At 38.0% G+C, this 123126-nt stretch overlaps 1 protein-coding gene and 1 pseudogene across 4 annotated transcripts; both read right to left on the reverse strand.

Moving 5' to 3' along the window:
* Nucleotides 1-29570: 29570 nt before the first annotated feature.
* Nucleotides 29571-70998, reverse strand: LOC113244215 (E3 UFM1-protein ligase 1-like; annotated as a pseudogene).
* A 5929-nt stretch (nucleotides 70999-76927) lies between these two features.
* MTPAP (mitochondrial poly(A) polymerase) lies at nucleotides 76928-105879 on the reverse strand. Of its 4 annotated transcripts, none has more exons than XR_007190095.2 (11): nucleotides 105698-105879; nucleotides 99055-99227; nucleotides 98110-98343; nucleotides 96414-96638; nucleotides 94776-94987; nucleotides 92413-92639; nucleotides 82823-82915; nucleotides 82667-82740; nucleotides 80308-81018; nucleotides 78538-78628; nucleotides 76928-78447 (listed from the first exon to the last, which is right to left on the reverse strand). XR_007190095.2 is itself a non-coding variant. In XM_026483498.4 (9 exons), the coding sequence occupies exons 1-9, from the start codon at nucleotides 105849-105851 to the stop codon at nucleotides 80656-80658; spliced, it is 1755 nt and encodes a 584-aa protein (XP_026339283.1). In that variant the 5' UTR covers nucleotides 105852-105879; the 3' UTR covers nucleotides 80256-80655. The 4 variants fall into 4 exon arrangements, 1 of the variants encoding a protein (XP_026339283.1); XR_007190094.2 differs by having other exon boundaries at nucleotides 76928-78467; XR_006408149.3 differs by lacking the exon at nucleotides 78538-78628.
* Nucleotides 105880-123126: the final 17247 nt, after the last annotated feature.

A 123126-nucleotide genomic window follows, 5' to 3' on the forward strand; every position in this document is an offset into this window, starting at 1 on the left:
TCACTATTGAGTGTGATGTTAGCTATGGGCTTGTCATAGATGGCCTTTATTATGTTAAGGTAAACTCCTTCTATACCTAATTTGTTGAGATCATGGATTTGTTTTGATCATGAAAAGATGTTTTATTTGTCAAATCCTTTTTTAAACATCTACTGAAATGATCATATGCTTCTCATCCTTCATTTTTTTAATGCAGTATATCACATTTATTAACATGTATATGTTGAAACACCCTTGCATCCCAAGGATAGACTCCATTTGATCATACTGTATGATCCTTTTCATGTGTTATTGAATTCCTTTTGCTAGGATTTTGTTGAAGATTTTTGCATCTATATCCATTAGGGATATTAGTCTGTTATTTTCTTTTCTTGTAGTGTCCTTGTCTGGCTTTATTATCAGGTCTCATAAAATGAGTTTGGAAGTGTGTCCCTTCTCGGGACGCCTGGGTGGCTTAGTGGGTTAAGCATCTGTCTTCAGCCCAGGTCATGATCCCAAAGTCCTGGGATAGAGTCCTGCATCGGGCTCCTTGCTCAGCGGGGAGTCTGTTTCTCCCTCTGCCCTTCACCCCACTCATGCTCTCTCTCTCGATCTCACTTTCTGTCAAATAAATAAATAAAATCTTTTAAAAAAGGGGGGGGAGTGTGTGCCTTCCTCTTCCATTTTTTGAAAGAGCTTGGGAAGCATTGATATTAATTCTTCTATAAATGTTGGGTACAATTCACCAATAAAATCATTTGGTCCTGGGCTTTTCTTTGTTTGGAGGTTTTTGACTATAGATTCAATCTCCTTATGCATTATTGTTCTTTTCAGATTTTCTATTTCTTCATGTTCACTGTTGTTAAGTTGTATGTTTCTATGACTTACTTATTTCTTCTAGGTTACCCAGTTTGTTGGTGTATAGTAGTCTCTTACAATCTTTTGTATTTCTGTGGTGTTAGCTGTATTTTTTACATCCATTCCCATTTTCAAGTTCTATGGTATTAGAGTCAATTTTTGCTACATAGCAAACAGCCATAAATCTTAGTATCCTAAAACAATAAGTACTTATTTTTCATTCACTTGTATGTTGGTAGGCTGGGGCAGATATCCTTCAGGCTGAGGATTAGCCAGGTTTGATCCACATGTTTTATTCTTTTGGAGGGGCTGTAACAACCTGGAACATGTTACTTTTATGGCAAAGATCAGAAATTCCTAGAGGAGTAAGTGGAAGCATGTGATATGTCTAAGATCTAGTCTCAGAGCTAGTTCTGCTATGATTCTGCTGATCGCTGATGACAAGTCAAGCTCAATGTTAGTGGGCAGGTCAGCTACCCCTCCCATGAAGGTGAGGGGGAGGAGAAATATAGTCTGTCACACCTACAATCTTCAAGCACAAGCCCCAGAACCTTCTTCCTTATTGACTTTTTAGAAGTTGCTGTATGCATCATAGTATATATTCTTTATTTTTTAGTCTGTTTAGAGTTAATATTATACCAGTTCACATAAAATGTAAGAACTTTGCAAGTGTATAGCCCATCTTCCAGCCCCATCTGTTATGCTAGTTGTTATATGTAATACATCTATCATATATTCCAAAATACAGTGTTTCAGTTTTTGCTTTGAATAATCATATGGGTTTTTATAAAATTAAGAGGAAAAACTGACCTTATGTTCACATATTTACCATTTCTAGTCCTCTTCATTGTTTAATGAAGATCCAGATTTCCATCTGTTATCATTTCTTGTCATCCTGAAGAAACTTCTTTGGCATTTACTATAGCCCAGGTCTGCTGACAACAAATTTTTTTTCTCTCTCTCTCTCTCCTTTTTTGTTTTGTTTTATGTGTCTTTATTTTGTCTTCATTATTGAAGGATATTTGAACTTGATATAGAATTCCACCCTATTTTTTCCTCTTTCAGAAAGTATTTAAAGATGTCATATCACCTTTTCTTGGCTTCCTTTTTTTTCTAACCGGTTTCTACTATCCTTCATTATATGACCCTAATGTCCATGCTGGGAATCCCCTTCCCTAAATCTACTTTGTCTAGAGATTGATTCTTGAGTTTTATCCCAGGAAAAATTGTCCTTAACACCTGTAATATGGGAATGTACTGGAAACGGGGGGTGCATGACTGACCCCTATGGCTTTGTAGGCAAAAGAGCCAATAGTAACTTTGTTTCAGATGACAGGCCTGTATATCCAGAAAATTAAAGAGATCCTTATATTAGAATTAATAAAAGAATTTCATAAGATAGCCAGATACAAAGTTTACAAAATGAATACCTTTTGTTTATGCTAACAATAAAAAGAAGGAAGTTACTTTTTTTTGAGAGAGAGAGAGAAAGAGAGTTGGCAAGCTGGGGGAGGGGAAGCAGCAGAGGGAGAGGGAGAGAGAGAATCTTAAGCAGGCTCCACGTTCAGTGCAGAACCTGACATGGGGCTCGATCTCACGAACCTGAAATCATGACCTGAGCTAAAAATCAAGAGTGAGGAGCTTAACCGACTGAGTCACCCAGGTGCCCTGGAAATAAAATGTTTTAAAAATACCATTTATATGTACAAAAGAACTGTAACATTTAGAAATAAATTTAATAAAAAGAGTCAGTATGCTTATAAATATAACTGTCAGATATCACTGAAGAACATAAAACAAAATGTGAATACATAGAACTTATTTATTTTATAACTGGAAGTTTGTACCTTTTGACCCCCTTCCCCTCTTTTGCCCATCCCCCACCACTTGCCTCTGGCAAGCACCAATCTGTTCTCCCTATCTATGAGCTCCTTTTTAGGCTTCTCCACACAAGTGAGATCATATGGTATTTGTCTTTTCTGTCTAACAACAATAATATTTTACATTCTCCTTGAAAAAGATTCTACCGAATTGTAGAAATTCTGGAAAACATCACTGCAAGGGCTGGCCTAAAATGAAATCTTCAAGTAAATCACTGAGCGGGGTGGGCAGGCTCTAAAATGGCTAATGAGCCCCACGTCTTAGTATTCACACCTTTATATAAACCCCTCCCCATGAACGTGAGCTGGACCGTGTGTCTGTCTGTCTTTTTTTTTTTAAGATTTATTTATTTATTTATTTGACAGAGAGAGACAGCCAGCGAGAGAGGGAACACAAGCAGGGGGAGTGGGAGAGGAAGAAGCAGGCTCCCAGCAGAGGAGCCTGATGTGGGGCTTGATCCCAGAACACCGGGATCATGCCCTGAGCCCAAGGCAGACGCTTAACAACAGAGCCACTCAGGCGCCCCTGGACCTTGTGTCTTTCTTCTAACAAAAAAGAATATGGCAAAAGTGGTGGGCTGTTACTTTTGACTATTATAAAAACATTCTGGTTTCTCTCTTATTCTCTGGTATTTCTCTCAATCTCTCTCTCTCTCTGTGTCTCTCTCCACTTTTTCTCTGGGTCAAGCCAGTTGCTATGCTGCGGATAGCCCTACGGAAGGGCCCATATGGCAAGGAGCTAATGTCTCTGGTCAACAGCCACTTAGGCCCTGCTGCTTGCTGACAGCAACACGGGTGAGCTTGGAAGCAGATATTCTTCCAGACAAGGCTTGAGATGACTATTGCCCTGGCTGACACCTCGATTTCAGTCTGTAAGAGTCCTTATTTGCTTTCTGTTACATAGATACAAAGCATCTTCATCTTAGAGACAGAGACTCAGACACTCAGCTAAACTATACAGATTCTTGACCCACAGAAACTTGAGATAATACATGTTGTTTTAATCCACACTGGTTTGGGATTATTTGTTATGCAGCAATAGGTAACTAACACACTGACTATTTATAATACAAGGTACCTGGCTTTATGTGAGAGACTGGCTTAAACGGTGTTTGCACTGTCTGAAACCCTTGTCCACGTTGGACCACCCTTGAATACAAAAGGAAGGTCAATGAGTCGGGACCAGAAAGAGTCAGGAAATCTTTCCCTGAGTCCCAACTCCATGGCTGGTTGGCCAGGCGTCTCTGGGTTGACCACCTTCGGTGTCCTCCTCTTTTAAAAGGCATAATAATTCCTGCCCTACTTTTCAGAGTTATTGCTGCCCGCGGTTGAAATCATACAGGTGAAAAAAACTTCCAACAAGTAAAGCACTGTGTGAACATGAAAAGTGTGGTTTTTAAAAGCCAGGGTTGGCTCTATCGTCTTTTTGTGTTCTGTTCCTTTAAACGCATCCATCCCTGTACAACCTAATTGGGCTGTCATATTGAGCTTGAGAAATATGACTGATTGCAACTCTATACCACCTGGCTTGGGTAAAAGCAATACCAAGATGCTACTGAAACACAGTGTGTTTTCAAAAAATCCTTCTCTCCTCTAGGGAGCTGGCTGTCAGACTACATCCTGGCATGTGGAGATGAGCACTTCCTCCCATGAATCAGGGTGGGGCCAAGGAGGAGGTCTTTCCTGATGGTACTAGAACAACCTAAGCGTCTTCTCTGTTAAGTAGACAAAGAAAGTACCACATGACTTCCTGTATTCTATTCTCTGGGGTCTCATCCTTGTAAGGAAATACTGAAATGTGACAGGAAATGTGTTTGCTAAAATAGAAATAATAATTAAGTCATGTGAATCAAAATAACAAAATATATATGGGATTAAAAAAAAAACGAAAGAAAATTCCAACCAAATCTAAATCTAATCATATGAATATTGAGCGAAGCTCAGTTATTTAACAAGAATTTGTCAGACAACATGTGTCCAAAATGTTTTGTACTGTTTAGGCACTTTTCTGCATTTTGTGAAATGTCTACAGTAAATTTGCAATACTTTGGTGATTATGAATGGAAAACGTTCAATTAGGAAAGGTTTCCAGCAAATAACACACGGTGTACCTGCTTGTTTTTGCAGAAAGAAACACCAGAATGATGAGCCTGAAACTGATGAGTGGGTCAGAACAGGACGGGAGGTAGAGAGGGAAGCGAGACTTCTTACAATGTACCTTTTTATATCTTTTTTATTTTTGAACCATATAAATGGTTTAGGTATTCAAAAAACAAAATGAAATCAAAATGGATTTTTAAAAAAACCTTAAAATTGAATACCAGCAGAAGCAAACAACTTAAATATATCAAATTGATCAAATAACCAAAGAAAAAAGTTAGTTCAAGTAACTTGATTTCAAGAGACATCTGATCCTAACTAATTCAAGTCACTCTTATCTCTGACTCCTGAAATGGAATATATTCTAATGCTAAAGAAATAGCTAAGCAACCTGAAGGTTTACTTGCTAGGTGTGTTGAGAGTAGTAATACTAGTATTTGTGATGGTTACTTTTATGTCTCAACTGGAGTGGACCACAGGCTGCCCAAACATTCTGGATAGGCATGTGAGGGTGTTTCCAATGAGATGAATGTTTGAATCGGGAGACTAAAGAAGGCACGACCTCCCCAGTTATTTATCAACGTCAAAAAGAAATCTATATCTGTAGAGCAGAGAGATCTGATGGCCACAACCTTCGCCAAAAAATCAGACTTATGTCACAAATAGTAGGACAATGTAACATCACAGCCTCTTGATGTGATGAAGTAACAAGCCCTCCGCACCACCTGTGTCATATTCTTACCAAAGTTATTTAACCTGCATATAATCATACATTCAGACTTTACACTGAAGTACAAGAAAAACACAGAAGTTACCGGGAACAAATTCAGTAACACCATGAGGAGGTGATAAGATCAGCCTAGAAGGTTGAAGCTGTACAAGAATATTGGCTTGAACTCATCAAAAATACAGGGTCACGAAAGACATAAAAGGAAGTGGACTGTTCTATCATCAAGAAGCTTAAGAACAATAACATCCCCACACAGGGTGTGAGCCTTAATAGGATCCTGACCCGAACAAAGGAAAATAGACTACCTGAGATGATGAAATGAAATGTTCACTTTATTAGGTATGATAATGGTATATTCGTTACATAGGAGAATAGCTAAGGAGATTTGTGCTGAAGGATTTAGAGGTGAACTTCTGCGATGACTACAGTCCACTTTCAGCAGAAGAGCGCAGATGTATGGCCATGCATACACAGAGAAAACGAGAGCAGGGGCCGGGGGAGAGCACACAGGTGCACAGGAGAGACAACAAGCAAATGGGGCAGAATTGGTGAATGTAGGCCAGGAGTAGATGGGTTTCATTTTTCAATTTTTCCCATTTTTTTGCCTGTTTGAAAATTTTCAAAATAAGAAGTTGGGGGTGGGAGGGGAGTATTGATGATAATACCTTTTTTTTTTTTTAAAGATTTTATTTATTTATTCGACAGAGATAGAGACAGCCAGCGAGAGAGGGAACACAAGCAGGGGGAGTGGGAGAGGGAGAAGCAGGCTCATAGCGGAGGAGCCTGATGTGGGGCTCGATCCCATAACGCCGGGATCACGCCCTGAGCCGAAGGCAGACGCTTAACCACTGTGTCACCCAGGCGCCCCGATGATAATACCTTTGCAAAAATCAAGTTAAATTGCTGCAGGAAAGAAAAATGATTGATCCCTGTTCTTAGATAAGAATAGTAACTTCCCCCGCAGCTGGGGAGGAACGCCCATCACTGTCACTGTCAAGGTTCACTCTGTGATTCTGCGTGGGACTCAATAATTTGAAAGGGCAAACTTGATCTACATTCTCCGAAGCAATCGCTACAAAAGCGAGAAGCACTTTTCCAGGGCAGCCAAGGTTCCAGGGAGGCGAACCGTGCGGGATGAGAGGATCTTGTTTCGGAATAAAGGGCAGGCAGGGAAATAAATTAGGGCTTGCCTTGGAAAGATGGAGCAGGGCAAGTGTCAGTTGCACAACCAGAATCAGAAAGTGGCAACCAGCAGAGGGAGGTGGCGGGGCAGGGGGCGGTGAGGTGGAGGAAAGATAAATGTGTGGCTGAAAGAAGAAATGTGGGCTCAGAGATGAAGCTTAATATAATTTAGTGCATGAGCATGATGTTTCCCAATTTTTGGGAGAGCGCTTTGGCTATTGTTAACGGAAGACTTTCTGTGGCCTCTCAGTGTGTTTTGATTCTTTCATCTGTCTCCACCCTCACCACCCCCAGTACTTGATCATCTCCAAGACCTCTGCACCCCTCTTCCTCCTCCACAGCACTCAGATGAAATGCTTGGCTGCTGTTTGTGCAGTGCTCACTCAGGTTTTCAGGCCCAGCCTCTCCCCAAGGAGACTCTTCTGTTACTGGGGATTTGAAAGAAACACGCGTAACCCTTAGAGCTTCCCGAGTAGGTGCAAAGAATCATGGTTTTACAGCACGAACTGGAATCACTTAGTTTTCAAGTTCTTTGCAAGATTGACTTTTTCGAATTTTCTACAAGAACAAACCTTACAACTGTGCAAGGGTGTGGCTGAAGCTGGAGCCAAAATACATACATATGCGCCATTCACCCTTTGGGTAGTAGGTACTGCATTTGTATTCCTGTGCTCAGCTGAGCAGTGAAGGGTAGATAAGCCTTCTTGATACTGCTTGGAAAATCCAGAGGAAAATGGGCCAGAGGCAGAACGTCTGGCCAAGGTACCCTGACACTTCATTTCTTCCCATGAAATCTGCTCAAAATATCTTCCATCATACGTTTCCTTGAAAAATCAGATTCTAAATGTAGTGAGTTTGGGCATAAGATAGTTGCTCTTGCCTAACCCAACAAGCACCTGTTTCCATAAAACTTCAAGTGCCCAATGGGTACTAAATATATGTACGCTTAATACAACCTAAAAGACTTTACACAGCTTTTTGTCCTGGGACCAGGGTTTTGCTAGATAAACATTTATTGGATGGTATCGCAAGCTGGCTTAATCAACTTTGCTTTTCACACTGCCTGCTAAGATGTTCAGAGCGAAATTTGAAACCTACCTCTACTAGTGTGATCAAAACCCTGCATCCTGGAAATGCAGAACCCTAAAAACAAACAAAACCTATAGCCTGCATGAGGGGCCCTATTTTTGCATCTGCATGATTCATTACTTCCCATGGGTTGTAGTTCTGTAAGTTGCCTTGAATCCTTCTCAGAATGAGGAGGTGTATTTGGGATGAAGGGAACACTGGCCGAACCTAAACCAAAGCAGAGGCTGCTCCTTCTCAGGCTCTAGGATGTTCTCAATGTGCAGTGGACCCCAGGATGTCTTGCCAATATTCAAAGGTAATCTGCCAAAGACCACCAGGCCTGAACCCCAATTCACGATTGTTCTCTAAGAACAGCAAGTGCCTGGAGAGCTGCACCCAGATGGCAAAGCCATTACACGAAACCACCACCCTGGCTCTTCTGAGGCACAGACTGCATCAAGGAGCCATGCTGTGCTGCAGCGCGTCCTCCCCCAGAGGTAAACCTGCACATCTGTTCATGATGCACCAACTCTGCCTAGGAACTGGAGAGAGATGGGACCTAACTGTGCTGGGCCCTTGATATAAATTAACCACATACTTTCTCTAACCACTCTGTCATAGAACCTGATTACTCCATTCATACACACAAAATAACCGAGGCTCATAGAACGGGTCATAAAGCTGAAAGAAAATGGCAAAGCACGAGTTCCGACCCTGATGGGTCTGATTCAAAGTGCTGTCTTATTGTAGCAAGCCTACGGGGCCAATTGCCAGCCCCTGCCTCTGTTTCCCCACATGTCACGTGCCAAAATGCCACTTCTCCTCTGATCCCTGATGAGGCTGCTACGTGAAGTCTATAAGTCTTTTATCCTTTGGAAGAAAAGAACGTTAAGAACATAAAACCATGTGGAATGAAGCCAAGGAACTACTGGATGACCAGCTGGTTTGATTTGGGGTCCTGTGAGAATTGGGGAAGGAATGTCAAAGAACAGATCTTTCCCTCTGGCATACACGGGTGCCATAAAAATTTGTAGATGCTCTAGAGAAGTCCCAGATTTTTGTAACCACAGCATTTAAGGGCTGCAGTGGGGCCCACCACTGTGGTGGTCACAGTGCAATGCTGGTGCCCTGCACTGTAAGCCCCATAAGGGGGCTCTGAGCACAGGTGGCAGTGGGGCATGGAAAGCCCTCTGCTCCTACCCAAGGAGCTGCGGTTCCAAGCCATAGCACACTGTGAGCACTACACTGGCCACTAAATGCAACAACACTTGAGGCTCCCTGGGGAGTCCTCAATGAACCTGCTTCAGAGCTTGTACCTTTCGCTTCTCAGATTGCTGACAGCAGCTCCAGGAGGTGTGTCCTAAAACATTTACCTTCCCCTCCAAAGAAAATTTTTATGTTCCTCTTTTTCTGATAAAGCTCCAATCCTTTTCTCCTTCTTTTGAATCCCTTTCCCCCTTCTATACTGATATTTTTAATACTGGTCTTTTTAACTTATCTATGCCACGCTCTCCTCTATTACCAAGCTTTTGCATAAGCTGTTTTCTCTGCCCAGGACACTGGAATACGTGTCTGCCTCCAGGTCCTCTCCCTGCCTTTGACTGCCAGGTAGTTCTTCTAGTAGTTAAGTCAACACTTCTGTGAAGGCCTCTTGACTTTCCTAGGGAGTTGGGCTTCTGTTACGGAGCCCACCTATGTTTCCATATGGTTCTTTAACTTTCATCACCACATGATTATTTATTGCCTGTCTCTTCCACTAGACTCATAAGAGCAGACCCCACATCTTCATTGGTTGCTGCTTAAGTCTAAACAATGCCTGGCACAGAGCAGATGCTCAATAACTGTCTGATGAATGAATGAGTGAATCTCTTTTAAAGAATGAAGATCTAACTCAGACTGATGCCATAACAATGAAAATAATAAAATATCTTCAGGTTTATTCAGTTCTTCATAGTTTAAAAAGTGTTTTCAACACTCTATGACAACAAATCTGATAACCTAGATCAAATAACTCAGTTCTTTGAAAAAGACACTTTGCCAAAGCTCATACAAGAAGAAACAGACAATCTAACTAGGCCTATATCTATTAAAGATATTGAATCAATAACTCATAATCTTCTAAAACGAAACACCATGCCCAGGTGGGGTCACTGCTGAATTACACTAAACGTAAGTAAGAAATACCATCAATTCTCTGTAACCCTTCGGAGGATAGAAACAGATGGGATGCTCCCTGACTCTTTCATGAGGCCAGCATTACTCTAATACCAAAGCCAGACAAAGACATTATAGGAGAAGAAAACTACAGACCAATATCTCTCATGAACATAAGGAAAACTCCTCAACAAAATATTAGCAAATCAAGTCCAACAGTGTATAAAAGGAATCGTGCACCATGACCAAGTGGGATTTATCCTGGGTATGCAAGACTGGTTCAACATTCAAGAATAAATTAATGCGATTCAGCATATCAACGGGCTAAAAAAGAAAAAAAATCACATGATCATATCAATAATGCAGAAAAAGCATTTCACAAAATCCAACACCCATTCAAGATAAAAAAAAATTCTCTGTAAATTAGGAATAGAGGGTAACTTCCTCAACTTGATAAAGATGATCTACAAAAAATCCTACAGCTCACATCATACTTAATGGTCAGAAACAAGAAGCTTTTTTGCTAAAATCAGGAACAAGACCAGGATGTACCTCCTCACCACATTTTTTCAATATCATAGTGGAAGTCTTAGCTAAAGCAACAAGACAAGACAAGACAAGACAAGGCATACAGATTGGGAAGAAAGAAATATAACTATCCTTCTTTGCACATGAGATGATCCTTTATCTGAAAATGTCAAAGAATCAACAAAAAAATATTCTTGGACTAATAAGCAATTATAACAAGGTTGTAGGATACCAACTTAATAAAATAAAGGTAATTCTTTTCCTATATACCAGCAATGAACAAGTGGAATTCTATATTAAACACACAATATAGGGGCGCCTGGGTGGCACAGTGGTTAAGCATCTGCCTTCGGCTCAGGGCGTGATCCCGGCGTTATGGGATCTAGCCCCACATCAGGCTCCTCTGCTGTGAGCCTGCTTCTTCCTCTCCCACTCCCCCTGCTTGTGTTCCCTCTCTCGCTGGCTGTCTCTATCTCTGTTAAATAAATAAATAAAATCTTTAAAAAAAAACACAATATAATTTATATTAGCACACACCCCCAAAATTCTTATACAAAATATGTATGAGATTTATATAAGGAAAACCACAAAACTTGGCTTTAAAAAAATCAAAGAAGGACTAAATAAATGGAGAGATATTCCATGTCCATGGATAGGAAGATTCAATATTGTCAAGATGTCAGTTCTTTTCAACTTGATCTATAAATTCAATGCAATCCCAATCAAAATCCCAGCAAGTTATTTTGTGGATATCAATAAACTGACTCTAAGGTTAAAATGGAGAAGCAAAGGATGAAGAATAGCCAATGCAATATTGAAGAAGAAGAAAGTTGGAAGACCATTACTAATTTCACAACTTACTATAAAGCTACAATAAACAGGTCATTGTAATACTGACAAAAGAATAGACAAATTAGTGGAACAGAATAGGAGCCCAGAAATAGACCCACATAAATACAGTCAACTGATTTTTGACAAAGGAGCAAAGACAGTACAAAAAAGCAAAGATAGTCTTTTCAACAAATGGTGCTGGAACAACTGGACATTCACAGGCAAAAAAGTGAATCTAGACACAAACCTTACACCCTTCACAAAAATTAACTCTAAGTGGATTATAGACCTCAATGTAAAATACAAAACCATAAAACTTCTAGAAGATAACATAGCAGAAAGCCTAAATGTCCCTGATATGACAATGACTTTTTGATACAACACGAAAGGCACAATTCATGAAAGAAAGAATGTATATGCTGGACTTCATTAAAATTAAAAACTTCTGCTCTGCAAAAGACAATGTCATGAAAATGAGAAGGCAAGCTAAAGACTGGGAGAAATATTTGCAAAACACATATCTGATAAAGGACTGTTATCCAAAATATACAAGGAACTCTTAAAACTCAACATCAAGAAAACAAACAACTCAATTAAAAATGGGCAAAATATCTTAACAGACCCCTCATCAAAGAACATATACAGATGGCAAATAAACAAGGAAAAGATGTTCCATATCATGTCATCAGGGAAATGCAAATTAAAATAACAATGAGATACCACTACACACCTATTAGTATGGCCAAAATCAAAAACACCGACAACACCAAGTGCTGACAAGGATACAGAACAATAGGGGCTCTCATAGGAATGCAAACTAGCACACTTTGGAAAACATCATGGCAGTTTCTTACAAAAATTAAACATACTTGTACCATATGATCCAATAATTATGTTCCTAGGTATTTATTCAAAGGAGTTGAAAACTTGTTTCCAGGTAAAAATCTTACATAGATGTTTATTCATAATTGCCAAAATCTGGAAGCAACCAAATGTCCTTCGGCAGGTGAATGTGTACATAAATTTTGATACATCCAGACAATGAGATATAATTCAGCATTAAAGAAAAACTGAGCTATCAAGCCACTAAAAGACATGGAGGAAACTCAAATGCATAGTACTAAGTGAAAGAAGACAAGCTTAAAAGGCTACATACTATATGATTTCAACGATATGACATTCTGGAAAAGGCAAAACTATAGTTGGAGACAAGAAGATGATCAAGGACTGTCAGGGGTTGAAATGGGAAGGAATGAACAGGCGAAGTGCAGACAATTTTTAAGACAGTGAAAATATTCTGTTTGATACTATAATGATAGATACACTTTCCAAATCCATAGAAAATATAACACCAGGAGGGAACCCCAACGCCAACTACGAACTTTGGGTAATAACGATGTGTCAATGTAGGTTCATGAGTTATAATAAGTGTCTCACTCTGTTGTGGGATGTGGTTAATGGGGAAGGCTCTACATATGTGGGGGGAGGGAATATATGGGAAACCTTTGTATCTTCTCAGTTTTTCTGTGAGCCTAAAGCTGCTCTAAAAATAGTCTTAAAAAAAAAAAGACTTACATTATTCTTATAACCCTATAAAGTATGTGTTTCTTATAGAAGTCTTCTTGTTTTTTTTTTTTAATCTCTCATTCTTATTAGTATAGTTTTGCTCTGGAAGTGGTAGCAATTCCACACTCCCCTCTCTCTATAATGTTTCCTTTAGATAACTAACATTTATTTAGCCTTAATGATATACTAGGCACTTTACCTAAGACTTCTTATTTACAGCTCATAAAAAGTCTTAGGTGCCCAACTTTACCTTCTGGCTGGCCAACCTCAGGGCAAGATGCTGACTTCTCCATCTGTCTCCCAGTGCTTGCCCTTCCAGTCCTCCCACGGGGCCTCTATTTCTGTACCTGATGTCCCTCTCTCTTGCCTGCTAGTTTTTGTCTCCTGTCTAAGTGGAGATCTAGCACATGAGACTGGTCCCAGCTCCTCTGATACTGGCCCAGCTCGCCTTTCAGACCTCTCAGTCCTCAGGCAGCTCGAGGCAAGAAGCTGCCCCCCAGACCCCTCCCTGCCACTGGCCCATCTCCATCAGCTTCATTCTGGACCTTTCTTTTTTTATATAATGTTTTTTTTTTATTATATTATGTTAGTCACCATACAGTACATCCCTGGTTTTTGATGTAAAGTTCGGCGATTCATTAGTTACATATAACACCCAGTGCACCATGCAATACGTGCCCTCCTTACTACCCATCACCAGCCTATCCCATTCCCCCACCCCCCCTCACCTCTGAAGCCCTCAGTTTGTTTCTCAGAGTCCATAGTCTCTCATTCTGGCCCTTTCTGAAGGCAAATCTGACCTTGGAGTACTTTCCTTACCAGAGTCAAGTAAGCCACACATCCAGCAATTCAAGAGGGCACCGCAAGGCAGGACTGTGAATGCAGCAAGAGGAAGGTGGGTCATGAGCCTGAAATGAGCTGCTGGTGAGTGTCCACTCCCAGAAAATGAGAAGGACTTTGCTAAACTGCTGCCAGATTCAAAGCTTGTTTCCTTCCCAAGTGGCTGCTAACTGAAAATATACTCGCTATCAAAAGGGACACACACTTAAGGAAAAACAAAACAAAACAAATGCCCAGCATGGGTGTTAAACACAAGACCACTCAGGGCAGAAGCTGGCCACACGATGCCAGATAGCCAGAGCACATACAACTCCAACTCACAAATGTAAGACTTGCCTGGGTTCAGGAACCTGGGCCTGAAAACTACTCCCACCTTCATGAAAATTTGGGGGCAGGAGTGGGAGAGCTGGGAGGGGAGGGGAAGAGACCTCTGAGGCCATGAGCTGAAAGAGAGCCTGGCCCTTTCCAGGCTTGGCTGGGAGACTCATGTTTGAAATCTACATCATTTATATGCTTGGATAGTAAAGTTATCTCTTTCCTTCTTTTTTTCAGGGTGGAGGAGATAGAGAAGGGAGGCCAGTAACAAATAATCTGATGTCCTGATAATATTTGACAACACTTGAATTAGGTGTCTGCACTGTATCGGAAGAAAAAATTTGGCTATTGGATTAAAACCTAAAAACCCTTAAATAACAATAAATAAGGTACAATGTGGATAACACAAAGCACAGTGAATGAGTACCCCAGGGGAGGCCCGAGCACTTGATCCAGAACTGCAAATGTAAGCTTGAAATCTCTTTGAAGTCTTATGTTTGGCCTTTGAAATTCATCCAAATTCATCCAATGGGCATTCTGCCCATTGATGTTTGTTTTAATATGAAAATAATATGCTTTCCCCTCCAAAATTTTCAAGTAAAACCCAGTGCTCCAGGAAGGTGTGGCAGGGGAACATATCGCCCAGTTTCGTATGTCCAGGGATCTAAATAATCAGGTATCCAGAATCTATGTGCACTTACAGCAACTGTTGGCTGACGATCTGGCTGCCCTGGGTGACAGAGACAGCAAGTGCAGATCCCAGGCTCTGGGTGACAAAAGGACTGCAGGGAACCTCTCTTTAAGAGTATGATCAGAGACACTGCAGAGTACCTTTCATAAGCCATAGTAGAAAAAAGCATTCTTTCTGGGGGTACACACACAGGGGTCTCCTGGGGTGTTAATATCCTTGAGATCCTTGTTACAGTCTGCATTAGTTCAGGTAGACGAGGCTGTGTAACAAAACAGACACAGACATGCAATGGCTCCACACCGTAGAAATCGAAGAGTCCGGAAGGTTCAGGTAGGTGGTTCTATTCCATGTAGCTGTACAAGTATCCAGGCTGAGGGCGGCTCTGCCATCTTCAACGTGTGACTTCCAAGGTCAGCTGGGGGTTGCCGCCCCGGTCACCCAGAAGGGGAAAAGAGCATGCCCGAGAAATGAATGCTGAGTTTTTATAGGCCAGGCCTGGAAGGACAGCCACACATTCCTGCTCACACTCCACTCATTGCCCCTCAGTCACATGATCACACTGAATCGCAAGGAGCCTGGGGAAGGGAAGCTATGTGTATGTTCAGGAAGAAAAAGGAAACACAAATTTTGTAGAATAGCAGTTTTTGCCACAACATCTAAGGCCAGGAAGCTGTGTACACTAATTTCAGATAGATTAAATAATGAGATAGTTGCTACGTGGGACACCAGCACATTTCCGGGGGATTCTAGGCCCTCTTCAATATTCTAGTTATGTTAAAGAGATTCTGCCCCAAATCAATGAGCTATTGGAAAGTTTACTGGCACTTTTTCTGAATATTAATTTTTCCCAAGCTTTGATCTGATTCAGTTAATACTAGGCCCTCTGTCATGCAATTAATAAAAATACTTGTCACTTTAAGACCTAAATTTTTTTTTCCTAAAACTGTCTTCATTTTAACCTTTTAAAATTAAGTATTAAGAAGCATTTCTCTGGGGCGCCTGGGTGGCACAGCGGTTAAGCGTCTGCCTTCGGCTCAGGGCGTGATCCCGGCGTTATGGGATCGAGCCCCACATCAGGCTCCTCTGCTATGAGCCTGCTTCTTCCTCTCCCACTCCCCCTGCTTGTGTTCCCTCTCTCGCTGGCTGTCTCTATCTCTGTTAAATAAATAAAATCTTTAAAAAAAAAAAAAAGAAGCATTTCTCTGGAGCACAGGAAGTACCAATGAAACTAATTCAAAATAGCAAATAATCCCATGGTCCTTTACTTATGATTTTTCTCATACCAATTTTGCCTTCCTCACTTAATTGGTTGGAGTAGCATAAATGTGGAGTAGCACAAATGTGGTTTTGCAAGTTAGAATAATCATTTGCAAAAAGTTTTTTCTTGGGGCGCCTCGGTGGCTCAATTGTTAAGCGTCTGCCTTTGGCTCAGGGCGTGATCCTGGCATTTATGGGATCGAGCCCCCCATCAGGCTCCTCCGCTGGGAGCCTGCTTCTTCCTCTGCCACTCCCCCTGCTTGTGTTCCCTCTCTCGCTGGCTGTCTCTAACTCTTCAAAATAAATAAATAAATAAATAAATAAATAAATAAATAAATAATCTTTAAAAAAAAAACTTTTTTCTTTTTGCAAAACACAGCTGACCCTTGAACAACGCAGGTTTGAACTGTGTGGGTCCACCTGTACATGGACTTCAATAAATCCAGTACTATGTAGTATCAATAAATGTGGTACTGTAAATATATTTTCTCTTCCTTATAACTCTCTTAATGACATTTTATTTTCTCTAGTTTACTTTGTTGTAAGAAAACAGTGTATAAAACATATAACATAAAAATACATGTTACTCAACCTGTTTATATTATTTGTAAGACTTCTGGTCCACAGTAGGCTATTAGTAGTGAAGTTTGGGGGAGTCAAATTTATAGTTGGATTTTCAACTGCAGGGGTGGTCACTGTCCCTAACCTCCACGTTGTTCAAGGGTCAACTGTATGACAACAGTATGACGGAGTAATAACTGATGTTCCTCTGAACTGAAACACTTCAGATTCAGATTCAGAGCCAGGACTGATGTGACCTGTTAGGACAACTTCTGCCTGGAAGGTGAATGCCCTATACCTGCATCTCTCAAGCAGTGTCCTTCACCAGGCAGATTATAAAAGCTCCCCTGTCCAAAGGCTACGGATCCCTTGGATTTGTGTAGTTTCCTCACAGGACTTTTGTTCAAAGCCCTGGAGCTCAGAAATTCTGTCTGCCAATGCTGTTTCCTTCCTCCTAGCGACTTAGCAGCACCACATAAAGTCCTGAGCTGCACCTTTGGATCTTTACCCAAGGCCACCACATTGCACAACTCCAGAGCACGTAACTGTGCTCTCTGTGCAATGTGACGGTCCCCCTTTCTCATAACAATTCAAAAAGACTACAGGTGAATTGAGGCTTCCAGGTCTTTGGGGAGCATGCACAGGGGGTTTGTCAAGCTCCAGTTACATCCTACAGGTTAAGTTATATCAGCTGCGATTGAACAAAAAGTGAGAGGACTTCGATTTTTAGTGAAATGGTTGAGAAACCAAGCCATTTCAAATATTTGGTAATGCAACGTAAAATAGGACAAATATGATTTTAAATGCAGCTTGAAAAAAAAGTAAAGGAAATCCCAGAAGTCAAAAATAAAGAATAAGCTAACACCAAAGCAGTGAGCATGTGAGCTGACACTGTGACTATCCCAGAGGAAGGGTTGTCAGTCTCCATAATCTTGAGGCTTGAATTTCAATACTCCTGCCAAGACAGGAGGCAGAGTTTTGGTCCCATATGAGTAAGGAAGATCAAGATTCCCATAGCGAGTAGCAGCCCTTAAAGAACAACACCTCAATAAAAAATTACATTAGATAAATATTCACGTAAGATGACAGAGATAGGATAAACAAAAACAAGAACAAAAGCTCACGTGTCACTTACTGCGGTAGCCAGAAGGAAAAAAAAAAAAATCTTTCCTGGGAATAGATTACTGTACTTCATGCAGACTTTGGATTCTATTGCATACTAATGGCATGGTTCAGGAAAACCCAATTTAAGAAAAGAATATGAAAATTGTTCCAGCCAATAAAACCCCCCAGGGAACTGAAGTCAAGCTGCACAATATTTTCAGAGGATGAGCTCACAGTCAAAACTCTTAAGACACCTGAGGAAATAACCTGCTATGATTAAGAGCCAGCAGACATGAAGAACATAAGACATTTGACATGAACAAAACGTAAGAATAAAACATTATCGAAAATGAAAACTAAATAAAAGTTTTAGACATAAAATCTAGTAACTGAAATTAAAAACTCAGTGGATAGGTTTCATCTGATTAGACACAGCTGATCAGAAAATCTGTGAACTGGAAAACAAATATAAGGAAATTATACAAATGCAATACACAGATTGAGATGGAAAATATCAAAGAGAGGGGCGCCTGGGTGGCTCAGTTGTTAAGCATCTGCCTTCGGCTCAGGGCGTGATCCTGGGGTCCTGGGATCGAGCCCTGCATCGGACTCCCTGCTCCGCTGGAAGCCTGCTTCTTCCTCTCCCACTCCCCCTGCTTGTGTTCCCTCTCTCGCTGGCTCTCTCTCTGTCAAATAAATAAATAAAACCTTAAAAAAAAAAAGGAAAATATCAAAGAGAAATTAAGAGATATTCAAATAAAATGAAAACATCCAAACACATCTAAAAGAAGTTGAGAAAGAATCAACAGACTAAGGAGAGTGAGTATTCCTAAAGAGAATGGCTGAATATTTTCCAGAATTCATCAAAAACATGAATTTGCAGATTCAAGAAGTACAACATACTCTAAGCAAAATAGATAAAACAAGTTTACACCTGAACACATCATGGTAAAACTGCAAATCAGAAGGCAAAGAGAAAACCTTAAAACAACCAGGAAGAGCATCCTTTAGACTGAGAGCAGATAGGTATACTATTATAATAACAGCAATAACAACCAAGACAATGGAATAGTATCTTCAAATTACTGATAAAATAGAACTTTCAATGTAGATTTTTACATCCATTGAAACTACTGTTCAAGAGTGAGAAAAAATTCAAAATATTTCAGACAAACCAAGACTGAGAGTTAGCTCATTAACTCTCACTGAAGGAATCACTAAAGGAGTTTCTCCAAGAAGAAGCAATCAAATCCAGAAGAAATGAATATGATATAAGAAGTAATGATAAGGAATGACATTGGTAAGCATTCAGGTAAACCTGAACAAGACTCAGATGTATAAAAAACAATGACAGATCTTAGGAAAGAGGCATAAAGAGTGGGATAAAATACTAGACGACAATGACGTTTGATTCAAGAGAGTCAGGGGGGTAGAAAGTAAAGCATTCCAAGGACTGAGCATGATGACTGAGAAGGCCGAAAGAATGAGCACAGACTTTGTTAATTGAGGTAGAAGTTAAAAATTGGAAGATAAGTGCTAAAAGAATAGAAATAGAATATGTTACTTCTAAAGCAATCGCAGCAAAATAAGAAAAGGGAATTAAGAAAACTCAATCATTCCAGCAGAAAGCAGGAAAGAATTTTAAGAAGAAATTTACATATAATACGTATATGTATTATAACCAGAAAACACAATACGTTAGGGAAAAAGTTTTTAAATCACAGTAAATATGGGATATATAAAATAGGCATTAAAATATAACAATAAGTAAATATGAATGGATTAAACTTATGTTAGATTTAATTCTACCCATGAAAAAGGATGCAACCTACAAAAGATTCAATACAACTGACTAAACATATGGAAAGAATTCTCAGCTTCACTAGTAAAGAAAAAATGAATTCACATATGGATTTTAAAATGACAATCCTCAGGGCTAAAGGGAGTGGGTAAATTGGCATTCTTTTAAAATGCTGACTGTTAAGTGAATTGGAACAAGTCTTCTGGAGCACAGTTTGTAACATATATCAAAAGGCTTAAAATACGCATACCTAGCAATCACACTTTGAGGAAATAATCAGATGTGTGCAAAAATTTATCGATAAGGATGTTTTAATGAATTATGTATAATATCAAAAACCTGAAATCTAAATGTCCAATAATTCAAAGTTGTTAAATTACTACCACTGCTGCTGCGACTCCTCCTCCTAAGAATAAAAGATCCTATTTATTGAGTTTGCTGTATAGCAGGCATTGTTCTAAATGCTTTCCTAATGCATTTTAATCTCCATTATAACTGTATTAGCTAGGCATTATTAGCGTCCTCATTTTACAGATAAGGAAACTCAGGCACAGAAAATTCAGTGACTTGTCTAAAATCAGCAATCAAAAAGCCTCCCATTTTTTTCCTTTCCTTTTTCTCTTTTTTTTTTAAATACGTTTTTATTTTTAGTGGTTTGTCCCTTCCAATTTCAAAATGATTTTTGGGGACACTCACCACAGTTGAGAGCCAAAGGCCATGGGCACAGATGACGGTGCTGAAAATTTGGTAATGACCACCGTGGTATATACGCAGCCTGAGTTTCTTACTTTAGTCTGAACCTGGCTGCTCTATTTTCATCGCCTGTGTTTAATCTTACATCATTCCGCTGATTAACCTTTCATAGAAGACAGAAGGAGCTTAGAAAACAGGTAAGATTATGTAGCAGGTGTGATAGCCAGTCTAAGCACTGAACACTGACTGGGGCAGATTTTCCATAAATGGCCACCACGATGTTTTCCCACCTCATGCGTTCTTCCAGAACTGTGCCACTCCCCCATTAAGAGAAGAAATCCATGTCCTCTCCTCACGAATTTGGCTGGGTTCTCCAGAATTACCATGGTACACATGTTTGTTACATTATGTGGTCAGCAAAAAAAAAAACATGTTCTAGGGAGTATTGTATTTTAATAACACTAACCATATGAAACAGCATGTATCCTAATATTGTAAACACACACACCACACACACATATGTACGTTAGTATAAAAATCATATTTATACACAGGCATACTTAGATGTAGGAACGAGCCAGGATGCGTCATACACTGAAACATTAACAATCTATAATCCCAGGATTATAGAAGGCTTTTTTTGCTTACTCTTCATGTTTCTACAAGGAACATATATTTCTCATGAAATTTGAAACAAAGAAATTGTAATTTCAAAGATAAAGAAATCCATGTGGCTGATGGGGTGGGTGGGGGTAGCAGAGAGAAGACATCTTCTGCCTGTCCTGCCCCGTAGGAAGCTTCTTTGTTTCTGAGGCTTCCTGGTCCCGCCTAACCCGCGGCCACACTTCCGCAGCACCCAAGCTAGCCGGGTTCTTTTCCGTCAACCCCCGGCGTGTCCAGCTGTGTCTCTTGGCAGCTGTTATCCTGGGTCAGCTGCCTAGCCTCTCGCCCTTGATCCAATCCAAGAAGACACTAAATTACTTGAGGGGGTCACACGGGTATTTCCTTTATGTCCTGGGAGGAAATGGGCCCAGGTGTAGAGCCCACAGCGGGAGACAATAGCAATTCATTATACTTCTAACAAATGTTTATTGAGCACCTACCACGTGACGGACACCATCTTTCAGGTCAAGCAACCTTGAATTCAAGGAAGTCCACTAAATCAGCCTCTTCCAATACACTCTGGTGCTTTTTTTTTTTTTAAATAAAGATCACAACACTGAAGTTGCCTTGACATAGATAAAATCATAATCTCCTCCTCTGGCAAGAGTATAAAAGCGTTATGTCTGAGAGTAAGACTTCTCTGATCCATAGACAAGCTCATGCATACTAACAAATGTTCAAGTAATTATTTGATTGCAACTCGTTTAGATTCTTAATTAAGTTCCTCCGTCCTTAATTAAGCTCTCCAGCATCCATTCCTATCACTAAAAAGAAATTAAGGCTGGGGAACATTGAAACTGTTCACCTACAATGTTACTTTCTGGTCTCACTTTTGAAGCAGTGAACAGTTAGTGTCATTCGGATGGAAATATCCGGTATAACGGAAGTGCAGAAAATGCTTCCTGCTGAGAGCCCATTTTTCATCTCCAACTCACCCAAGTCTGAAGGAGGCTAACAGCCCTTTCAAGTTCAACCACACCCTCAGGAAATACCCTCAGCCTTTTTGGATGCAAACCTAAGGACATTCTTGAGAGCATCCCATTTTTGTACCCTTTCTGGCTCATCTAGGACCTTGTAGCAGTTCTCACAAAAGCAGTAGGGAGCTCAAGAGCATCCAAAACTCTTTACAGCAGGTGTACTTCTCCTCGAATTAAAATGCTGCTCGGAAAATGGAGTTTAGCTTTTTAATCTGTTACGAATTCTAGTCTCTTAATTGTTGAGATGCCAAGCAGTTCTCACTTAGTAAAGCAGGGAAGCATTTCAACAAGAAATCTATCTGAGAAGATACAAATAAAATGTATTAAATAATTTTTTTCCTTTTCCCTTGGCCTGTGTTCTACACTTATCTTTTAATATTATTTATATTTATTGACTGATTTCATTTAATTAATTTAGGAAGCGTCTATGTCATCATAAACTTTACTTTCTTAGAACCCCATACTCTGGTCTAAACTGAGCTCTGAGTAGATTATTGCTTTTCTGGTTTTGGGGGGCAGGGAGGTAGAGAGTTCCCTATCATTATTAAGGATTTATATAAAGTGATTTTAACTAAAAAAAAAAAAAGTTTTCCTTACACAGCAAATACTGAAGGAAGCCCCATGAAGTCCAGTCCTGTATGGTGTTTAACTGGGCTAAAGGATCAGGAAGGATGATTCTTGCTGACCTATGTCTCCCTGCTCCATTTCTCTCTCATACAAAGAAATGAACAGGCATCTGGAAATCAGACCCAGGCGTCCTGCTCACAGTGGTCTAAGGGTCCACTCAGAGCTAGAAGACTAACAGACTTCAGGTCACAAACATCATGGGACTGGGGGGCTTCAGTTCTCCCTAGGGGGCCACGGTGCTCAACTCCTTTCTAACTTCTAGCTTCCCTGACGCAAAGAACTCTCCTCCCTGAGAAAAGTGTGGGCAACACGTTTTTTAAAAATTGACATTTTTCTCCCTGTAGACATTAGCGAGAGCCAGCAGTACAGTCTCCACCCTGCTTACCTCCTCCAGATACACGAGAGTGGGCGGGCGGCATGGAGCCGCGGGCAGGCGCGGTGGGGTGTGTCCAATGTGCAGTTCCCAATGCAACATCTGGTGCCTCAAAAGTTAGGTGTGTCCTGCCACATCACGTGGAATCTCAGGGTTGTGGCCAACACGGTGCTTTGCCCTCATAGAGACGGCATAAGATCGAGAACCAGACTTCCAACATCTGGGAAGGGCAGGCTGGGAAACTGAGCCACGAGCACCCCTAGAGCAAACCACTCGACCTTGGGTCATCAGCTGAATTCAGGGCACTGAGAGAGAAGGTTTTTATTTTCAGTTAAGCTGGGTTCCAGTTGCAGAACCTTCCGTGGATGCCAAGCCATTCTTGCCCGGCCCGCCCCAGCTCAGGAAGTTGTCCTGACATGAATTCCAGTGAGAAAATGCTCATGATCTTTCAAGGAAAATTGCTCAGCCTAAAATGTTTTAGGCAGTAAGGCTTTCTATAAGGAGACTGGAAGGAACTACATTAACAGGGGGTAGCTTTGGGTTGGGTATGATGAGTGACTTTTTTTCTTCTTCTGTAATGTGTTTTCAATTTTCAAAATTGTCTACAGCAAGCATGTATTACACGTATAATTTTTAAAAACTAATTTAAAGGGCAGATGGCAAACTATACAGAAAAGGCAATGGCTCTTTCTAGAGAACCCCAAAATGCTGAAGTCTCTGCAAGCCAGACTTCCTGTGGCCTATCCCTAGAAGAGAGATTTTCCAGAGTCTTTCAGAAGCTCTGGAAGCTTCTGGAGCACATTCGACTAAAACCCTCTCTGCACTGACACCCACTCCCAGGGTGGTAATTCATTACATAGGGAAGCAGTAGGTTAAGTAACAACTACCTTGACTCTCTAAAAATATATAGTTCATAAGTCATAATGTGATGGATACACAGCTCTAGAATCTCCTACATTAACCAATTCAAGGGAGAAAGAAAAAAAAAAACCACCGAGCTCCCTCTGCAGGTCAATGATAGTATTAACCGGCCAGCTTTCCATTCTCGGTCTCCCTGAAAGAATCTGAGACCCTCATCAACAAAACTGCAGTTATTTTATTTTATTTATTTTATTTTTATTTTTTAAAGATTTTTCTTTATTTATTTGACAGAGAGAGACAGCCAGCGAGAGATGGAACACGAGCAGGGGGAGTGGGAGAGGAAGAAGCAGGCTCCCAGCGGAGGAGCCCGATGCGGGGCTCAGTCCCAGAACTCCGGGATCACGCCCTGAGCCAAAGGCAGACGCTTAACGACTGAGCCACCCAGGCTCCCCTGCAGTTATTTTAAAAATGAAATGAAAGGTACTGATACCAAAAAATAATAATAATAATAAAATTAGAAACCCTTCTCTTGTGCATTCTACGGTAGCAGAGCAAAACAGTATTTAAACAAGTATAGGAAATAGAAACAGCCCTTACAATTTCAGTTCCATGAAAAAAATTCAGCAGGGGGTGATTAAAACAGCATTACTAATTAGAAAGCCAAAACCAGGGCTGCAAGACATTATTTCCAGCTCCGACGGACAAAGGCCTCCCTCATGTTCTCAAACTGCTTCACAGAGAAGAAATTGGTAAAACAGAAGTGACAGAATCATGTGGAATCTTTTTTTCCTTCTTTCACCTGAAAATTTTAGTCACCTCTTTGATAGCTCTGCATCATTCTCCTCATTGATAAAATGAGAGTGTGTTAGGTCATGTCTTGAGATTCTGGTAAGCCCTAACAGAAAAAAAAAAAAAAAAAAACCCAAATCTATGGTAATGATATATGTTACTAAGGTGTATACTAAAGAATTGAATTATACTAAAAGGGGTAGATCGAACTCATTTCAGGAGAAGAGTTAGAGGTGATAATTTTATATAAAGTACATAACACACAGCAGGTGCTCAACAAAGGGTTATTGAAAATGAGTGAGCACTGCCATCTGGGACGGGGACTCTGCCCCTGGTCACGGTGGCTGGCCTCAGCACCTCCGGCCCCTTCTGTCCCTGGAGGAGAGCCTCCAGGCACTCAGCGAGGCCTCTGCCTGGCCTTCCTTCCTAATCTTTCAATATGTTTGGATTCTACATTAAACATGACTTTGGATCAGCAACCTTTTTTTTTTAAAGGCAGAGAATTGAATCATAGCGTTCATGCTAAAAAAACATTGAGAGGGAGGAAATGCCTTTCAGAGACTGTCTATAAGACTTGGAAAACCAAAAAGAAATAGATGAACCCAGACTTGAGAGACCCTGGAGACCGTGCAAACAGAACTGGTGGTGTGTGTGCACAGATGTGTTTACTGGGCAAATTCTGACAGCACCTTTAAGCTGAAAGATGACAAGGAGATCCACAAAAATGGAGATGAATGTATTAGGCACAGGAAATAGTTAATGCAAGTTTCCTAAATGGAAACCAGTTTGGTATTTTGAAGCAAAGAAAATGGCAGCAAGAAGTTGGAAGAGAACCTGAAGAATTTCTGTTTCGAGCAATGTGGGAGAGAGCCTGAATATCCCTCCCAACTGAAAAATAAAAATCTTGGTAAAATTAAGGATTCTTTTAAATGAATTGCTGAACTGGCATGAATGAACGGATTCATCAGAAGTAAAAAATATAATGAAATAGGCTTTTATCCTGAATGTTTCTGCTGAACCCTAGAGACTTAAACTTCTGCCTTAATGACCACATGGGCTTGGAGACAGGAGGTGTAATGCTTAATTTTATGTGTCAGTGTGGATGAGGCACATTGCCCAATATTTGGTCAAATATTATTATGGATGTTTCTGTTAAGGTGTTTTGGGATGAGATTACATCAGTAGACTCTGAGTAAACCAGATTGGCCTCCATAATGTTGGGGGGGGGGTCTCATCTAATCAGCTGAAGTCCTGAATAGAACAAAAGACTGACCTCTCTAGAGTAAGAGGTAATTCTGCTAGCAGACTGCTTTTAGACTTCATCTGCCGTATCAACTTTTCTAGTTTTCCAGAAGACTGTCTTTGGACTTGAAGTGCAATCCTTTCCTGAGTCTCAAGTCTACTGGCTTACCCCATCAGATTGAGGATCTAGCCACACACACACACACACACACACACACGCACACACACACACGCGTGCGTGCACATACGCACACACGCACACATTCTAATGATTCAATTTCTCTGGAGAACCCCTACTAATATAAAAGAGAAAACCTAGGGGGGCGCCTGGGTGGCGCAGTCGTTAAAGCGTCTGCTTTCGGCTCAGGGCGTGATCCCGGCGTTCCGGGATCGAGTCCCACATCGGGCTCCTCTGCTGGGAGCCTGCTTCTTCCTCTCTCACTCGCCTGCTCTGTTCCCTCTCTCGCTGGCTGTCTCTCTTTCACATAAATAAATAAAATCTTTAAAAAAAAAAAAAAAAAAAAAAGAGAAAACCTAAATGGAGAGGATAGTAGGAAGCCTATTACATAAACCTGAAATCTCAAAGAGGTATAACCTCAATGTATGGACAATCAAGAAATAAACTCACCACATGAAATTGCATTGCAAAAAAAAAAAAAAATTAACTGACACCAGGTGCTAGTAGTGAAATAAAATAACTAGAGAAATCATAATCATAAGCTACTTCTCACATGAGTTTGCAGTCCAAATTCGTATCAGTTTTATGATCCAAAAAAACCCTTCAAGGGTGGATTTTTTTAATCAATACTATTTAAGGTTTTTGATAAATTTCAATACAATAAAACCCAGCTTTTGTGATACAGTACAGTTCTATAAGTTAACAGACATATAGTGTATCCATAACTATAACCATGATAGCAGTTCATCACCCCCCAAATTCCTCGTGTTACCCCTTTGTAGTGAAACGCTTCCCCAACCACCAAATACTCACAACCACTACTATAGTTTCACCTCTGCTCTCCATTGCTATCCTTTTGCTTTTTCCAGAATACATACAAAATTTTTTTTCAGGATACATACAAATGGAATAATAATGGAGTAGGAAATCTTTTTGATAAATCATCGTCCTTGATGATTACTATCATTCATGCCAGCTCAGCAATTCATTTTAAAAGATTCTTAAAATATTTTAAATATGAAAATGGTTTTGAGACTCACACATATATCAATAGCTCTTCTTTTTTACTGTTTAATACTATTCCATTGTATAAATCCACCACAGTTTGTTCATCCGTTCACCAGCTAATGGGTAACTGGGTGTCTTTCAGGTTTTGGTAATTACAGATAAAGCTGATTTTTTTAATGTAAAGTTTTATACATTCACATAAAGATTTTTATGTGAACATAACTGCTATTTCTCTTGGGTGAATACCTAGGAGTGGAACTGCTGGATCAAAGGGCAAGCATACAATTACCTTTATAAGAAACTACCAAACTGATTTTCAAAGTGGCTGAACCTGCACCATTTTGAATTCCCACCCGCAATTTATAAGTTCTTCCTCATCTTTGCCAGCACTGGATGTTCTCTGATTTTTTAAAAAATAAACCATTCCTTTTTTTTAAGGTACCACAAAATTTAATAGAAATGGGCAACTTTATTTTTAATAACATTCTTAAATCTGCTCATCAAAATCACAGTAGATAATGATTTAAGAATTTTTATTTTATTAATGAAATTAGATTTTTACATAAAAAAATCAAAATGATGTTATTTTCAAAAACAATAAAAATTTTTTATTTACTATGGAAAAATAACCATTTTAATAAATGAAAAAGAATGGTTTTCTTGTTATTTTTTTGGTTGTCTCTCCTGTTTTCATTCTTACAATTTAAGAAAGTCAGAATGATTTTATTTGCTTCATTGTCTATGATCTAGTTTGACACAAATGGGGATTACTTTGGTATTTGCTAAAACATAAATGATAAGGTTCTTAAAGATTGAATAGAATGTTAAGTTGGGTGTTCAATATTTTGAAAGCTGAATAAACTAAAATAATTGGAGTTTGTGGTCACAAAGCATTTGTCATTTTTCTTCTTTTGTCCATATGAAAATACATTAATAGAAAATTATCAATGGAAAACATTTTAAAATTTATGTTACATTCCTATCAACTTTATTATTTTTTTTAAAAAATTTTATTTATTTATTTGACAGAGAGACAGCCAGCGAGAGAGGGAACACAAGCAGGGGGAGTGGGAGAGGAAGAAGCAGGCTTCCAGCAGAGGAGCCTGATGTGAGGTTTGATCCCAGAACGCTGGGATCACGCCCTGAGCCGAAGGCAGATGCTTAACGACTGCGCCACCCAGGCGTCCTCCTATCAACTTTAATAATAATGCTTAGTCAGCAATTTTATCAGTTTCTTTCACTCAGTATTAATACTTTGTCTAGAATTAGAGTAGAGGTAGACTGATAATTTTTACTCATTTTGGAACACAGTTTTAAGTGCCATGTAAGGAATTACAGAAAACCATACTTTTTTTATATTTGAGATTTAACACTGTTATATTCAAAATAAGTTTCTAAAGATTTATTTATTTATTTATTTATTTATTTATTTATTTATTTAAGAGTGAGAGCAGGTGAGCCAGCACGAGACAGGGGCAGAGTGAAAGGGAGAGAGAATCTCAAGCAAACTCCGCACTGAGCGTTGAACTTGACCCAGGACTCTATCTCACGACCCTGAGATCATGACGTGAGCCCAAACCAAGAGTCAGACACTCAACCGAGCACTGAGGCACCCCCAAAATAAATTTTCTGATATATAATAAATTGTTGCTTAAAACTCATTTGGTTGAAATTACTACTCCAAGGAACTACTTTAGTTACTTTTAAATACTAATAGTCTTTAGAAAACAAGAACACCTATTTTCTTATGAGGATTTTCATTTTCGAAGAAAAAGAAAAGTTTCAGTGACATCGGTGCACTTATAGCTCCTCCTACAACAAAGAATTAGGTACCAGAGTGACTACTGATATAAAAAAAAATAAAATTTCGAAATGCAAATTGGGTTAAAGAAAAATACTTGTATTACATTTTTAGTTGTTTTAATGTTAAAATGCAACTTATACCTATTAAGAAGTAACTTTCTTTTTTTTTTTCTTTCACTCTCGTTTGCATCTTGTTTTAGAATAGAGCACAGATATGTATGGGTCCCTCTGCTGTTCTTCTGTACCTATGAAGGCATCCCCGAAACCCCCAACCACATAAAAGTTCATTCCTATGGGTGAGATGGGAGGCTCTCCATCTGCCAGAAATAAAAACAAGGGCTTAGTAATAAAAAATTTGGGGGTGAGGGCCTGGGTACCCCAGTTGGTTAAGCATCTGCCTTTGGTTCAGGTTCTGATTCCAGAGTCCTGGGATCGAGCCCCCTGTGAGGTATTCTCCCTCTTTCTCTGCCCCTCACCCCCCCTGCTCATTCTCTCTCTCTCAAATAAATAAATAAAACTCTTTAAAAAACATTTTTTGGCAAATTTCCATATTTTAAGTTTGAGGTATTCTCTACTACTTTTAAAATACATGGTTTTCATTTTTGACACCAAAGGATTTTTTTTCTTTTTAAATAAAACATGACCACATTTTAAGTTTCTGCCTAATACGTGTAAAAATAGAATAATGTCACTTGAAATCTAACAACAAAACAAATGAATCCTCTTCTAGAGATGAAAGATATCAGAAAATGTATTCTTCATTCAGCATCTGAAAATAAAAATAAACCTGAAATGATAATTTTTAGAATTATAATGTGAAAAAGAAATCTTCCATGGTTGAACCCAATTTACAAAAATTCACATTTTTATAAGATTTACCACTGAATACAATACTACTGTTTAAACTGGATTGTGGGGACCAGGGATTCTGCAGTGAATAGTTACTGGTAACCACTCACCTTAAACTTTGGGGGGAAAATGTTTACCATATGACAAGAGTAAATTAAGATCATTACTCGTCTGTCACAGACTAGTTCCTGGATTTGAGAACAAAGTCTTTAATGGATGAAGAAAGTTCTTGAAGCTCTTTACAAGTAGTATTGGTGATATCTTGTTGTTCTTTGGCTAATTCATCATTCCAGGGATCATTTCCCTGTCTAGTCTTCTTATTTTGACTAGCTAAATGCTTTACATCTAACCCTTGATACTTTACCAAAAGTGTATTCTGATCCTCTTGGGATTTTCCTATTTAGAAGAGAGGTGATTGGTGGGACACACCTGGTTGCATGGTGCACAGTGTGGGTTGAGAACTGAAATTGGACTCAGTGTGAGGTGCAGAATAAGAGCAGGACCTTCTAGAAAGTCCTTGATTGTGTGCTTTCTACCAGTTCCAGAGGTAGAAGAAGTTGAAGTCATGAACACTGAACATACCACCTCGAGATAAATTTTATTAAGAGATTTTATTAAGTAAGCAGCAAGTTCAGAAATAAACTTAAGGGCATCTTGTATGTGTTTTCTTAAAAAAAAATCTTCAATCTCATCCTGGAACATAAAAGTGATCTCTGGTTTCTTCTTACCAGTGTGAGATGACTCATCATCACTGTCTTTACCTTTTCTGCCTTTCTTCTTTTTTTTTTGTTTAAGTTTTGTTTTAAGTTTTAAGTTTTGTACTCTCTGCCATTGCTCCCACCATCTCCTCCCACACTTCCACTGCCCTCTGTTGCCTTCCTCCCTCGTTCATCTTTTTCATCCTTTTTACTTATATTAATGCTTTCTAAAATGGAAACCTGTTCCAGATCTTCTTCAGTGATTAAACGAACAGGATTATTTTTCATATCCTTTTCAGTGTTTTGGTGCATCAAGTCACTGAACAGTTCTGTGCAGATAAGTTTTCCGCTGACTGCAACAGTGTCGCTAAAGACTAGAGCTAAAGTCAACTTGCTGAATGCTCTCATCACCTGTGGAAGCGACACTGCATTTTCAATTGATAAAGAACTGGGCAACAGAGGTGCGACGTTAACCATGTTCCAGAGCTGATGGCTTCCTGTCCTGAGGCTTCCACACGATCCGCAGGTCCTTGACCAACACAAGCTGCTTTCAAAAAACCAGAGTCGTGTAGTCTTTGATCTTTTCTTTATGTAGCTCACAGCACTTGGGAATCCAAGTTTGAACAAAGCATCAAATTCTTGACGGCCACTCTGCCTGCAAAAGGACTCCACCCAAGTACTCTCTGTTCTGGAGTAAATGTCAGGGACAAAACAGCGCCATGTCCTGTCTCTCACCAACCACACTGCCTCATAAATGTCCACTATTAACAAGTTCCTCAAGCACAGAGTAGAGCAGCTGCTCTTGACATCCATATTTTGAAATGAGAGAATTCACTGCTGTAGCCGGGTAAAAGCACTGAACAGTCCGTGGATGCGTGCTTTACGTCAGGCTACAAAAGCTTCAGTAAATGTTACTGCTCTGTTATTAAGATCGATGGGTCCATTAATAATTCTACCTAGTCACTGAGTTAGTGCCTGTGTCAGAAAGCTTCCAGGAAGATCACAGATTTTACACAGTTCTGATGTGGTGACCTGACCACTTTCTTGCAATTTATCATTTACCTCTTCTGCCAACCGATCCAAACAGTCCTCATCTATCATCTATCAACACTAGCTGAACGTGCTTTTCTGATTTAACAGGGTCACCAGTTGTATTTTCACTATGAGTCAGGTCTACATTGGTCACCTGTTGTAGATCAGCGTTTACTCGACCACCTCAGACATAGAGCTTATTTCTCATTACTCTACTAATTTGGGCTGGAGTAATGTATTCCTTCCCATCACGTGTGTGAGCTACTTCTAGCTGTTTCTGAGCAATCAACGTATTCACAACCTCAATGCAGTTCTGCTCTGACAATCTCTGCATGACCTCGGCGAGCTGCGCCCGCTGGACATCAGCCGCCAACCGCCAGATCTCCTCGCAGGGGTCCTTTCTCTACGCCCCCAGCTGCTGAAGAACTGACCACATGACAGCCTAAGAAATCAACCATCCTAATTAGTGAATAGTGATATCAAGATGTTTTTAAGCTTGCATTTCCCTAGAGACTGAGGATGCTGAGCTTCTTATCTGGCAAATATATTCCTTTTTTGATGAAATGTCCATTCACATCTTTTGCCAATTTGTTTTTTGAGTTGTTTTCTTATTGTTGGGTTTTGAGAGTTCTTTTTATATTCTGGATTCTATTTATCTGTCAGATTTGTGATTTGCAAACATTTCTCCCAGTGTGTGGCTTGTCTTTTCTTCCTCTTAATACCCTAGTTTTCAATTTGGATAAAGCTGACTGATCCATTTTCCTGTGGATCATGTTTTTGTTGTCCTAAGAACTCTTTTCCTAACTCAAAGTCGCAAAGATTTTCTTATACACGTTCTTTTAGAACTTTAATACTTGTATGTTTTACCTTTAGGTTGATGATCTAGTCTGAATTAATTTTCATCTGAGGTGTGAATTATGGGCTTTCTTTTTTTATATGGACATCCAATTTTTTGAGCACCATTTGTTGAAAAGACCATCCTTTCTTTAATTGCTTTTTCATCTTTTTCAAAGATGGGTCTATACCAGGCTCTCCATTCTGTTCCATCCATCTATTTGCCTATCCTTTCACCAATACAACACTGTCTTAATGATAGTTTTTCTTTGATTTCAGAACTGTTTTCACTCCTCCCATTTATTTGCCTGTCAGCTTGTCAAAATCTTTTTTAAAAAAACCCAAAAATTCCTAATGGGATTGTATTGGATCTATCAATCACTTTGGGAAGAACTGACTTTGTAACATGGTGAGACTCCCAATCCATGAACTAGGTACATATCTCCATTTGTTTATGTCTCTCTTGGGTTTCTTTCATCCGTGTTTGTAGTTTTCATCATATACACCCTGCAGATTTTTATTCCAATTGCTAGGATAGAGAAATACAGTTAACTTTTACATGCCAACCTTGTATCCTGTGTTCCTGGTACACTCACTAATTTAGGGGTATTTTTTGTAGATTTTTTTTGTCTTTTGCTTATAGACAACTGTGTTATCTGTGAATAGAGATTTATTACTGCCCTTTTAATCTGTAAGCCTTTTATTTCTTTTTCTTGCCTTATTGTACTGGCGAGAACTTCCAGTTAATGGGGGGAGGGGATATCCTTGCCTCATGTCAGGTCTTATGGGAAAAGCATTTAGTCTCTGACTATTAAGTAAGGTATTTAGCCTCTGTAAATACCCTTCATCAGGTTAAGGAAATTCCATGCTATTCCTGGTTTTGACAAGTGCTTTTTCTGCATCTACTGCGATGATCATCTGGTTTCTTTCTTCAGTCTGTTAATACAATAAATTATACTGATTTTTTAAATGTTGCACCAACCTTGCATTCCCAAGACAAACTCCACTTGGACATGCTGTATTTTGTTGTTGTTGTTGAGTGGTTTTACATGTCTGTTTATGAGAGATACTGGTCGGTAGTTTACTTGTAGCAGCTTTGATTTTGGTATCAGGGTAATGCTGGCCTTATATAATGAATAGGAAAGTGTTTTATTTCTTAAATGTTTAAAGATTTCACCAGTTAAATCACTTAGACTGGAGTCTTTTTTTCTGGAGGGTTTTTAACTATGAATTCAACTTCTTTGATAGGATATTCAGGTTATCAATTGCTTCTTCAGTAAATTTTGGTAGATTGTGTCTTTCGAGGAACCGTCAAAATTGTGGGCATAGACTTGTTGGTAGAATTCCCTCACTGGGATTCTATTGTCCTTTCTCTCATTCCTGATATTGGTGATTAGCATCTTCTATCCTTTTTTCATGGTTTCCAGGTTTATCAATTTTAATGACTTTGAAGGAGTTATATATATTTTTTAAAAGATTTTATTTATTTATTCGACAGAGATAGAGAGAGCCAGCGAGAGAGGGAACACAAGCAGGGGGAGTGGGAGAGGGAGAAGCAGGCTCATAGCGGAGGAGCCTGATGTGGGGCTCGATCCCATAACGCTGGGATCACGCCCTGAGCCGAAGGCAGACGCTTAACCGCTGTGCCACCCAGGCGCCCCTGAAGGAGTTATATTTTTGAAAAGTATCTTAGCAGGTATATTATTTTGAGTTAACAGGTTTTTTTTCTCTGAGCACTTTAAAGATGTCATTCCATTGTCTTCCAGCTTGAGTGGTTTCTGATGAGAAGTCCTGTGATTCATGGCATTGGTCCTCTATACTAATGCATCTCTTTTCTCTAGGTGCCTTTAAGAATTTTTTCTTTGTCTTTGGTTTTCAGCAGTTTGAATATGAAAGCCCACAGGTGAGTGTGTACAGAGTGTGTTGGTATAATCCTTATTATAATATAATAATAATTTATAATCATTATTCTGAACTCTAGTTCTGACTCTCATATCCATACTGATTAGGTCCCTGGCAGTCAGTACTGCGTCTTGTTCTCTTTTTTGAGGTGAGTTTTTCCATCTTGTCATTCTGTCCAGAGAAGAATAGATGAATGAGAGAGCAAAATATGAAAATGGCAATAACAACCCCAGAGACATATACACTAAACAAATCAGAAGAGACCTGAAACCAGAAAAAAATATAAGAAAAAAGAGAAAGAATATAATCAGACAGGTGAACAGAACAGAGCAATACACTAGATCCTGTATTTTGGTCTGTTTGTTAGAAAACTAGATCCCAAAATGTAAAGAAAGAAAAACTTATATATGTACAAAATAAAATTAAATACAATGAAAGGATACATGTAACTGTTAAAATGAAAATTAAAAAAAAAAAAGAAGGAATATAAACAGACAGGTGATGAGAACAAAGCAATCCACTATATCCTGAGTGTATTTTGGTCAGTTTGTTAGAAGAAACTGCATCCCAAAATTGTAGAGAAAGAAAAACTTTTATACATACAAAAATAAAATTAAATACAATGAAAGGGCAGACGTACTTACAAAAATGAAAATAAAAAAAAATTTAAAAAGAGTTAATAAGAAATTTGTTGAAAAAGGAAAGAGAAAAAAATTAAAATTTAAAGACTAAAGAATCGTGGGGAAATGACCATGAAGTCTATGTGCTGTAATCCTCTAGCACTGGAGTTCTGCAGTTCTCTGTGATCGCTAAACTTGGTCTTAGCTGGATGTTCTTGCGGATCTTCTTGGGGAGGGGCCTCTTGCACTGATTCTCAGGGGTCTTTGCCCCAGCGGTGTGCACTGCCCTTGCCAGGGGGCCAGGCTAAGTGAGGGCCTCCAGATTGCTTCCTGTGGCTTTTGCTTTCCCAGATGCTTTAGAGGATGAGAATGAAAACAGTAGCCTGCTAATCTCCAGCCTTGGAGCTGAAAGCTTGGGGGCCCATTCTTTAGTGAGCCCTCAGGGAAAAACAGTCAATCACTCCTGTCTCCCTGGTCTCCATCCCGCACTCCATGCTCACCCAGCCTGTGACTCTTGCGTTTCTACCTCAGACCCTGCTTCGAGTCTCCAAATCTTGCAAACTCCTGCAGCACACACCCATGCCGCTCCTCCCCAGGGAGGATGTATGTGGCAACCAAGCTGAAAGCCCACTCCTGGACTCAGTGTTTGCAGCTGGCTTCCCTGCTCTGATGCCTGGGAACTCGACCGTACTCTGGCACCCCTGGTCTTCCTGTGACCCCAGGGATCCTGAGACCACACTGTCCCACCTAGGATTCCACCCTGCTTCACCACCTGAGCGCCTTTCAGGCAGGGATGTCCCTCACCAGAGCAGACTTCTAGAAGTTCCGATTGTGTGCTCCGCTGCTTTTTCACTTTCTGGTAGCCTGCTTGCAGGGGCTCCCTCCCCCTGCAATCTATCTTCCCATCTATCACTTCAGATTCCCTTCCACACCTCTTACCTTGCAGAAGGGGGTGGCTTTTCTATTTGTAGAGTTGCAGCTATTCTTTTCTTAGATCTCCGGTAGAGTTTACAGGTGTTCGGAACGATTTGATAGCGATCTAGCTGAATTCCCGGGACCAGACGAACAAAGGGTCTCCTACTCCTCCGCCATCTTGGACTCACTCCAATTACAGTTATCTTAAATAATCTGACAGTTCCAACGTCTGTGTCATATCTGAATCTGGTCTGTTGTTTGCTTTGTTTATTGACGGTGTGTTGTTTTCTACTTCTTGTTTATCCACATGCTTTGTAGTTTTTCTTCTTACATTAGTAATGACTCAGGTAAATTGTTCTTATGCCTGGAAATGGACATGCCCTTTCCTCCCTCTAGTCCTTTAGTGTGGGGCTTCAAGTCAATCTAGTCAGCAATTGAGCTGGATCTAAGGTTTGTTGTGCACCATAGTCTTCAAATTCTTTCATAAATACTTGGTTTTTAGGTTGGGGATCAATTGCCAATGTCTGCTCTTCCTCCAACTCTAAGCTACCCTTTTAGGCTGCACCTCTTGCTCCATACTCTTACAATTCTCCCAGCAATATTTCACTATTACTTGTAGCTTGATACTCTTTAGCCATGTGGCAGAGGTATAAGGGGAAGCATTTTCGCTTGCTCTGATTAAGCTTCCGTCTTAGGCATGCACTGTATCTCTGGGTCAAGGGATAGGGTCCCCTCAGTGCTTCTCTGTCCCCACAGCGTATAATTTTGGGCCCAGCATGTACCGCTGCCCTCCCTCAATGGGGAGATGTTTTTTCTTTTCCCTTTCCCCAACAGCAACAAAGTTTCATCAATGTCCCAAGAGTGAATATTTGTTGTCCTTTCCTCCGTAGTTTAAGGTTCTGTTTAAGCAGGAAAGGATCTTGATAGGGTTTTAAACCATTCCCACATTGGCTGCTATTCCCACACTCCAGGCTGGCACAAGGAGGGACTCATTCTCAGAACTCTCACGTATCATTTCTGTGAACACCTGATGAGGTTTGTGAAGAAAAGTACAGAAATGGATGTAATTTTCCCTTGTATCTGCACACCCAAATTCTCTCCCCAGCTCACACTTGGCCTCCACCAATTCTTTAAGGATTCTGGTTAAATTGTTCTTACTGTTTGGTTGCATGTTTCTCAAATAGGCAAGTGCTCGCATCTTGTCTCTACCTACATGCACTTGCCCCTCTTTAGATTTTGGGCTAGTTGGTTGCCCTTCAATCTCAGCTCTCTAATGAGTTCAAAGAACTTGTGAACTTGAAATGTGTTGAGTTTCTTGTTGATGTGCTGAAATGGTGAGTGTAGAGATATTTCTAGCTCTCTATATCCTAGAAAAATAGAGTAGAGGCTGGGTCATAGATTAAGCATATATTTGGCCTTAGTTAGTTTGGTAAACTAGATTTCCAAAGTGGCTATATCATTTTATATTCACACCAAAAATATATGAGAGTTTTAGTTGTTCTACATTCTTGTCAACTCTTGGTAATGCCAATCTTTAACTTTAGCCAGCATCTGGTTACCTCTAGTCTTTCTGTCTCTATGAATTTGCCTATTTTAAGCAACTCCAATAGGTAGAAACATACAATATTTGACTTTTTGTGTCAGGTTTATATTACTTAGTATAATGCTTGTAGCATACATCAGAATGTCTTTCCTTTTAAGACGGAGTAATATTCCACTGCATGTATGTATCACTTTTTTGGTTTATCCATTCAACTATTCATGGACACCTGGATTGTTTTGGCCTTCTGGCTATTTTGAATAATGTTTTTGTAACCATTGGTATACAAATACCTGTTTAAAGTCCCTGATTTCATTTCTTCTGAGTATATACCAAGGAATGGAATTGCTCATCATATGGCATAATCATCTTATATTTACTTTCTTTTTTTTTTTTTTTAAAGATTTTATTTATTTATTTATTCGACAGAGAGAGAGACAGCCAGCGAGAGAGGGAACACAAGCAGGGGGAGTGGGAGAGGAAGAAGCAGGCTCATAGCGGAGGAGCCTGATGTGGGGCTCGATCCCAGAACTCCGGGATCACGCCCTGAGCCAAAGGCAGACGCTTAACCGCTGTGCCACCCAGGCGCCCCTATATTTACTTTCTTAGAAACCACTAAACTGTTTTCCATAGTGCTATTCCATTTTACATTCCCACCAGCATTGTACCATTGTACCCAGTTTCTCCACATCCTTACAAACACATGTTGTTTTCCATTTTTAAAAAATATAATAGCCATCCTAATGGGTTTGAAGTAGTAGCTCCTTGTGGTTTTTATTTACATTTCCTTAGTGACTAGCGATGTTGAGCATCTTTTTATCTGCCTCTTGAAAATTTGCATAACTTCTTTGGAGAAATGTACATTCAAGGGCTTTGCCCATTTCTTAACTGGCTTTTGTTGTTGTTCAGTTGAAGCAGTTCTTAATATGGTCTGCATATGAAACCTTTATCAGATACATGGTTTGCAAATATTTTTTCCACATTCTGTAGGATGCCTTTTCACTCTGTTGATACTGTCCTACGATGCATACAAGTTTTTTTTTTTTTTTTTTGATGAAGTCCAATTTATCTGGGTTGTTGTTGTTGTTGTTGCCTATGCTTTGGTTGTCATTTCCAAGAAATCATTGGTAAATCTAATGTCATGAAGGTTTGCTTCTATGTTTTCTTCTCAGTTTTACAGTTTTAGTATTACATTAGGTTTTTATTTGCCTTGAGTTAATGGTTGTAAATGGTATATGGTAACGGTCCAACTTCATTTTTTTTTTTTTTTTTGTATGTGGATATCCAGTTTTCCCAACATTTGCTGAAAACACTTTCCTTTCCCCATCCACTTGTCATGGCACTCTTGTCAAAAATAAATTGACCAATATGTGAGTGTTTATTTTCAGACTCTATTCCATTCCATTGCTGTATATGTCTGTCTTCATTCACCATTTTGATGACGTAGTTTTGCAATAAGTTTTGAAATCAGGAAGTGTAAGTCCTTCAATTTTGTTCTTTTTCAGGATGCTTTAGCTATTCAGGGTCACTTGAGATTCCCTATGAAAGTTTAGAATAGATGTTCAATTTCTGCAAAAAAACAAAAACAAACAAACAAAAACAACTCCCCCCCAAAACCTAACATCATTGGGATTTTGATAGGGTTTGAATTGAAGCTGTAAATTTCTTTGAGTAGTACTGACATCTTAACAATATGAAATCTTCAATTCTGTGAACACGGGATGTTTTCCACTTATTTGTGTCTTTAATTTCTTTCAGCAACATTTTATAGTTTTCAGTGTACAAGTCTTTTACTTCCTTGGTTAGGTTTTTCCTTAAATATTTTATTCTTTTTGATGCTATTATAAATGGAATTTTCTTAATTTCCTTTCGGATTGTTCATTGTTAGCGTATGGAAATGCAACTGATTATTGTGATGTCTATCCATAATGTCCTTGCTTCTTCTGTAAGCCCCTGCCTATGATGCTGTGTACCTGGGCAAATCAGGGTGTTTTTTGATAAAAATTCTTCCCAAATTTGGGCAGCTTATTAAGATTCTACTTCTTTAACTAGTTTGTCTCCAGGGTTTTCAAAATTTTATTATCTTGTCTAATTACACTGGATAGGACTTTCAGGGTAATGTTTTATAGAAACTTCAATAGTATACATTCTTGATTTGCTCTATAATTTGGGGAAAAACATTCAATATTTCACCTAAGGCTGGTGTTAGATGTAGCTTGTTGTATCTATTGAGACAATCGTACTTTTTTTTCTTCTTTACTCTGATTTTTAAATGTAAAACCAACCTTGCATTTCTGGTATAAGTACCATTCAGCCATAGTGCATTATAGTCACTTATTGTATTATACTCTTTATTTATTATTGAATTCAATTTGCCAATATTTGTTTTTTAATTTTTATAGGGGAAATTTTTATGTACAGGAATGGCTTATTACCCTGCTTTATCTAAACTCATTGGCCAGAACTCAGACCAAACTTAATAGCAAGGGAAGCTAGAAAATGGAACAAATGGCTAGTTCTGCCATAGAAATGAAGAGATATGGAGTATGGAAATGAGAATGTCCATTGTATATCTAAGCAATCTCAATAGGAGGAAGGGGCATACAAGGATACCAAAGAGAGACTATTTGGCTAGAAGTTGTTGAGAATTTTCCAGAATTGATAAAAATACATGAATCCACAGATTTGAGAAACACAATATATTCCAAAAGAGAACATATTTAAGAAAAATTCATGCATAAACCTGTTACAATGGACTACAAAACATCTAAAACAAATGGAAAGACAGAAACTAGAGGGAAAAACAAATCAATCAGTAAGGATTGGCAATATGACTAACAAATTTTTCAGTAGTAACACCAGATACTAGAATACCATGGGATGTCTTCAAAATGCTGAGAGAATATAATCATAATACTCCAGAATTAAGCGAAATGATCCTTTCAGAATTAAGGTAAAATAGAGATACTTTCAGATAGTCAAACACTGATAGAATTCTATTGAGAGGTCTATACTATGAAAGATGGAAAATTATAGCATTTCTTAAATGCAAGCAGTAATGTAGAATAAGTAAAATAGTAAACATGTTTTATAAATAAATACCACCTATCTAAAATGGTAAGAGTTAATTTGTAGGATTAAATAAGAATCAGACCTAAAATGCTGGGTAACAAGAGTGTAAGTTGGAGAAGAATAAACAAAGTTCAAGTGTTTTGTGTGGTTTGGGGAAGTTTAGATTTTGGCAAATTAAATATATGTGATAAAACTGTAAGGGTAACCACTCGAAGAATAGAAATAGTATGTAAGGGGTGCCTGGGTGGCACAGCGGTTAAGCGTCTGCCTTCGGCTCAGGGCGTGATAAAATTAAAAAAAAAAAGAAAAAGAAATAGTATGTAAATGCCAGAGTGAATTAAAGCAAATTAAATTTTAAAACAAAGAGCAAATATTCCATTTTTAAAGGGGAAAAGTAAAAACAGCAGAAGAAATATAAAAACAAAATAATAGAAACAAGTTTAAATATATAAATAATCACAATAAATGTCTATGGACTAACTAAACTCATCGGTTAATAAACAGATAACAAGATTGGAAAAATACAGCTGTCTGCAGGTGACATACTTAAAATACAGGGACACAGGAATATTGACAATAAAGAATGGAAAATGATATCCCAGTATAATACCATTCAAAAAAATAAAAAACTAATTATTTTTTTAAAAAAGAAAGAAACCCGAGGTGGCTATACTAACATTAGACAAAATACCCTAGGACAGGAAGTATCATTAGGGACAAAAGAGAGTCACTCTAAAGGTAAATCTTGTATAATATTCTAAAGTTTGAGCAAACTAAAAAGTGGCATCAAAATACAAAAACAGCTTCTGTTTTCCAGTCTGTCATGTAAGGCACTTGAAAGTCAGTGCCTTAATCTAATGACAAGTGAAAGATAGACAAACTAAAAAATCAACAACTCTTCTTAGATCTGTCTGAAAAGTGAGGTCACACCAAACTGCTGTTCCCAAAAACTGAAGAGAAAGATAGGCGATTTTAGAAAATTACAACTCCTGGAGCAGAAACAGTCACAAGAACCAGTACCAGGTTAGAAAAAAATCTAAACTATAATTGATGAATTGCTGGAGGCCCCGTGTGGACAAGTCTGAGAATTTAAAACCCCAGAGGGACCCAGTCATCGAAGGGGGCCCCACACCTTGGTGATTTTTTACCTCCAGAAGCCTTACCAAGCTCGCATACTGAATATCAGAGAAAAACAACAACAACAACAACAAAACAAAAAACAAAAAAAACCCTCCTGTTTCTGACAGGGAGAAGGGAAAAATAATCATTTTGAGATACACCAGAGCATTCTGTTTTTCATAATAAGGCCTGTCCTCAAAAGAAACTACTTTACCAAAGGCTAACCTTCTGGGGATTTTATCTGAGACTAACCAACTGGGGAAAGGGAAATATTCAACTCCACCTGGCTCTAGTCTTCCTATGTGAGACAAGAGAAAAATCCAAATTGAGCGCCCCCTTTATAATTCCATGTAGGGGATGCGAAATATACAACTCCAGACTTCTCAAATCAACCTGTCCCTTCTAAGGTGGGAAGGGAAATCTCAGAACTACTTGTGAATTTCACAGCCTAGGGTCACAAGCTTGCTAAAACAATGAGACCTAATCACAGGCCTCTAGGACACTTTCCCTCCTACACTTTATCACTACATTACTAAAGGACTATTTACCAGAGTTCCTTTTACTCAGTACATCATGTCTGGCTTTCAACAAAAAAGTATAAGGTATGGTAATAGGTAAAAAACAGTTTTGATAAGTTCACACCTATCCTTGATAAAAATTCTGAGCAAACTAGGAATACAAGGGAACTTCCTTAACCTGATAAGGAGCATTATCTTACCTGATAAGGTATAATTCAGTTGGGAATGTAATTTCATATAAAACAATTTTACAAAAGCAGCAAAAACCGTATCATACATATGACTAATTATTACAAAAACCATAACTGGAAAAACTTATTTACACAGTGTTCTTGGATGGAAAGGCTCAATAACCTAAAGATGTCAGTGATTCTCCAAATTCGTTCATAGATTCAATGCAATTCTGATCAAAATCTCTCAGGGCTTTTTATGGGATTTGACATGATCCTTAAAATTATATGCAAGAGCAAAGGGCCCAAAAGAATCAAAACCTCTTGAAGAAGAAGAAGCTAGGGGAGTAGAATTCTGACTGATTTTTGATATTTGATTGCTGAGAGCCTCACTCCACCTTCTTCCCTTGTGTTCTATACCTGGACAAGCTGATAAGAAAAGCTGGGCACTCCCTCCTTTGATGCTGGCAGGAGATTCAAACAAGGCATGCCCCTTTCCTAGAAACTGCAGCCCTACCCTTATCTATTAAAAACAACAACAAATAAACAAACCCAGGCCAATGTCCTTTCTTTGCTCTTGAAAGCCACTTCAGACCTGCTTGGGAAGCCTGCTCTGCTCCCCTCAAAGATCTCAGGTAAATAAGTAATAAGTAATAAACTTTTGTTATACCTTCTTATGATGTGTGTGGCATCATCTGTCTGGACATGTGAACTGAACTTTGGGTGAGAAGGGTCCATCCGCCTCTGCAGGTGACCAAACAGGGAGGATGCCTGGTGAGATACATTAAGATGTACTGAAAGGAGTACAGACGAGGGTCTCTGCATAAGTGATTTTCTTGTGTAGGAACCATGACCCCTGGAGTGGTGCAAAGTGGCCCTGGGTAAGAAGGGTAGACAGGGACCTGATTACATAGTTTTGAAAGTCAAGGTAAGGAGTTTAGATATTATTTTCAAAGTGATCAGAAGCCATTGGGGAGTTTTAAACAGGGAGAAACATGATCTGATTTTAACTTTTTAAAGATTCATCTAACTGTTATGGACTGAATTGTGTTCCCCCTCAAATTCATATATTGAAGCCCTAACCCTCAAGGTGACAATATTTGGAGATAGGGCCCTGTAAATTAGGGTTAAATCAAATGAGGTCATGAGGGTGGGGCCCTAATCTGATAGGTCTGTTGTCCTTATAAGAAGAGGGGAAAACACCAGAGATGTCTCTCTCTCTCTCCACAATGTGAGGATGGAGTGAGAAGGCAGCCATCTACAAGCCAGGAAGAGAGCTCTCATCAGAAACCAATCCTGATGGCATCTTGATCTTGGCCTTCAGAAAGATGAGAAATTAAATTTCTGTTGTCAAAGCTGCCTGGTCTGAGGTATTATGTCATGGCAGTCCTAGTAGACTATCGTGGTTAAGTGGAAAGGGGAGATCAATATTGGAAGTGAGGAGAGGAGTAAGAAGATGATGGCGGCTTGAGCTAGGGCATAAGCAGTAGGGATGATGGGAAGCACACACATCCGGGCTATCCTCTGCAGAGTAGCCCCCAGGACATGCCAATGGATTGGAGCTAGAGGATGAGAAAACTAAAGGATATCAAATTCTAGATACATATGCAGGCAAATAAATCAGGCCAACTTTCCGTTTTTAGTTTGGACTTTAAGAAAAAAATCACTTGGCTAAAAAATAGAAATAAGCTTGAAGAGGAATTAGAAGATGGTTTTGGATAGAAACAACAGTGAGGTTATATAGGCACTAAATTATCATTTTATAGTATTATGTAATATATTTTTTTACGATATAACAGGATCCTACAATCTCAGAGTACATTAGGGCAACAGCACCTGAAAGAGATATTAAGCCATCTCCCCCTAACTCCCAAAATAAAGTCTCACCTACGTTTCCTCCACACAGTAACAAGTGTTTTATTCCCTCAGAATGTATATTTGGACAGGTCTATATTGCTCTTAAGTCAATTGGGCACATGAGAAAAATTATCATTTTAATGAACTTCCAGAAATCTCTGTGAAGCTGTTACTTGAGAGCCTAATGACAGCCCTAATTTTGTCATTGTATTTTCAGGGCAATATTAAGTATAAGGTTTCTTGGGGTGCCCAGGTGGCTCAGTTGGTTAAGTGTCCAACTCTTGGTTTTCAGCTCAGGTCATGACCTCTCAGTCATGAGATGGAGCCCTGCACTCAGTTCAGAGTCTGCTTCAGATTCTCTCTCCCTCCCCCTCTGCTTCTCTCCTCATCATGGTCTCTCTCTCTCATCTCTCTCTCTCAAATAAATAAATAAATAAATACATAAATACATAAATAAAATATTTTTTAAACAACACATTAAGATTTCTAGTCCACAGAAGGAGAACCGCCTGTTTTAACAGCAGAGAAAAACAGAATTTGTTTTTATACAGAATTTTTTTATTATCAAAAATTTGCTTTTGTTTTGGTCATGTTGATAATTTTTGTAAGGTGACACAACACAATTAATCCTCCAGATGCATTCTGTAGCTGACTTGCCTTCTCTGCCCAGAAGAATATGTGTCCTTTTAAGTCTAATTCTCTTTCCTTCTGGCTAGGAGGAAGAAAGAAGGTTGGCGGAAGAGATATACTAGGACACTCTTAAATGAAACAATCTGCTATTCTCCTGTTACACATCTGATTTGGTCAAAATTCATTCACTCATCCATCCATGCACCATTCTAAAATTATCCAATCAAAACTGGAACAAGAGCTTCAATTTATCCATATATTGACATTATGGATTCTGATCTATTGACCAATATCCAGCCTTACTGTGTGACCCAAAGGTAGGCTTCGAAAACCACGAAATACCACTTGGCAGGGATATACTACATTACAACTCTTATTAGCAAATATTCTAGTAAATTCATTTCTAAAATTTTCCTATCAAAGACTAATTATGTAAATCATTTTTTAATCACACCACAAACTCTTCATAGTTTAATATTTATGTCAAGAAATATACATTATAATAAATATTATGTCAAAAATATATTATGGCTTATTGATACAGGACCAAGTATTATACATTATAAAGAATTATTTTTTTCTGGTATCACAGCTAGAGTGTATATAATCTTGTTATGCATCCTAACTGTAACTTATACTGGAAAAAAAACAGTTTTGGAGGAATTGAAAAAAAAAAAAGATATGACTTTTTTTTGTATTCTTTTTTCATATCAACGTTAGTGAGCCATCAAATTTCTACTTTTCCATCACTGAAGGCTAAAGCCTCCTTTCATCTAAATGAGCAGAGTATTCTAATCTAAAGCAACTCTCAGGGGGAGAGGTCAGCACAGACATAGATGAACAAAATTATTTTTTTTAAAAGATTTTTATTTATTTATTCGACAGAGACAGAGACAGCCAGTGAGAGAGGGAACACAAGCAGGGGGAGTGGGAGAGGAAGAAGCAGGCTCATAGCGGAGGAGCCTGATGTGGGACTCGATCCCAGAACGCTGGGATCATGCCCTGAGCTGAAGGCAGACGCTTAACCGCTGTGCCACCCAGGCGCCCCACACAAAATTATTTTGATTAAACCTAAAATTACATATAAAATGTCCAAATTTGGGGATTTCCTGCTACTGAAATTAATGCTTTTAGAGCAAAGCATTTTATTTTTTAAAATGAACTTAGAACCACATTTCCAGCTGTACTGTTTCCAGGTCAGTAATTAGAATGCCCGATGAAGCTTTCTTTCCTTCCAACTATAACTGCTCTTGTTAATATGGGTTAGAAGTCCATAACGGCCAAGTACACACAATAGGTATTTTCTTGAGACATGAGAAATAGCTTATTGGCAATGAATACTTATCAAGACATCCAAATTAATTTTTTTCCCTCTTACTCTTAAGGAGAAAAAAGACAGGGGCACCTGGTGGCTCAGTCAGTTAAGCATCCAATTCTTGATCTCAGCTCAGGTCTTGATCTCAAGATTGTGAGTTTAAGCCCTGCGTTGGGCTCCATGCTAGGCATGGAGCCTACTTTAAAAAAAGAGAGAGAAAAAATGAAAAAAAAATGACTTTATTCATTAAGATCAGTTAAAGCACTGTGTTTTATACAATACTAAAAAAAGATGGCAATGCCTTTTCAATTAACATATTTCTCACCATTAAAATGATTTTTTAAAGGCCAAAGAAATACTTTTGCCTTGAACAATTATAAGGTTATCAATATTAGTCTTGTTTATAGAGTAATTGATAAAAATCCAAGTTTCCTAATAAAATTCAAATTTAATAGGTAAAAAATTATAACCCTAACCTATTATGTGAATTTTATAAATGAATAAATTTTAATTAATAATGGCTTCTGCTTGCAGACAAGATGGAATAACAGGGATAGGACTTGTTCTCCCACTTAGAATAACTAAAATACCAGAAAACTGTATGGGGAAAAACAAAAACAATTAAAAAAAATAGTTTTTATGATTTCAGACCTAAAGGAAAAAAGAAGTGAGCTCTGAGAGATGGGAAAGGAAAAAAGGGAGCCCTAAGTTTTTCCCAGCTTACTGCCTTGAGAGTTTCCAGCTGAAGTTCTAGAAAGGAAAGTCAGACAGAAACATGAAGACTTCCTGAGTCACGGCACTACAGTTTGCAGTGCAGAATACTTAGGATGTTGGTACACAGCATATAGTTGGATCTTGTTTCTTAATTCATTCTGCCATCTCTGCCTTTTAATTTTCATTTAAAGCAATTACTGATAAAGTACTTACTTCTGCCATTTTGGTATTTGTTTTATATGTCATATCTGTTTTTCAACTCCTCCATTACTGCCTTCTTTTGTGTTTATTTTATCTAGGATACAATTTTTACTGTATTCTTACTTACTTTTCTGTATACCTTTTAGTTGTTTTCTTAGTGGTTCTCCGGAAGTTTAAAATTAACATCTTAAAAATATAACAATCCAGTCTGAATTAACACCAGTTTAGCTTCAATAGTAGAAGAGTAGCTTCAATCTCTGCTCTTATATAGTTTTGTCCCCTATATATTGTAATTGTCACAAATTATATCTTTAAATACTGTGTGCCCACGACATAGATTTCTAATTATTATTTTATGCATTTGTCTCAAATCATATATAAAATAAAATCAGAATTACAACAAAAAATATAATAACACTGGCTTTTCTATTGCCCATGTAGCTAATCTATATTGGTGTTCTTTATTTCTTCATATGGCTCTGAATTATGTCTGGTATCCTTCCATTTAAGCCTTACATTTCCCCTTAGCATTTCTTGTAGGGCAGGTCTACAGGTGACTACTTGAGCTTCTGTTTATCTAGGAAAGTACTATTTCTCCTTCATTTTTGAAGGATAGTTTTGACAGATATAGAATTCTTGTTTGACAGGTTTTTCTTTCAACTCTTCAAATTAATCATCCACTACCTCTGGGTCTCCTTGGTTTCTGATAAGAAATTAGCTGTTAACCTGATTGAGGATTCCATCTACACAACAAGTCACTTTTTTCTTGGTGCTTTCAAGACTCTCTTGGGCTTTGTTGGTTTAATTGTAATGTGTCCTGGTGTGAGTCTCTTTGAGTTTATCCTACCCAAAGTTTGTTGACCTTCTTGGATGCATAGATTCATATCTTTTACCAGTTTGAGGAAATTTTCACTCATTATTTCTTCACATAATCTTTGTGCCCCTTTCTCTCTCTCCTCTCCTTTTTGGATTTCTATTATGTGTAATTGGCAAGCATGGTAAGTTTCCACAAAGCAGTCAGATACTGTCTCCTTTTCTTCATTTTTTGTTTTTTCTGCTCTCCAGACTGGATAATCTCAACGGACCCATCTTCAAGTTCACTGATCCTTTCTTCTGCCTGATCAAATCTATTGTTATGCCCCTCTAGGGAATTTTTATTTTAATTGTTATAATTTTTTAGCTCCATTTATTTGACTCCTATTTATGGTTTTTATCTCTTCAATACTCTCTACTTGGTAAGACACTTCTCCTGGTTATCTTTACTTCTTTGTCTATGATTTCCTTTATCTCTTTCAGCATGCATAAGATGATTTAAAGTCTTTGGTAAGTACAATTTCTGCTTCCCTGGGGACAGTTGTTGTTAATTTCTTTTCTTCCTAATAATGGGTGCTATTTTGTTTCTTTACATGCTTCATAATTTTTTTGAACATGGACACTTTGAATATTATAATGTGGTAACTGGAAATCAGGTCTTTCTTCCTCCCCATGATTTGTTGTTGCAGGTTTTTGGAGGATTTTATTGGCTTCTTTAGTGACTTTTTTAAACTAATTTTGTAAAGACTATATTCTTTGTCATTAGTGGCCACTTTAGTCTCTGTTATATAAGCTTATTGGTCAGCTAGTGACTTGCCAGAGATTCCTGTAAGTGATTTTAGTAATCAAAATCCTTATCCTCATCATCTCCCAATATTTGCAGATTGGCTTCACTTGGACACTCCTTTAGTTCTTAGCCAACTGTATATAACTCTTCATTTCCTGCCTCTATGGAGCCTAAAGGTCAGCCAGAGATGGAAGTTCAGGATCTTCTCAGGTCTTTTATGAGCAAGCCTCCAGTCCTGTGCATGTGTGTGACTTTCTGCATACCTCAGAGCTTTCCATAGCTCTTACATCCCTACATATCCCCTTTCCCAGTCTTTCCCCCAGGATTTTTCAGTATATCTACTGTTTGCCCTGACTGTTATCTCTTGCCCCAGGCAGCTGTAGCTAGTATATTTGCTATTCAGTGTTTTGACAAATGCTTCCCAGACTATTTGATTCAATAAAGCTCTGAGGAAAATGAATGAAAGCCAAGCCCTTGAGTTGATTCTTCAGGGAGTCACCAAACAAGTCAAAACACATAACACAACTCTTTGTGAATAGGGTCCATATTACTCCCTCTGAATCAGGAAACTAAACTAAGAATGCAGACTAGTGTTTTCATAGCCACTGCCAAGCTAAAGACTAAGAAATGGTAAGCAGGTGAATTGAAATGTCACAGAGCTCTCTTAATGAAATTTATCAGCTTCCTTCTTTATTATGTATCCTTCAGTACATTGTATAAAGTTTTTGTTAGATTGAAAACTTCCAGAAAAGTTGATTCTGAAAGTTTTCTCTAGCTTAATCACTGTTTCAGGAAAGGGATGAATTTTGGAGTTTCCTACTCAACCATTTTAATGATGGTTGATCGGGAATAATGTCACTCATGGACACCTGATTTTTGACAAAGGTACAAAGTCAATTTGATGGATATCTGTATGCAAAACAATGAATTTCAACCCATACTCTATACCATATATAAAAATTAAGTCAAAATGAAAGATAAACTAAATTTAAAATGTAAAATAATAAAACATGTAAAAGAAAACAAATGAGAAAATCTGTTTCCTTGGATTAGGCAAAGATTACTTAACTATGATTCCAAAAGCATGATCCATAAAGGAAATATTTGTAAATTGGACTTCATCAAATTTAAAACTTCTCTTCAAAAGATACTGTTACATAGTATAGGGAGTGATGTCAGCAACATGGTGGGGTAAGATGTTGTTTTTTATCACTCTTTTTAATTAAGTAATTAAACATCCATACACTAACAAAAGTACTTTTGTGGGTATTTTTGGTACTTTACCCCAAGAGACTCTTTAGGAATCTTGCCCCTGAGTACAGCCAGCCTGTAAGATACAGACAAATCTCTGTAAGTGTTGCAGAACCATGATGCCAGTGAAATTGTATAGACCCCTCTCATTGCTGTCAAGACAAAAACTATCCTGGACAGGCACTGATGCATGAGACAGAATCTGCAGAAGTCCGGCCTTCCCAAAGGAAGACTCTAGGACACCCTGGGAAAGGAAAGGAAAGGAAAGGAAAGGAGAGGAAAGGAGAGGGGAGGGGAGGGGAGGAGGGGAAGAGATTTGGTTGCAGTGGAGATAGTAAGAGAAATTTTCCCAGGGCCACCCCTCTCTCAAGGAAACACTGACACAGACTGAATTATCAGAAAGCAACCTCTCCCACAGGGAAATAGGAAACTGGTGAGTGACAGCTGAACTATACCAGTTGGGTGGTATAGTTCAGCTGAAGAAACCCATTTCTCCCCATTAATACCCACAGTACTAAGGTGGGAGCTCTACAATGGGGGGAGAGAGCATAATGAGAAAGAGGCAGATGTGAATTTCAAACAGTCTTAGATTGTGCTCAGCAGAAAGTCCACCCACAAGCCTCTGGGAGTACCACCCCTGGAGATCTCTCTATTAGGTCCAGGGCACCCCAATGCATGAAGTGCTAAAGCCATGCCTCCCCCCACTCTGTTACCAGCTCTTTGTGCATAATTAGGAGTGCACCTGGGAGAACAAGGTCCAGTACACAGGGAGCTGGCTAAGAAAACAGGCCGAGGTTGGTGAGCAAGGGGCAGACCGCAAACTTGAACTACAGTGCCACCTGATGGAAAAGAAGAGAGGCTTCCAAAATCCAGCAGGGTGAATTATAAGAACCAAAGTAGACATAAAGGCTTAAAAATTCATCCGCAAGAGGGAACAAGAAAAGTGAGGCAGATACACTTTCACAGAGACAGAGAAGACAGAAAGAAAAAAAACCCTCAGATAATGACAACACCATAGAACATGACATTCTATCTGCTGAAGGAAAAGGGCAAAGACTGAAAGGTGTCTGTTACTTCCAATGCAAAAGCATAAGTACACAACCACAAAGAATATGAAAAATCAAGGTAATATGGCATCACAAAAATAAAATGATAATTCTCAAGCAAACAAATTCAATGACACAAAATATTGTGATCAGGGGTGCCTGTGTGGCTCAGTCGTTAAGCGTCTGCTTTTGGCTCAGGGCATGATCCCGGCGTTCTGGAATGAGTCCCACATCAGGCTCCTCTGCTGGGAGCCTGCTTCTTCCTCTCCCACTCCCCCTACTTGTGTTCCCTCTCTCGCTGGCTGTCTCTCTCTCTGTCAAATAAATAAAATCTTTCAAAAAAATATTGTGATCTGATAAAAAAAATTCAAAATAGTTGTTATGGTCTTGAATGAAACACTCCCACTTAGACATTTGGACTTTTTTTTTCTGTTATAAACCTTCAATTAATGTCTATCTTCTTCCAAAAAACTGTTAAGTTCTATGACAGCAGAAGCCATGTTGCTTTTGTCACCATTATATCTCCCAGCACCTACAATGTATGTGATGCATAGCTGTGTAAAAATGAAACAAAAAACTGAATTATTTTAAAAATACGTATATGGATATATACTGAAATTTAATTTTTCTCTTCTCTTTTTAATGTGGCTTTCAGAGAATATTAAGGGTCACCATTTGCATCAACATGGCTGGAACTGGAGGCGATTATGCTAAGTGAAATAAGTCAAGCAGAGAAAGACAATTATCATACGGTTTCACTTATATGTGGAACATAAGGAATAGCATGGAGGACAGTAGGAGAAGGAAGGGAAAAATGAAGGGGGGAAATCAGAGGGGGAGATGAACCACGGGAGACTATAGACTCCAGGAAACAAACTGAGGGTTTCAGAGGGGCAGGGGGGTGAGGGGATGGGTTAGTCCAGTCATGGATATTAAGAAGGGCACATATTACATGGAGCACTGGGTATTATATGCAAACAATGAATCATGGAACACTACATCAAAAACTAATGATGTACTGTATGGTGACTAACATAACATAATAAAATTTTAAAAATAAATAAAGGTCAAGAAGTGAAATAACAAGAAAAAAAAGAAAAGGAAAATATTAAGGGGAGGTAGGTAGGGGGCATGGGTGAAATAGGTGATGAGCACTGAATGATGTATGGAAGTGCTGAATCACTATATTGTACACTTGAAACTAGTATAACTCTGTATGTTAGCTATACTGGAATTAAGATTAAAAAATAAAAATAAATTTAAGTATATGTATTAAATAATCTTAATTATTTTTTAAGGTTGTTATGAAGAAAATCAACAAGCTATAAGAAAACTCCAAAAAAACTATCCAATGAAATCAGGAATAAAGTATATTAACAAAATGAATTCTTAAAAAGATATTGAAATTATTTGAAAGAACCAAACAGCAATTCTGGAAGTGAAGAATTCAATTAATGAGATGACACAGAGTAATAGAGTGCCTGTAGCAGGCAGACCAGAAGGAAGAAAGAATAAACGACTTGGAGAATAGGAATTTTGAAATAACACAAATAGAAGAAAAAGGGAAACTAATATTTTAAAAGAGTAAAGAAAGCCTACGGATCTACGGGATTCCATCAGGAAGACAAAATAATAATAATTTGCGTTCCAGAAGGAGAAGAGCGGGGAAGTGGGCAGAGAGTCTATTTAAAGCAATAACAGCTGAGGGGACTTCCGGTGAAGATGGCAGAGTAGGAGGATTCTAAGCTCACCTCCTCCCACCAATACAACTAGATAACACCCACATCAGTGTAAATAACCCAGAAAACAACCTAAAGACTGGCAGAACAGATTCTCTACAGCTAAATGTAGAGAATAGGCCACATCTCTGAGGGTGGGAAGGGTGGAGATGCCGTAGGGAGCTAAACAGTCCCATGGGACTGTCTGCAGGAAGGAGGGATGCTGCAGGCTCACAGAGGGGAGAGGAGCAACCCCACACCAGACAGAAGGGACCCACATGGGAAAGACGAATCCTCATAACATTTGCCTTTGAAAACCAAAGAGGTCTAATAATCAGTGGGGCTTAACACCTGGAACTTTAAAAATCAGTGGGTTCAGCTCTGAGAGAGCTGGGAAGTCCGAGTCCCTGTCCTTGAAGAGAGAGCACAACAAACAGCCCCACTAAGATGCAGCATTAGAAGCAGCAGTTTGAAAAGCACCTGAGGTATATGGGAAGATTTATTTAATAATCTTAAGAGTGTGTGCTGGTGGGACAGGGATCTTTGGGAGACTTCTTAAAGAACAAAATGGCTGGTGGGTATTATTCCATTCCTCTACTCCCCATCCTAGATACAAGGAACACTTTCACCTAGCTTGCCAATAGTACAACCCATCCCTACATGCTTCTGCAAATCTGCCCCCTCCAACCATGCCTGCCTCAGCAGGTGGCTACAGGTCCACTCCCACAATGCACCAGTGCCCATACCCCACCCCCACATTCTCTTGCAAACCTGCCCCCCTTCAATATGCCTTTGGCTGGAGTCCATCCAAAGCAGTGTTACAAGCCTGGCAGTGTGCACGTAGCCCTGACAGGGGCCAGCACCACTCCAACGTGACTCCTGCCCCAGGGAGAGGGGAAGATAAACACACACACCAGTCCAACTTTGGCCCCAGCAGTGGGCTGGGGGCAGATATCAGGTCTGACTGCAGGACCTGCCCAACAATGGAAGCTTCTCAAGGGATAACACAGGGAAAGTGCCTTGCAGTTTAGTGCTACTGCATCATTGGCAAATGCCTGGTCTGACAGAACTCAAGCCCAAGGTGGCCCCAGACTGGCCCACTAATTACATAGGGACCAAACACTGCCCACAACAGGCAAAGAGAGCCATTGCAGATGGCTGAACTGAAGGCAAATGTAGCTCAGTCACACTCTGGGCACACACTACACACATAGGAGGCACTCCTGAAGCACCAAGTTCTGGTGAAGGGGACATTCCACTGTAGGGCACTACAGGAACTCTCCATAAAGCCACTACTTTCAAGAGCAGGAGACATAGCTGACTTTCCTAACACATAGAAACAAACACAAAGATTTAGATGGACTTAAGAGACAGAGAAATATACCCCAAATGAAGGAACAGGACAAAAATCATTGTAAGAAAGCTAAATGAAATGGAAATAAGTAATATACTTGATAGAGAATTTAAAATAATGGTCATAAAGATACTGACTAGACTTGAGAAAAGAGTGGAGATCTCAGTGAGACCCTCAATAAAGAACTAGAAAACATTAAAAAAATAAAAGATGAAGAACTCAATAACTGAAATTAAAAATACACTAGATGATGGGGCGCCTGGGTGGCTCAGTCATTAAGCATCTGCCTTCAGCTCAGGGCATGATCCCGGAGTCCTGGGATCAAGCCCCGCATTGGGATCCCTGCTCCACTGGGAGCCTGCTTCTTCCTCTCCCACTCCCCCTGCTTGTGTTCCCCCTCTCACTGGCTGTCTCTCTCTCTGTCAAATAAATAAATAAATAAATAAATAAATAAATAAATAAATAAATAAATAAATCTTTTTAAAAAATACACTAGATGGAATAAATAGTAGACTAGAAAAGCAGAAGAACCAGTGACCTGGAGGACAGAGTAATGGAAAGTACTCAAGTCGAGCAGGGGAGTGAAAAATAATAATAATAATAATAAATGAAAACAGACTAAGGGAACTCAGTGACACCATCAAGCATAATAACATTCACATTACAGGGGGTCCCAGAAGGAGAAGAGAGAGAAAAGGGGACAATTTATTTGAAGAAATAGTAACTAAATATCTGCCCAAACTGGGGAAGGAAATAGAAATCTAGATACAGGAGGCACAGATAGCCCCTAACAAAATCCACACCAAGGCACCCCACAACAAGAAACATAGTAATTAAAATGGCAAAAAGTAGTGATAAAGAGAGAATTTTAAAAGCAGCAAGAGAAAACAGTTATATATAAGGGAAATCCCATAAAGCTATCAGCTGATTTTTCAGCAGAAACTTTGCAGGCCAGAAGCGAGTGCCATAATATATTCAAAATGCTGAAAGAGAAAAAATTTAAAGCCAAGAATACTCTAACCAGTAAAACTATCATTCAGAATAGAAGGAGAGATAAAGAGTTTCCCAGACAAATAAAGGAGCTCAATTAAAGGAGTTCACACCACTAAACCAGCCCTATAAGAAATGTTGAAGGGAACTCTTTGAGTGGAAAGGAAAGACCATAAGTAGGAGTAAAGAAAAGTAGAAAGCACAAAAGCAGTAAAAAGCAGTTAAAAAAAAAAGAGTATATTTATAAAAATAAGTCAAGGGATTCATAAAATAAAAGGATGTAAAATATGACACCATATACCTAAAATGTGGAGGGAGAGGAGAAAAGAATGGGTTTTAACTTAAGCAGCCATTACCTTAATACAGACTGTTACATACAGAAGATGTTATACACAAACCTAATGGGACCCACAAATCAAAAACCACTAATAGATATGCAAAGAATAAAGAGAAAGGAATCCAAGTATATCACTAAAGAAAGCCAGCAAACTGTGACAGAACACAGCAAGAGAATAAAGGAACAGAGAAGAAATGCTAGAACAACCATAAAACAAGTAACAAAATGGCAATAAATACATACCTATCAATAATTATTTTGAATGTAAATGGACTAAATTCTCCCATCAAAAGATATAAAGTGACTGAATAGATACAAAACAAGACCCATCTATTTGTTGCCTACAAGGGACTCATTTCAGAAATTAAACACACATGCAGATTGAAAGGGAAGGGACAGAAAAGGACTACCATGCAAATGCAAGTGAAAAGAAAGCTAGAGTAGCAATACATATTACCAGACAAACTAGACTTTAAACAAAGACAGTAACAAGAGACAAAGAAGGACAGTATATAATCATAAAGGGAACAATCCAACAAGACGATATAACAATACTAAATATTTGTGCACCCAACATGGGAGCATCCAAATACATAAAGCAGCTAATAACAAACATAAAGTAAGTAATCAATAGTAATATAATAATAGTAGGGAACTACAACACCCCACTTACATCAATAGATAGATCATCCAAACAGAAAACCAGCAAGGAAACAGTGGCTTTGAATAACTCATTACACCAGATGGAGCTAACAGACATATTCAGAATATTTCATTCTAAAACAGCAGTATATGAACTCTTTTCAAGGACATTCTCCAGAATGGATCACATATTAGGCCACAAAACAAGACTCAACAAGTTCAAAAAGATGTTAGTCATACCATTCATCTTTTATGACCACAACCCTATGAAACTAGAAATCAACCACAAGAAGAAATCTGGAAAGAATACAAAATATATGAAGGTCAAATAACATGCTACTAAACAATGAATGGGTCAACCAAGAATCAAAGAGGAAATCCAAAAACACATGGAGAAAATGAAAAAGGAAAACACAACAGTCCAAAATCCTTTGGATGCAGCAAAAGCTGTTCGAACAGGGAATTTTATAGCAATACAGGCCTACCTCAAGAAGCAAGAAAAATCTCAAATAACCTAATCTTATACCTAAGGGAGCCAGGAAAAGAACAACCAAAACCCAAAACCAGTAGAAAGAATGAAATAATAAAGACTAGAGCAGAAATAAATGAAATAAAAACTAAAAAAACAATAGAACAGATCAATGGAACCAGGAGGTGGTTCTTTAAAAAGATCAATAAAATTGATAAATATTTGGTCAGACTCATCAAAAAGAGGGAGAGAGAGACTCAAAAAAATCAGAAATGAAAGAGAAGAAATGACAACCAATACTACAGAAACACAAAGGATTATAAGAGAATATTATGAAAAATTGTATGGCAACAAATTGGACAAACTCGAAGAAACAAATAAATTCCTAGAAATATATAACCTCCCAAAACTGAATCAGGAAGAATTAGAAAATTTGAACAGACTGATTACCAGCAATTAAACTAAATCAATAATCAGAAAACTCGTGACAAACAAAAGTCCAGGACCAGATGGCTTCACGGGTGAATTTTATCAAACATTTAAAGAAGAGTTAACACCTAGTCTTCTCAAACTATTCCAAAAATGGAAGAAGAAGGAAAGCTTCCAAATTCATTCTATGAGGTTGGTCTGATATCAAAACCAGATAAAGACACTACAAAAAATACCCAAAACCTACAGGCCAGTATCTCTGATGAACATAGATGTAAAAGTCCTCAACAAAATATTAGCAAACCAAATCTAAGAATACACTTCAAAAATCATTCACCATGAGCAAGTTGGATATTAAGATATATTACAAAGCTGTAGTAATCAAAACAGTATGGTACTGGCACAAAAATAAACACATATATCAATGCAAAAGACTAGAAAGCCCAGAAATAAACCCATGATTATATGGTCAATTATATTTTGATAAAGGAGGCAAGAATATAAAATGGGGAAAAGGCAGTCTCTTCAACAAATCATGTTGGAGAACTGGACAGCTACATGCAACAGAATGAAACTGGGCCCTTTCTTACACCATACACAAAAATAAACTAAAAATTGATTAAATACCTAAATGTGAGACCTAAAACCATAAAAATCCTAGAAGAGGGCACAGGCAGTAATTTCTCTGACACCAGCTGTAGCAACATTTATCTAGATATGTTTCCTGAGACAAGGGAAACAAACGTAAAAATAAACTATTAGAACTTCATCAAAATAAAAACTTCTGCACACCAAAGGAAACAATCATCAAAACTAAAAGACAACCTATTTAATGGCAGAAGATATTTGCAAATGTCATATCTGATAAAGGGTTAGTATCCAAAAATATATAAAGAACATAAAACTCAATACCAAAAAATAATAATAATAATAATTGAATTTAAAAATGGGCAGAGGGGGCACCTGGGTGGCACAGCGGTTAAGCGTCTGCCTTCGGCTCAGGGTGTGATCCCAGCATTATGGGATCGAGCCCCACATCAGACTCCTCTGCTATGAGCCTGCTTTTTCCTCTCCCACTCCCCCTGCTTGTGTTCCCTCTCTCACTGGCTGTCTCTATCTCTGTCAAATAAATAAATAAAAAATCTTTAAAAAAATAAATAACTAAATAACTAACTAAATAAAAATGGGCAGAAGACATGAACAGACATTTCTCCAAAGGAGACATCCAGATGGCCAACACACACATGAAAAGATGTTCAACATCCCTCATCATCAGGGAAATGCAAATCAAAACCACAATGAGATATCACCTCATATCTGTCAGAATGTTAAAATCTAAAACACAAGAAACAACAAGTGCTGGAGAGGATGTGGAGAAAAAGGAACCTCGTGCACTGTTGCTGAAAATGCAAACTGGTGCAGCCACTACAAAAAACAGTATGAAGTTTCCTCAAATAATTAAAAACAGAAATGCCACATGATCCAGCAATTTTACTACTGGGTATTTACCCAAAGAATACAAAAGCACTAATTTAAAAGATACAGGAACCTCTATGGTTATTGTAGCATTATTTACAATAGCCAAATAATAGAAGCAACTCAAGTGTCCATCCATAAATGAATGGCTAAGAAAATGTGTGTGTGTGTGTGTGTGTGTATATATATATATATATATATATATACACACACACATATGTATATATATATATATATACACGTGTGTGTATATATATACACACATATATATACATGTGTATATATATGTATATGTATATATATGTATATGTATATATATGTGTGTGTATATATATACACACATATATATACATGTGTATATATGTATATATATGTATATATGTATATATATGTGTATATATGTATATATATATGTGTGTATATATATACATACACAATGGAATATTACTTATCCATAAAAAAGAATGAAATCTTGCTATTTGCAACAACATGGAGAAAACACATGAAAGTACACAACACACTGGTAAAGGTGAGAAATATACAGTCAGACTTTAAAAAAATGTAATTCTATAATAGGATAGTATATTAACCACTCAACTGTAGTTTAAATATTAAAGAAAAAGAGTAGTAAAATTAACTATAGCTACTATAAATTATTAACAAAAACACAACATAAAAAGAGGTAAATTGTGACATCATAAATACAAAAGCGAGGAATAAAAGGGTGAAGCCTTTATAGGTGACTGAAGATAAGTTGTTATCAGCCTAAAATGGACTGTCTTGTAAGATGTTTAATGTAAATTCCATGGTAACCATAAAACAAAAACTTCGAGTAGATCCACAAAAGACAAAGAAAGAGGAAACAGTATACCGCCATGGAAAAACAATTGAAAAAGGTGGGCAGAAACAGAAAAAAAGAAACAATGGAAATATAAAACACCCAGAAAGCAGTTAATAAAATGGCATTTGTAAGTGCTTATATATCAATAATTTCTCTAAATGTAAATGGATTGAATTCACTAATCAAAGGACACAAAGTGGCTGGATGTATTTTAAGAAAATAAGACCCAACCATCTACTACTAGCTATAAGAGACACACTTCAGAATTAAGGAAGCATTTAGACTCAAAGTGAAAAAATAGAAAAAGATATTCCATGAACAACGGAATCAAAACAATAAAATATCTAGGAATAAATTTAACCAAGGAAGTGATGTATCTGTAGAATGAAAACTGTAACACTTTACTGAAAGAAACTGAAGAAGACAAAACAAATGCAAGGACATCTTGTGTTCGTGGACTAGAAAAATTAATATTGTTAAAATGTCCATGCCAGCCAGAGCCAACTACAGATTCAGTACAATCCCTATAAAAATCCCAATGGCAATTTTCAGAGAAGAAAAATCCTAAAATTCATATGGAAGCACAAAAGACCCCAAAGAGCAAAAACAATCATAAGAAAAAAAACAAAAACAAGAACACCCAGAAACATCATACTTCCTGATTTCAAACTGTACTACAAAGCTATAATAATTAAAACATTATGGTTCTGGCATAAAAACAGACAGACCAATGGAACCAAATACAGAGTGCAGAATTAAACCCCTACATATATAGTCAACTAATATTGATAAGGGAACCAAGTACACTAGTGAAGAAAGAGTAGCCCCTTCAACAAATGGTGCAGGGAAACGTGGAAAACCACATACAGAAAAACGAAATTAGACTCCCACCATCACCATTCACAAAAATTAACTCAAAATGAATCAAAGACTTAAACATAAAACTTGAAACTAAACTCCTAGAAGAAAACATGAGGAAGAAGATCCTTGACACTGGTCTTGGCAATGACTTTTTTGGATGAGAAACCAAGAACACAGGCAACAGGGACAGAAAAAAATTAACAAAGTGAGATTGCATCAAATTTAAAAGCTTCTGCACTGCAAAAGAGACAATCTATAAAATGAAAAGGTAACCTACAAAAAGGAAGAAAATATTTGCAAACCATGTATCAGATAAGGGGTTAATATCCAAAATTTATAAAGAACTCTTCTATTTCAATAACAAAAATATAAAAAATCCAATTAAAAGGATGGGCGAAGGGACTAAATAGACATTTTTCCAAATAAGACATCCAAATGGCCAACATATACCTGAAAAATGCTCAACATCACTAACTTCATTTGGGAAATGCAAATCAAAACCACAATGAGCTCACCTCACACCTCTAAATATGACTATGATCGAGAAGACGAGAGATAACAAGTGTTGGTAAAGATGTGGAGAAAAGAAAACCCTTGTGCATTGTTGCTAGGATTGTAAACTGGTTTAACCACTATAGAAAATAGTATGGAGTTTCCTCAAAAATTAAAAATAGAAATATCATATGATCCAGTGATTCCTCTACTGGATATTTACCCAAAGAAAACAGAAACACTAAATCAAAAAGATATATGCACTCCTATGTTTATCGCAGCATTACCAACAATAGCCAAGATACGGAAGCAACCCGTGTCCATTAATAGATGAATGGATTGAAAATACGTGGTGTGTGTAGACAAACACACACACACACAATGGATATTAGCCACAAAAAAGAATGGGAGCTTGCCATTTGCAACAACATGGATGGACCTAGAGGGTATTATACTAAGAGAAATAAGTGAGACAGAGAAAGACAAATACCACGATTTCACTTATTAAAAAACAAAACAAACAAAAACAGAAACAGATTCATAAATACAGAGAACAAATTTGTTGTTGCCAGAGAGAAGGGCAGTGGAGAGATGGGCAAAATGGGTGAATGGGAAATACCTCATGGAGATAAAATGCACAGCACAGGGAATACAGTCAGTGGTAATGTCATAACACTGTCGGGTGAAAGGACAGATGGTTACTACATTTGTGGTGCAACATATAGAGTTGTCAAGACACTATGTTCTACACCTGAAACTAATGTAACATAAAAAAAGATACTGTTACAATAATGCAAACATAAGGTACAGAATGGGAGAAAATATCAGCAGTTCATATATCTGATAAAGGACTTGTATCCAGAACACAAAAATAAAATAGTTAAAACTCAATAATAAGAAAACAAAAGGTTGAAGGTTTCTAAGAGTAGACCCTAAAAGTTCTCATCACAGAAAAAAAAATTGTAAATATGTTTGGTGACAGATGTTGACTAGACTTACTGTAGCGATCATTTTGCAATATATACAAATATCAAATCATTGTGTTGTACACTTGAAACTCATATAATGTTATAGGTCAATTATACCCCAATTTTTTAAAAAGTAAAGAACTTAATTTTTTAATTGTAAAATATTTGGCCAAACACTTAAATAAAGAATATATATAAATATAAGACATATATAAAGATAAACTAAGTATATTTTATGTAATAATAAGAATAAAGAAGATACAAATCGGGTATCAGCAACATGGTGGACTAGGAGGTCCAACCCAAACTCCTCACAAAAACAATCATTTAACAAACAACTACTCACAGATTAATGAAGATCTGGGAGGGCTCTGGAGTATAATTAAGAAACTGTTAGTAACCCAGTGAAACACAAAAACACAGGATGGCTGCATATTAAAGAGTGGGAAGCATTTTACCTGGCCACTTCATCTTCCAAGCCAGAATAACTCGGCACCAAGAGATTCCCTCATCCATGACTTTCTTCCACAGGGGCAAAGGAGAACAGGAGAACTCAAGCAGCCTTGGCCACTGAGGACCCTGGCAGCCCTTGCTGTTGCTATAGATGCCTGAAATCTTCATTGTCCAGTAATCCCTCAGTCTTTACTGATGTTGACCCCAGCTGACAGAGCTACTCAGAGCCAGAACCACTACTGCGCTCCTGAACCCAGGGCCGGAGACACTGCTATGCCTCCTCAAAGTCAGAGATGTCATACCCCATCCCTCAGCTCTGGTGCTTCATACACACACTGTGGACCTGGAACCACTGCACTTAACCCTGAAACAGACCACCCCCCCTCCCCCCGCCCCAGAGCTGGTGCCCTCATGCACTCCTAGAAGCAGTGTCTTCAGACCCAGTCCTGGACCCAGCACTGTCATGCACACCACCTAGCAAGCACCCTCATGCTCACTTGCAGGTAGTCTTTTCCTTACCAAAGCCAGTCCATAAAGTCTGAAAGAGGTGACTGTTACTTCAAAAGTACAGACACCAACACAAGGCTACAGAAACATGAAAAAACATGAAAAGGAAACATGATGTCACCAAATGAATACAATAAATTTCCAGTAACTGACCCTAGAGAAATAGATTGCCTGACAAAGAATTCAAAATAATTGATTTAAAGAAGCTCAGTGAGCTACAAGGGTACATGGAAAGACAATTGAATGAAATCAGGAAAACAAATACATGAACAAAATAAGTTCAGCAAAGAGAGAGAAGTCCTAAAAAGGAACTAAACAGAAATTGTAGAGATGAATGAAACAAAAATGCAACAGAGCTCTTCAACAGCAGAGTGAATCAAACAGAAGAGAGAATCTGTGAACTCAAGGACATATTTGAAATTATCCAGTAAGAGGAGGAAAAAAAATTAAAAGAGGAAAGAAAGGCTCTGGGATTTATCAGACATAAGTAAGAAGAACAATATACAAATTATGGGAATAATTCCCTTCTCACAATGAGAAGGCAGAAAAAGGGCAGCTGCTTATTATAGAAATAATGACACCCCCCCCCAAAAAAAGCCCCAAATCTGGGGAAGAAAACAGACATCCAGATTCAATAAGCCCAAAAGATGCCAAATAGTTTGAACACAAAGAGGTCTGCAATGAAACACATTGTAATTAAACTGTCAAAAGTCAAAGACAAAGAATGTTAAAAGCAGCGAGAAAAGAAATGGCTCATCACATATAAAGGATCCCTGCCTCCAAAAGACTATCAGCAGGTCTCTCAACAGAAATTTTGCAGGCCAGGAGAGGGGAGGAAGATATATTCAGAGTACTTGGCAAAGTCATCTTTTAAAAATGAAGAAGACATTAAGTCTTGCCCAAGGCAAAAAAACTGAGGAACTTTGTCACCATTAGAACTGCCTTACAAGAAATGCTTAAGAGAGGTCTTCAAATTGAAGTAAAAACACACTAGAGCAATGCAAAAGCATATGAAAGCGTAAATCTCACTGGTAAGGTAATTACATGAACAAATACTGAATAACTGTGTAATGAAACTATGTAAATTACTTTTAACCCAAATATAAAAATTAAAGGATAAAAATATATTAATGAATACACAACATAAAAAGAAGCAACCTCTGAGTAGAAGAACACAAAATGTGTGGGGAGGAGAGTAAAAGTGTAGTGTGTTTGTAAAAAACTTAAAGTGGATGGTTATAATGACAAGATTTTTATGCAAATCTTGAGGTAACCACTAAGAAAAAAAAACCCTATAATATATACACAAAAGATACAGAGAAAAGAATCAAAGCAAATCACCACACACACAAAATATCTTCAAACAACAAAGGAAGCTAGCAAGAGAGGAAGAGAGGAACAAATCCTCTCTAAAACAGACAGAAAACAATTAATAAAATGGCAATAGTAAGTTTCTACCTAACAAGAATTCCTTTGAATGTAAATAGATTAAACTCTTCAGCAGAAAACAATGGATAAAAAAGACACAAACAAAAAAAGATCCATTGCTATGCTATCAGAGACTCACTTCAGATTTAAGGACACATTTCGATGTGAAGAGGTGGCTTAAGATATCCTATGTGATAGTAACCAAAAGAAAGCAGGGGTTGCAGTATTTGTATTAGACAAAATAGACAGTCAAAAACTGTCTAGGGACAAAAAGGGCCAATTCAATAAGAAGATAAAACACACACACACACACACACACACACACACACACACACACGAGCTCCTAAATCCATATAGCAAATATTGAAAGATCTGAAGGGAGAAATGAACAACCACACAGTAACAGAAGGCAACTACAATCACCTACTTTCAATAATGAAGAAAACATCCACACAGAAAATCAATTGATTAAACAGTTGACTTGAATAACATTATAGACCAACAGACCTAAGAGATATATACAGAACTTTCTACCCCAAACCAACAGAACACACAGTCTTCTCAAGTGCACAAAGAACATTCTCCAGGACAGATCACATGTTAGGTCACAAAACAAGTTTTAACAAATTTAAGAACATCAAAATCATTCCAAGTATATTTTCTGACCACAGTTTAATAAAACTAGAAATTAAGAAAATAGAAAAATTTAAAAATATGTGGAAACTAAACAACATACTCTCAAACAACCATTAGATCAGAGGTAATTAAAAAGGAATTTTAAATGTATCCCAAGACCGATGCAAATGAAAGCACAATATACCAAAATCTGGGGTGTACAACAAATGCAGTATTAAGAGGAAATTACATAGCAATAAATGCCTACAGTAAAAAAGAAATATCTTGAATAAATTATCTAACCCTATACCTCAAGGAACTAGAAAAAGAACAACAATCTAAGCCCAAAATTAGAAGAAAGGAAATCATAAACCTTTGAGCAAAAATAAACCAAAAGAGAATGGAAAAACAATAGAAAAAAATAACAAAAATAAGAATTTCTTTTTTGAAAAAATAAAATCAACGATCTTTTAGCTAGGTAAGTAAGAAAAAAAGAGAAGACGCAAATAAGATCAGAAATGAAAGAGGAGACGTTATAATAGATGCCTCAGGGGAAAACATGATCATAAAGGACTATTATAAACAATTATATTCCAACCAATTAGATAATCTAGAAGAAATGGATATATTCCTAGACATATACGACCTATCAAAAATGACCCAAGAACCAAGAAGAAATAAGAAAGCCTGAAAAGGCCAATAACAAATAAGGAAATTGAATCAGTAGTCAAAAAACCTCCCAAAAAAGAAAAGTCTAGGACCGGATGGTTTCACATGTGAATTCTACAGATAGTCAAAGAAGAATTAATACCAATCCTTCTTCAATTCTTCCAAGATATAGAAGAAGAGAACACCCAGCTCATGTTATAAAGCCAGCATCAACCTGACACTAAAGTCAAACAAAAAATCACAAGAAAACTACAGGCCAATATCCCTGATGAACATAGATACAAAAATCCTTAATAAAATACTAGCAAACCAAATTCAATAGTACATTAAAAGGATCATATACGAGGGGCGCCTGGGTGGCACAGCGGTTGGGCGTCTGCCTTCGGCTCAGGGCGTGATCCCGGCGTTCTGGGATCGAGCCCCGCATCAGGCTCCTCCGCTAGGAGCCTGCTTCTTCCTCTCCCACTCCCCCTGCTTGTGTTCCGTCTCTCGCTGGCTGTCTCTATCTCTGTCGAGTAAATAAATAAAATCTTAAAAAAAAAAAAAGGATCATATACGATGACCAAATGGGATTTATGCCTGGGATTCAAGATTGGTTCAACATATGCAAATCAGTAAATGAGATATACCACAGAAAAAGGCTACACAATCATCTCAACAGACAAAGTATTTGACAAAATTCAACATCGATTCATCATAAAAACTCTCAACAAAATAGGTATATAAGGACTTCACCTGAACACAATAAAGCCATATATGAAAATCCCACAGTGAATATAATCAATGTGGAAAAACTCAAAGCTCTTCCTCTAAGACCTGGTACAAGGCAAAGATATCCTCTCTTACTACTTCATGCCACTGGAAGTCCTAGCCAGACCAATTAGACAAGAAAAAGAAAGATATCTGACCCTAAAAAGAAGTAAAATTATGTTTGCAGATGATATGATCATAGATGTAGGAAACCCTAAAGACAACAATAATAACAATAACACGGGCTCCTGGGTGGCTCAGTTGGTTAGGCATCTGACTCTTGGTTTCAGCTCAGGTCATGACCTCAGGGTAGTTAGACTGAGCCCTTCCTCGGCTCCGCACTCAGTGCGGAGTCTGATTGAGATTCTCTCTCTCCCTCTTCCTCTGCCCTTCCCCCCACGCTCACTTGCTCTCTCTCCCTCTAAAAATAAACAAAATCTTTGAAAAAAAAATAACAACAATGACAAAAACTGTTAGAACGAACAAAGCAATTCAGTAAATTTGTGGACTACAAAATCAACACTCCGAAATCAGTCAGATTTCAATATACAAGCAATAAATTGTCTGAAAAGAAAATTAAGAAAGCAATCACATTACAATAGCAACAAAAATAATAAAATACTTAGAGATAACCTTAAAGAGGTGAGAGACTTGTGCACTGAAAATTATAAAACACTGATGAAGGAAATTAAGGAAGACACAGATAAATAGAAGATATCCTATGTTCTTGGATTGAAAGAATATTATTAAGATGTCCATAGTACTCTAAGTTATCTAAAGACTCAATGCAATTCCTTTCAAAATGCCAATGCCACTCTTTACAGAAATAGAAAAAAAATCCTAAAATTCACATGAAACCACAAAAGACTCTGGATAGCCAAAGCAATCTTGGAGGAAAACAAAACAGAAGAGTAACAACAACAACAACAACAATGGTGGTTCTCAAGAGCTGGAGGGAGGAGAAAATGGGGAGATGTTCAAGGGGTGCAAAGTTTTGGTTATGCAAGATCAGTAAGTTTTGAAGATACAGCGTACATCAATGGGGCTATAATTAACACTGAGCGGTAAGCTTGAAATCTGCTGAAAGAACAGATCTTAAATATCCTCACCACAAAAGAGGAAGGATGGAAAGAAGGAAAGAAGGAAAGAAAAGAAAAGAAAAGAAAAGAAAAGAAAAGAAAAGAAAAGACGAGAAAAAGAACGAAGGAAAGAAAGAAAGAGAAAGAAAGAAAGAAAACAGAAGGAAGGAAAGAAGGAAGGAAGGGAGGAAGGGAGGGAGGAAATAGTAACTATGTGAGGGTGTGGATAGTTAATTAGCTTGATTGTGGTGATTATTTTGCAATGTATATGCTTATCAAAACACCAAATTGTACACCTTAAGTATATATAATTTCTATTTGTCAAATATATCTCAATAAAGCTGAAGGGGGGAATAAAAGGAGTTGTAAAGAAAAAAACTGTTTAAAAAGAAGAAAATAAAGAGGTCGTATTAAAGGAACTTCACCAGCGATTATGCGTACAACTTCAAGCATAAAATCTAACTGTACATTCAAATTCCTTACCAAGTTTTTTTTAATATAAATATGGCACATAAGCTCATGGCACGTAAGCTCATGTTAAACATCATTAGTTACCAGGAAAATACAAACTAACACCAAAATAAGACCCTGCTACATGATCGTTCGTAATAAAATACCTGACCCCAATTTTGATGTTTGATTGCTAACATCAGCTTTCAAGCCCATCTTCTCCTCTTCCCTTTCTGCCCCACAACTGGGAAAGCAGATTTAAAAACAAAAACACCGGGGCACCTGGGTGGCACAGCGGTTAAGCGTCTGCCTTCGGCTCAGGGTGTGATCCCGGTGATCTGGGATCAAGCCCCACATCAGGCTCTTCTGCTGTGAGCCTGCTTCTTCCTCTCCCACTCCCCCTGCTTGTGTTCCCTCTCTCGCTGGCTGTCTCTATCTCTGTCGAATAAATAAATAAAAAATCTTTAAAAAAACAAAACAAACACCAACAAAACAGGTGCTCCCCATTAGTGCCAGAGGGAAGTTTAAGCCACACAACCACAGCTCATCTATAGAAACCTTCAACCCAATGCCACCCCTTAACCTCCACTAAACCCCCAAGCCACTCTCCCTTTCTTGCTCTCTCAAGCTAATTTCAAAGCAGCTTAGGAAGGCTGCCCTGGTCTCCTCAGAAAGTCTTATTATGTGATAAACCTTTTCATACCTCATTGGTCTGTGTATGGCATCATCAGTCTTGAAATCCCAACCAAACTTTAGCTGGGGGTCCATCTTACCAATACCAGGTGACCATTAGAGTGGCTGAAATTAGAAAGCCTGACTATACTAAGTGTTGGTGGGGATGAGAAGGAAGTGGAACCAATACATATATGAGAAAGTAATATACAACTGCTTTGGAAAATAATTTTGCCAGTTTCTTATAAAGCCAAATAGACATTGACCATATGACCCAACAATTCTACTTTTAGGTATTTGCCCAAGAGAAAAGAAAGCATATGTTCAAAGAAAGACTTGTACATGGAATGTTCATAACAGCTTTATTTATAATAGCCAAAAACTGGAAATGACCTAAAAAGTTCATAAAATGGAATACTATTCAGTAATTTTAAAAAACTGAACAGGTAATAAATGTAAAAATATGATGAATCTCAAAAAAATGTGCAGATTAGAGATTACAGCCCTCCAGAAAATTAAATCAGCGTCAATCTCACATGACTGTCTGATACACTTTTTGCTCTTCTCACCCTTTCGAATGTTAGTGAGGGGACAGGTTATGATATTTAAAGAGAATCAACATTTTGCACAGACATGTCTTGTACAACAGTCAAGTCCTCCATTATAACCAGCTGTCCTTGCTCTCCATCTCTGTCTCCCCCCATTCTGGAGCCCCGGCCCCGCCAGCTGTTCCCGGTGACATGACCTAGCCTCCCTCTGCCCTTCCCTACTGACTGTTTCCACCATGTGCCTTTCCTCCCTTCTCCTCACAACTGATCAAGTGAATACTTGACTATTATTTCTTCCTTTCTGTGCTTTATCTTTTTTTGTTTGGTTCTAATTAATAAAAATTAAAGTTTCTAAATTTACATTTTTATAGGGTATTGTAAATAAAAACATATTGTATACTTGAAAAAAAAGTGCAGATTAAAAGATGATGAGTACATACTGTAATTTCCCATTTATATAATTTCTACTTGCAAATATCTCCAGGGATAGAAAGCAGGAAGTGGTTGCCTGGAGACCAGGTTGGGAATGGAACAAAGGTGCTGGGGCGGGGGAGGGGGGGGACGACGGACAAGAGGAAGGGATTGCAAGGATGCAACACGGAAATTTGGAAATGATATATATATCCAGTATCTTGATTTTGGTGATGGGTACGTGTCTATATCAAAACTTACAAAATTTTACACTAAAGATGTGTGCAGTGTTTTATATGGAAATTGTACTTCAAATTAAAAAAAAAAGATTGAAAATTTCACCTTGAATACTTGTTGACAGAAAAGAGTTCTAAGGATTGTGCTTTGGGGCATTTCTTGGACCTTCCCCAAAATCATTCTAGGTATGCTCTTCAATTTTCTCCTGTTTTCATTCTTTTCCTGAATCCTGTTCTCTTTCTTGGTTTGCTCCCTCATGTTATGGAAGACATTCTTCAGGGGTACTGTGAGAAAGGACACTTCTGTAAAATTGCCCGAACAGTATTTATAGGACAGCTTGGCTAGGCACAGAACTTCGGGTCATAATTCCTTTTCCATCAGACTTTGGAAGGCATTGGCTATTACCTTGTTTCCCTTATTGCTGTTAAAAAGATCAAAGCTATTTTTATTCCTGATAACATAGCTTTGTAGATATTTTTTTTTGTACTGATCTTTCCTTTTCTTCACTCCCTCCATTTCTCTGTAGGATCTTCTAATTGCTTCCATCAAAGTTTATGATAATGTGCTTTAGGATGAGTTTATTTATCCATTTTGCTGGTCACTCAGCAAGCAGCTTCAACCTAAAAACTCATATCCTTCAACTTGGCAAATTTTCTTAACGATTTTTTCCCCTCTCTTTTCCCTCTCAACGGAAGTTCTACTCTTCAGGTTTCGGACCTACTGCTTTTGCTCCTTTAATTTTCTTACCTTTTCTTTCTTTTCTATTTTTTTTTAATCTTTCTTGGCAATTTCCTTAATTCTACCAACCCTTATGTTGAGTTTTAAAAATTCTATTTCAATTTTTAAGAATTTTGTTGAGTGTTTATTATGTATATGTATCATTCTGTTCTTTCATGGATGCATACATTCACTTGTTTCTACAAGCATGTTAGGGAAAGTTTCTATCTTTGAGGTGTCCTTCCTTCTGGATAGGAGTGTGTTCTATAAATCACTGTTTTGGTTTCTCCCACGTTAAGAAGTGTTTCTCAGATAACTTGTGTATTATTTTCCTATTGCTGAACAAATTACTGCAAATTTACTGGCTTAAAACAGCACAGTTGTGGAGGTCAGAAGTCCTAAAATCAGGGTATCAGCAGGGCTGCATTCCTTGTGGAGGCTCTAGAAGAAAATCTGTTTGTCTTTTCCAGCTTCTAGCAGCTACCTACACTCCTTGGCTCATGACCCCTCCCTCCATCTTCAAAGCCAGCAGTCTATCATCTTCAAATACCTCTGATTGCATCATCACATCTTCCCTCCCTCTGGCCCTTCTGTCTCCCTGTAGAAGTGATTATATTGGGCCAATCTTGTGATTATATTAGGCCCACCCAGATAATCCAGAATTATCTTCCCATCTCAAGACCTTTAACTTAAGCACATCAGCAAAGTCCCTTTACCACCTAAAGGAACATAATCAGTTTTTGGAGATAAGAATGTAGACACAGTTGGGGCCGTTGCCGCCTACCATATCTAGTAACCTTTGTTTATTGATGAGTCCACCTATTCAATCTTCATCCTTTCACTGCTGGTCCTGAACACAGATATTTACAATGTAAGATAATGATTTAACTTTCACACACACACACACACACACACACACACACACACACACGAGAGAGAGAGAGAGAGAGAGAGAGAGAGAGAGAGAGAGAGAGAGAGAGATTTCCCCAAATGTATTAATTTTCTGTTACTGTATTAACAGATGACCACCAATTTAGCAGTTTAGAACAATGTATTTATTTTCTCTGTTTCTGTGGCTCACAGTCTCTGGGGTCAGAGACTGATTTAACTGGTTTTCTGCTCAGGGTCTCAGAAGGCTCAATAAAATCAAGGTGTTGGCCAGGATGTGGTCTCCCCTGAGGCTTGGGGGGGGGGGGTCCTCTTAAATGCTTATTCATTCATTATCTCACAGTCTCTTCTTGTCTGGAGCTGAGGTACCCGATTTCTTGCTGGTTGTTGGTAGGGATAGCTTTCTGCTCTCCAAAGTCATTCTTAGGCCCCAGCCATGTGGCCCTCCACAACATAGCGGCTTACTTCTTCAAAGCCAGCAGGAATCCCTCTCTAGTGGGCTAAAGGATCTTAGATCATATAACATAATCACAGGCATGATGCAACCATCACCTTTGGCATTTAATGCAACCCAACCAAGAGAGTGACTATTCCATCCTATTCACAGCTCTGATCACACTCAAGGACACAGGTTTATAAAGGGTGTATACTCCAGGGGGTGAGAATCCTGGGAGCCACAACAGAATTCTGCCTACAACATCATGTATTAATTTTGAATTTTTCTTTTAGAAGAAGTTTAAAGATTTGAATGGAAGCCGAGCTCTTAAATTCTTCTTGATACTGTTTTTATATCCTAACACATTTAAAACCACGGACAAAATGTGTGTGTGGTGGGGGTTGGGGGGAGAAAGTAATTTACCCATTACCAAATATACGCCGGGTAGGGTGCTAGATTCCTTTACTTTATAGTTTACTTCCTGTCTGAGAAGGGAATAGCATTTGAACCACAGAGGCACCAAAAAAAGCATGTAGTCAAATCAATTATTAGCATGTTCTGAAGGCTTTTAAGTACAGAGAAGAAAATTAGACAATGATAGTAACTGTCATTAAGTTGAAAGGCTAAAACTAGTACTTCCAAATTTTCCTAAATGAGTGACTAAGCATGCTTTTGATGGTTTTGGAAAACAAATACTCCACATTTCCCAGCGTAATGACCTTTTTTTTTTTTTTTTTAAAGCAAAACAGATTTTAGTGCACAGAATTTAAAACAGACTGTAGCTTATGTAACGAAATTTAATGGCCTAAAATATCTTCTTCTAAATCATGCCGGACAGATTTTATTAATCTATGAATAAAGTTTACTCCGGGATGGCACTGCACATATTTAATCACAGTCAAATCTTTCTTCATCTAAGAGATCAAATACAGCTAATATTGCTTGGAAAATAAAGACTACAAAGGACTTCAGAATTAAGAAATGTTTTAAACCACATTTAAATTCAAATATTGCTTAACCCGACTTTCATCCTGAAGCATCAAGGGGAAGTTTGAAGTATGGTCTTTGTTCAGAGCAATCAAGATAAAAACATCAAATAATTTCAGTTTTCAAAATGGTTTTATTAAATATTTAAAGACCTGTATGAAAGTCTCTGGCAATATAGTAATGTTAGACTATATGCAGCAAACCATAAACACAAGGTTGAAAACCTACTCAAAATAATGACGGCTATTTTTAATTGCTAGTTCTGTTACCTACACAAACATAGGCTGATAAGATAGCAGAAAAACAACGAATATGAAATGGCCAAACGTCAGAGAAATAACTGACTCATAATAATACAGAACACCTAAATTATTTCACTGATGTAAAAACACACTGAAATGGCTGTGTTCATGAATAAGATACCATGATAATAACATATGCTTGAAGTTCAAAAGAAAATTTCTTCTTATAAAATCATAAAATTTTTAAGAAGCATTTTGGCCAAAAATACCTCATTCTTGGTCTCAACCCAAAGAAATATTTTGGAAAACTGGAAGAAAAATTGTATTTCATAGTTGTTTGAGGTGTCTCAAGACGGCTGGAAAAAGAAGATATTTTCCCCATTCTTATTTGGGCATTTTGCACGTATTCACACATGGCATAAATTTAAACTTTGAACTGGCATGTACAAAATCCTGCATGAGGAAATCACAGTCCAGAAATAATCACAGTCCAGAAATAAAAGCAATTTCTGAAACACAGCATGAAACAACATTTGCAGTGCCCTCTTTCCTTACTGGTGAATTAGGCATTCACTGCAGACAGGTGTTCACACTGTTACCCAAAGCCCAACTCAACACATGTTGGTAAGTGAGACAGCATGTGGAAGCTCCTTACAAGGAAGCAAATGAAATGAATAGTATGTAGCATTTCTATAAGGTTAAAATATATGTATATATATAGGAATCACAAAGAATTCAATGTAATGGCACACTAGGTAATAAACGCCAACTCCCTGAACACTAGTAAAGGTGGGCAAAACCAAGGGCAGCTACTTGAAAGCATCCAAATGCCAACAAGGCAGTGAAAAATTACAGGACAGCGGAGAAGTAAACGTACACAGGTAAGCCCAACATCTAGGGCTACTATTCCCATAGGGACATCTGTGGATGAGGCAGGCTGAGGAGAACTTTCAAAAGACTCACAGGAAAGGGGACAAAAAGTTCAGGGCTTATCAAGGAGAAAGGACTCTGGTAAAGGCTTCCGGTTTTGGATGGGGACACACTCTGAGAGTAAAGAGTACCCAGAATCAGGAACTGAATCCAACTTCAGAATCTCAAGCCCTTTCTTGATTAAGGTGATTCAAGATCCTAAGTACCCTTACCTGCCTTCTGAAAGCAAAACCAAATCAATTCTGAAGGAAGACACCATCTCCCGGAAATAATCCCTGCTCTCTTTCACATACAATGTCAACACACAAAATGACTAGGTGTACTAGGAGAGAAATCAACATCATGAAAAACAGAGAGAACCACAGGGCAGCAGATATCCACTTATCATACACAGACTTTAAAGTGACTATTTAATACAAGAAAATCAGACAAGCCTGAAAATTTAGTCAGAAAATTAGAAAAAAATTTTCAAAGTACCAAGTGGATATTCTAGAACCGGGGGGGGGGGGGGGGGGGGACTACTAAAGATGATAATTCAGTGAATGGGTTTAAAAAACTCAACACAGCTTAAGAAAAAAAAAGAATAGTAAACTGAAACACAGTTTCAGAAAGAAATATCCAGAGTGAAGATGGAGGGGAAAGGGATAGAAAATACACAATAAAGTATGGTTGAAAGTTTTCTAAAAGTGATAAAAATAATTTTTAGGTCATTCAGCTAATGCTGACCAACTCCACAGCACATCATCATATGGGCTGACATAATCCACACAATCCATGATGTGGGAAACTCATTAAGACAACCCATTATCTTCAATAAATTGTAAGGAATTAGAGGGAAACAGAAACCTAAAGATTAAAGAGACTGCAGAACCAAACCAACCAATCACAGTATGTGGACAGTAACCGGATCCCGACTCAAACATATGTCCTGGGGAAAAAAAAACAACAGTGAGATCTGTAAGACAACCTGAACACTAACTGGATGTGATGATATTAAAGAATTATTGTTTTTCCTTGTTCCGTTTAGATTTAATAATGGTTTGTGATTGTGTTAGAAAAAGTCTCTTTTGGAGATTACACATTTATAGATGAAATAGTTGAATGACTGAAATTTGCTTAATACAAAAGAGGCAAGTAACAGGGTTATAAGTTAAACACGATTTGCCATAAGTGTCGAAATAAGTGATAGATTCATGCAAATTCATTGTACTCTTCAGTTTACTTTGTTCAAAAGTCTCCATAATAGTTTTATTGAATTACTGGTACACTTGACCACCTTTACTACTTACATGCGCATTTTAGTTGCTTCTGTGATCTTTGTCTTTGTTTTTGCCTATTACTTCTAGATTTACAGATCTTATTATGTATTAGAAAAACCAGCCCCTTCTCATTAGTTGCCAGAACTCTTCATTTTGTTTGTGGTTGTCTTGTGGCACAGCTTTCTGTTTTAAAGTAGCCAAATCTATCAATACATTCTTTTATCAGCACATGTCCTACTTGAAAAGACATACTTCCCTACTTCACATTTATAATGTTCATCCACGGTTTCTTTTAGTACTTTACGATTTCATTTTTCCCACCTTCGCATTTAAATTCCAACTCGTCTGGAATTTAAAAGAGTGAGAATGGGATAAAACTACTTTTTTTTTTTCCAATAGCTATCAGCTGTCCCAACACAAATTATTGAATAATCCATGTTTCTACTGACTTGAAGTGCTGAATTCCCACATATATCCTGAATCCGTTTCTGGGATTTCACGGACTTGTCTATCGCAAACCAGTACCATTCTGTTTCACTTACTTATGTCTTATATTGTAATAAGTTATTTACCAAATTAAAAAATTTCTCCTAGCTGTTCCTGTATGATTATTCTTCGTAATATACTTCTGATGACTTTCACATTTAAAAATCCTTACAGGATTTTAACTGACTGCATCATTATTAATTGATAAATATGAGTAAAACATTACCCTTATCCTAAGCTTTTCTATTCAAGAACAAAAATCATTTTTCCAGTAATTCAAACCTCTCATATCTCTTGGTAAGCAATGTGTCTTGATTTACGGTGTCTGGTACATAGTAAACATGGTTATTGAATGAATGACTCTATTGAACCAGTATTTGGGGATTAAGTGTCATTATTAGAGAAGTCTGAAAACTTTAAGAAATCAGTGAAGCTTATAAACAGAACATACCTTTTGGATGTTACAGAAAAAATCCTAACTAATTAAAACCTTTAAACAGTATCCTTTTCATACACCTGTACAAAAATTTTCACGGATATTCAGAACGACCTTAAAGCTCTGTACAATTCCAAGTTATCCTCAGAAACACACAAATATAATTTCATACTCATTTATCATACATGTACTCTCTTAAATCCTACCCATTTGAAAATTAAATTTAAATGTGTAGATGGAGGAGGGAAATCATTAGGTTAAAAAACAAGCTAATAGACTATTGCATTACATTAGGAGAGGTAATCAACATATGAACTAAGCTAATGGCAACAGAATCAGAAAAAGATTAACCAAACAAAGGGGAAAAAACAGAGTCTAAAAGGATCCCAGCATTTGAGCTGCAGTGGCAGACAATAACAGCACTAACCACAGAAATAGGCAAATTATGAGGTTAGTCAATTTTAAAGAAGAAGATAATTTTAACTCAACGCAGGCTGAACTGGAGGTGAGGAGCGACTGTTAGGGCACAAAGTCCAGGGTACGATCAACATCAAGTACTAGCGGGTGGGACTGAGACAATGATTTGACAGCCCTATGCCCAGAAGGGATGATGAAGCTATGGGAATCAATGTTATCTGTAAACTGTTTATTTGAACCCATCTTACTGGTCATCAAAAGATAAATGAAGTGCTACCACTCACTGTTATGCTAAGCACAGTTACTTCTTTAAAAAAAAAAAGAAGAAAAAAAGGTAAACGATGGGATGCCTGGGTGGCTCTGTCGGTTAAGCGTCTGCCTTTTCTGCTCAAGTCATGATCCCAGAGTCCTGGGATCAAGTCACACATCTACCCCCCCTGCTCAGTGGGAGTCTGCTTCTCTCCTTTCTCTCTCACCCCCTGCCTCTCCCCCTACTCGTGTGCTCACTCTCTCTCTCAAATAAATAATCTTTAAAAAAAAAAAAAAAAGGTGAACGAGTCAAATATAAAAATATGCAAAAGGTATTATGGTTCTCTTTTTTAAAAAGTCAATTACATAAAGTCAATATTTATAACTGAATTTTCTAATCAGTAATGCCAAGAAATCAAGCAGGGAAACTCCAAAGATTTTTACTGCTGGGACTATTAGAGAATGGGAAAGAGGGGGATGTGAAGAGACGTTATCACACAAATCATTAACAACAGCCCTTCTAAATCACCAAAACTAGTTGTTAACGAAGAATAGCAAAGTGAAGCTTGTGTGTTTTATCTTGATAAGTGTATTTATAGAATTACAATACACATTTTAGATGGAATTTAAAAAAAACAAAAAAACAGCCTTTGAGTTTCAAATTCCATCTCATAAGTCAGCTTCATAATCCACCTTTTACTGCTAATTTTTGGGAGACAGAACATGTCAATATGCTATTTTACACCACTCTCCAAGTCCATGTGTAAACTCAGCAAAGATTAATTAAAATCCTAATCATTAAACTGCATTAATCTAAGCCAAATATCAGTAACTTTGTAACAGGGAAAGCTTCAAAAATGTAGGACTTGCATTGTACATAACAAGTTAACAAGTTAAAGAATTTTGGTAACCCAGAACATAACACAGACCTGATCTGTAATCTTTTCGTTAATTTGAGGCCACTTTATTCAACAGCATTCATCACAGTAAGTTTTCAGCGTGCCATAATTCAAAATAAACTCAGAAAAAATAACAATAAATAACATATTTTTTCTTAATTTTGCCTTGGCCTATTCCAAAATAGGTATTATACCACATTATATTGGCTTCAAAGTATAGCATTTATTATTCAAGTTGAATCCTTCCAATACCCTCTTTTAAAACGTTTCAGCCCTACGTGCTAACAGCTTCGAAACTTTACCACAGGGGCAAGATAAGTTTAAGTGCATTCATCTAAGAGTAGACAGAAAAAGTGAGTAATGCCTTTAATCTATCTAGCCTTGACTCCACTGAGTTCTTGAAGGTGGGTGGGATATACATACCACAGATAACGTACCGATAGTATATTTTTAAATAATTTTAAATAATTTGTGTTGATTTTATATATCCTGTACTATACATATTACAGATTAAAGATTCTATCTAAAATAGACATTTTCTGGGAGTTGCTCCATGGGAATTCCAGAGGAACACTGTAATGTTTATATTCTTTGGAATATGTATTCACAACTGAACTCTACATGAAACCAAAATAAGCCTTTCAAGTATTTCAAATAAATTTTCCAACATCATCCCGAGGTGAAAAGTGATTTTTGGTTATACTTTCATTCCAAGTATATATTGCAAAGAATTTCTCATTAATAAGGCTTTACATGAAATCGTGTGTCATGACCTGGTTATTTCCTGACGATAACTTTAAAAACTACTTAATTTCCTTATTAAATATTAAGAAGAAAGACTCCTCTGAGGTATATGGGGGTCAGCTTCTGGACCTTTATGGAAAATTTAACAGCCAAATTTTATCTAACTTACTGATGAGATCCATGGAACTCAAATTTGCAAAAAAGGAGCAGTGATCTAAAAGTACTTGGTATGAACAGATCATCTAAAAGCACTGCCTTAATTTTTATTATTTTTCCACAGCAACCTTCAATAGCTTACCAGTGAAAATACACTCAACTTCCTTACCTTGCCATTGGAAGCCCGTCACGATCGCACTCAACCTGAACAGTTTTGAGTATCACGGTAAAAACTACGTCCCAACCCACCCAAACTGCCAGTTGTCCAAATACACTTCCCTCTTCCTGACTCTTCCTCAGGCCGTCCTCCTTTTCCCAGAACAGTAAGCCCTATGCCCCTCTCACAGTCTACCTATCCTTTCGAGATCTACCTACGCTATTCATCAATGAAGCTTTCTCTGATCATCTGAGGCAAAAATGATTTATTCACTTCTATGGCGTTTTGAACGCTGCACTCCTACAAGGTTTCCTGAAGGGACAGAATGGCGACCGGAGGACAGCTACTCACCAACTGATTGCCAAACTCTGGCAAGCGCAGAGCTGCTACGCGGCCAAGCTGTGACTGCCTGGTGGCTCTTCCTGCGGGCTTTGCTGCGGATGTTCCCTGTGTTGGCTTAAACGACACATGCAAATGTAGCTTTTCCCTACTGTGGTACCAGCAGGCTGTAAGGAATTGAACAGAGCTGTACTTTAAAGGTCAAGGAATTTCTAGGAACACGACGTAACTTGAAACAATTCTAATTCTGTTCTCACCTGACTACAGCCTCTGAGCAAAAGGAAGAAGAGGTAGGTAGTAAATGACAGCAGCCTACTTCGACTGAGTCTCTCTTCTCCTCTGGGATCCCTAGAGATTTGTGAATGAGATAGATTATAGATTTTTTCCTAGAATGCCTCTGGCCAATTCTCTAATTTCCTAAGGATGGGTAGTGACTCCAGGAATTACACTAGTGGGCCATAAAATCCGGAACAATGTAGAAGTGCCATCGATCTCATCTAGGTAGGCTCATTCTTTCACATACTGAGCAAAACTCATTGTAGATGAAGGCTACTCAATGGAAGCTTGGTAACAATCAGCTAGAAAAGAAACGCCTTGGACAAAACTTTTTCCTGACCTTATTGCTACAATCAGTTTTAAGTAAAAAGTGGCAATGACAAGCAAGAGCAGATTATCTCTAATATGTAATAAAGACGTTTTACAAATTTGGGAGGTGATACAAAGAACTTATGAGAAAACATTAAATTTGTTTGTAGTCTATGTTCAGTTGACTAGAACTAAAACTTTAGATTAAAAGATCTTTGTAGATTAAAATTCATCACATAATTAAATCTCAGCCTGAAAAGTAACACAAACCTACAGCGTTCGGAGTTGTTCCAGAGATTACCAAGGAAAAAAAAGAAAGAAAGAAAACGCCAACCCATATTTTATGTGCCTAAATGATCATTTTCGACTTAACAACAACCTAAAAAAGAAGACGTCCAATCAAATATCTGGGAACAGAAAATCACTTCATTTAGAAACTCTAACGTAATTACGCTTTTTAAACCTCTTTTTAATTCTTAGTACAGATTCTAGCCCAAGAGAGTAAACCTAATTAAAGAACAAATGAAAAATGGCTTTTAAAAGAACTGTATAAAAGAACACTGCTACTTGTTTGTATAAAAGAATGCCACATATATATTAAAGAATACAGACACATGTCTGTTGGTTTCAGATGTGAAATCAAAACAGCACAGCCACATGAGCACAGAACTCCACTGCTTCGTAACGATTCTATTAGTGAGTCCCCCAAAATATCCCAAGCAGAGCGCCTTAGAGTTTCTGACCTAAAATTCAGATGGGAAACGATTTTGACAACCACTAGAAACTGTAAATCTGAATTCTGAGTAGCAAGAATGACAACTTATATACCACGAAAATCAAAAAATAAAAGTAACACGCCTAACATGCCAGACTCCAGCACTTTCTTACGTACCTCATGTAATCTTCACAGAAATCTGTGAAGTAGGCACTATTACCAGCCCTTTTTAACAGAGAAAACAACAGGGGCCCTGAGAGGCTGAGTAATTTACCAGGAAGCCCCTGTTTTCAAGCACTATTTTATTGGCTTCTGAAACCAAACGTTACTCCACAGGGAATGTATGGAAATTACATTTCCATATGTATCTGTTTTGATCAGGAAGAAAGGAGGTTTCAAAAGATAAGAAAAAGGATACTGAGAATATCATATAGTAGAAACAGGGTTTTATTTTTGAAAACAGAAAAAGTACCTAATATCTACAATGTACCAATATTTTATGTATCTGGCTTAGATGGTAGTGAATGAAGTGTCTGCATTCGTATCTTTTAAAAACATGAACATTTTGGGAAATCTGTTCTAATTTATATATGAAATAAAACAGGAGAACCTATTTTAATTTATATGTCAATAAGAGCACTTCGCTTGAAAAATACAAAAATACATACTAAGGAGTACTAGCAAATTCTGAAGCTTTATTGTATTCACAGACTACATATGTACATACCCAGAAGTCCTTTTAAATGATTTCCATCCAGGGCCTAATGTAGAAATCAATGATGGTTTGATTCTAAAACGGATTTTTACCACTTGCTTTGTATAGTTGATCTGAAGTCCCTTCCAATCCTCTATCACTTATTCCTTGTGGCGGCCGTTCTCAAGTGCCGATGGATCTGAGTCTTATCAGACTGAAAATGTCCCAGAATTTCAGACCAGAAAGAAGCCCAGTGAGAAGATCACGAAAAGAGACATCAGATGAAAATGGGTATATATGAAAGTTTCACACCAGGTTTCACAGGCAGTCCAAGAGCATTTTCTCCGAGAACACCAGTTCTTCAAGCAAAGGAGGCACCCGCTATGCCTGAGTACTGACCGTTCTCTTCCCATTGGTGTCTGTGTCATTTTCAGGACTGTGACTTTTTATGGATTCCAGCAAATTTTTAATTCTTTCACTTGCAGGCTTCCTCCTTTTCTTCTTGGCAAGAGACACACTACTTACCACAGAAGGCTGCAGCAGCATTGCCAGCCCCCACGGCTGATTACTTGATGGGGAAGGGCGATCTTTATCTTCCTGACTTAAAATCCAGGCACTTTCTCTGGCCAGATCTACAAATTTTTGTAGCTGGCTTTGATTTACATTTTTGCTGATGTTGAGAGAAGTTTCAAAAGGATTCTGAATGTGCAGTGGAGAACACTCAGGTTTGTTTTGTTCCCTTCCCTACAGATTATCATAAGGAAGACAAAATGTATAAATATATGAAAGGCTCAGCTGTAAGAACAATTTAGTTTAATAAAATGTCAAAAACAGGGAAAATCCCAGCATTTACTTTGCAGAGTAAAGAATTGCTTTCCTAAGAGAACTGGGTATGTATACATGCTATGTATTTGTGTGTATGTATCTCTGTGTGTCTGTGTGTGTACTTCTGATTTTTTTTTACCACTATAGTTCTGCAATTATTCTTTAGAGAAAAATAAATTAGGTTTATGAGCTATGGATGATGATGCTCAGATGAGACGTATATCTAGACTAACTCAATCAACAGAAATATTCTTAAAGTATCAACTTTGACCTAAGAGGATAAAGCAAGGAAGGGAAAAAAATGAAACATAGCAGAAAATAAAATGAAGACACACTTATTTTTGAGACTTGCTAAAAACGTAATAGAAGCACACAAAATTAGAATCCTTAAATTAGATACAGTAATTAATGTTTCCCAAGAATAACGTTAGAGAGTAAGAGAAGGAACAAAGGATTATTCATTATTCATTTTAAAACACTGAAAGTTTCCTATTACATTCCTAAAGATCCAACTCATATAAGGCTCCGACAGGTAAGACAACATCCCACAGAAATAAAAAGAAAAGCTAAAGTTGTGACTCATATGACCAGCAGTGACGCATTAGCATATATAATTTTTTCCTCTTTCAAATGATATCACATGTATTACTAAAATATTAACAAAACAAATGGCCAAGATTCTCCAATGTGAGCAGCACCTCTATATTCCCTAACTTCTCTCCTGCCCTGCCCAGCAGGGGTCCTGCCTGTCCATCATCTCTGACACCTCGGGGTAAGAGTACGAAAAGGATAAAGAACTTCATGTGATCAGTGACCTTTTCCTCATATGGAATCTAATGCCATATTAGCTTGCACTCCAGAGCTCTGTGTCCCCTCCTTCTCCCTTCCCCACACTTTTTTGTTGTTGTTAAACAAAATTTCCATGAGCAGGATAAGAGGCAAGAATGAAAAAAGGAAGAGCTGAATAAAACAACAAAAAGAGAGTATCTGATTATGTGTTTTATGTAGCCAATCTTACAATGGTTGTAACCAAGTACCCAAATCATAAACAGAATAAACCCAAACAGCTACGTCAAGTATCCCTCACTTGATAACAAATTTTGCCTAGGGTTCTGCTCTGGATTTTCTTTAAAAAAAAAAAAAAAAAAAAAAAGTCTATTATTCCAGCTATTCATATGAACCAAAATCATAACTTCATTTGCCTAAATAAATTTAGAGCTCAAATTGAATCACCAAAATCTATAGGGCTACGTATCCTACGTCTCCCATGAACACAAAAGCAGTTTAACAAGAACTGCAGATAAAATTATGTTTTCCCAAAAATTTTTCAGAATGTATTCCACATTTTGAAGGATGCAGTATCAGACGCCGAAACAGCTGGCTTTTGCTCTTCCAAATAACTAGATGAATGATCTTATGCAGCTCCTCTAGGCATCAGTTTCCTTATTACTATCTATTACAGTGGAGTTGAAATACACTAACACATTAGAGTACTTAGAAAACTAATTAAATACTAGTACAGCAGAAGACCAGACACTTAGTCATCAAATATTAAAATATTATTTACCTGTCGAATATTAATAGAATTTTTGTTGAAAGCGAAATTGCCAAAATATTCAAAAAATTCTTTCAATAGTGATTCTGCAAGAAAATAAAACAAGGAAAATAAGAGGAAGGTCTGTTTCAATTAAAAACAAACAAACAAAAAGAAAAAAACACCTACCTAGTGTTTCTGTGTTTCCTGAAGGTTTAATTCTATTCAAGTCACGAATAAATGTACAGTTGTGGCCTTCTATTATACATTTATCTTCTGCATCTTCAAAAAACAGAAATGGAAAATATTTCATGTTTCAAAGATATTGCCTACTTCAGAAAAGGAATCTATAACTAACCAAATCAAAGTTACAGATTAATGTGTCCTTTTATTAGTCAGTGTTATATATATTTACAGTTAATAGGATTTAAAACTCCTTACCAAAAAGATTTGAGACTAATTATAGTACAGTGAAATTAGCATTTCATTTTTTTTAACATACTAAAATTGTCCATCAACAACCCAACGATTCTTAATCTATCTTTTGAGGTCATCAGTTTTTCAGTTATAAATGAAAATGTAGATAGTTCCCATCTTTCACCAACTCAAATCTTGGCTCTATCTTTGATCAATAACATTTAATTTCCCCTCCATTTCCATCCTTATCACCCCTTCATGCATATATTTTCAACAATTCATCCATGACACAAACTGAATGCTCTAAGAGTTTTGAAGAGCTTCTGGTAATTTCTAAAATGCAGTACTCTAGCAACTAGAATTCACTACCACAAAGTAAACAGCACCCTGGACTTACGCATTCACCTTTTCTAATAGTATTTGTATCTTCAGAAGGAATCATTCCCCTCATGATAAATATACAGCCAGCATGAAATCCCTCACCCACTCTAATCTACCTTCCACCGTACAACAGCAGGCAAATTCCCACTCTTCGAAAATCGAATTAACAGCCACTTCATCTGACAGCATTTCCTAACTCCAAGCTGGCCATCCTCCTCCGTTAGTTATTTCACACTCCATGAGCACTCATCTGACTACACTGTGATTATGTATGCACGTTGCCCACTCCCCTACCCCAGTCTGGGATTACAAATGTCACTGTCCCAGTCACTACTCCCTCTCTCCACAACCAGTCTAGCCACAAGTGTCTAGCATACAGCAGACACATAGCCAGTAATCTGAACGATCAATGATAGTTTGAATGTTATAATCCCCAACAGGGGGATTAAATATAGAAATCAGAAAGAGATAAATAAGGGTCCTTCTAATTTTTGTCTCCCTTTTTTTGTGGTTTTGGTATTTTTTGTTAAGACTTGGGTTATTAATATAATTTCTCAAAAGTTACACTAGATTCTAACATATTAATTTTATTATTTAAAAAGATTTATTTATTTAGAAAGAATGTGCGCATGGTAACAGGCAGGGGGAGAGGGAAAGTAGACTGCGCTGAGCAGAGCCTGATGTGGGGTTCAATTCCAAGACCCTGAGATCACGACTTGAGTGGAAACCAAGAGTTGGATGCTTAACGAACTGAGCCACCCAGGCACCCCACATACTAATTTTAATAGCAAATTTTATGTCATCTATTATGCAACTGTGGTACCCTAAAGAACTTACAGTTACACTTAGAACTATTTTTTTAAAAAGATTTTATTTATTTATTTGAGAGAGGGGGAGAGAGCGCGCACAAGAGTGTGTGCGTGGGTGGGGGGGACAACCTTGATTTCTGACGGTGGAGCCTGACGCTCTGCTCCATCCTGGGACCCTGAGATCATGACTGAAGTCGAAGTCAGATGCTTAACCGACTGAGCCACCAAGGCACCCCACACTTAGATCTATTTTTTATGGGACCCAGACACGTTTTACTCTTTCAAATCATTAGCAGTTATATTTCTTGTGACACAGTGCCAATCATATATATTAATGTTCTTTCAGCTGCTGTGTCTTTTTTCACAAACATATTTCCAATTAAAGCATTACTACTATAGAAAAATGAGGTCCACATTAAAATATTTCTAGAACTGTACAATAATGAAAAACTGAGACTGCCTCTGTGATCGCTGGTCTTCACCAGAAGGGTTTTTAACAGAAAGTATTAAAACTTGAAGGAAAAAAAAAAAGTAACCCTGATGTAAGATAGGTCCATCTTTGTTTTTTCAAAATCCCTAAGGCATTCAAACCTAGCAGGTTGGCTGTCAAGTCTTTCCCCTCCTATCCTCTCTCCACCATTTGTCTACTGTAACACCCAGACAACATCCACACGGTCCAATATAATAGCCACCAGCAACATGTGGCTATTAAAATAAAAACTTCAGTTCCTCGACCACACTAATCATACTTCAAGTGCCCAACAGCCACAAGTGACCAGTGCCTACCCTACTACACACAACATGGATTTAGAACATTTCCATCATCACAGAAAGTTCTACTGGATAGTGCTGCAATAGAAAAATGACTCTCAACCTATTCAGACATATGAACCCTATCACTATTAGTTTAAACCCGTGGCACTCTTTTCTTAGAAGTACTGTGTGAAACAGTGACAAAAATGTGTAAGTAAATACAAACTGTCAGTCGCGAGGAAAAGAGCCAGGTAAGCACCTTAATTAACTCATATTAGGAGCTTGACGACACATTCCTTCACCTTCACCTTCAGTGAACTTAGAAACTATGGAAAAGTAAGGTTATGTATTTACTAAATTTGATTTCCTTGCTTCCTTTGGAAACCTTAGAGCCTCATGGATTGGTACATCCATTACTCTTTTTCGGCGCAGTGTACATGACAAATAAAATTCACTGAGTAACGTTCTCACAGACATAGCCAGACTGATAACTTACCCACACTTTTTCAGGGAACTGATATCCATACCATTGTAATTCATAATTAGTCACAGAGATCATTACTGGCACTCTTAATAAATTACTCAGGTATTGCAGTACAGAATATCATGTCTATGGGTTGTATAATTATTTAGGTTAATCTTTCCAGTCAAAAGAGCAAAATCTACACTATGCCAGCTACATGTATTTCTAGCAAGTCACCTGAAGTGGACAGGCACATATGTAAGGGGCATAACAGGCACAAAGTTCTTCAGAAGGCATTTTTTTTCTTTGATAACAAATCTTTTATGATGTCCTATTTTTGTAAGAGGAGCTTACTGGAACAAAGCTTGAATAGCTAAAAGTCATACAACTATATTCGGCTTCTATTATAACTATTAACAGGTCCGAGCCTTCCAGTATGCCATGGATCAGCAGTAACTGAACAGGAGAAGCCAATAGGTGATCCCTGCTGTACTAATTCATGCAGACTGTTTAATACGAGGGGGCGAGGCGCTATACACTTAGACACATTGCCATTTCGTTTCCTTCTAACACACCCAGCCAGAATGCTTTCTGAAATGCACATTCCAGCAACTGCTCTCAAATACTCGGATCTAACCTTGTGAAGAATGTAAGTGTTACGGTTATATCCATGTTTCAAAGGAGCTTTATTTATTGCCTCATAGCTCACTCAACTCCAGACTGTGACTCAGACAGTATTCTTCACATGTGCACATCCATAATATAGACTGTTCCCTATTAATCACTTATGCTCATCAACAGACAGGGTAAAGTTCTACCTGCTTCTCCCACCACGCCATATGCTCCAATAACACTCAGCCTCTCGAAGCGGGAGCCTATATACTGGTTAAGAGCACATGCTGTGGGGTAAAGATGATAAAATGAACACAAGCATCTACCCTCACCCCTCCCAAAATACCAAGGAAATGAGAGTAAAATGACACAAAATCTTAAAGGTGGAGAACAGAAAAAATAGGAACAACCAAAAATTTTTCAGTTGAAGAAGAGATGGACAAGTAGCAAAGACAGGAGATCTGAAAAGACTGAATCCTAAACTAGCAGTAAAGAAAGCCAAGAAAAAACCCGATCTACAAGGGAGAGCTCCCAACAACTCAGGAGCTGTAAGCACCAGGTCTGACTGGAAGCACCGGGACGGGAAGCTTGATGGTTGAAGGAGCAGTTAGACTCCCCCAGATCTCTTCTTCCCTGACAGAAAACCTTAGGCTTACTTTGGAGAGGGCAAAAGAAAGGGTATCTACACAGAGAGATAGGAGACACAGCTGAGGGTAGGAAAATTGTTCTAAAAGCAACAGTAAGTGAACAAAAGCGTAGTAAATGTCAGAGTGACAGCATGCTAGTAACAGGGTCTTTTCTTCCAGAAAAATATTAAGAGTTATTTCTGGGGAATGTGACTAGCTCAAGAGGAATGACTCAGAGATAGTGGCATAAAAAGTGCCCACCAATAAAACAGTCCAGCTACATTACCCTACAATGAAGCTCATAGTCAACAAGCCCCACCTAAGCTCAGAGATTCAAATGAACTTTTTAGTTCCTAACTCAACCATGGGCGGAAAGTCAAAGATTATCAGACACCTGAGGAAGGTCACTAACATGACACTAAACTTAAAATGAAAAATGAAATAAAATGAAGAAAAAAGAACTATTTGGAAATAGAGGCTACATAAAGAATTAATTAATAGAATATTTGATGATTGACTGTTTTGACACAAGATTTGGACAACTAGTAGCAAGCCAGAGATTCAAGTAGTGTTAAGTACATAAAAAACTAAGCAAACGAGAAAATAAGTAGTATTAAAAACTATTAACTCCAAAGAGTAGAAAAAGTTGGGCAGGAAAGGAAATTAATTTTAGTTTACTCCATAGATTAAACAGGAATAGCATTTACATAGTCATAATAGTATAAAAACTGCATAGCAAAATTAAGCCATAGCCATATTCAGAATATGAGGGATGGAAGAGATGTGTGTAAGGTGAGGAAAAAAAGGTAATTCCTCTTCTTCCATAAAGGGAAGTCATACAAATGCCTAAAACTGAAAATCAAAAAACATGGTCATCATTTTGCAACATATACAAATACTGAATCACCAAGCTCTACATCTAAAACCAATATAATGTTGTATATGCCAAATACACTCCCCAGTTAAATACAGAAATTAAAACACTTTATTTTGAAGATATAGTTTATAGTAGCAAACAGATCAGTTAAGAGTTAAAAGCGGTTGCCTGCAGAGCGAGGCAACAGGAACAGAAGGCACAGGCTCAGAGTGTGAGTTATCGTTAACAAGTATATAGAATATTTTACTCTTTACCTACTATGTAAATCTGTACTTTGATAGAACTGAACTTTAAAATTCAGTCCTTTTCACCAAACAGCATTAAGAGAGTGAAAAGGGAACCACAGTATGTATTTATTTGAGATATAAAGATCTACACATAAATTCGTAACATGCGACAAAGGACTCATATGCAGAATATATAAAGAATTCCTATAAATGAATCTTTAAGAAAGACAGGCCAAGAGAAAAACAGGCAAAAGACTTAAAGAAACATCACAAGAATTACCCAAATGACTGATGTAGATATGAAAAGGTGCTCAACTTCATTAGTCATTAGGGAAAAGAAAATCAAAACACACCGTGCTGCCACTACACATGCATTTAAGAACAGCTACCATAAAAACAAGATAATACCATGTGCTGGCAAAGATACAGAGCAATTAGAACTTGTCCATAATGCCTGTGGGAGTTTACACTTTGGAAAACTGTTTGGTAGTGTCTATTGAAGCTGAATATACCCAAATCCCAAGACTCAGAAATTCTATTCCTAGTTTATACTTGACAAATAGGAGTGCCTGTGCTCACCAAAAGAAATGTGCTAGAATGATATTAGCAATTACCTGTCATGGTCCCAAACTATAAATGATTCACATGTCCATCAAAAGTAGAATTAAAAATATTTTTTGGTATATTCACGAAAAGAGTACTGTGCCACAATGAAAACGAGTGGTCCACAAATACACGAACAGTAGGAATGAATCTCTTAAACATAATGTTGAGAGGGAAGAAACCAGAAGCAAAACAATCCACACTATATGATGCCCTTTACCTAAGGGACGTAAACAGGTAAAATGAATCCATGATGTTGAAAAGGGGGGTGGGGAGGGCGTGGAGGGATCAGAAGGGAAGACAGCCAATGCTTCCACGGTATTTATTCAGTCAGGGTGGTGTTTCCATGGGTGTGTTCAGTTTGTGAAAACTGATACATAGACACCCATGTACTTCCAGGTGTATTATATTTCAGTTACCTTAAGAAATTTGGAAAACCTCTCAAAGTTTTCTCACCTATAAAATGAAAACAGTAAATGTGCCTCCTAAGATTTGCTGGGAAGACTGAATGAGACGGTGTGTAAGACTTTTTAGCCAAGGGCCTGGCACAGAGTTAGCACCCAATAAACTGTTACTGGCTCACACAGAGCTACCAATTAAAACTCTCTTCCACTCTGGGGTTTCTGCATCAACACGGCCAAAGATACTATACCCAGTCATTTCTTCCTCAAACCTTTAATTCGTCACAGGAAGGAAGCACAGGGATCCTAAACAGAAAGCTGTACTCAAACAGCTGTTCATGAGAGGACAACACCGCAGAAATCACGAAGTACAGAAGTAAATGTAACAACGGCAGCAAAGTCAAAATAAGAGGGAACACACAATAAGAGACATAGTGGGGAAAGGAGTAGAGATTATGAGAAAACACAAACAGAAATTCAAGAGTAACCAAAATACAAAAGTTGCCATCGTGCTCAGTACAAAAAGCTTTCAACTGTAAAACGTTCAGCCACTCCTCTGAAATCTATTTACTGAACTTCTATGAACCCAATACTATGCCAGGAACAGAAGATGCAGAAATGAATCAAGAGCCGCCTGCCCTAGAAAGGCGCGGCCAACACAGGCAGGTGAAACAAGTCGGCCACGGGACAGCTGTTACAATACACGTGTGTACCAGGTGGTTGGAAGCCAAGAGAGCGCTACCTCCTGGCAGGAAGGCAGGAGGGAGAAAGCCAGGAGTGACCTAACAAATGAGATCCTGGACTCGGCTGTCTTCTCTCTTCCCGGCATAATCCCAAAGAGGTTCTCTCCATGGGAAAAGAGGAGATACTGCGAAGAAGGCAATTTCAGGCAAGGGCAGAGATGTAAACAAGAACAAAACATCTGAGGATCGGCAAGGAGGTTAGAGTGCTGAGCCTCCAGATTTGCACACAGAAGTGAATGTCAGAGAGACGAGGAAAAGGAAGATCAAAGAGACCCTAACTACAACTCTATGATGTCTGGATTTATTCTAGGTTCCAACCAGGTTTATAAAGCCCTAGAAGTGCTGGAAGGTGTTCCAGAAGTTCATGCCGCTTTCTATTAATAAACAAGCAAGCAAGCAAGCAAATATTTTTCTTTTTTAAAAAAGACAAATCGAGCGCCTCTATCTGAATATCGAGGGAGAGGCACAACTTACAAGAAACAAAATGATTATACGTAAGACTTAACTCACTCAGCCAATCAACCCTAGAGCACCCAAGATGGTTTTGGCTGTTTCAGAGTTTAACATTGTTTTTATTCTTAGTCAGATCCTGTTGAATATATACCAGTGTGGGACCACTGGTTAAAATCAGGAAGTATAAAAAACATGGAATTTGAAAAATACCTACGTGAACAGAAAAAAAATATTTTGATAAATTCTCCTTAAGATAATCTTCACCACATCCTTAATATACATTCATTTATAAAAAATTCTTTTGTAACAAATTCAAGGTATTGTCAGAACTGCAAAAATCAAAAATCAAAAAGCAGCAGTAATGTTATCAAATTTGCTTTTAAATTTATTGGCAATTCACACCCACAATGTGCTGTGTGTAGAGAAATAACTGCAAAAAACCACCTGAAACTTTCTCTTACAGTGTTCAAAGGCTAACACAAAAAATTGTAAACAACCAATCTGGTGTTTTAAAATAGAAAATTAAAGAATTCCAAAACTAGTTGTGTATGTTTGGATGACATTAGATGTGAATAAAGTTAAATTGTTTTAAAAAATAGATTTAGAATAAAAACTCAACAAGTCATTTTAAGTTTGTCCATCAATCACACTCTTTTTCTACAATAATTAGCAGAAATTTTTTTAAAAAGATTCTAGGAAGTTCCTGAAGGATTCCAAGAGAAAATAATACAATGACAACGAATTTTTGACAACAGCTCTGCTAGTTGCAAACAGACTGGTGAGAAACAAAGGGAGGTAAGGAGAGAAGGTAGTATACATGCTCCCAGGAGGGGAACGTCAAGGGCCCAACTCCGGCAGGAGTAGCAGGACGCGTGAGACTGGAAAAGGGCAACAAGATGTTGGGCACAGTTTGCCCCCAACATCGACTCGCCTCCGTTCTCCCTCCTTTTTATAGGTTCTGCCTTCCTTAGCTTCTAAACTCCAAAAGTGCCATGATTTTTTCTCCAGAAAGGTCTCAGTGAGGGTAGTTCTAAGCATCAGCACACACAGCAAAGGCTGAAGAGGAAGTGCTATTTACAGGTTGCTTATTGTGAGGATCTACCCACATTTTATGTATGTGTGTCTGTCTGTACGTGTGTCTGTCTTACGCTTCCACCAGATTGTGAGTTACCTGACAATATCACCCATATCCTCACTGCACCAAAAATAACACCCAATGTAGAATAAGTAACCAATAAATACTTAGTGAATGAATGACACCAAACAATGCCATGAGCGCGGCCATGGATGTTGTCCCTCTACTTCAACCTCGGAAGTGGGAGATAGGACCACTACCCTACCTCCTGAAAACTTCCTACTCTCCATTACCCTATCACACTGAGCTTTTTTAAAGCTTGGTTTCAAGCTATACCAGTACTTAACAGTGTTCCCAGGAAGGAATTACCTCTAATTTGGATAATGAGAGAAGGTGGCATAGAAGAGAACTGAGAGAAGTCACAGTCCAGATAGAAAAACAAATCACGTGAACAAAAGAGCTAAGATGGAACGTGATGAGAGGCGTCACGGTACGGAGCGCAGTGTGGGAACGCCTGCGGAGGGACAGCGGGACGAGAGGCCGGGAAGTCGGGTATGGCTGGGTAAGAGATCTTCAACACCAAGCAAGGTAAACGCAGATTTATTCCCTAGGGAATAAAATCCCCTTGAAGGTTACTTTAAACCGGGAAGATTCAGAGATGTACTCTGAAAGTATTATCAGGCAGCAGTACACAGGATGGGTAGAAGACACAGCGACTATACATTTTGAGCGTATCCCTTATGTATCTTCGTTTTAGAGTTTAGAACTGTTAATACTTTAGTATCTCCTCCAGCAGTCTACCAAAATGTCAACTCATTTATGGCATAAATAACATACTAATTTTAAAATAATTCACCCAAGATTGCTTGTAAACTTTTAACTAAAAAACACATTTCGGATCTTCAAAACATTATGAAACAGTTTTTAGCATCTTTAAAAAAAATCTGGAAATAAATTCAGATTTGGAAAGCCATTGCCGAAACTCTGATCTACTCTAAAGCTGTATCTGGAATCTGTTTTTTTTTTTTCCCAAGGTTATCCCAGGCTCGGTCAACTAGGAGAGAGGCTCCAACTGTCTCATGATAGCTGTAAACAACCTTGCCAACTGACACAAATAGGACAGAACTCTAGAGGCCTCCGCTTCGCAAGTCATCTGCTCTCATGACCCCTAGCGGGCATTAAAAAAAATTAAAAACACTTAAATTTTAGATTCACAAAGCTTTACAAATACAGAAGACAAATTTTATGAAAAGTAAACAAACACACGTCTTTGACAACATATGGTAATTATATTCATTTAAAATGCCAGAAAGAGAAAACAGACTGCTTCTAGTCTTACCTGCTAGGGTTTTTAGATAGTCAAGTGTTGGAAGAATAGGGGGTGATCGCCTCTGGAGAAAAAAGATGACCATCATTGTAAGAGAGAAATTTGTAATCCAAGAACCAGGAATACTACTCGTTAACGAATGTGCTCGAGCCCAACATCGAATACTGAACACCAAGGCTCTCACTCTTGAGTCAAGAGCACCATACATATAAAGGAGTTCAGAACTTTTCAAGGCAATCCTTCAAAACAAAAAACAAAAAGAATTTTCAAACCCCCAAATTATGGTTCCAGAGTACAGTGAAACACATACCTGGGAACATACATAAATATCTTGCTATATCTAAGCATATTCGGAACACCATGATCAGATAATCTGAAGCATTATGTATTTGCAATATAAAATTTAATGTGAATGGTTGAATATAAAACACATTCATTAACATTAAAACATTCTTTTAAATGTTGACAATCATGATGTAGCTGTAAAATTTAGAATTTTTAAATCAGAGTTCCTAAACATGACTTAAATAATAAGGGAAACACACTACATATGTGCTCTTTAGTAACTACCAATAAAGACACACAATTGTAAATGAGAGGCTCTACACCTCACTTTCACACCTTAGCTATCTAGTCCTCTGGCAAGCAAGGAAAATATTCTACTTATTTTATCAAGAGAGCATAGATGTCTTAAAATTCAGCCAAAATTACATAAGCCTAACATTTATAAAAACCAAAACCCATGAAGATAAAATGTCTTTTAAAGAAATCAAACTTCAGAACGTGTTTTTAATAAGTTTCCTAGTCATAATGTTACAATGCAAAAAATAATTAATCAGAAATATTTTTAAAGTCATCTACTGATCAAAACATGTCTTGTAATTTCCCAAAGAACCGACAGAGGGCACAAAACTATTAACAGTATAAACTTCAAACTGTAGAGTTTCATCATGGCATTTACTTCCTGAATTTAAAAAGAAAAGAAGAAATGGCAAATTAGAAATTCAAGGCAATTAAATGTTTTATGTAAATGAATCTAAACTAAGCTGGAAATAAATATCAAATAGTGCAAGATACTTTATATAAAGAAACAATGCAGGATTATAAAAACCTGAAGGATAGTAAAACAAATATTTAAAAACCTGTCCCAACAAGACAATAAAGATAACACTACTACAGACAAAGATGTCATTTTGTCCTATTTTACATACTATAAAAAAATGTAATAACAAGAAGAAGTGCATTATGTATTTTTATTTATTTTTACTCTCTGGACTACTTGAGAGAAATTCCAAAACACTCAGCACTGACTTGTTAGTGAACATAAGTTGAAGCAAAACTGCTCTGGAATGGATATTCTAAACCTGTTTCTAGTAATGATTATTATCTAACAGGTAATATAGTGAAATCTAAAGCATGCAATGAGAATCCTAGAGTTAGGAAATAAATTCAATTGAGAAGTTTCCCCGACTGAGAATGAAAGAAAAGGAATCAAAGTATGAAAGAACCTGTCATTCACACCCCATTTTTTTTTTAAGGAAGTAGGTTGCTAGGATAAGAAAATGAAAACATGCTAAAGGTAAAAACTATGCAGTCTGAAGCTGTGTAGACCACTTTCTGACCTAAGCAAACACCATACGGGTTTAGGACCCAAAGCTGACTATATCTGGAGGCGATTCACAGGTCCAACTCCAGGTGCTACTTTATTTTCTAAATATACTTGGAAGACTACATACAGAAGATCCACTATAGTGCTTCCATGTTGTTCTCATGCTGCATAAGTTAAGAACAATGAGACACAGTTCTCCTCAGATGATGTTAGTTAGGTATGACAACACTTTAAACACAATATCCTAACGTTTTATTCATGAAGACCAAAAAACCAACAGATACGTATGAGAAAATATTTCCAGTTTTTAAATACAAGTGTTCAAAATTTTTATTTTTATTTATTATTTTTTAAATTTTTTTAAATTTTATTATGTTATGTTAGTCACCATACAGTACATCCTTAGTTTTTGATGTAGTGTTCCATGATTCATTGTTGCATATAACACCCAGTGCTCCATGCAATACATGCCGTCCATAATACCCACCACTGGGCTCACCCAACTCCCCACCGCCCTCCCCTCGGAAACCCTCAGTTTGTTTCCCATAGTCCACAGTCTCTCATGGTTCTTCCATCCCTCTGACTTCCCCTCCTTCATTCTTCCCTTCCTTCTCCTAAAGTCCTCCAATCCAAGTGTTCAAAAATTTTTTAAAGTTATTATTATTAAAGCATGTATAAGAGTCCAAGCCACTGTTTCTGTACAAGAAAAATCATGTTAATACATTATAATATTCACATTTAAGATGATAAAATTAAGAGCTCATACCTATTATTAGTAGTCAAATCGCACTGAAATCCAGAGGCCTGGTGCGAGAACCTCACAAGAGGACACCGAGCATTTAAGATTTTTTGTACACCCACACAACCGGGGCCAAAGTGGTCAAGGCATTCTCCTATCACAGACAGGATCTTCTGAGTTGCAATTCTTTCTGAAGGAACATTTTTCACTTGAAATTCCATCAGAAAATTTCCTGAGGTCTGAATAATAAAAACATTTGTAAATGGGAGCTTTTTATAAGAAGGAATTTCTTAAACTTTCTAGGACGCTCTAAGCCATTTTTGGCACAACAAAAACCAAAAAACAAAAACACACACTCAAAAAGTTCTTCATGAAATCACAGCCAACAGCAGACTTAAAAAATCTTCAGTTGTCTTTTGTTTCTCCCGAGTATAAAGTACTAAATTAAAATAATTATTGGCTTTTCACAATTAACTTATATGCCACTATGTATTATATATCACAAAGTAATTTTACATGCAGAACCACTGACTCTATAAATTCAGTGACCATACATCTGCCTTCTCCTAGTTAGCCATTACATTTTAACAGACGTTATAAGCCCACAGTAGTTAGAATAGGGAAGTACATGCACAAATCAAATCAAACAGCAAATCAACAGAAGAGTATAATCAGACTTTAACGATATAATATAGGAATTGAATACAGTGGACTCCACAACTCACGGGGTAAAATTACTATTTAACAAATGAGTCAAGTGGCCATTGAAAAAAAAAAACTAGATCCTGACTTTAGCCCTAAAATTCAACACAAATCAAAGATTTACACACAGAAGGTTTTATCTGTAAAGTACGAGAAGACAATGAATGTTTTCACTAGTAGTGAAGGATTTTCTAAGCATGACACAAAATTCCAGAAGATACAAAAGAAATATGATTGTATGAAACCATCTCAAGGTAAAGCATATATTCACTACTAGATAAAAGTCAAAAGTAGAACAATAATACATATGTCACATAAAGGACTAATTTCCCAAATTTATGAAGCATTTATATAAATGAAAGGGAGAAAAACTCACCCAATTCTAAAAACAGGCACAAAAAACTTGAATAAGAAATAACAGAAGAAATAAAAATGGCTAAGAAAGACAATAAAAGATGCTCTTGTTTTCTAGAGACTAAAGAAGAAATTAAAACGACACGGGGACTTCCAGTGAGAACATATAATAACCATACACCTATATACCCACATGTACTAACACAGCCTTAGAATAAAACAAAAATCAAAAGAATTCCTAGGAGAACTTAACGGAACCAAAAATCATGAGATTCCAAAATATTTCAATGACTAGATCACACAGATTAAAAAAAAATGAGTTAAGATGCAGACAATTCGAGTAACAATAACCTTGGCCTAATGGAAAAACTTCAGAACCCTTGGGAAAAAATATTCATTTTATTGCGTATGTGTAGAATATTTATAAAAAATAATTGCATAGTCTATCAATACAAAGACTTTATAATTCCAAAGAATCAATGCCAAATAGATCATATTCTTTAGCCATAATGTTTATTAAAGTTTAGAAACCAACAGTTTTAATTTTATTAAGTCCAAAGATTACTTTGAAAATATCTTAACTTTAGTGATCTAAAGAAATATAATTACCTTGCTGGTGTTGAGTTTTCCAATTTCATCTAGATCCAAAAACATATCCAAATCACACCCTAATTTCCCAAAACTGTTCACTGAGGAGCCAAAGGGTCTCACTGTACAGTCCTGAAAATACGCAGCTGCTAGGTCTTCAATAAGAGAACAGGTGAGATATCGGAGCTTAATGTCCTCCTCCGTTAACTGGAACTCCTTCAGAAGAGTGTTCAGCTGATCATCGACCTGGCTGGCCCGAGCAAAACCAACAAAATACAGAAAATGTACAGGTCAGAGAAAATAACTGTACTTTATTTCCAGAGATTTGATGGCTTTGGAGACAAACCATAAAAACATATCCTTTTCCCCCTCAACTGTAAAAGTTATTATTTTTTTTAAGAATTTTTTTTTTAAACATCCCTTTAAAAAGAATTGAGGGGGCGCCTGGGTGGCACAGCGGTTAAGCGCCTGCCTTCGGCTCAGGGCGTGATCCCGGCGTTATGGGATCGAGCCCCACATCAGGCTCCTCCGCTGGGAGCCTGCTCTTCCTCTCCCACTCCCCCTGCTTGTGTTCCCTCTCTCGCTGGCTGTCTCTCTGTCAAATAAATAAATAAAATCTTTAAAAAAGAAAAAAAAAAAGAATTGAGGAATGATGACCTTGGCAAAATCAAAGTTAGCTAGAATTAAAATCACTACTACTTTACAATTAAAATATTGTTTCAGGAAAATGAAAATGGTAAAATGCTCCAGAAAGAGATCAAAACAACCACAAAACTAGACATTTTAAATCAAGTTGGGGGGGAGGAAGAACCATTGTTGAAGGAAAGAAACACTAGAAATAAGCAATGCTTCAGGTAACGAAAGCCCAAGATCCCTCAACTCCACAGAATAATAATCTCGTATCTTCACCAGAAAACTGGTGTTAAAAGCATCACGTTTTAAAACTGCACTGGAGTATTTAAAATAAAAATCATAGCCTCAAATGCCCATATTTGGGAATAATGTTAAAAATAACTGAACTAATGGGGCGCCTGGGTGGCTCAGTAGTTAAGCGTCTGCCTTCGGCTCAGGGCATGATCCCAGAGTCCTGGGATTGAGCCTCACATCAGGCTCCTCTGCTGGGAGCCTGCTTCATCCTCTCTCACTCTCCCTGCCTGTGTTCCCTCTCTCACTGGCCGTCTCTCTCTCTCTGTCAAATAAATAAATAAAATCTTCAAAAATAAATAAATAAAATAAAATAAAATAAAATTAGAAAATCAAACCAAAAAATAGCATTTTGATAAAAATCATGAACTGACTGTTTCTTTGAAAGGACTACTAAACTAGCTAAACCTTTGACAAGCTTTTGTAAGAAAAACTAAAACTCATATAAACAATGTTAGAGCAGCGAAAACAGATTTTTTTTTTTTTTTTTTGGAAATACTTTTAAACTTACAGAAAAATGCCAGGTACCACTGTATGTCATTATGCTGACCGGAGAAAGAAAACCTGAACAGTCCAAAGGCTGAAAACTCTGGAAGAGTGTGGTTACTTGGGAGGAGTGCAAGGGGGTGTGGGGGCAGGGACAGGGAGCAAGGAAGGATTACTTTCACTTTTCACTCAACATATTCTGTAGTCTATTTTATGATAAGAACCTATAATATATAAACTAATGTCACACACACACACACATATTTACATATTTTTAGAAACTGGGGAAGTATACCTAAAAACTTACACTTTCTGCATAACAAAGTAATTCAGAAAGCTTCTTGCTTGAAGGAGGGGAATGATTACTGCATGGTATACTGGACTTTTCTGAAGTCTGGCTTGATGGATTCTTCAGCTTTAAATTGAAGAAACGTGACTTGAATGGAATTGCAGCCTCTGTCTCCATACTTGGAGTTCGAGTTACATTCTGTAGTGAAGTGACACTTTCCTTCTGACAAAACTCTACAACAGCATAAAGACCCTATGCCAAAATCATAAGGAAAAACAGAAGACATCTCAGAGGATATATTTTACATAATATTTCAGTTCAAATTTCCAAATGATTATAATACTAAAAAAGATTTATTGCAAATGATACACTTCTAACACAAGCACTGGTTTTAATCATTATAAGCAGACAAAGAAAAAGAACACCATAAAGTGATATGAGTCAGTAGAAGATGAAAACTGGGACGCCTGGGGGGCTCAGCTGGTTAAGCGTCTGCCTTTGGCTCAGGTCATGATCCTGGGGTCCTGGAATCAAGTCCCACATCGCACTCCTTGCTCAGGAGGGAGCCTGCTTCTCCCTCTGCCTGCCGCTCCCCCTGCTTATGCTCTCTCTCCCTCTCTCTCTCTTTGACAAATAAATAAAATCTTAAAAAAAAAAAAAGCTGAAAACAATGACGAAACAGAAAATGGAAAGGCAAAAAAAAAATCCCCTCCCCCTGGCCTTTATCCCCAAGATAACAGACTACTTAAAAGTATTCAAATAATGGAATCAGTCAGTTATAAATTACTTATAATTCTGTAATAATGCCATAAGGATGTCTATTCTCATAGAAAAAAATCATTAAAGAAATTTAAAGAAAGGTGAAAGATATCAAAAGAGAATCTAACTTTACCATATTTCAAATAACGAATGGGACCTCCACCTTTCAAAAGCATGAATGTTAGACTATTTCCAAATACTTACAAAGCTCTCATAGAAGAAATGATGACTAATAGGTCCATGTTGGGATAAGTATTTCAGAAACTTTTTTTCACTGATTTTATTTGGGCAATGTATTAAAACAGTTCGCTGTGCCTGTTCTCGTCTTTCTTTCTGCACCTCAGAGAATTTCTTTTTGGGAGTCCTGTCTTCAGAGCCTATGAATGAGACAAAAACATTTCCAGCACACACACACACACACACACACACACACACACAGATATAAAATTCAAAGCATATTTTGATAAGGTATATAAAGATTTTATAGCTGACTAAAACCACTGAATCGAAATCTTATCTTCTTTCTTCTTTACCTATATAAGAATGAAGCTATACTATTTTCGATTTTCATTTAATCATTCTCCTGTAACTATCATTAATATTGTCCACTTTCCCGGTTTTGATTTACTGTATTCAATGCATAGCACTGAAAAGAGAGAGAGCCACAAAATTTTAAAAGCAAAATCAAGAATATAAAATCACTCATGTAACGTCTCCCCAAATACACACATACAAAATCTGTAGAAGCTGTAACATTCCAAAGCCTAAAAGAAATTATTATAAGCCTGAGTGTAACGAGAATGAGTTTAGAACTTTAATGTATTAAAGTAAGTTATCATGATTTTTCTTTGCCATGGGCCTTGATTTGGCTGAAACAATTAACAATGAGTTAGCAAATACCGTGCTGTGTATCACCGGGAAATCAAAGAACTTAAAATCCAGCTGCTACCCATAAAAGTTCATGATAATTTTACTAACAAATTAGAGAGTTATTTCTTTTTTCATCAAAAACCACTCCGGGAGCGCGTGGGTGGCTCAGTTGGCTAAGCGTCTGCCTTCGGCTCAAGTCATGATCTCAGGATCCTGGGATGGAGTCCAGCATCGGGCTCTCTGGTCAGCAGGGAGTCTACTTTTCCCTCTCACTCTCCCTCTGTGCTCGCCCTCCCTACCTCTCTTTCTCTCTCTCTAATAAATAAATAAAATCTTTGGGGAAAAAAAAACAAAACCACTCCAGGGATTGGGGTTTTACAATCACAGCAAATGAAGACAAGAGCTGTGAAAGTCAAGAATTAGATACTCATAATCGATTGACCACAAAGGAGAGATCAGCAACAAAGTATAAGGAAAAAGAAAACCATTCACGTTCTAACAGCGTATTAAAGCCAAATACTGAGTTTTAGCAGCTCATTTTTTCCTCCGATATATTTAACTTCTAGTTGCGAGGCTTAAAAGTGTTTCCAGAAGTCTGGAATGGTGGATTCTAGAGATTATAAACCACCAAACCTGATATCAAAACTCTAAAGAAATTCCAAAGAGATTAAATAGTACAGAAAATAGAATTAATATATGGAAATCGGCAGATGCTTTTAGACTCATCCTCTTTCAAAAGGTTATAAAACTGATGGATCAAGGAATACTACAAACACATTGTACCTTAATTTCAGCGAACTCTAAGACATCCTCACAGACCAGACAGACAAATGTGCATTAATGCCAGTAAGGGCTTGCTGACCCCTAAACTCTGTTCATTAGCACAGACCTAGAGGCAGTCTCTAATGGCACACCACAGAACTCTTGGCCCTGACACAAGTCCAATTTCCAACAACTGATCAAACACATACGGAGTACCTTTCCCACATTCACTGTACGAGGTGCTGAAAATACATCTCTTAAATAGGGGTCCATATCTCCGTTCTGAATGCCAACTCTTTAACATCAATCTCTTATTTCAAGGCCTGATTCCTAAACTAGTCTCATTCACACTACTCTTTCTTTGCCACCAAAGTGATCTTTATAAATCAATCTTTTTAAAAAGTCTTATTTTTCAAACCCTTCAAACCCTTCAGTAGCGTCCCTACTGCATTCAAGATCAAGTCTAAACCTGACGGCACGGGTATAGTCATTGGCATTTTGTCCCACCGCTCCTCTTCAGTGTCAATTTCTACCATTTCCTCCGTTGGCACTGTTCCCTTAAGGTACTCCACACACAATACTACCACATACTGTGAACTTTTAAAATCGTCCTGTCTCTGAGTGGAATGCCCACCTTCTCATTTTCTGCCTTGAAAACTCCCATTCACCCTCCCATAGGTCTGTGAAGACTCCTGACTTTCCAGGGTAGAATTTCCTCCACCTCTGTATTACCTTACTTCGACATCTATGAAAGAAGGTAGTTCATGGTGTTGTATTTACTTAACAATATGGAAAAATATCTGTCTTCCATACTGAGGACAGAGACTATGATTATTCACTTTGATCTCAGTCTATTGACAGTCCTTCCAATTTGTTCCTATTTCCTTTTTTTTTTTTTTTGATACAGGCTCTGTATCAGTATTGATACCCACTTTTCCCTTTGTAATTGCTACCTATATATTCTTGTCTCTGGTTTTTACTGCGTCTAGACTGATGTCTAAGTGCTTACTGTAAAAGGAAAAATTGTTAAATTTTATAAAGTAAAAGTATAAATCCTTCCCTAGTTCTCTATCCCTAATGACACCCAACCATTAAGTTTGGTATTCACGTTTCCAGACATTTTTAAGGCATATGTAAACATATACATTTGTATTTCTCCACAGATAAACATGTTTTACACAATTAAAAATTACTGGAATGATACTATACGTTGTTTTATAATATGCTTCTAAAGACTTAATACTTTGGGGACATCTGTGTTCGTGTAGGTTTACCGCATTATTTAAGTAACTGTGTAAGTATTCTTGTTAATTTATCATAGTTTAGCGAGGCCTCTACAGATAAATATTCAGGTGGTTTTCCTTTCTTCACTACTGCAAACAACACTGCAGTATCATCTGCACACAATGTCTTTCCCCTTTTATGCAAGTATATCCCTGCAGTTGATCACTAGGGAAGAGGAGAGACTGAATTTAAGATTGAGAGAGAAGTCTGATAAAAGATGAAGAAACGTGCTTGAGAAGACGGGAGAGGTAGAATCCAAAGTATTAACAGTTCTGGCCTTGAACCCAGTAGGTAAGAATGATGAGGACAAGACAAAGTTGTGAAGGAGGGGTAAAAAAATTCAGGTAGTTTATTATCTCACAAAAGGCTTATCAAATCTACAAATGACACAAAGTTGAGAGTAAAAAGTAGTGAGTGCTAATATTTTATGACCGACTCAGTTTATGGTATTGATCACATAATCTGGTAAGCATAAACTTAACACAAAAAATAAGACTAAATACTGTCTTGCATTTAAAATTAAAAACAACATAAAGATACAATGACATAATGGGGAAGAGGCCCAGAAGTTTGATTTGATCAAAGCTCAGAATTAGTAAAAGAAAATGTCTTGATTTCTGGGATATGGATAGGGAGAGAGTAAACATATATAAAACTCCAAACTTTATTAAAACAAATGTTTTCAAAAATCCAAATTCAAGGGATAACAGCACTTCTTTACTATTAACTGGCCAGGCCATATATGCAGTATATGTTCTACTCTGGACATAATGGATATGAAGGATATTGAAGAACCAGAAAGGGGCGCCTGGGTGGCTCAGTCGGTTAAGCGTCTGTCTTTGGCTCAAGTCATGATCTCAGGGTCCTGGGATCAAGTCCCACATGGGGCTCTCTGCTCAATGGGGAGCCTGCTTCTCCCTCTCCTGTTCCCCCTGCTGTGTGCATGCTGTCTCTCTCTCTGTCAAATAAATAAATAAAACCTAAAAAAAAAAAGAAAAGAAACAGAAAACATCTGGAGAGGTGTAGTAAAAGATCTAGAAACTGACAGAGAATTACTGTAAATAAAGGGGGATTTACAGTCTGGAAAAAAACTAATGAAAACCCAAATGCTGTCTTCAGATATAATGGTGAGCCCTCCATTCGTGCAGCACTTCAGTTTTCCAAGCACCTTCACATATACACTCTATTTCGAATCTCACAATAATCTTTGGGATAGAGTGGGTCTCGTAACTGGTTAAAAAAAAAAAAAAAAAAACAACCAAACATCTAATAAGCTACGTAGCCACCTATAAAATTAATCTGTTGTCTGACTGCCTAGCATCTGTCCCCCTTGTTCGAGTAACAACACATCCCTACTTGTAGAAAACCACTGCATGAAGTTGTAGGGGGGTGGTCAATACAGTTATCCTACCTGTGACACTGACCCTCACCCCATTAGAGAGGCTAAGATTATCAGACCATTTTGGATAGCTCCTCTGGGTCCAAAGCATGGGGGGTGTGATCAACCAAAACTTCTTTCTTCAAATTCTACAAATTCAGGTAAAAGATGAATTATTCTTCCTTCTGGAGAAGGCTACAAGCATGTAAACATGAAGCTGCTGTGGCCATGCCTCCATGTAGAAGAACCTGAGATAAGGAGGCCACCAAACAGCTGAGGAAAACAATACCCCACACTGGCCATATCCACCCAGCTGACCCTAACCCATCTAGCTCTCTCTGAAGTTTGGTTACACAGGTTGGTATGTCCTCTCCCATCTACTTAAGCTAATTCAAGTTAGCTTCTGTCACCTGCACCCCAAAGAGTGCTGAATAATACACTGCATATTCTTACTCTTAAAATCGGGGTTCTAGGGATGCCTGGGTGGCTCAGTTGGTTAAGCATCTGCCTTCAGCTCTGGTCATGATCCCGGGGTCCTGGGACTGAGTCCCGCATAGGGCTCCTTGCTCGGCAGGGAGCCTGCTTCTCCCTCTGCTTATGTGCTCCCTCTCCGACAAATAAATAATCTTAAAAGAAAAAAAAAAATCGGGGTTCTTTTCCACTACTCAAATGAAAGCTATGTCAAAGCTAAGCTTATTTAGCTCACTACAAACATTTCCCAACCATTAGAGCCTGACCAAAAAATGGATTTGGCTGATTTATGAAATAGTGTGTTCCTTGTTACTAGAAAAATTACTAAAAATGTTTTCCAACAAGTTCTCACACTAAATGGAAACCTCAATTGGAAATGTCTCAAGTTCCTTTCAATTATAAAATGTTATGCTTCTGAGTATAAAGTGCAGTTACCTTCTTCTCTTTTTAAAAATGGAAAAGAGGGGCGCCTGGGTGGCACAGCGGTTAAGCGTCTGCCTTCGGCTCAGGGCGTGATCCCGGCGTTCTGGGATCGAGCCCCACATCAGGCTCTTCCACTATGAGCCTGCTTCTTCCTCTCCCACTCCCCCTGCTTGTGTTCCCTCTCTCGCTGGCTGTCTCTATCTCTGTCAAATAAATAAATAAAATCTTCAAAAAATAAAAAATAAAAAAATAAAATAAAAATAGAAAAGAAATTCATAGGAAGATTTTATTAGGCACCACAAGAGTCTCTGAATATTTAGCCAGTTATGATACAAAATGAAACACATTTCCTAAGAAAAACAACAAAGCTGTATGAAATGAAGAGTATAGTCTTGGAATCGGGTTCTTTCCTTACCTACTTAATAGATGGGTAAGTTTTAACTAGCCACTTGGACTAGCCTGTTTCCTCATCTATAAACTGCAGTAGTAACTCCTTCCATACCAACTTTACAGAGTTTTAGTTCTCAAAGAGCATAAGAAAAAACTCCCAAATCTAAACCACTATACAGATGTTAAATTACAATAGCTTCTTTGACAGAATCCTTACTCAAATTTTCAGTTACTTGAGAATTTTTAACAGAAGCAGCTTCTACCAAATACAATCCAATCAGTATGTCAATGAAATGTCATATCAAGTAACAATTCTCACTCCCTGTCGATATGAACCTTTATTTATACAGTCTGATGAGAACAGCAATCCTACCATTTATTTTAGGGGGAAACATTTTACTTGTTTAGCCTACTATAAAAATATTCCCAGAAAATAATTTCATCTCTTAAAACTATAGCCCCAAGAAATGGCAGAAATCAACATTTTGCTAAGAAACTCGATTCGGGGTCTAAATGAACTCAGCTACGTAACTCTGCACAAGTTACTTAGCTCTTTGAGCCTCTCTGTACACCTGTTAAGTGGAGACAGTTGATACACTCTGCTAGATTGTTTTTAAAATTGTAAATAAGATACACGCAGCTCTTGGTCAGAAAAGAGGTTCGATAATAGTGGGTTTCTCAAAACGCAAAGAGGCATATAAATTTAGAACGTCTGCGGGGCAGCAGCCTGCTCCGGTGAATACAAATCTGTTACCAGGTTACTAAAATGGCCAAAAGAATAAAGCAAAAGGTAGTAATTTCCACAGTCAGAACACTACATTTGGGAGCCACGAATACTGTTATTCATTAACGCTACACTATACTCGTCCTTCACCAACAACGTGTAAAATCAGATATATTTGTAAATGAAGCAACTGATTGATGTGTGGCATCACTGTTTTCATTGGGAACGTCGTTTTGCCAAATTATAAAATATCAGCATGCCGTTCTCTTGGACTGTACCTCACAAACATTTAAATACTTCCATTACTGTAGACACAGGTGTCCTCAAAAACATATCACACACCTCACTACCACCATGAGCAAGGGGCGGCCCTGCGTTCCCCTAATTAGGTTAGAGGAGGACGGGACAGAGCCTCACCCTACTGCCAAAGGCTCCACCGGGGTACGCACAAGCCACGCGCTCGCCCACGATCCCAGTGTCTTCCCCCTTCCCTCGCCCGCGGTAGGTCGCGGATACAGAGCAAACCGAGAACAGGGCGCCATCACCTGTCTCCACGCTCCTGGAGGACTGCTCTTCTCTCTTAGCGTCTGCGGCCACAGTTCCTGGGCAACTGAGAAGCCTGTGGGTAGGACGGAGGACTTGACTTCTCTGAGCACATAGGGGTAAACGGGCCAACATCCCCACGCCGCGAGCCGCCATTGTCAAAGTAACAGAAGCAGGAAGACGAAAGGGCACGGACTCCCGCGCGTGCGCGCTGAAGCGAAAGGAATGGGAAGCCTAGAGGGTCAAACTAGGCTAAAGCTGCCCGACTAAAGATGCCTTTGCTTTCTGAACTGTTTCCTTTCCTCTCTCCCACAGTTCTCTAAAAGACCCCGCACTTTACATCAAAAACCAGAGATGTACTGTATTGTGACTAACATAATATAATAAAAAAATATTATTATAAGAAAAAAAAAAAAAGACCCCGCTGTAGAACGGCCCACCACCTGCTCTTTAAAATAGTCATGAAAATAGAACCAGAGAGTAAGGTCATGAGGAAGGAGCACTGACTTGGAGAGTATAATAAATAACACTCTTTCTTTAACAGACGCTGTTGTGCTCTACATATTTTGTGCTCTACATACAACCCTGTGAGATAGGAACGATTATTATCTCCATTTACTTACGGGGAGATTAGGACATACTGAAGTTAAGTAACATTTCTGAAGTTATACAGCCAGTCGGGAGCAAAGATGGGAGTTAAACCTTTATCTGGCACAAAGTTTTTCTTTTTTTCTTTGTAACAAGTTTATTGAGATTTAGTTCACATACTACACAGTTCACCCCTTTTGGTGTACCATTCAATGGTTGTTGGTATATTTACAAAGTTGCACAACAATCACCATAATCATTTTTAGAACATTTTCATCACCTCCAAAAGAAACCTCCTGCCCATTAGATATCACTCCCCCAATCACCACACTCCTCCCAGCCCTGAACAACCACTTATCTCCTTTTTGTCTCTGTGCTGTTGCCTATTCTAGACATTTCATATAAATACAATCATGAAACAAGTGGTTTTTGTGATTGGCTTCATTCACTGGATGTAATATTTTCAAGGTTCTTCCATGTTGTGTAATCTATTAGTACTTCATTCTTTTTTGCAACCAAAAATAACATTCCATTACATGGTGTTAAAAAGATAAATTGAGGCATATTAAAAATTTTAACAGATTATTTGAGCAAAAAATCAATTCAAATCAGGCAACATCCAATCTAGCAGACAGAAAGGACTATTATAGCCTGAAGGGAATACTTGAAAATAAAAACAAAAGACTTTTATAGGCAGAGGAAAGCAGGAACAAGGAAGTTATACTAAGCAAAAGCATTGATTATTGCAAAGTTACTTTCCTTTAGGGGATGTCCCAGCTCCATCAGGCAAATTAATTAACTAGTGCTGATCAGGTGATTCCTGATTACTGGCTTAAGATTCCATTTCTGGGACAGTTGAAACTAATTAAGTCTTGGTTTGGTTACATGGGTTTATATAAGGGACTCTGTTTTGTTTTGGGCCTGTTGTCTTATTTTCAACAATGAATATGCCACATATGGTTATCCATTCTAGTGTTTCTACCTTTCGGCTATTATAAATAATGCTACTATGAACATTCATGTATCAGTTTTTTTGTGAAAATATGTTTTCACTTCTCTTGGGCGTATACCTATGAGTGGAAGTACTGGGCCATATGGTAACTCTGTGTTTAATCTTTCTAGGAAATGTCGGGCTATTTTCCAAAACAGCTGCACCATTTTCATTCTCACTAGCAGTGTAAGAAGTTTCCAATTTCTGCAAATTCTTGCCAATACTTGTTATTTTCTGTTGTTTTTTTTAAATAGCCACACTAATGGGTATGAGTAGTATCTCACTTTTGATTTGCATTTGATGAATGATGAGCTATTTTCATGTGATTATTGGTCATCTGTGTATTTGAAGAAATATCTATTCAGATCCTTCACCTATTTTTAATTGGATTATTTTTACTACAGTTTTAAAGTTTTTTATATATTCTGGGTATAAGTCCTTAACAGATATATGATTTGCAAACACTTGATCCTATTCTATGGGCTGAACTTCACTTTTTTTGATGGTGTCCTTTGAAACATCAAAGTTAATTTTGATGAGATCTAAGTTATTTTTTTCTCTTGTTGCTCGTGTTTTAGTGTCATATCTAGGAAACTTTGCCTAACCTGAGGTTGCGAAGATTTACCCTTATGTTTGCTTCTAAGATTTTAATATTTTTAGCTCTTACATTTAGGTCTTTGATCAATTTTGAGTAAATTTTTATATATGGTATGAGATAGGTGTCTAATTTCATGGTTTTGCTTGTGGATATTCAATTTGTCCCAGTACTATTTGTTTAGAAGACTCTACTTTGCCCATTAAATGGTATTGGCATATTTGTTGATGTCAGTTGAACATAGATTCCTGGGATTATTTCTGAATTCTCAATTCTATTTCATTGATCTATATGTCTATCCTTATACCAGTACCACATTATCTTCATCGATGTAGCTTTGTAGTAAGTTTTAAAACCAGAAGTATGAGTTTGCCAAACTTGTTCTTCTTTACCAAGATTATTTTGGCTACATCAGGTCTCTAGATTTCCATATGAATTTACGATCAGCTTTTCAGTTGCTGCCAAAAAGGCAGCTGAGATTTTGATAGAAATTGTGTTGAATCTGTAGATCAGTTTCAGGAGTATTGTCATCTTAACAACATTAAATCTAAAACATGAACACGGAAGGCCCTTCTATTTATTTAGATCTCCTTTAATTTCTTTCAACAATGTTTTCCCGTTTTCGGTGTATGAATCTTACACTTATTAAATTTATTTCTAAGTATTTTATTCTTTATGATGCTATTATAAATGAAATTGCTTTCTTAATTTCGTTTATGGATTATTCATTGCAAGTAGATAAAACATTCAATAGAATGTCCATTGCAGTTGAAACACAATTGATTTTTGCATGTTAATAGTGTATCCAATAACCTTGATAACTCAGTTTTAGTTCTAATAGTTTTTTTGTAGTTGCATTAGATTTTTCTATATATAAGTTCATGCCATCTGCATGAGAGATAGTTTTACTTCTTCCTTTACACTTTGGAAGCTTTTATTTCATTTTCTTACCTAATTACTCTGGTTAGAAACTCCAGTGCAATGTTGAATAGAGGTGGTGAGAATGCACACCCTGCAATTGTTCCTGTTCTTAGTGGAAAAGCGTCCAGTCTTCTCTTATAGTTTATGATGTTAGTTGTGGGTGTTTTGTAGATACCTTTTACCAGGTCGAAGAAGTTCCCTTCCCTTACTGTTTGTTAAGCATTTTTAGCATGAAAGGGTGTTAGATTGTTTTTTTGTTTTGTTCTGTTTTCTCCTGCATCTATCAAGATGAGCTTAGGCTTTTGTCTTACATTCATTTAATATAGTATATTACATTAATTAATCTTCAGGTGTTAAACCAATCTTGCATTCCTGCAATAATCCCACTGGTCATGGTGTATAATCCTTTTTATAGGTTGCTGCATTCAGCTTACCTATATTTTTGCTTTAACCTCTTAACTGCTTTCTACCGTGCTCCATATAGTCTATTCTTAGCCCTCTGCCTCCAGTCTTCTGATCATGCCATTCTTTCAAAACATTCCAGGGACTTCTTTCCCTCTCCAGAGTAAAAGCTAAAATCTTACAAGATCTGATTTGAATGAGCCTCCCAATTCTTCTAGAACACATTTCCTGGCACTCTCGACCTCATCTACTCTGCTTTTCCTATACTAGTCTCCTTGATATTTCTTAGAAATCCAAGAAAATTTGCACCTCAGGACATTTGCACTTGCCGTATTCTCTTCCTTGGTTGTTTTTCCCCCATAGGGCTTATTCCCTTACTTCCTTTAGGTCTCTGTTCAAATGTTGCCTCAAGAGAAGCATTTTTTGATCACCTTATAAAATAACAATGTTTTACCCCAAGGATGGCACAGTATTCCCCATTCTCTTTACCTGCTCTTTCTTGATAGCATATTTTACCATCTGACATTCCATATATGTTTCTATGCTTGCTTTGATTACTGTCTTTCCTCGAGTACAGCATAAGCGCAAGTAAATATATTTATATATTTATTGGACAAGTATTATTGATTTATTACTATGGGCAATGTTCTAAGTGCTGGAGATAAAATGAAAAAACAAAAACAGATGAAATCCCTGCCCTTATGGAGCTTATCTTTTAGTAGGGAGAGACATTCAATAAACAAATATAATTAAAATATGGAGTATGTCAGTAGCAATAATTACAATAGAGAAGGATTTTGCAAGAAATACGGAGGTCACTAATACTGTTGGTAAAAGCAGTTTTAACAGAAGATGGATATGAAAACCCAATTGGAATGGGTTCAAGTATGAATGAGAGGAGAAAAATTAAAAGAGATGATACAGAAAATTATTCTAGGGACCTTACTACTAAGGTGAATAGAGAAACGGGATATGAAGAAATAGCATATTTATACGTTGATCCAAACAGTTCCAATAGAGATAGAAAATAGATATTACGGGGAAGAGGTAAGATGGTGGAGGAGTAGGGGACCCCTTTTTCAGCCGGTCCCCCGAGTCGAGCTGGATAGGTACCAGACCAGCCTGAACATCCACGGAATCAGCCTGAGACGCAGGAAGATACATCTGGATCTCTACAAATGAACATCTCCAGCGCTGAGTATTGAGGTACAAAGCGGGGAGCTGTGAAACCACGCACAGATATCGGAAGATAAACGGAAGGGGGAGGGAGCCGCCACGTTTGGGTGCCGGGAAGCGGTAGCCACCTGCACGGGGGAGCTGGCGGGCTCGCGGACCAGCACGCAAGAGAGCGGACTGAGACCGTGAGCCGGGAGCCCGCGCCACCAGACTGAGGGCCAGAGCTTCAGAGCATGCGGGGCGGGGTAGCTGGCAGCTGGCGGCAGGCGGTGTTAGAAACACAAAGGACAGAGACGCGCCGGCCCTGGAAGTGAGGGCTGGGACGCTGGGTGTGGGGCGCACATCCCGGGACGCTGCAGGGTTGAGCAGCACCAACAGTAACAGAGTTAAAGTGGCCAGAACATCAGTGGAGAACGGTCCTCGATCGCTCTGTTCTGAGACAGAGGCTGAGATTCAGCCACTGCTGCTCTGACTCTCAGAAGAGGCACAGCAAACCGCCAGGGAAAGCTGCCAGAGAACAAAAGCGTGGAAATACTGGCTCAGAGAGTGCCCATCCCCATCCCCCCTCGCAGGGGACACGGAGACTCTACCCAAACAGGGTTGCCTGTGTATCGGCGCAGCAGGCCTCTCCCCCAGAAGGCAGGCTGAAAAATCAAGAAGCCCACATCCCTAAGATCCTTATAGAACAAGTGTGCACTGCCTGGGTCCCAGTCAATAATTTGGGCTCTGGACAACCCCACAACCTCTCCTCATGAGAATGATGAGAAGGAGAAATCCCCCCCAACAAAGAAGAGACCATGAGTCTGTGGCCTCTGCCACAGAACTAATGGATATGGATATAACCAAATTATCAGAAATGGAATTCAGAGTAACAATGGTCAAGATGATGTGTAGACTTGAAAAGAATATTAATGAAAATGTTAATGAGAATATAGAATCTCTAAGGGCAGAAATGGGAGCAAATCTGGCAGAAATTAAAAATTCTATGAATCAAATGCAGTCAAAACTAGAGGCTCTGATGGCCAGGGTGAATGAGGCAGAAGAACGTATTGGCAAACTGGAGGATGGGTTAGTAGAAGAGAAAGCTAAAATAGAAACTGGGCTTAAAAAAATCCAATCTCAAGAATGTAGGTTACAGGAGATTACTGACTCATTGAAACGTTCCAATGTCAGAATCATCGGCATCACAAGGGGGTGGAGAAAAACAGAGGTCTAGAAGAGATATTTGAACAAATTGTAGCTGAAAACTTCCCTAATCTAGTGAGGGAAACAAGCATTCGTGTCCAAGAGGCAGAGAGGACCCCTCCCAAGCTCAACCATGACAAACCTACGCCACGTCACGTCATAGTGCAATTCGCAAATATTAGATCCAAGGATACAGTATTGAAAGTGGCCAGGGCAAAGAAATTTCTCACGTCCCAAGGCAAAGGCATCAGAATTACGTCAGACCTGTCTACACAGACCTGGAATGAGAGAAACGGTTGGGGGGGGGCATTTTTAAAGCTCTTTCAGAGAAAAACATCCAGCCAAGGATCCTTTATCCAGCAAGGCTGTCATTCAGAATTGATGGAGAGATAAAGACCTTCCAGAATCGCCAGTCATTGACCTATTTCATAACCATGAAACCAGCCCTACAGGAGATTTTAAGGGGGGTTCTATAAAAGTAAAAAGGCCCCAAGAGTGATACAGAACAGAAAGTCACAATCTATAGAAACAAAGACTTTACTGGCAACATGGCATCATTAAAATCATATCTCTCAATAATCAGTCTCAATGTAAATGGCCTAAATGCTCCCATAAACGCCACAGGGTTGCAGATTGGATAAAAAGACATGACCCATCCATTTGCTGTCTACAAGAGACTCATTTTGAACCTAGAGATACATTCAGACTGAAAGTAAAGGGATGGAATACCATCTTTCACGCCAATGGACCTCAAAAGAAAGCTGGGGTAGCAATTCTCATATCAGACAGATTGGATTTTAAACTAAAGACTATAGTTAGAGACACAGAAGGGCACTATATTATTCTTAAAGGATATATCCAACAAGTGGATATGACAATTATAAATATCTATGCCCCCAACAGGGGAGCAGCAAGATACACAAGCCAACTCTAAACCACAATAAAGAGACATATAGATAAAAATACACTAATAATAGGAGACCTCAACACTCCACTATCAGCAATAGACAGACCACCTAAGCAAGAAATCAGCAAAGAAACAAGAGCTTTGAATGCCATACTAGACCAGTTGGACCTCATAGATATATATAGAACACTACACCCCAGAACCAAAGAATATTCATTCTATTCTAATGCCAGTGGAACATTCTCAAGAATAGACCATGTTCGGGGTCACAAAACAGGTCTCAACCGATACCAAAAGACTGAAATTATCCCTGCATATTCTCAGACCACAACGCTTTGAAATTGGAAGTCAACCACAAGGAAAAATTTGGAAGAAACTCAAACACTTGGAGACTAAGAACCGTCCTGCTCAAGAATGACTCGATAAACCAGGAAATCAAAATTCAATTTAAACAATTTATGGAGACCAACGAGAATGAAAACACAACGGTCCAAAACCTATGGGATACTGCAAAGGCAGTCCTAAGGGGAAAATACATAGCCATCCAAGCCTCACTCAAAAGAGTAGAAAAATCTAAAATGCAGTTTTTATATTCTCACCTCAAGAAGCTGGAACAGCAAGAGAGGGACAGGCCTAATCCATGCACGAGGAAGCAGTTGACCAAGATTAGAGCAGAAATCAATGAACTAGAAACCAGGAGTACAGTAGAGCAGATCAACAGAATTAGAAGCTGGTTCTTTGAAATATAAATAAAATTGACAGACCACTGGCAAGACTTATCCAAAAGAATAGAGAAAGGACCCAAATTAATAAAATTATGAATGAAAAGGTAGACGTCACAACCAACACCAATGAAATTGGAAGGATTATTAGAAACTTTTATCAACAGCTTTATGCCAATAAATTAAGCAATCTGGAAGAGATGGAGGACTTCCTGGAACCTATAAACTACCAAGATTGAAACAGGAAGAAATTGATTTTTTAAACAGGCCAATTAATTTTGAAGAGATTGAAACAGTGATAAAAAACCTTCCAAAAAACAAAACTCCAGGACTGGACGGTTTTCCTGGGGAATTCTACCAAACATTCAAAGAAGAAATAATACCTATTCTCCTAAAGTTATTTCAAAAAATAAAAACAGAAGGAAAGCTACCAAACTCATTCTATGAGGCCAATATTACCTTGATCTCCAAACCAGGCAAAGACCCCATCAAAAAGGAGAATTACAGACCGATTTCCCTAATGAATATGGATGCCAAAATTCTCAACAAGATCCTGGCTAATAGAATCCAACAGTACATTAAAAGGATTATCCATCATGACCAAGTGGGATTCATCCCTGGGATGCAAGGGTGGTTCAACATTCACAAATTGATCGGTGTCATAGATTTTATCCAGAAGGAAAAAGGCAAAAATCATATGATTCTCTCAATAGATGCAGAAAAAGCATTTGACAAAATACAGCATCCTTTCCTGATTAAAATCCTTCAAAGTGTAGGGATAGAGGGTACATTCCTCAATCTCATAAAAACCATCTATGAAAAGCCTACAGCAAATATTCTCAATGGGGAAAAGCTGGAAGCCTTTCCCTTAAGATCAGGAACACGACAAGGATTCCCACTCTCACCATTATTATTCAACACAGTACTAGAAGTCCTTGCAACAGCAATCAGACAACAAAAAGGGATAAAAGATATCCAAATCGGCAAAGAAGAAGTCAAACTGTCTCTCTTCGCAGATGACATGATACTCTATATGGAAAACCCAAAAGAATCCACTCCCAAACTATTAGAAGTTATAGAGCAATTCAGTAATGTGGCAGGATACAAAATCAATGCTCAGAAAGCAGTTGCATTTCTATACACGAATAATGAGACTTAAGAAAGAGAAATTAGGGAATCCATCCCATTTACAATAGCACCAAAAATCATACGTTACCTTGGAATTAACTTAACCAGAGACGTAAAGGACCTATATTCTAGAAACTATAAATCACTCTTGAAAGACATTGAAGAAGACACAAAAAGATGGAAAAATATTCCATGCTCATGGATCGGAAGAGTTAACATAGTTCAAATGTCCATGCTACCCAGAGCAATCTACACTTTCAATGCTATCCCGATCAAAATACCGAGGACATTTTTCAAAGAACTGGAACAAATAGTCCTTAAATTTGTATGGAACCAGAAAAGGCCCCGAATCTCCAAGGAACTGTTGAAAAGGAAAAACAAAGCTGGGGGCATCACAATGCCGGATTTCGAGCTGTACTACAAAGCTGTGATCACAAAGACAGCATGGTACTGGCACAAAAACAGACACATAGACCAGTGGAACAGAATAGAGAACCCAGAAATGGACCCTCAGCTCTTTGGGCAACTAATCTTTGATAAAGCAGGAAAAAACATCCGGTGGAAAAAAGACAGTCTCTTCAATAAATCATGCTGGGAAAATTGGACAGCTGCATGAAAAAGAATGAAACTTGACCACTCTCTCACACCATACACAAAGATAAACTCCAAATGGAGGAAAGACCTCGATGTGAGACAGGAATCCATCAAAATTCTAGAGGAGAACATAGGCAGCAACCTCTACGACATCGGCCAAAGCAACCTTTTTCATGACACATCTCCAAAGGCAAGAGAAACAAAAGATAAAATGAACTTGTGGGACTTCATCAAGATAAAAAGCTTCTGCACAGCCAAGGAAACAGTCAAAAAAAACTAAGAGGCAGACCACGGAGTGGGAGAATATATTTGCAAATGACACTACAGATAAAAGACTGGTATCCAAGATCTACAAAGAACTTCTCAAACTCAATAAGCGAGAAACAAATAAACAAATCCTAAAATGGGCAGAAGATATGAACAGACACTTTTCCAATGAAGACATACAAATGGCTAACAGACACATGAAAAAATGTTCAAAATCATTAGCCATCAGGGAAATTCAAATCAAAACCACACTAAGATACCACCTTACGCCAGTTAGAATGGCAAAAATTGACAAGGCAAGAAACAACAATTGCTGGAGAGGATGTGGAGAAAGGGGATCCCTCCTCCATTGTTGGTGGGAATGCAAGTTGGTACAGCCACTCTGGAAAACAGTGTGGAGGTCCCTTAAAAAGTTAAAAATTGAGCTATCCTATGATCCAACCATTGCACTACTGGGTATTTACCCCAAAGATACAGACGTAGTGAAGAGAAGGGCCATATGCACCCCAATGTTCATAGCAGCATTGTCCACAATAGCTAAATCGTGGAAGGAGCCGAGATGCCCTTCAACAGATGACTGGATTAAGAAGTTGTGGTCTGTATATACAATGGAATATTACTCAGCTATCAAAAAGAACGATTTCTCAACATTTGCTGCAACATGGATGGCACTGGAGGAGATAATGCTAAGTGAAATAAGTCAAGCAGAGAAAGACAATTATCATATGGTTTCTCTCATCTATGGAACATAAGAACTAGGAAGATCGGTAGGGGAAGAAAGGGATAAAGAATGGGGGGCAATCAGAAGGAGGAATGAAGCATGAGAGACTATGGACTCTGGGAAACAAACTGAGGGCTTCAGAGGGGAGGGGGGTGGGGGAATGGGATAGACCGGTGATGGGTAGTAAGGAGGGCATGTATTGCATGGTGCACTGGGTGTTATACGCAACTAATGAATCATTGAACTTTACATCGGAAACCGGGGATGTACTGTATGGTGACTAACATAATATAATAAAAAAACATTAAAAAAAAAAAGAAAATAGATATTATGGGAGACAGAAAATTGCCGAGCTGTGTCCTTTAGTAGTTTTTGAGAGAGGATGTAGTCTAGTTCCCAAGTGAAGGACTGGACTAGGAATATGGACTATATGGAGATGCTGTAGGTAAGTGGTATGTTTGTTAAATGAATGATTCACTGTTAATCATAATAGTAAAGTACTTGCCCCAGGAAATTCCAGCAAGTGGCCTCGCATCATGGGGCTTTCCCTGATCTCCTTTGTGAACTGAGATCATCTTTGTATGTAATATAGCCAACTAGGTTACAATCCACAATATTAAATTTGGATTCAAGTTCTGTCTTGTTCTCATTTTCTGAAGGCTGGTGCAACAATTCTTTTACTTGGAAGCATTTTAATGTGATGTATCAGAAAACCAACTCAAATTGTGTAAGTTTAAAAAACACATTCATGACTTGTATCCAACATTTGCACTTCTAGGAATTTACCCTATAGATACACTTGCACAAGTGTGCAAGGTTATATACACAAGGAGGTTCACTGCAGCATTAATTGTAAAACCAAAAAATGGAAATAACTCCAACGTCAATCCTTGGTTACGTCAACTAGGACAGATATACCATGAAACTCTCTTCCTTTATTACAAAGAGTGAATAACTTTGTCTAGAGGATACCTCTGGAATGAAAAGACTTCAAATTTTTACATCATAGAATTCTAATTATATACAATTTTTTACAACAAGCATGTGTCAATATATTAACTTCACCATTTAAAAAAAAACCATATAGGACACCTTAAAGATATGGTAATGTTTTATTTTATTTTTTTAAAAGATCTTATTTATTTATTTGACAGAGATAGCCAGCGAGAGAGGGAACACAAGCAGGGGGAGTGGAAGAGGAAGAAGCAGGCTCATAGCGGATGAGCCTGATGTGGGGCTCGATCCCATAATGCCGGGATCACGCCCTGAGCCGAAGGCAGGCGCTTAACCGCTGTGCCACCCAGGCGCCCCCTATTTTTTAATCTGTGTGGTGGGGCCACGGGTGTTCCTTGTATTAGAATTCGTCTTACCATACACATATTTGTAAATACCATTTTGTATCTATTCAATATTTAATAAAAAGTTATACCCATGTTATCTGATTATTTTCTTGTTGGTGATTTCTCTTTTGAAAAGGCTATTGCAGGGGCGCCTGGGTGGTACAGTCGTTGAGTTTCGATTTCTAGACTTCGGGACTGTGGCGCAATACATTTCTGTCATTTTAAGCCACTTCATTGGTGCCATTTTGCTAAAAGCAGGACTAGCAAACTAATAAGCCTGCCTTATATTTATAGTTATTATCAATATTATTGTGACATCAGACCATAGTCATCAATCAGATTCAACGTATTTCACACCACGAAACCAACAGACCCATCTCTCATTTGAGAGATCCTGTGAAATACAGCATTGGAAATGTCTGGAGGGACACTCTCCAAACTGTCAGCAGTGACAGTTCCCTACGAGGAGGGAAATCAGAAGCTTAGGTGCCTAGAAATGAGGGACTTTTAACATAGGGCCATCCTAAAAAAAACCAACAGATATTTGTTGCATCGTCAAGAAGAAAAAAGAATCCTATGCAGATTGGGAAGCCAACAGGAAAAGAGCAAAAAATTGTGTGTACATTTCACACGCTACTGAAATACTTACTATAAGTTAAGCTAGTGATAAAAAATGAACATGTGTGATTTAGGGCTCAGAGACCATATATATAGTTTGCAACAGTGTAATTATTGAAACATTCTCTTTTACTCTCAAAAGTGTTCCAGTTGGACGATAAATTATGTGGTTACCTTACTCATGTCTTTTCAGATCCTGGTTTCCTGTTCGAGTCACCAAGAAGGATTTTCATGTTCAAAGCCAAGTATATCAGCTAAGAACAGCTCAGCAAGCAGAGGTGCCGGGGAAAATTTTACTAGCAGAGAAAAGCAAACTCAGAAGCACTGGAACTTTTGAAAGGTATTCACCAATGCAATTTTTCAATTGCTGTGAAATTATCTTTTATCTTTAGGAACAAGGAAAATTTGCATTCTCTACAATATTTATGTATTTGAAACAGTAGAAAAATAATGCTTTTCTCACTATACAGTTGAATTACTTTACTTTTCCTTTCCAATCAACTTTGAGTAAAATTGGATTGGCAATCCAATGGTTCTGATGTTCTCCTCCCTTCCCCAAATGCCCGAGATTCCTGGCCTCTCATCTGAGAGGTACAGCTCTAATGCTGGAGACTTTTTGAGCTCCTTTATTAAATGCCTGGGTGTTCAGAGGAAGACGTAACTGAACGTTTTCACTGCTTTCTAGTGCAATCACATCATCTAATAAGGGGAGACCCCTGTGGGGAAATGGCCCTTAGTAAATGAAGTGATTGACTTTGCCCAACCTTTCATTTCACATTAGCGAAGAAAACTCACAAACCCCTTTCACTTGCTTTAGACTAATCCATGTAGAAAGACTGACTTAGTTACGAGGTAAACAGAGATATATATTTTTATTCATTTCATTCATTCATTCATTCATTCATTCATTCATTCATTCCGAAGAGCACATCTCATAGCTCTGCACCTCCAGGCTCAGCCTAGCGCCTAGCGCCTGGCACAAGGGCAATCCCTGAATATGAACTGAAGATCAGTGAAAAGAGCACTGTCCTGGGAGTCAGGAGGCTGCATTCTAGTCCTACCTCTACCAGGAATCTGCTCTGGTGTCCTTAAGGAAAAGAATTCAACATCTTGCTTTTGTCCCTTGTGTCTGCTAAACTGCAGAAAGAGGAACATGGGATCTTCTGTTTCATCATAGCACAAAGACTTAGAATTCAGTTAAGATCTATTTCCTTAAAATTATGTGCCAGTACTTAAGGTTATACAAGACTTACATCAGGAGTTTCTTGGGGTGCCTGGGTGGGTTCAGTGGGCGTCGGACTCTTGATTTTGGCTCAGGTCATGATCTCAGGGTCCTGAGATCGAGCCCCACATCCAGCTCTGTGCTGAGTGTGGAGCCTGCTTGAGATTCCCTCTCTTCCTCTCCCTCTGCCCCTCCCCCTGCTTGTGCACTCTCACTCACAAAACAAAACAAAACAAAAATAATAAAAAAAACAAAGAGTTTCTTATAGCAAGTGTTTCCGCCCGCATGGAGTCCATTCTCTGCTGAGGAAAACAGACTAGTCAGTCGATTACTTCAGCCTACAGTAAATGCTAAAAAGTGTAAAGAAGTAGAAAGCAGATGTTCCCCAAAAGGTATGGTGCGGTGAAGAGGGAAGAAGGGAGCCAGTGTAACTGACGAGAGTGGTAAACACTCAGCACACCACTCAAGGTTGTGAGCAATTTGATAGCAGGGACTGTGACTTATTCATCCTGTTTCTCCTGCAGTAAGAACATAGTAGGTTCGCAATTCATTGAATCATGAACAAAAAAATTTTAAACACACTTGTGCTAACAAAGGATGTATATTCATAAGCTTGCCTGTTGCTTTTCATTTTAACCAATCTGGTTATCCTTTTCTTCCATTTACTCCTTTAAAGAAAACAGACTTTTTATAATTTTACATGCTTTAAAACTTAAAGAATGTATTAATATTCTATCCATTTGGGTTAAGATAGTTTGGACAGGGGGCGCCTGGGTGGCACAGCGGTTAGGCGTCTGCCTTCGGCTCAGGGCGTGATCCCGGCGATCTGGGATCGAGCCCCACATCAGGCTCTTCTGCTATGAGCCTGCTTCTTCCTCTCCCACTCCCCCCTTGTGTTCCCTTTCTCGCTGGCTGTCTCTATCTCTGTCGAATAAATAAATAAAATCTTAAAAAAAAAAAAGATAGTTTGGACAGAGATTAGACTACAGTTACCTTTCTGTTACATGAAACCAGGATTTGCAGTGAAAATTAAAATGTAACTATAGCTGAGTTCCTTTTAAGTACTTAAAGAACAACTTTTTAGAGTGTCCTTCAGATAGTTCCACAATACTTATCAGAACTGCAAATGCATGAAACCTTTGATCCATCAGTTCTACTTTTATAAATGTATTGTATACACTTGCTCGATCTTGGAGCTGCTTTCTTACAGTGAGAGATAACAGCCTAAATGAATGAGGAGGATCTTTATTTACTGATCTGAAACCAAATTGCCAAGTAAAGCAAACAAAGGGTAAGACACTGTATGCACACACACATATGGCTTGTATATATACAAACTATTTCTGGAAGGATACACAAAAAACTGGTAGCTCTGACTGACTTTGGAGATGCAACCAACCGTGGGAAGGGGATTATTTATACCTTTTGGTCCTTTAAATTTTTAAATATTTAAAAACATGTTGTAATTCTGAATTCTATTTTAAAGATTTAAAACACTTTTTAATTAAAAATGTAAAATGCCTTCAGATCTACCCTTTGCTTCAAAGGAGAGAAATTGAATATCTAATTACCAGGGGAGCCGGGGAGAATGACTTTTCATTATCTACATTTTTGCCCCTTTTAAATTTTGTACCATGCATATTTAGGGGAAAGAAACCAAGTACCATAAAACATGTTAGAGCTTCCATATCACTTTTTAATTAAGTGATTAAATAAATTCCTAAAGACAAATTATAGTTAAAAATCATTGGGGCGCCTGGGTGGCACAGCGGTTAAGCGCCAGCCTTCAGCTCAGGGCGTGATCCCGGCGTTATGGGATTGAGCCCCACATCAGGCTCCTCTGCTAGGAGCCTGCTTCTTCCTCTCCCACTCCCCCTGCTTGTGTTCCCTCTCTCGCTGGTTGTCTCTATCTCTGTCGAATAAATAAATAAAATCTTTAAAAAAAAAATCATTTAAACCTTCATAATTATATATTCTAATTTTATTAGAATTCAAGCTGACCATCTACATCCATATCTTTTATGGTTTTGCTACTGATAGTAATTTTTCAAAACTGTCACTTACAGCTTTATACTTCTAGACATTCATATACTTAAGATAGTAAAGGCTTATTTTAAAATCATATTTCTTTTATTTAATCTTTAAGAGTAAATTGTAGAAACCACAGAATTAAGAGTGACGTGGTGTTCTCTGAAATAAAATGAATGAAATATGTAAATCCATTACCTGACAGGCCAGCTGTTGAATATATTCAACGTGCTCATTATATGATTACTTCTGATTGTCTTTCTAAGCTCTAAGCATCCCATTTGTCCAGAAGTTCAGGCTGAGAGGCTTTTCACGAATAATAGCTTGGCTATCAGCCTGCCAATCCCAACCATTCACTAAAATTCAGTCTTGAGAGTTTGCCAGGATTTATATGGCCCAAATAAAATTACCAAAGTGATTTTTCGTAGTTATATTATGCAGAGAGATAGGCTGTTCCTATGATGTATCCATAGAAATGATGTTGAATTCTTCATCAGTTCATATATGAGATCTAAATGAGATCGTCTTTCAATATTTATTTATTTATTTATTTATTTATTTATTTATTTAAAGATTTTATTTATTTGACAGAGAGAGACACACAGTGAGAGAGGGAACACAAGCAGGGGGAGTGGGAGAGGGAGAAGCAGGCTTTGCGCTGAGCAGGGAGCCCGATGCAGGGCTCGATCCAAAGACCCTGGGATCAGGAGCGAGCGAAGGCAGACGCTTAACTGACTGAGCCACCCAGGCGCCCCCATCTTTCAATATTTAAAGCAATGGCTCAGGCCCTCATATTGATTGGCAACGTTCACTATCTCCTGAGTCTGTCTATCTCGGATCATGCACGAATCCTAGACTCAGGCTTCCGCCTTCCAAATAGACAGTCCTGTCAACACCACCGGAAGAATTGATCAATCTGATAATTTCTGACTACACACTATTTTCTGCTACTGCTGTTCCCATTATGGCCACACGGGGACACTGTTGAGAAGTTGTGGTCACACTCCTTCCAAGCAGCATGAGGCCATGCATTGCTGCGGGTGTCCCAGTGTCCTAATAAAAATAGCTTACGCTGAGCTGGAACTCACTACGAGCCCGTGCTGTGTTGCGTCTAATCGCGTCATCTTATTTAAACCTCACAATATGCCTGTGAGTGTTGTTATCATCCTTATTTTATAGATGCAAAAACAGATGTAGAAAGATTAAGTAAAATGACCAAGACCACAAAGTAATAACTCTAACCCACGTTTGACGGACTTTCTAGTCACTGTGATTACACTCCATCCCCTCAATATGTTCATACTTGTTGACCTAGTAATTCCACTTCTAGGATTAGAGACGCACATAAAAGTTTACATTCAAGGCAGTATATAATGTAGGGATACTGGAGACAATCTAAAGCTTCAACAAGAAGACACTAGTTAATTTATAATCCATCCACAGATTAGAATACTAATAGATTAGTTTATTAAGTGAATAATACCAGCTAGTCATGGTTCTAAGCATTTTGTTTCTTTTTCTTTTTTTTTTTAAAGATTTTATTTATTTATTTATTTGACAGAGAGAGAGAGAGCCAGCGAGAGAGGGAACACAAGCAGGGGGAGTGGGAGAGGAAGAAGCAGGCTTCCCAGTGGAGCAGGGAGCCCGATGCCGGGGCTCGATCCCAGGAACCCAGGATCATGACCCGAGCTGAATACAGACGCTCAAGGACTGAGCCACCCAGGCGCCCCTAAACATTTTGTTTCTTGACTCAGTTAACCCCCCACAAAACCCTGGGATAGAGCTATTATTATATTTCATCTAGTCTAAGAGACCCATCATTCTAAAACACTCCTTTCTTTTGTGCACTGCTAAGAAAAATGCTGCCAGTTAACCTAGGACACAATGCTTTCTCGGTGTCATGGTGAGGCACACTTTGATTTCAGAGACTTTAAAATTGGGGGAAAATGTTTATCTCAGAATTGATCAAACAAGATATTATCATGTCTCATTTTATGGGTGAAGAAACTGAGGCACAGCGAAATTA

Source organism: Ursus arctos, unplaced genomic scaffold, assembly GCF_023065955.2.
Source record: "Ursus arctos isolate Adak ecotype North America unplaced genomic scaffold, UrsArc2.0 scaffold_30, whole genome shotgun sequence".
Lineage (NCBI taxonomy): Eukaryota > Metazoa > Chordata > Mammalia > Carnivora > Ursidae > Ursus > Ursus arctos.

Coding starts and splice junctions, on each gene's coding strand:
- MTPAP (XM_026483498.4), bottom strand. CDS start 105,851: ATGGCGGCTCGCGGCGTGGGGATGTTGGCCCGTTTACCCCTATGTGCT. Junction 98,344..99,054: donor ATTTCTTCTATGAGAGCTTT/GTAAGTATTTGG, acceptor ATTTTGGCATAG/GGTCTTTATGCTGTTGTAGA. Junction 94,988..96,413: donor GAAAACTCAACACCAGCAAG/GTAATTATATTT, acceptor TTTATTATTCAG/ACCTCAGGAAATTTTCTGAT.